The sequence below is a fragment of the Paramormyrops kingsleyae genome, chromosome 10 (genome assembly GCF_048594095.1).
Source record: "Paramormyrops kingsleyae isolate MSU_618 chromosome 10, PKINGS_0.4, whole genome shotgun sequence".
Taxonomy (NCBI): Eukaryota; Metazoa; Chordata; class Actinopteri; order Osteoglossiformes; family Mormyridae; genus Paramormyrops; species Paramormyrops kingsleyae.
The window spans coordinates 33,354,131-33,498,309 of NC_132806.1; the positions used below are offsets into that span (position 1 = coordinate 33,354,131).

Below are 144,179 nucleotides of genomic sequence, written 5' to 3' on the forward strand. Positions count from 1 at the left end.
CCAAGTAGATTAGTTAAACAGGATGTACAGTACTGTGCAAAAATCTTAGGCAGTCAAAAGAAATGTTCAAAGCTATTTATCTGGGTAGTAAATATATATTTGCCCCAAACCAAAAACACAATATAACACCAGAATATATGCATATTCAGAGTAACACGATAAAAACTAACAATAATTTCTTATATTCTCCAAAAAGCTACTTGCTGGACGGCTAGATGAACACCGCTTCAGTTCCCAAACTTCTCCTCAGGGCCCCCCCAGCCATTCCATGTGTTTATTAAATTCCACCACCTGCTCACTTAAATAATTTATTTAAATAGTTTCAAAAGTCAGTGATGTACTGATTAGCCGTATGAGGTGTGCTAGTGCTCAAATTAAAAATACATGGATATATTGGACGGTCACTGCAAATTGTCACGCCCACAGGGGCAGCACAGCACAGCAATTCACAATCATCCTCTTTAGCCGGTCTAATACTTAAAGCTTGAATGCACTAACAGCAGTCGTGAAGTATTGGTGCCATGTACCGGAACATTACCAAGCATTTCTCTGTCTCGTGTCTCCTCTCCTTTCCCTGCCCATGTCGTTGTGCCCTGCCGGTCTCCTGCCCGGTCCCGCTCGCCCTGCCTTCATCCCCGTTCCTGCTTACCTCGCCTGTCCTGCCCGCCTGCCCCGCTCGCCCTGCCCGATCCATCCCGTCGTCTCATCGTCCCGTCCCTCTTTGTAGGACTGATCTCCCCGGCTTCGACCCGTCAGCGCCCGACCCGACATGATTTCCCTTTTGGCATTGTGTGTTATCGGCTCTGTCAGTCTGATTAAACCCGTCTCCTGCATTTCGGGGTCCTGCCCCCTTCCCGGATCGGCGTTTTAGCACAAATACTGGGTGACTTTAGGAGGGGTTTTAAAATGGCTAAGCTGACACACTTTAACAAACAGAATAAAATGAATAAAATATAGAGATGATTTACAAATAACAGAAACACAGCAAGGCTGAGCTGACTATTAGGAATAAAATAATTCATTTTCCATGAGATTCTTTTTAATCATCTGAATGACACCCCTGATAATACAAGTCAAAGGTTTGACTTCTCTGGCGTAACTGTCGCGTTTGTGAGCTGGGAGGCCAGTAAATTACCCAGGATAAAAGGCCGTCCAGCCACTGCACCTCTGCTCTCCATCTTCACGGGATTCATCTAAAGTTCCATTTCTGTCTCATAAAGTAGGGATCTAGTGCTGTGTGTTACAGATTTTTCCATAGCACTTTACCTGATGGGGCACAAACAGTAATAACTGAGTTACTACTGAAGTACAAATCATGAATAAATACAGTCGCTACTTGAGATAAAAGATGCGTCATGATTTATTAATAATGAACAAACATGAGATCAGTATTTCACTTGAGTTACTCATGACTTGTTCCTTCAGTTGTTCACAAAGGTTTACAGAATTAGACATAGGAACCGGTTGAGATAAAACATGCATCACGATTCATCCAACTTCTCTAACCACTTAATCCTATTCAGGGTTCTGGGGGGTTTGGAGTCTATGGGCATAAAGGAAGGAGCGACTCAGGATGGAACGCCAACCCATCACAGGGCAATTTTGTAACTCTTTTCCACCTCAGCGTGTTTTTGGACTGTGGGGGGAAACCGGAGTACCCAAAGAAAACCCCACAATGACATGGGGAGAACATGCAGAATCCACACACATGGAGCCATGGTGGGGACTCCTGGTTACAGAGCTGTGAGACGACAGTGCTGACTTCTGCGCCACCATGCTGCCCCATATCACAAGTTTTAAATGATAAATTAAGATGAGATCAGCATGTAGCTAAGACTGTGGCTAATTAAGCATAATATTATATTATTTGTGCCCCATCAAGTAAAGTGTTACCAATTAACCAAACATTGACTACCCACCAGTGCTGCTATAATTCTTCTCATCAGGACGCTGACTATTCAGCTGCTCAAGCACTTGGCATTAGGGAATAAGAGCAGTGCCCTTGGTCGTCTGCACCTTCTCAGGCCACATGCCTTATAATAATAATTGGTACTTCATTGATCCCCGTGGGGAAATTCTCTGTACGCCTCCTCCAACCTGCTCTCTGTAGGTGAGAACAAGATGGTCTGCGAAGGGCAGCCACCTGGAGCAGCGGCCATGGAGCTGGGGGTTAGGGGCCTTGCTCAAGGGCCCACAGGCGTGCCTAGGTCAGGCTTGAACCGACAACCTTCTGAAAAAGGCACAGAGGCTTCGATTATGCTGCCGGCATATGAAACAAGAAAATGCGATGTCCGCTCTTTGGTCTGACTCCAGGCAGTAACTAGTTTAAGGAGAAGGCTTGCAGTCATTCTGCCAGCTGAAAATGCATGTTTCAAACTTAAAGAAACAGACAGAATCAATTATTCATTATAAATGTATCTTGTCAGAGGAAAACTGCTGGAAATAGCATTTAAAACTCAACTGAAGTGAAGAACTGATAACACACTTCATAATTGGAGGCATGTTTGTTTGTTGAGGCAACTTGTTGTGGTTATTAGACAATATTAGAGGCGAGAGCCTCTAATTAAGGATAAGAATGCGCTTTGGAGGATGTTGACATTCATTTTCCAATGGACACAGCTGTTCCAGTACTGCATTCAAAACAACAATTTACTCTCATTTGCAGAGCGACGTAACACGCTGTTCACCAATGCAGATGCTGCCAAGCCTCCGGACTCGCCAAATATTACCACGGATGGAGATGAGCCTACTTTGAACGCTCGCGGGACGGGGCATGACCTCACGGGGTCGGAAACACGGCCCCTCCCGGATTCGGCTTTACCATGCAACACGGACGGAGGTAGCCCACTGTGAACACTAGGGGGATGGGGCGTGACCTCACTGGGTCGGAAACACGGCCCCTCCCGGATTCGGCTTTACCATGCATTCCCAGCTTCTGTCTTATCCCTCTTATTTTACGAAGATCACAGACAGGACTGGGATTTCAGAGCTGCTCATGAAGGTTTACTCATTACATCCAAAATTACATAATCAAATACAAAACACACAAAAGAGACCGAAATACAGACAAAAACACACATAATATCCTTTTATTCATGTCTGTTCCCTTTTTCAGGCACAGTGCTCCCTGTCAGACAGGCTGTTATGTTTGAGTGCAGCAGGTTCTGAGGTGGCTGCCTTCTTCCTGTGGCCTGGGGCGGGACTTCCTGTTGTGGAGGTGCCACCAGCTTCCCTGATAGGTTTGCTGTGAGAATAAGTACAGGCAGCTCAGGAAAGGTCAAGTCACATGCATATGAAAGCTTCCCATAAAAAAGGGCTAATATTTCACCATACAGCGGTAGCATGGTGGTGCAGTGGTTAGCCTGAGACTGGGGTTTGAGTCTCCACCATGGCTCCATGTGTGTGGAGTTTGCATGTTCTCCCCATGACATCATGGGGTCCCCCCCCCCCACAGTCCAAAAACCTGCTGAGGCTGAGTTACCAAATTGCCCGTGTGTCTGTGTGTGTGAGTGAATGAATGGTGTGTGAGTGTGTCCTGTAATGGGTTGGCGTCCCATAATGGGTTGGCATCCCGTAATGGGTTGGCGTCCCGTAATGGGTTAGTGTCCCGTAATGGGTTAGTGTCCCGTAATGGGTTGGCGTCCCGTAATGGGTTGGCGTCCCGTAATGGGTTAGTATCCCGTAATGGGTTGGCGTCCCGTAATGGGTTGGCGTCCCGTAATGGGTTAGTATCCTGTAATGGGTTGGCGTCCCGTAATGGGTTAGTATCCCGTAATGGGTTGGCGTCCCGTAATGGGTTAGCGTCCCGTAATGGGTTGGCGTCCCGTAATGGGTTGGCGTCCCGTAATGGGTTAGTATCCCGTAATGGGTTGGCGTCCCGTAATGGGTTGGCGTCCCGTAATGGGTTGGCGTCCCGTAATGGGTTAGTGTCCCGTAATGGGTTAGTATCCCGTAATGGGTTGGCGTCCCGTAATGGGTTGGCGTCCCGTAATGGGTTAGTATCCCGTAATGGGTTGGCGTCCCGTAATGGGTTAGTATCCCGTAATGGGTTGGCGTCCCGTAATGGGTTAGTGTCCCGTAATGGGTTGGCGTCCCGTAATGGGTTAGTGTCCCGTAATAGGTTAGTATCCCGTAATGGGTTGGCGTCCCGTAATGGGTTAGTGTCCCGTAATGGGTTGGCGTCCCGTAATGGGTTGGCGTCCCGTAATGGGTTGGCGTCCCGTAATGGGTTAGTATCCCGTAATGGGTTGGCGTCCCGTAATGGGTTGGCGTCCCGTAATGGGTTAGTGTCCCGTAATAGGTTGGCGTCCCGTAATGGGTTAGTATCCCGTAATAGGTTGGCGTCCCGTAATGGGTTAGTATCCCGTAATGGGTTAGTATCCCGTAATGGGTTGGCGTCCCGTAATGGGTTAGTGTCGCGTAATGGGTTAGTATCCCGTAATGGGTTGGTCCCCCATCTTGGGTTGTTCCCTGCCTTGTGACCATCAGCTCTGGACTGCTGTGAGTCTGAACAGGACAAAATGTTACAGAAAATGGCTGGATTTCTCTGTGCAGTATCTGTCTGTCTGATCATATTTAAATAATAAGAAGCTTCCACATTTTTTTGGGGTTTATTGCAAAAACTGCTAATCTGCTTGTTCTGTTTATTGCTTTGTGATGGCAAGACTCATCTTCTTTAACCGAAAGGTGTTTTCCATTCCCAGCCATTAAAAAGCACCCAGAATCTCTGGCTATCTTGAAAGAGAGGATGTTTGTGTCTTGTGGCCCGAGGGGTATTTGTGGGTAGGAGCACAGGGCTGGTCTTGCCGGTGACAACCAGGCTGGGGGCACCTGCCTCATCACCCTGCCGGATCCCCACCAGACGATCCCACTAATGACCGGAATCTGAACACTTACAAGAAGAAACTGACGTGAAATCCCATAATGAGCAAATATTGTGATAATTTCCTGGAAAGGTGAAGTCTAACTTCTGGTAAATAAGTTTGGTTTTTCTTGTAATCAAAAAAAAGATTAAAATCTTTCATTCATCATTATCAGAACCATCTGTTTGAACTCTGAGCCAAACAGTGACTTATATCACCCATACAGAACAAAACTGAATCATCTGACAGAATAATCCTTAGTACATGTTCCTCTTAATCTATGAGATTATACAAATCACCTAACAAAGTTCAGTTCTGTTATAGGACCAGATGAAGCAATCCCTTGATTAAGTGCCTGAGATTTGTAGCAAGGTATCATTCAAAGTGATGTCAAAGTATGGGGGGTGGGGGGGTGGGGGTGTGTAAGCTTCATTGGTGGGCACCCTCCTTCACTGGTGTTTCGATGATGGGCCCCCTACACCTCCAGAGGGCTCATCAGCAACGCCTGGCGTCCCAGCTGTGCCCCCCTCTGCGCCCCCCTCTGCTTTCGACCCTCCTGACCCTCTGTTGTTACTTTGGGGCCCAGGAGTCGTCTCGCCTTTTCTCCCACAGCCATCGGCTTGCGTGCTCTGCTGCTCCTGAGATTCCTTTGATGGCCTGTCGTTGGGCTTGGCCTCGAATACGAAGATCCTTAAGTAGCCTGATGGTTGACTTGCCCACGAAACCTCTGCGGCCAACATCCACTGGGCAAATCTTGGCTTTCCCACCACGCTGTTCGGCGTCTGCCGGTCTGCCGCTAGCTCCATGTACTTTAGGCTCTTGCGTCCGTAGGCCTCCCCCACGGCGTCCTCCCAGGGAACGGTGAGCTCTATGATGTACACATAGCAGAGTGTCGAGGACCAGAACACGAGATCTGGTCCGAGGTTTGTTGTGGCGATCTCAGATGGGAAGCAAAGCCTTTGGTTCAGATCAGCTATAAGTTAAAAATATACCATTTAAAATGCATTTGTATTTGTAGAAAGTAATTGAATTATTTATTCCTTAACTAGGGATCAGGTGGGGTATTGAAGAATGCAGCTGTGTAATGCGTGTGCAAAGATGGGCAAAAACATCAAAATGTACCTTATATGTATAAAAGTATTGGGACACTTATTGGGGCCATTACACCCACATGACCTTCTATGGCATCACATTCTAGATCCATAGGCATCAATATGGAGTCGGTCCCCCTTTGCAGCTATAACAGCTGCCACTCTTTCCCCAAGATGTCGGAGTGTGTCTGTGGGAATGTTTGCACAAACATTTCATGCACATGACCTCATCAAGCAAACATTAGGAAAGTGTTGTATTTTCAAAATAGAAAAATACTGATCGTCAAAGTATTTGATACAAATTACATAATACAAATTCTGGTATTTAAAATACATATTTTAAATACATGCATCAGAAATACTGCCCATCCTGTGTGTGTGTGTGTGTGTGTGTGTGTGTGTGTGTGCATTCAGTTAAGAGCTGATAAACCTCACTCTAGCGCACGAGTCTTGGCTCTTCCTGTGACAGTCCCTCAGGTCATTACAGCATCATTAAGCGCTTGATAGTGGCCACTCACCAGCATTAAATAGGACAATAAAAGGGAAATGCAAATGCTAGCCTGGCTGCACATGCTGTCCAACGCAACGCACACGGCCAGCACGCAATTAAGAGAGCCAGCCATCGGGACGCGGAACGCCATATTGAAGGCTCGGCGGCGTGGAAAGCAGACCCAGCACCCCCGCCATGAATATGCAGATGGATACAGTGGGACACCATGATCTGGGCCAGCTGGTGAAGGGGGGGCTGGTCACGGGGACACGGGGGCCGAGGGCGTGGGGGTCTTTAAGGTCCCAGGAGGGGCCGGGCAGCAGTCGAGCTACAGAGAGAGTTCATAAGAGGTTATAAGCGCCGGATGCCATGGGCACCGGGGGACACAGGACTGGGGGGGGAGGGGAAAGGATGCTGAAAACCTGGAGAAGTCAGGAGATGCAAATTACAAGCTCTGCTCACACTCACACATGAGGCATGGCCTCCACCTCCTGTGACATGATGGCTGGGGGGGGGGGGGCTCCTCATGGTTCTGTCACAATGAAGCAGCGACAGGGTTGGACGGTGAGAAGGCGACTAGCTAGACAGCTAAGGCTAACACGGCTAACTGCTAATAACAAAATAACAACCGAGATCATATTTTAACATCAGATTCTGAAAACTGAACTAAACACACACGGTGAAAATGAATTGCTATGTGGAAACCACTCTCAGTATGGTCCACATTTGAGAAACACACTGACAGTTTAAGACAAAAAATGTATTTGACCCAGAAATCGGTTTTGTGTTTTCAGCTGCATTACAGTGCAAGCCCACTTGCTCCATAACGAAGGACAAAATATTTCTAATTGTAATTCACTCCTAACGGTCTAAAATGTGCTGTAATCAAAATGTTACAGGCATCCTCAAAGTGTAAAAGAATTTACCATTTGTCCAGGGAGCACATTGAAGCTTAGGTAGGCTAACGAACGCTGAGCACGAGAAAATCCTGAGGCGCATAGTTAGATGAGAGCTGTGTGGGTCTCTCTGTCCGATCTGACACACACTCGTAGAGCGACAAGCCGCGCTGATTACAGGAATCTGCTCACAGCATCATTCAGAATAACTGATCCATGACAGACAGCCAGGTTATGTAACGGCCAAACCGCCACCTTCGGGAACACAGGCGCAAAAATAACTCAACACTGACCCCTAGTGTTAGACCTCTGCTTGAACTGTAGATTTAGGCCCCTGCAGAATCAGGGCAACCTTGACAGCAGTATGATCAAAAATGCAGTGGAGGAGTTGAATTCCACTGGGTTTTGGGAAACAAAATAAAAGCAACAATGAAGTACTCCATATTACGACTGTTTTTATATGGTTAAAAGCTAAACTCTGACGGATATTCTCCTTAAGCTTGCTGAATAACTGTCTACAGCACAGCACACCAGACTATGCAGAGGCACGGTCTACATAAACCGCAATCCTGTGGACGGTAGCAAGACACCAGAGCGGCTGAGGAATCCATGTAGTACCATGCCACCCAGGCGTGCAATTATAGAGGTGTAAAGATTATAGGGCCACCTGGTGGTTGGAGGCTGGAATTTTATAGAGAAACACACTGTAAACCATATGGTGTTCGTGAGGATGTATATAAAAAAAAAACAAGCTACAAAAACAAGATATCATATCTTTTTATTTCCATAGAACATTATTAAGGAAGCTCACACATACAAATCCAATGGTACAGTATACAAATGTGTGCACTCTGTACATTACGTTAAAAGGACAAGAGCATTTTCAGCAGCTGGAAACATTAGGAAATGGACGCGGCTCGTGAAGCAGCCGACGACGCTCTGCTCGGGAAAACAGCCTTTCATCTTGGCATCAGATTTTAAAAACACTGGTGCGCAGTCAGATGACCAAACACCAGCTTCGCACAACACAGGTCACTAACATCAATTTAGGTCCTGAATTTATACTGGCCAGTATCGTGGGCTGTTACTGGTCCTTCTTAAGCGGGCTGAGTCATCGGCAACCAACCACTAGAAGTGTTACTAAACCACAAGGGAATGAACATGGAGAAGCATGTAAATGGGCCTCGTCTGGAAATCCTCTAGTCTGGTTTGTCCGAATCTGATGGAGGAACAACCCCTGGCTGAGAGTGAATTACCTAAAATACTGTGACCGTGGCAAATAACCGCCATATGGTCCCATCATTAAGTCAGATGGACAGCGATGGGCTTTATGGATCAAACTAATGGGTCTGAGTACAGAGCAATGGTGAGGAAAGCCCTAAAGACTCAAAGTGGCGAGTCTCAAGCACTTCTACCATTCCACGTCTCTTAGGAAGGGGACTCCACTGAGAACAGCTCTCCTTAAACATAATGACAGCTGATATTTTCAAAGGAAATTGTGCTCTTGTAGCAACATGCGACTACGCCCCAGCGTACACGCAAGCTCCTGCAGTTCCGCCGGATACCTAATGAGGGTGCCAGAGAGGCGTCCAGAACAGGGCCTGTCTCAGAGTCTGAACAGAGCAAGGCAGAACCAGGCTTTGGTCAACTTGTTTGCATTATCTCATATCATACAACAAAGATTCAATCTAAAACAAAATTATTGTGCCCCATTAAAAAGAAGAAGAAAAAAAACAAATTAGATTCTGCATGCAAACAAATACGAAAATAAATATGGTGTGTGTGTGTGTATGTGGCCTAAGAGTAAGCAGAGACTGGGGGCGGCATCAGGACAATGAAGATAAAGGAACATCTCGAAGATTCAAAATGATTATTATACATATTCTGCATGGATGATAAAAAATCTAACTTGAATTTCTGCAATGATGCCGACAGTCTCTAAAGGCCACATTGATGAGTCCTCTGGGGAAGGGAGAGGCGCGTGTCACAGCCCAGACGAGGGCTGGCCGCTGACATTGGCTTCCTATTGGACACATCCACGCTCATCCCCGGGGAACAGTCTGGCCCTTCGACACTTCAGGATGGGTGCGCAACTCTGACTCTCTCCTACGCGCCAAGTGTCCGTCTGTCGTGTTCTACGTGCCAGGGGCGCCCTGGGTAGCTCAGAAGACGGATATCAAGGCAAAAACACCGTAGAGGAGGGCGCAGGGATAAGCCACAAGGAGCTGCTGTCCGTCCATGGCCAGGGCTGAGATGAAGATCTTCGAGGCAGATAAGCTGCACCAGCCGATGATCACTGCGGTCACGACGACTCCCATCATGCCCCTGCCACCGCAGAAAACCCCCCCATTTCAGGTCTCTGAAAGTGACATCTCTAGACGAAAACAGCCAGAGTGGCGGGTGGAGGGAGAGGGTACTTACTGCAGCGAGAAGACGACAGCCACGCTGGACAGGAGGATCATGGGAAGCAGGCAGTAGCCCAGGACGCTGGCCACGCAGCCGAAGGAGACGCCCGTCACGCTCATCAGGTTCAGCAGGCAGTACATGGCCACGCAGCCGATGGCGCTGATGCCGTAGACATAGCCAAACTGGATCTTCCCGGCCTGACAGACACACAGACGGCCCGGTCAGCGAGTCGGCGGCCGGGCATAGACCCTACGGGGCCCCCCCAGCACTGTCGCCCCAGGACAGAAGCGTCTGAGGGCGGGAAGCCTTACGAAGCAGAAACACGCCATGAAAAGCAGAATCAAGCAATATGTGGGGGCGGGGCAGCGGCGCAGGCAAGTCCGGAACCTTCCCCGAACATGCATGGAGCGGCAGGCTCAGACTAATGTCTACGCCGGGACAGGCGGACAGAATGCAAGGAGCAAGCATGTCCACCGAAGGCATACAGCGAATTCACAGGAACACACTACACACATCTCAAACCAATGCTTATATAATACCAGTAAGGTCATAACTGAAACAGATACGCAAGAACGGCCACTGAGAGCGGAGTACAGTGCAGCACGACCTGTCCTTTCGCATGGGTGGGGTCAGCGGAGCGGAGTACAGTGCAGCACGACCTGTCCTTTCGCATGGGGGCGGTCAGCACATGGGGGGGGTTAGGGGTAAGCCTGCGCAAGGGCCAACGCTGAAACACGGTGACCGACGCCATAGCGACTCATTTAATCACAACCTACTGCCCGCTGTCCACACAGCTGACATCAGAGAGGGATCGTCTTTCCAGACACAGACCGGCATGAGGAGATTTTATTAAGGCTTCATATAGGTAAACGCATCCAGCACTTCAGCAGGAAGCAGGACACTGACGCTCTGCTCATGAGCTTCCCGATGCAGACGCTCCCGACGATCCTCACCAGCAGCAGCGTGGCCCCGAAGGCCAGGCAGAAGACCATGGGGCCGGCCATGTCCGTCTCATTCATGATGCTGCCATCTGCTGCCTTCATGGGGTGCAGCACCGTCAGTGTCTTCTGCCAGATGTGGTCAAAGTTGATTCCTAGTTCTGCCGATGTTCAGGATAAAGGAATGCTTCACAGACAGGCTTACAGTACCAGTAACAGCAGCATAGTTCTAAGTAAAATAATAATAATAATAATAATAATAATAATGGCACTTTACTGATCCCTTGTGGGGACATTCGCCTCGCATGACACACAGACACACATGTAGGTGAGAATAAGCTTGGCAGTGAGGGGCAGCCACCTGGTGCAGCACCTATGGAGCTGGAGGGCCCAAAGATGAGACTATTCTGCTGAGGTCGGGACTTGAACAGGCAACCTTCCGATCACAGGCACAGAGGCTTAGCCCACTGAGCTGCAAACTCCCCCCTAATAAATACCAATATATAGCCATATTGTGAATTTAATCTGTGTGATATAGATCAATGGGACATGAGAAAAAAGGTAAAGGACATGCATCAGACCCAGGACATCGGGCCCCAGCCAGAACAGTCCAGCGGCCCCGCTTGCGCCACCTGCCGGCGGCCTTACCCTCCAAGAGGGGCGGCTCATCCTCAAAGCTGCTGCCGTATATGGGCTGCGAGGCGCTGGGCGTGAAGGCCGGCGTCGGCTGGTAGATGTGCCCCGTGTAGGGCTGCTGTGCCATGCCCGGGGATGGGACCCCATAACCTCCCGGTTGCTGGGAGTAGCCGTAGCCTCCGTACGGTCTGTGGAAACAACAGAGATGTTACTCGCCTCCCCCGTCCTTTTGCTTCCCGGGGAAAAGGCACAAACCAAAATAAGGGCACATTAACTAGCAGAGGCAGCTGACCACTCACTAAACATGAAGGGTCTTTTAAGAGGTACATGTATTCTGCATTTTATAGGTCACATCCTTCATTAAGCACAGCCAATCAGATTCTAGAGATGTTCTCCTTGGAAGGCCTTATACATTGATAGATGCTCACGTTTCACGGTCAAACGCTTTGGCTTGATGAGTCATCTCAAGCCAGGAAAATTATCATTCATTATAATTGATAAGAACAACAATTATAATTATTGTTAATATTCACAATGATAATTATATTACATTGGCACTAAAACAACACATCCATTCAGTATTTTATTTAACACATTCAGATGCGATTAATTTATTAAACGACTTTCTCTCTACTATGTTGTAAGGCAAGCCATTCAGCACATCAAACATCTTCTCTCTTTAGTTCATCCACCTTTTCTTCTACAATAAGCTGCAGTTCCTGTGTCTCTGATGATTCCGTTTTTTTCTGAAAAGAGGAAACTCTTCTTCTCCCTTTTTCTGGTTCTTAGACTTAACAAGACACTGGCATGCCTCAGATGCCATTTTACAGGCGGAATGTGCTAACACAGCCGGTATGCGTATGCACTGCCAGTGCTCAGTGTGGGCTTGTCTGTCTAGTTAAACCAGGACTGGGCATTTAGGATAACGGGTTACTGCAGAGTTACTGCTACTGGGAATAATACACTTTATCAACTTTACATGCATAAATGATAATTATCAATAAATGGTCCTTCACCTTAGTACCTTATGCCTGCTGTTTAGGGACTGCTTTGCCACCAAAATCAGTAGCGAAAAATAATTTCATTGCATGAAACTGTATGCTAAATCCTTCCTGAACACGATTTACTGAACAATAAAAATTGACAAAAAATACTGAAAACAATCATTAAAGACTATTTCTAAGAAGGGATACGTGACATACTTGTTATATGAATCTTCCGTGTTGGCATAGCCGTAGGCGGCCTGGCCTTGGTCATCTACACTGTAACTGGACTCGTAGAAATCAGTTTTGAAGTTGTCAAACCCTGACATTTCAAATCAGCCTGAAAAAGAACATTTCCATATTTCAGGAAGATCAGCATATGAGTCAAATATCACAGAAAAGCAAGTTAAAACTACAAATTTACAAGACAGTCATTAAGATGAAATAACAGAAAAGCAAATATTTGATTAAAATAACTCCAACGCAAAAAAAGGATCAGCCCTAGGGGGTCCGAAAATGACCTGAAAAATCTTCACAGCCTAAACAGCTTACAGAGCATGGCCTTAAAAACACTATAAATCCACTTAGAAGCTATTTTAACTCATTATATTTCTTGAACCGAAACTAATATCCATTAATGGAGTTAACGGTGAAAATAACCAGTGATAGACTGACGCATATACAGCGAGCCTTCGTATGAGGTAGTTTAACACTTTTGTGATTTAGCGATAAGCCATTCTAGCAGAATGTGCCTGTTAAGGGCCTGTAACACAAACCCAGTGCCGGTTATGGGCCGGTACCAAGGGCTCCACAGCAATCTCAGCTTCACCAACCAAGAAAGACAAATGGCAACGCAACCCATACAACTTAGTTTCTACAACTCACGCCACCTGACCCAAAGCTAGTTTAACGATATCTGAGTCGACATTAAAAACAACCATAAAAATATTTATATGTGGGGTATTACCGTATGATGGTCTCTATCTAGAACACCCCCCGCACGATCCGCTCTCTGCCGCTCCGATGCTACGTGTCAAAGAGACCCCAAAACCACTTCCGGGTGAGGGACGCCTTCGCCGCCGGACTTCCGGTTGCAGTCTATTTTGAAACATGATCCGGAAACAGATCAACCTCTCCGGCCGCACTGTTACATAAATACGAGTGACGTCCTTTACAGCCGATCTCAGATCAGTTAGTAAAGGCGTGTTGTTTTCGTTCCGGGTAAAGGAAACGGTTTTCTAGCCGAGCGAGTCGAGCGAATGTCAGGGCATTTTATTTTTAAACCACCATAACAATCATATGGTACTTCCTCGTTTTATGTAGATTAAAAGTAAAACATTGATGAAACGAAATTACAGATCGCCTTTTTGTTTAACTAAGCGTATTGTATTTTCGGTATACTATAATAATCTGATGCATGATTTTAATATGCTAAAATGACCCTGAATCATATTGTCATGTCTAGTAAAACTGTATCATCGGTAGCGCTGTTATCTCTCATCTCCAGGGGTGAGAGGTCTTTCCCTGTGGTTCTGATTTCCTCTGGGTACTCTGTCACAGTCCTTAGGGGAGATGACAGGCCAGTAGTTATGTGTTTTCAATACCTTGCTCATGCCTTAAAGCATGTTGCTTGAGCAAAAGGGGGTAAACATTTATTTTGTAGGTGTACCTAATAAAATATCAGCCCATTTAGTGCTTATATATGTGGGTAAACAAAAATACTGTCATGCAATATTCAGTAATGATTATTGCTACAGCTTGGTCACCATGATAATGAAAGAAAATGAAACACGTTCTATGTACAGTTTTACATGTAACCTGGACTGGACTATAGCTGCAGGCAGGTGGAAACTGGAAAGGAATCTGACTGGTGACATAATGAGATATACAACTCGAGCTTCATTCCACCTCAGGAATCACCAAGGCCTCTCCACATATCCATAATCCATGTCAGGGAGGACATTTTGAGGTAGAACAGGATTTGTAAACTGCCTTTTCAATTAAAAGTACCCAGATTTCACTTGAGCACTGAGTTCTTGCTGTGTGCTGATTGGTCAGTCTCCTATAATCATGCATGTGTCACTAATGCTAATGTGAAACAGCTGGATGAGTCTTTCAGTCAAGGAAACAAACCAGTCAAAGCACAAGAAGAGCTGAACTATTTAGCCGAGCACAGGAGCCTTTCGGTTTGGAAGTAGTTTGTAAAACCTAGAGTAGCTCAAAGTGTCCTCCTTGACATGAATTATCTGGTCACCCTATCTCCACACTGTAGTATTTTGTTGTTATTTAACAGACTTAGCCCTGTCAATAGTTAGTCTGTGCCGTGTGTTTGTGGTAGTGTTGTAGTCAAGACGGCCTAAACCAAGACCAAGACATTGCCGAGACTGGAGGGTATCAAGACCAAGACACTGCCGAGACTTGAGGGTACCAAGACCAAGACTGGTCGAGACCAAGACCGAAAACAGACTAGGGCTAGAATCAACATCACATTACTCAGATCAACTGTAGAGAAAAAAGGTATTGCTGTAAAGTGTCATTACTCGTTAAATCAAATTCATGTTATCTTTTCAATTATATTGTCCATATGTCCATATGTCTCTCATTTAAAATCTCCCAGATTTGTCATAGTTACGAGGCCTGATGGAAAATAATATTCTCAGCAATCCTCTCCTATAACCATTTTATCAGACCTCGTCAAGGGAAAGAGATGGGATGTACCAGAAAGATGTTCATATTAAGTCTCTTATACCAGGGACAGAGGCCTTGGGTAAGCTATGAATACAGCTATGTAATGATCCTTTGCTTTGAATTGAAGAGAATGAGCCTCCAGTTTGACTTGCACCTCCAAGACAGTGCTTTCTAATCAATGTAAAATACCTAATTTATTTGAATTATAACTATGCTATAGACTTCGCGGACATTTTCGGACATTTCTTTGCCGACTTCGCTATGATGCAATGTGTATGATGTGTGTGGACTGTGAAGCACTGGCAGTGTCCATTGAGAAAATGTATAAAATGTAACGTTTTTAAAATAGATGCAGTTGACTGGTTGCATTTGAATTGAGGCGCGTAATAAATAATGATACTCTTCTGTGAGAATGTGCTATTTTCTCTTTTTTCCCCCCATCCCATCGAGACCGCTATGTCCGAGACCAAGACAAGACCGAGACCAAATAGTCGAGACCAAGACAAGACCGAGACCACAAAAAATTGGTCTCGAGAACTACAGCACTAGTTTGTGGCACCTTCTGATCATATTTCTGTCCTGGAAAAAGGAAGGACTCAAATGTGCAGCTTTTTTTCATCAGGCTTGTAATTTCTCATGAATTGAAAATGCAGTTTGATAGGTCAAGCACAGCGGTGTCAATGCGGTAAACCGTTACTGAAACTGGGTAGATTGATGGAGCAGACGTATATGTGGGTGATGGTGTAAAAGTGTATTAGTGCATTCCAGTGTAAAAACAAGCATATGATGAGAAAAAAACATGCTTAATTTGCAACAGGCTTTCTGGATTGAACCGTAAATCATTCCGACACACCAAAGAGCCACTCTTATTGCATCCTTGGCTGATTTCACCACTGAATGTTTTTTGTCTCTCAGGATGTCTGAACATTAGCGGATGCCATTTTTACACAGGCCCTCTGAATGTGGGCTGGAATATTCCAGAGGGTGCATTGAATGTAGGCCACTGATCCGCTCTGCAGAGATGATTGCATCTCCCTCTGATATTGGGATTAGCCCTATATAATTGTCAAAAAGACAGTAGGGTCATTTCCCCTCACACTTCCTTCTCCTCCCTTCATCATGTGGTTAGGATCATGCAGAGGTGGTGCATTGCATGTTCCATTCATTTCTGGTTGGCTGTCTGTGTTTTTTGTGCCGTCTGCTGTGGAATATGTTGGAGCACTTTCTGTCAGTGTCTTTGCACAGGACCTGATGAGCAAGTTGAGGCTTATCTGCCAGGCAGGTCTGTTGGTGAGGCTGCTGGCTGCAGCGGAGGTTCTGCTACAGGGATGAGGAGAAAACACCCGACAGGGCTCAGCCTGGGTGAGAAGAGGATTCATTTAAGCTGTACGGCAGAGCTGTTGTACCACATAGTTACAAACTGCTCCTTCACAAGAGGACTGTTGGAAAAGGCCTGATGTGAGTTTCTTTTCTGTTCCATCCACCCATGTTTGCTCTCTGACCAGCAGGGGGCGACTGTCAGGATGAGCAGGCTGCTGTCTTGTGTGAGTTGCACCTATGACATCATCTTAATTAGCATAGCATAGGCTTAATTCAAGTCCTGACATTGAGTCTATTCAGAGACACTGATTGCTCCAGACAGAGCCAGATGGTTCATCCACTCAATCTGAAACAAGAGGAAAAAAATAAAACAGATACTGAAGTGCTGAATATTTACCCAAAGCGACACAGAGAATCTGGCACATTTGATAGTAAACATGAGCCATATAATCTTTCCATTTTCTTTAACAAAAACAAAAGCTGGGTATGACAGTCACAAATCTCCCATGGTAGAATGACACTGATGCCTAGCAACATGTTCACAAAGAAGCAGGGAGAGCCCCATCCCCGCAGTGCCGCAGTCATCTTCCAAACAGCCCTGTTTTTAAGGTTTTCCTCACCACTCAGCGTGGGGCACAATGGCAGAATGCATCCAGCATGTGTAATATCCCTCTGTCATGTGTTTGCATCTTGTTCCCAGAATTCCTATTCCAGGAGAATTTTACTTAGAACCTGATTGAAATCAAAAACCCCCAGTGAAGGGTCTTATTCTCCAGATTATTATTATAATTATTAAGAACATAGCACAAATACAGCATAAATAGGATTATAAGTGAGTGATTGCCAAAGCTCCTGTGCTGCCTGGGGCTGCATTTATAGATCAGTACAGCTATCAAATCTTGCTCCCCATGATCAGTCCTGGATTCTGCCTGTGTGGTTTCCGGCTTTTGTCCCATCCAATTGGTAATGATTTAGATATTGAATCTACTAGAACATGTAAGCTATGGGTAATTTCAGACGTGTGAGATTGGACTTTGTCTGTCTTCAAAGCTGTCAAGCTGCACTTCAGCAGATTCCCTCAAAGGGTCCCTGTGTGCACAGAGAGCCCATCTCTGATAATTAGCACAGCAAGGCCGCTCACCACACAATCGGGGGAAAACGTGAGTATGCATCAGGGACACTCAGCATGAGCTCACACAGTGAAAGGCGGGCACTCGTAAAATGTCCTGGCACGATTCCATGGACATGACGCAAATGAGAAGTGGTGAGTATTCAGGCAGGTATATTTCTGAATAGCAAATGTACAAATCACAGTGGTAGACATAGCTTAAGTGAGACAGAAAGAAGGATAGATAGATAACTAGATAGATGGACAGATAGACAAACAGACACAGATAGATAGATAGATAGATAAGAAGGCTGTTTTTTCCTCCTTCACATTGTCGGACGATAACAGCCATGGTCACGTCATCTCTACACTGCAGAATGAGCCAGTTCCAGCTCTTTTTATTTCTTCACTCCTGGTGCTCCTGGTTCCAGTGGTTTGTGTTTGTGTGTAATGTATTCTTCTGTGTAGAGCTTGCCATTAAAATATAAAGAAATCAACTTTTTTTGCATTAAATGACATTTAAATAATATCTGTGAGTCATATGACAGAGTCACACTTTGAAATAAAGGCTTCTCTTAACACAGGGGGTGGCGGGGGTGGCGGGGGTGGGGGGGGGGGGGTGAAGCTCAACTGCTGCCTCTGTGTCTGCAAAGAACCGACTGGACGTGGGTCCGTGACGGACGAACCGACTGGAGGCGGGTCCGTGACGGGCGAACCGACCGGGGGCGGGTCCGTGACGGGCGAACCGACCGGGGGCGGGTCCGTGACGGACGAACCGACTGGAGGCGGGTCGGTGATGGGCGAACCGCCCGGAGGCGGGTCCGTGACGGGAGAACCGACTGGGGGCGGGTCCGTGACGAGCGAACCGACTGGGGGCGGGTCCGTGACGGGCGAACCTAATGCACCTTCCATCCATCAGTGGAATCGGTGGAGCAGGACACCCCCATGCATCACATGACTTTATTGATTAGACCAGGACACCCCCATGCATCACATGACTTTATTGATTAGACCAGGACACCCCCATGCATCACATGACTTTATTGATTAGACCAGTGTTTCCCAGCAGACCATCTGCAGGTCCCCAAGGCCTGGGTTGGCGTTTGGGAGGGTAGATGGGTAGACTGACATGAACTGACATGAACTGATATGATACAGACCAGCCTGGGGGGGATCCATTTCCAAATAAGCTGACATTTTATTATAGTTTCATAAAATGGCAGAAAAAATAGACCAGATGGCTGAGAAAGTAAGACTGAAGATTGGAGCATGATGTTTGCACTTGGGGGTGGGGGGGACGACAAATAAAAGCCTTCTTGCTTGCCCTGCGTGTCGACGCCCATATCTGACGCACATATAACCTATTATGTTGCCTGCTGATTAGGAGGTGTTTCTCAGCCTGGTTGTCTGGGACCCCTAGACGGTCCATGTTCCGAAATGAGGACTGTCAGGCAGGGAGCTGGGAGGGAGCAAAAATGTGGACTGTCAGGCAGGGAGCTGGGAGGGAGCAAAAATGTGAACTGTCAGGCAGGGAGCTGGGAGGGAGCAAAAATGTGAACTGTCTGGCAGGGAGCTGGGAGGGAGCAAAAATGTGGACTGTCTGGCAGGGAGCTGGGAGGGAGCAAAAATGTGGACTGTCTGGCAGGGAGCTGGGAGGGAGCAAAAATGAGGACTGTCAGGCAGGGAGCTGGGAGGGAGCAAAAATGTGGACAGTCTGGCAGGGAGCTGGGAGGGAGCAAAAATGTGGACTGTCAGGCAGGGAGCTGGGAGGGAGCAAAAATTAGGACGTCTGGGGCTCCCCGAGGACCGGCTTGGGAAACACTGCTATAGGGTACCAAACAAACTGCTCTCTGTGACGGAGACGCGCGCGTGGATCCGGGCCGTCCTCTCTCTGCGTCCTTTTGCTGATTTACTACATGCATGTGCATTTGTTTATGAGAATCTGAAAAGGAGCACATGGCAGCTCCGCTGGCCCACAGTGAAATCTCTGCCCCCCCTGCCCCCCGACCCCCCAGTCACTCCACCTGGCATTTCAGGTGTCTGCACTGCGGCCAGTTCAGGGCTGCAGCAAAGCCGGCTGCAGTCTGTCCGCTTTATCAGACACAGCCTGTAGCACACAGCGGGCTGACGAACATCGGCTGCGTTTCCAGTTCACCTTCATTCCTCTGCTGTTTGATCCAGAAGCTTAAATAAACAGTGATGTCCGGATGCAGACGGCTCCTCTGCTTTCAGAGCCCGAATGAGCCACTGTAGAGCTACTGCTCAGCCGTCTGCTGCCTGCCCATCGAATCCCGAGCCAACCTACCCGTGACTTTTAGTCAGGCACTGCTGCAGGGCACCCGGATGCCTTGCCATCCGCTGTACAGCTGAACACTCCCTCTCCTTCGCTGTAGTGGGACCATGTGACACCGGCTCTTTTATGTAACCAGGTGGGATTTTCCGTTTTCTTTGTTGGTGTACATTACAGGCCCCAGTTTCATTTAATTACCAAAAGATATTCATTGGACCCTGAGGATCACAAAGGAAATCGTGGTCGCATGTGCTCTGCTCTGCGTGACGGAGGTTCAGTGCCACGGACAGTGGTTGGGAAATGGGGCCGTGACAGATGGGCCTAACAGGTTAGAGATACAGTCCTGCTGTGCTTGTTAAGATGCCCAGGGACTTGAATTGGGGGGGGGGGGCAGTACTGAGCTGTGGCCCCCCCTCCACAGTCGTCCCCCACAGGATGATCACTTCACTGGGTACCGAGTGCCACCTGAAACAGCCAATCGCTACCTGCTCCCTCCCAACACATCACAGTTTGAGCTAGACCCCCTTTTGCCTTCAGAACTGCCTTAAGTCCTTGTGGCACAGATTCGACAAGGTGCTTGAAACATTCCTCAGGGACCTTGGTCCATATTGACATGGCAACAAATCTGTCAAAGGGATGGACATGATCAGCAACAATACACAGGTAGCTGTGGCATCTACACTCATCTGGCAGCGTTTTCCCAATGTTCCCGATTTCAGTGAGCCTGTGGCCAATGTAGCCTCAGTCTCCTGTTCTTAGCTGACAGGAGCGGCACCCGCTGAGGTCTTCTGCTGCTGTAGCCCATCTGCTTCAAGGTTCAACATGTCGTGCATACAGAGATGCTCTTCTGCATACCTTGGTTGTAGTGACTGGTTATTTGAGTTACTGTTGCCTTTCTATCAGCTTGAACCAGTCTGGCCAGTCTTCTCTGACCTCTGCCAAGGCACTGTCACCCAGAGAACTTCTGCTCACTGGATGTCGTTTCTTTTTCAGCCCATTCTCTGTAAACCTCAGAGATGGTTGTGCATGAAAATCCCAGCAGATCAGCAGTTTCTGAAATACTCACACAAGCCCGTCTGGCACCAACAGTCACGCCACATTCAAAGTCACTTAAATCACGTTTGTTTCCCATTCTGGTATTTGACGTGAACATTAACTGAAGCTGGTGACCCGTACCTGCATGATTTTATACACTGTGCTGCTGACATATGATTGGCTGTTTAGATATTTGCTTCAGTGAGAAGCTGAACTGGTGTAGAGTATGTATACATACCTGAATAAAAGGACGGATGACAGTTAGAAAATCTCCCCTCCCCTTTCCACTGCCCCTGACATGATCTGCAGACTCAAACTTCACGGAATCCAAGCCAAAGAGGCAGCCAGTTAATCACAAATCCAGCGCCAAAATAAGGCACAAATAGCAGGGCGAATCAGTGCAGAAATCACAGGCGACTACACACCATGAGGCTGATCTGTGACTGAAGAACTTTTACTTGTGACCCCATTAGTTGGGTAGTTACATGCGTAAGTGACATGACGTCTGCCTGGACAGCAGGCTGGTTGGTTCTAGAAATGCAGATCAAAAAAATCCAGCTGAACATGAAGAATAATGCCCATGATCAGGCTGGGAACATAAATCTTCAAGGAGAATTACTGCCTGGGAAACATGTCCATTCAATAACAGTCTACCTATGTGTGATATGTAGGTACGTACCTGCTCTAAAAGAAAAAAACATTATTCTAGCTAAAATGATTCTGCTGGAGGATGGGCTGAATATAAATGTGCAATAACAGTGTTCACTTCACTCTCTGAACAAATCTACATGAAAAGGCCCAATTCATGCCGCAGCACGACAGAAAACTGCATGAATTTTATTTATGGCCTAGTTAGAAATGACTGATTTGGGACAAAAAAGTGAATGAATGTGTAGCAGAATAGAAATGAATGGAATAAGTATGTAAAGGTCTGTAGCTTTGGTATTGTAAATGGATCGCTGTTTACGTGACTCACCGTGTTTTATTCATTTTTATGATGGTAATGGACAGAATCATTCATTCAAATTTCTCATTCCGATATTTAGTGTTCCACAGCAAAAGAAACAGAACTTCTGTTTTGCAAATGAAAATATATATAAGGGGCATCAGAAGCATTTTGAATGTGTGCGTGTGTGTGTGTGTGTGTGTGGGGGGGGGGGGGGATACTGGAAAACAGCGCTGGGTGAACTAATATTTTATGTTAAATGTAGGGGGGTCCAAACGAATAATTATGAAATGTGAGGGAGACACATCCCCCTCAGATTTAATGCCGGCGATGCCCATGCTATATATACAGTGTGTTGTGTAGATATATATTTATACAGTCAATTATTCGTTATGCTCGCTGCCCAATGCATTTTTTGCACATGTGCAATGAAACATTTCGAGTGTTTCGTTGATTCTTTCTTAATTCCCACCGGCAATGGAGGTGCGTCACGCTTAATAGTGTCCGCCACTAGATGGCATGTTTCACTCAACATCTCTTGGTGCCTTGGATATTTACACACTTTTCTTGTTTTTATAGTTAATCTTTGCTAAATTAGTTATTATAACAACTAACTCTAGCTGGAAAGAATCCCAAATGAAACACAAATATCATATATATCTTATTTAAGCACCACTAAATAATGTAAGAAAAATGCCTGCAAGTTGTTACATCAAGTCAGTGAGTTATTGAAGGAGCATGGAATATATTTATTACAATGTTCAAGGTGCAAGAATGTATCTTATAGGCAAGTAAACCACAGCCAACAAAAGATAACAGAAATGTTTTGAATGCTGAATAAGGCTGGAGGGTAGAATCTGATGTAAACAGGGAGCAATTGTTTTAATGTTTATGTGGGAAACAAATGTCATTGTTTGAAATACCAGAGGGAACAATCATTTTCAAATGAATAATAATTATTCAATTATTGAACAATTCCAGTTTTATATTGTATAGAAATCTTTAAAATGTTTATTTCAAAGCAAATTATTATATTAATTGAAAATAAATTATTAAAAGCTAAGCACCATGAGTAATGCTACACAGGGCTGGTGTGTAGGTTAGTAGGTGGGGGGTCTGGTCCCCATTCTCAGATGGTTGTGTGTTCCATTCCCAGTGGGTTGTGTGTTCCATTCTCAGAGGGTCATGTGTTCCATTCCCAGAGGGCTGTGGGTTCCACTCCCAGTAGGTTGTGTGTTCCATTCCCAGATGGTTGTGTGTTCCATTCCCAGTGGGTTGTGTGTTCCATTCCTAGAGGGTTGTGGGTTTTTCTGAGACACTACTCCAGGACTGCTGGAAGCATGCTTTCACCTGTATATATGCCTGTCACTCTCATGGAGAGTAAAAGCTGTAAAAACTGCCCAATTTCCCTGCAGGGATAAATAATGTGTTTTAGGTGTTTTTTTCAATATATGGAACATTCCATTTTGGGGAAATAAACAGAACACACTACTGGCTGTGGGTGCAGATCAGGGTCTCGCCTTCTGTTTGGATCTTTCAGCCTTTTAAAGGGACATTGGAATATCGGTCAGGCTGTGCGGCTGCTGCTTTGGCGTTTGTCCAGCACGACCCACCGTGAAGCCATGTTTTCTCTCTGAAAACTTATGACAGCCCCAGCCATCGACACAGGAATCAGGAGGACCAGAGTGTACATTCAGAAGGGCCATTTGATTATTTACCAGTTATATAGCTTCATGTTTTGCTGTTCATTCATTTTCTGCTTTTGAATAGTGGTTCTCAGTCAGAGATCAATTAAGAATGTAAGAATAAAATTACAGGATCTCAAGTAAACAACTACAACAATAACAACAACAACAACAACAATAATAATAATTCATAGACCTATAGCTATTTATGTGTCTGTGGTTATGAATACTAAGTGTGATGACGAATATGAATATTTATTGAGTATGAATTACTACACTGGCAAATATGGTTTGAGGATATGTGTAAATACATGTAAGATACGGCTTTACACTTTGTATGCCTGTAAATTGGCAGTTATGTTACACTGCGACCTGCACATCAGTTAGTGATGTCACTTAATCTTGATGGTCTGCGTGTTCAAGGAATTTTGTCGTTATTCAAAGGTTATAATGTTCATCTAACGTTCCTGTGACGCTCATTGTGTGTGCTGCGTAATTAATAACAATCTAGCAAAACCGAAATGGTATCTCCTCATCGGGAGTATTTGAGGTCTCTCTCCGTAGAATGTATATACCTACTTCAGTTTTACAATGAATTTGAGTGCAAAAACATGATTCTGTATTGCGGACATGATATCATATTTACAGCATAGAAACATGCATATGGCCAGAGCGGTTTGTGATAATGACACAGAGAGATCTCTGCTTTGAAAGGTAGACCAGTAGCCTACTCTATTGGAAGTGGAGAACCTGGTGAAAATGGGAAAGGAAAGTCATGGCAGGAGCTGAAACGAGCGCACGGGGCTGCTGCTCTTCTCGGGGCTGCGGTACAGGTGGGCATTTTGTGCCAACTTTCATCAAGGAGCCAATTACTCTTTGCGGGGCAGGGAATCGTTCCGCCTGGACTGCGAGACAAAGCCTTTCGGAACCGCTTCACATATTTTGTAAGGGGGTGTTGCAGTTAATTCACGCTTACATGTAGGTTACTGTATTTTTCAAGTGAAACATTTTGTGGTGAAAGAGGCTGATGATTATCGATGGGAACGACGGCTGGTAGAAAAAGGCCATATAGAGAGTGACCTCTAGAAAGGGATACTGAGCACTGGGAACCATCTCCGCTGGAGGTGCTGGTGGTGGCCGACAGAAGAGACAAACTGGTCGGGGGAGGACAGGTGTACATGCAGTGCATGCTGTGGTATACCACGTAAATCTGATAAGGTTACTGGCTTAAACCAAACCGTACTTAAATGGTATAACGCGTTAATAAAATATAAATGATCAGAGTAAAATAAATATAAATATAGGCTACGTGAATAATAAAAAACTATCTGTTTGGCCCATAATATAAACCGTTATGTTATAATAAAAACGCCATTATGCTCGTTTATGTATGGAGCTTTGCGTTAATGAAATTCATTTTCATGTTATTATGATACATACATGCTTTGTAACAGCATTTATCGAATAGTGGGTGCACTAAGCCACATATTGAGAATTATTTTCAATTATCGACGGAAATAAACAATCAATCCCTGTAACAAGTTAATATTTATAATACGCACACAACGACGAGTTCAAATGTCACAACACTCGAGCCATCAAAACACGAGGGCACGCTGCATTTTCAGGTGACATTTTCCTTTAAGATGATGTAAGACTTTGTTCCCCTGTACGGTTTCTCCCCTGGCCGCTGAGGCAGCATCTAAGCGTGTGCGCGGTGCCGTCCGGAGCAGCTCCCGGAAAAGGCTCCGCTCCTCGGTTAGCGGCGCTATTACGCACCGGCCACTTCCAGCTTCGCATCAGACGGCAGGAGATGAGGAGTTAAGCGCCATCGAGGCGCTTTGTAAGAGTGCATCTCGGCGGAAACATGTGAAGTGTCCTAAATCAATCTGCTTATTTGGGTGTGTATTTATATATACATCGTCACACCTGATATATTCCTCTGAAGTTAAACTAGGAACACTCGAGATCAACGAACACGATTGTGCTTCAAAGAAGTTGGAAATATATCTCCAAACAGCAATGATTTCCACTTGGACTTCTGAAGTTGCTGATAAACTTAATTTTATTCGCAGATATGGATTGATGTGAAATCAATTGATTTTGCCGAGGTGAGAATCTCGTTACAATATATATCTTTGCGGGTCATGTTTTACATAAGGACTGATAACCTTAGCATTTCATTGCACACGATGTCTTTAAACTACGACTTCGCAGTGGGAAATTGTCGTTTAATTGCTACCCTCCCCCTTCTTTGTCGTACTGATTAGGATGTTCTCGCAGGCTGTAGAGGGGCAGTAATTGATATAATATTTTAAGAAAGCATCGATGTTTTGCCGCTCGTAAATAATTTAGTGAATATCCCAGATTTCTCCATTGCCCCCATCTATTAGTCCCTCTGATATTTTGGAAGCTGCATGCAGACAGCTGCTTTGGTTTGGTGATGGAGTACTTACTGTAGGGGTAGGTGGATATACGCTACGAAAATTGCCACATACTGCAGGTCGACATTCAGGCTTCGGGATCGTCAGCTTTAACTTCTGCATCTAGTTTCACTCGATTTTTTTCTTGCAGTTACAGGACCAGTCGTCGATCGCATTAAGAAAACAGGATATCATAAAGAAACTTTCTGCACAGCCACCAGACGCCGGTGCGATTTTCGTGTGCATGACTGAAACGATGGCACTGAGTGGGAACTGTAGGACTTACCCTAATGCCAAGGAGCAGGGGACTGTCCAGCCCGCTTTCCCCGATGTTATAGAGCTGAATGTCGGGGGGCAGGTCTACTATACTCGACATGCCACATTAATCAGTATTCCCAATTCCTTACTGGGAAAAATATTCTCTCCCAAGAAAGATGCATCCAACGACCTGGCACGGGACCCTAAGGGACGCTACTTCATCGACAGAGATGGCTTTTTATTTCGATACGTATTGGACTACCTCAGAGACAAGCAGGTCGTGCTGCCCGATCACTTTCCGGAGAAGGGGAGACTGAAGAGGGAGGCGGAATACTTTCAGTTGCCGGAGCTGGTGAAGATTTTAACCCCCGACGACCTGAAACAAAGTCCAGACGACTATTGTCACAGTGACTTAGAAGACGCTTCCCAAGGGAGTGACCAGAGGACATGCCCCCCGGCATCAATAGTGCCAGCCAGCAGGAAGTATGGCTTCATCACGGTCGGGTACCGAGGATCGTGTACGATGGGGAGGGAGAGCCAGAGCGACGCCAAGTTTAGGAGGGTGCCGAGGATTTTGGTCTGTGGAAGGATCGCTTTAGTGAAAGAGGTCTTCGGGGAAGCTTTAAACGAGAGCCGTGACCCGGACCGGCCCCCCGAGCGGTACACGTCCCGCTTTTACCTTAAGTTCAAACACCTGGAGAGAGCCTTTGACATGCTGTCCGAGTGCGGATTCCAGATGGTGGCCTGTAATTCGTCGGTGACGGCATCGTTTGTCACCCAATATACCGATGACAAGATCTGGTCCAGTTACACGGAATATGTCTTCTATCGTAAGTCCATCATCATTCTCTTCCCCGCCATATCCAGAACCCGAATGGAAGTCAGACATGCTGATGTCATCGTTATTTATTATTCGGTGGCTGTGTAAAGTTGATTACCCCATATTTGTAAGATTTGCGCAAGGGATGCGCATGCGGTGGATGGGCAGTAGTTCATCAATCGGTGTGCTTCTATAAGTGACCACCAGGAGGCGTCCTCGGTACGCTCATGGTCCGGGACGCCCATATCTCCCCCCCCCCCCCCCCCCCCCCACGCATTGAATCGCTCGGAGCATCTTCGGCGATCGTAGGTTTCCTCTGGAGATTGCGTGCGTGCCAGAGATGCATGGAAATTAAAATGCAGGGTGTGATCTGTCCATTCACAGATACGTCAGGAGTGTTACTACTGTATGAGGACCGGCTTACTGCCGTCTGCCAGTCAAACACGTGCTTGTGTGTGTGTGTGTGTGTGTCTGCATTAGGTTTACGTTACATTGTGGGGACCACAAAGCTGGCCAGCGTGGCTTAAACGTTTCTCTTGATGCGCAAACAGGCACCGGCTGGATTTTGAAAGGTGTTACATGTTTCATTAGAGACTTTCATCTTCAAAACCTCTGAGCTGATTTTGACATTGTGGGGACTATTTTCCATATCCCCACAAAGATCTGTGATTGAAATCAAAAAACTAAAAATGCCAAATGTCTTGTATTTTGTTTGGATACTTATGGTTAAGGTTGTCATGTTGGGATTAGAGTTTCCCCCCATTGAAATGAATGAACAATCCCCACAAAGATATGAGTAAAGGTCTCAGTGTGTGTATGTGTGTGTGTGTGTGTGGGTGTGTGTACATGTATATTTACATGGGCACCTCATTTAAAATCTAAATCTTAAAATATTTGTATAAATTAAATCATCAGTGCATTACTGGAACACTTAGGTAATGAGACTGTTGGCACCAGTGGCTGTTTTGGTCAGTAATGGCCACTGATGAATGATCTTGTGCTGCATATGAAGGCGGCTGCTTGGCCACGGCCGGACATCCGCGGTTATTTCTTATTTTGTCTGCAGTGGACACAGATAAATGGGAATCTGCCATTGGTCTGAACGCGAGCTCCATTTCCTGCCTTCCTGACAGTGCGCTTCTTAAGCTTATATCCGTCTAGCTGGGCTGGGTGGGCGTCTGTGGTAATGGAGACTGGGAGAAGCTCCCGTGGGCTTTATGGTCCAGCAGAGGAGATGGAGGACCATGAGAGAGGGACAGCTGTGGAGAAGCGGCCCCCCCTTTCCACATATTAGCCTAATTAAGAAAGAACAGTGAGTAACAGCAGAGTCGGGTCCCTGTTTGTTAGCGAATGGAGTAATTTGGCTGGAAATGATAACTTAATTGCTGGCTTCACCCAAATACGCACTTTGGTGCAAATAGAACGGGGGCGTGTCGGTGTCACCGTGGGCGTGTTGTTAGAGCTACGCGGCGATCCTGTCCCTCCCCGGCCAGCATGGCTTAAACGTCTGTTTGTGATGAGCAAACAGGTGACGGCTGGATTTGGGAAGGGGTGACATGTTTCATTAGAGACTTTCATCTGCAAGACCTTTGAGCTGATTTGTTTATGCAAACGAACAGAAAAATAGGGCAGAGATGTTTCCAAGTTCTTGGTGCCGTTCAAGGCCATTTTACTCTTAGTACTCAGTCGTTGCTCCTCAAATCATCTAGTACATATGCATACACTCTGTGGGCATTTGGTTCGGTACAAATAGCTGGTACCAGGTAGACCAACTTTTGCCTCCAGAACTACTTCAAGGGTACATAGTTTGTGTGCCCAGTGTGTGTTCGGCCTTTGCACCAGCACTGTTGGACTAAGCTGTTGTTTTTGCACTTGTGGCCTTCCTGCTGGCTTTAACAGATCCGGCCGTTCTCCTCTGATCCCTCTCGTTAACACAAAGTTCTCACTGCCCAGGATTGGATGTTTTTTCTTTATCACAGCGTCCTCTGCAAACCCCAGAGGCTGCAGTGTGTGGAAATGCCCGGAAGGCGGCTGTTCCTCAGACCCGAACCCAGCACGTCTGGCACCCGCGTCACAGCCCATCTGATTGGATCGTTAGATGACGTGTTGCCGCCTTTCTGATGCTCAGCCGCACTGTGAGGGACCTGCTGACCCCGTCTGTCTGCTCTGCGCATTCAGTTGTCTGGAGGATCAGCCTCAGCTAGATGTACCGAATTAATTGGCCACTGTGTGAAATCACAAGCTGCATTGTTAGTGATGTGGTAATAATCAGATAAACCAATCTGACATTATTGGCAGGAATGAGTCGCTTCATTTTGTTTATCATCCACCTATCAGCTTCTTTGATTACAAAGAATGCATGAGGTTTGCTGTCATGGATTCTCCTGATTGGCTGTCCCGGTCCGTTACGGTTCTGCCTAAGACAGACCGGGTACCGTATGTGCCATTAAAAGCACTCTGTTCCTCCCCCAAACAGCCGCCCTTGGGAGTGTAACGGGAATGTGACCCGGTTGATTTCTGCTTCCTTGCTCTCTTTGTTTTTAGAAGCTCATGACATTCTCTGATAAAGCCTTTATAGAGCGACGTGAAGACGCATGGCAGACCTGTGGGTTCTGGGCTGTACGTTCCAGGTGGACCGAAACCCATCTGCATTTGGGATGCAGGTTCGGGGAAGTTTGACTGATTAGTAGAAGATGGCTTGAAGCCCGTGCCCACCTGTGCTGGTCTGTGCCTCTTGGAGCCCCTCCCCCCAGCCCCCCCGCTGCTGACCATGCTGCAGAATGCTAATCAGGGAAGCTAGCCTGCTTCCTGAAGGACGTGTGACTAAATGAGGTGGATGGAGGGGGTGACACTGTGCCGCTGCCCTGTCACGCTCCCAGGCTCTCGGTGGCCGGCCCTGGGTCGCCTTTTCAGGCTCTGCTGTTCCCATTCCACTGTAGCACCCTGAACAATCAACAGCCTGTATAGTCACTCACCGAGCTACTGCACGCCCGGAGTGATTTATAATTAATCACTGTGCCGCGATGGCCAGCGGACGCAGTGCAGTGCGTTGTGAATCACGCTGTAATCTTGTGCTGGACAAGCTGTATCCTCCAGGGACGAGGGACGTTGGATCTGGGCCTGCGGGCCCGTGGGCGCGGTGCGTACGACCCTCCTGGCGGTTCCTGGTGCCCAAAAGTGGGCTGCAGTGTTTTGGAGATTGTGAATCTAGACAGGCGGTACTGCATGGGTTTTAGGAGCTGACAGCATGGCGCACTGTCACCCGTGAGCATCAGGAAAGAGGCTGTGCTTGAGAACAGGGGACTCCCGCTGCAATAGTGTGACACAGCCTCTGGGGGGAGCCTCCGGGTTCTGACAGCCTCATTCATGCTCGGCAGCTGAGACTGAGCAGAGGGGGGGGGGCTGAAGCTAATGTCACCTGGTAACAGGCTCCCTGATACCTGCCATGGAAGCATACAGGCGTGAGCGTGAGGTGACGTCATGCAGGGATCATCCGGTAAAATCCCATTTCCAATGTCCATCACAAGTAAGCTAAAGCATTGCTAAACAGCCTGTGACACATAAAACCTGTTTACAGTTTTATTGTAAATTGTCACCACTTTAAAGTGTTATAATGCAAAACCATTTGAATGAAAAGCTCTGAATTACATCCCAACTTTCTCAAAAGAAATTTTGCATTGCAGCTTATTATAACAAGGCAGCAGTTTATACTGTCATGTGGAGTCATGCTGCGAGAAAGACAAATAAAACCATGCAGATGCTGTGTGCTGTCCGTCCTGCAGCCGTCTCCTGCTCCGGGGTCAGCGGGGTTCATCTGCGCTGCTCTGTGGCTGTTATGCTGCTCTGGGGTCAGCGGGGTTCATCTGCGCTGCTCTGTGGCTGTTATGCTGCTCGGGGAAGATGAGCCGTCCTTTCGGTCAAAGCTGAGTGTCACCTTTGAAGTCAGAAGCCCTGGAATGATTATCACAGATGTTATTTTCTGGCTCATTGTAACTTCTGCTGAATGATCACACAGATTGTCTCAAGCAAGTCAAGCAGAGAATTAGTTCTATAGGACGAATTTGCAAACAAGCTTTGTAAATAATGGTAAATATTGATCTCACAATATTGTTAATTGCAGTGCGGGGTCACTTAATGGGTAATACTGTTGCCTCGCACCTCCAGGTGCGTGACGATAAAATGCAACAGTTCCCGATAATCACTGTATGTTACATTTCCGGATGATAGGGGGATTTTGGCCAAACCAAAAACTATGGATTTTACACAGGATGTAGCTCTTAACTGAGGTTGAAGTTAAAACAGAAGGGATGTTAAACTGTCAGCCCACTGCAATGCCCCTTTTTACACTCACACTGCACCACACGATGCCAGAGCAGTGCCCTCAGCTTCGCTCACTGCAAGGCCCCTTTTCACTCACACACTGCACCACACGATGCCAGAGCAGTGCCCTCAGCTTCGCTCACTGCAAGGCCCCTTTTCACTCACACACTGCACCACACGATGCCAGAGCAGCGCCCTCAGCTTCGCTCACTGCAAGGCAACATTTCACTCACACACTGCACCACACGATGCCAGAGCAGCGCCCTTAGCTTCGCTCACTGCAAGGCAACATTTCACTCACACACTGCACCACACGATGCCAGAGCAGCACCCTCAGCTTTGCTCTCTGCTTGAGTCCGAAGAGCAGTTGCATTGCATTTAATGGAGGTGCGTTCCAGGGCTTATCGTCAGGCCTTCATAACACCCCTAGGGAGGGGAGCAAAGTCTGCTCAACCCTTTCACATGCTTGTCTAAAATTAGCCTTCCTGTGAGTTTTTTTTGCCCATGTGAGATTTTAGACTGGAGAGTGAGATGACATGGTAGGAAGGGGCGGAGTCTATTTCACAAGTCCCCCAGCGCTGTTCTCACACTGATGACTCATTGCTAATGGTCCTTTTAGACCTGCAGAAGACATCGGTCTACAGTCCTGTATCTTAAAGTCATGGGAGCACAAGAATGCAAGTTTTCCGGAAGCTTCCAGGACCTGCAGCCTCTCCTGTGTGCTTCCCTGAAAGCCATGACGGGCTTCTTAGGTGTCCAATTGCAGGCTTCCTCTCGCTGAGGGCTAGGACCTGGACGGACGGGGGTGCAGTTTCCCACGTTACTCGGTTATACTGGCAATGCCCATCAAGCCGGAACGTCATTCACAGGGTGACATTCTAGCGCCTGGCTGAGCTTCACGCTCTGATGGCTAACGGCCATCATTATCTCCATCAGTGTGGACACGCTGGAGATGTACAACTTGCCAGAAGTCACGTTTGTCCCTGAATTGTAGCAATTCTGCATGAAGAATGAAACAAAACTCTGGCCTTGCACTCTGAGTCACTGATCACTAACTTGCAGGGACAGCAGTACAGAAACAGCTCTATAGCATTAGGTTCCTTGTATCTATCACATCATGCAGTATAAAAAATAAAAAATCTTTTTGCAAGATGATGCCTGTGGCTCTGATTTAGCAGGAACACAATGATGGCAGAGACAAGCCTATATGCATTTAAACTGGCTGGAAGAAGTGTAGCCTTGAGTGAGGGGAAGAGGCCACATTGAAAAGCTTCATTTTGATCACACAGGGGTCATGTGGCAAGAGAATAATGACTTTTGGGTGAGAATTCTAGAAATCACCAAGTACCTGAAATGCAAATTCAGGTAAATTCTTTTTCCCGGTAGTGTATTTGGGAACACACATTTGCCCAAAGGTAATTTATATATGAATAATCTTTTCAAATGTTGTGTAGTAGAGAGTCTATTGCGTATCTGATGGAGAATATCTGGATCACGGGTCCAGATCCCAGAGCTTGTAGGCAGCAGCTGACCTGGCAGTGTCGCCGCTCTCCCTCCTCGCCCCGTGTCGCCGCTCTCCCTCCTCGCCCCGTGTCGCCGCTCTCCCTCCTCGCCCCGTGTCGCCGCTCTCCCTCCTCGCCCAGTGTCGCCGCTCTCCCTCCTCGCCCAGTGTCGCCGCTCTCCCTCCTCGCCCCGTGTCGCCGCTCTCCCTCCTCGCCCAGTGTCGGCCCAGTGTCGCCGCTCTCCCTCCTCGCCCAGTGTCGGCCCTCTCCCTCCTCGCTCCGTGTCGCCGCTCTCCCTCCTCGCCCAGTGTCGCCGCTCTCCCTCCTCGCCCCGTGTCGCCGCTCTCCCTCCTCGCCCAGTGTCCGCCGCTCTCCCTCCTCGCCCCGTGTCGCCGCTCTCCCTCCTCGCCCAGTGTCGGCGGTGACACTCGGCTGAGAGCGCTGGAGTATTTCGGGACGCTCAGATCAGGATGTGAGAGTCCCTCTGTTGTTGCCTTCCTTCAGGTGACGCCTGGAAATGGCCTGCAGGTAGCTGAGTGTCCCTGTGATTAAAGCCGGCTTCCGGCCGGGGTCTCCCTATGCTCGAGAGTGATTAATGCTCGGGCCTCTGAGGGGAATTCACCGCTCCTCCTTTTTAAGGGGCAGAAGAAGGGTCACAGAGGGGCCACCCCTTTCATTAGCCAATGAAATGTTTTGAGTCAGGCAGTCACAAGGGATGGGGTAATTCAAGAACCAATGAATTTTCAGCGCCGGCCAGTGTCCCTGTGGTCCCGCCTCTTTATACACCCATGGCTGGACCAGCAGCAGTGGGGACTGTGCCAAAATCTGTCCCTTTGCAGAAAACCACATTAAAACAGCTGATGGATTAAGGTGTTTAGTTGAGACAGTGATAATTGAAATTAACAACATTAGGAGATTTTACACAACCATTCTGATGTGCTTAACAGCCACTTGCCTGATATGAATGATAATTGCTAATTGCTAACAAGTGAAATTGAATTATATTAATGGAAACTCCACAAGTTTGTCTGTATATGAGATGATGAAAGAGTATGAAAGGGCGCTTCACACCGAACTGAAGGAAACGGCTTCATTGTCGATTTGAATAGATTTTTTCCTCATGTTTTCCATGGGCTGGTGACTCTCAGAAAGCTTAAAAACACACAGCAGACAGCTCGATTTTGTTCTCAATGACACTGCTTGGAATCTTCCAGAAAAGAACAGGGGTCAGGGGGTGCATCAAGTCTCTCAGAATGACGAGAAGTGTGGAGAAATGCCCAGCAGAGAGCTTTGTTTTGGTTTTACGATTTGCTGGTTTTACAAGCAGAGGAATGCACTGTGAGGTGTTATGGGTATTACCTGGGTATTACCTGGGTATTACCTGGGTGTAACCTGGGTGTTACCTGGGTGTAATTATGGGTATTACCTGGGTGTTACCTGGGTGTTACCTGGTTGTTACCTGGGTGTTACCTGGGTGTAATTATGGGTATTACCTGGACCCGCTGCGGAGGCCCCCCCTGCCCACGCGGGGCCACAGACGGGCACGTGTCCTTGCGGCTGACGGGCTTTTAATAACCCCTGCACACCTGACCCCTCTTCTCTTCCCGCTGGCTTCATATTAGCTGGGCTTTCCCTCCTTATGCAGTGTTCTGTAGGAGATCGCTGCTGCATCTGAATACATACATGCCGTGTGTGTCTGTGCCTGGCTATGCGTGTGGAGGCCGGATCAGCCAGCGGGTCCGGCCCCCACACGTTACACTGGCCCCCTCTTGATGTGGAGCTCCTGTTCCCTGCATTGAGCTGTGTTGCCTCTGTTATGGCTGCTGTTTGGCGTTTGGCTTGGGCTTGTGGCTCGCAGACAGTGAGCTGAAATCCCTTCATGGAGATGAATGCACTTTGACTTCAATGCCGGGAGAGTAAAAAAGTCTCATAGAAAGAACCTGGAAATATTTATGAGTGAAAAAACCAGTAACAGCAACAGAGGGGTGAACTCCACCCCCTTTCAAACATTTCCCATATAAGGGCTGAGGGACATTTCTGGCCCAAGCTTACATTTCATTTCTTTAGCAGCGTTTCATTTCTTCTTTCATTTCCAAAGCAATGCACAGCTGAGGAGGCCAATCTGTGGAGCAATTGGCGGCTGAGGGCCGTGACCAGGAGGGCCGAGCCTGGGATGTGAACCAACGACCATTTTGTGTTTAGATGCTAAAAAAAATATATTTCGGTGTAATTTTTTGGGGTCAGGAACCAATTAATTGGTTTTCCATTATTTCTTATGGGGAACATTAGATCAGAACTCGAACTTTTTAGGATTCAATCCGGAGTTCTGAACGGATTAATTTCGAGTTGTGAGGTACCACTGTATATCCAAATACAACCACACAGTCTATGACTGTGTTCAACTGCGAGGATGACAGTGATTATGATTGGCTCAGAGATGGCATCAGAGCTCATTCAAATATACTGATTTTTAAAATATATTAGATAATATTTCAAATGTATTAGTGCAGCTTATTGATGGCCTAAGCCCAGCTGACTATCGTAGTCCTTGCAATGTGACGATTTCATAGTGTCGATGTTAACATGGCACCTCCTGCAGTGTCGATGTTAACATGGCACCTCCTGCAGTGTCGATGTTAACATGGCACCTCCTGCAGTGTCGATGTTAACATGGCACCTCCTGAAGTGTCAATGTTAACATGGCACCTCCTGCAGTGTCAATGTTAACATGGCACCTCCTTCACTGTGTCGATGTTAACATGGCACCTCCTGCAGTGTCGATGTTAACATGGCACCTCCTGCAGTGTCGATGTTAACATGGCACCTCCTGCAGTGTCAATGTTAACATGGCACCTCCTTCACTGTGTCGATGTTAACATGGCACCTCCTGCAGTGTCAATGTTAACATGGCACCTCCTTCACTGTGTCGATGTTAACATGGCACTTCTTGCAGTGTCGATGTTAATATGGCACCTCCTGCACAGTGTTGATGCTAACATGGCACCTCCTGCACAGTGTCAATGTTAATATGGCACCTCCTGCAGTGTCAATGTTAACATGGCACCTCCTGCACAGTGTCGATGTTAACATGGCACCTCCTGCAGTGTCAATGTTAACATGGCACCTCCTGCAGTGTCAATGTTAACATGGCACCTCCTGCACAGTGTCGATGTTAACATGGCACCTCCTGCACAGTGTCGATGTAAACATGGCACCTCCTGCACAGTGTTGATGTTAACATGGCACCTCCTGCACAGTGTTGATGTTAACATGGCACCTCCTGCACAGTGTCAATGTTATTATGACACCTCCTGCACAGTGTCGATGTTAACATGGCACCTCCTTCAGTTTGTATGCTAATGAGCATCACGGTAAGCTGCAGCTTTCTGCGGCGCCGTTCCTCCTTTCGGGGAATATTCTGGATGTAGCTGCTCCCGCCGTTTTCTTCCTCCCTCAGTTTTGCCTCTCTTATCTCTCTTCCATCTGATTAAATCACAACTGTTTGCCACATGCAGGGCTGCAGCGTTTAGGTGCCTCCCCCTGCGAGGGGTGGTCTGGGGGGGGGGGGGCGGGGGCATGCATGTGAAGACTGAACACCGTAGGCATGTCTCTGTGTGACTGGGGGGCAGCACATTGCCGTAAGGTAGGTGTGTCCAGCCTCATGCTCTCTGCTTTCTGGGATAGGCTATGGATTACTGCCGCCGCATTACTTATAGAAACCGATGGATGGATGGATGGATGGATGGACAGGCAGGTGGATGTGTCATCATTACTTCTTCCAGGCCTCTGTACCTTTGCAGTTTTGCCATCTGAATTAATTGACGACTCTCAAAATGTTCGTTCAAAAAAAATGCCACTGGTGCCAAGTGAACTCTGCTTAACTGCATTTCTCCGGCTTCCCAACACTCCTTCCCCTCCGAATCCAGTCACGAAGGCTGCGGCCGGATCCCAATCCCTACGCTTCTCGTTACCAGCAGCTACTCAGATGCATTTTCACAGTGTCGTGCTTTTGGCCTTCAGGTTAAAATTGCTGGCTAGGTATGTTTCAGTCCTGGTGTAAAATCCGTATCGAGATATTTACGCGTAAGTGGTGACAGTGAACTAGACTGCGGCCTCATGAGCTCCTCACCCTGCTGGGTAGCTCGCCGTTACAGAAACATGCTGCTTCACTTTCAGCAGGCTGTCATTCCTACTAGTACTGTAGTTCAAACAGTTCAGGCTTTAGGTCTGTGTCCCTGAACAGGAGGCCTGCAAATGGATGAGGTTTAGCTGCTTAGTTGGTTGTCAGGAAACTGCTTTTTAAACACTGACGTTAACTTTCATAATATATCAGTAACACTATGTACAGATTATTTGAAGTTTTACTTTAAATTTGATTGCTTGCTAACCATGGAAGCGCAGCAGCGCAGTCAGTCACTGCCAGGTTTAGGTCTGTGTGCATCTGCAGTCACTGCCAGGTTTAGGTCTGAGTGCATCTGCAGTCACTGCCAAGTTTAGGTCTGGGCGCATCTGCAGTCACTGCCAGGTTTAGGTCTGGGTGCATCTGCAGTTACTGCCAGGTTTAGGTCTGAGTGCATCTGCAGTCACTGCCAGGTTTAGGTCTGAGTGCATCTGCAGTCACTGCCAAGTTTAGGTCTGGGCGCATCTGCAGTCACTGCCAGGTTTAGGTCTGAGTGCATCTGCAGTCACTGCCAAGTTTAGGTCTGGGCGCATCTGCAGTCACTGCCAGGTTTAGGTCTGGGTGCATCTGCAGTTACTGCCAGGTTTAGGTCTGGGTGCATCTGCAGTTACTGCCAGGTTTAGGTCTGTGTGCATCTGCAGTCACTGCCAGGTTTAGGTCTGAGTGCATCTGCAGTCACTGCCAAGTTTAGGTCTGGGCGCATCTGCAGTCACTGCCAGGTTTAGGTCTGGGTGCATCTGCAGTTACTGCCAGGTTTAGGTCTGGGTGCATCTGCATGATCGGTTTACTGTGGCTCATTTTCATGTCATGTCAGTGGTATTGTGTCACCGTGAGGGTCAGTGAACCTTGTTGGGGTGGGCGCCCTGATTCTAAATTGTGACTTAGGCAGGCTGCCACTCCGAAGCAGGAGATGGGGAGGGGGGTGGAGCTGGGGGGGGAGCTCAGGTTGCCCCACTGGAAGCCCAAGGGGTGGGGAGCGGGGGAATTTAGCAAATAGCGCGTCACTAACTTTGTACATGATGCAATGATGCAATTAATCAAATAAGCTACAGTACAAAATGCTACCAAATAAACCACAATTCATTCATAATACTGTAAATATTATAGTTTCACAGACATATAGTTAAATTTTTTTCTGATTTGTGCGAAATCATGATGAATAATATAAAGCCAGTCTGCACAGTGCCAAGGTGAACTGGTTTAGTCCTGACTCTTGGTTGACTGTTGGGGGATGGGTGATGCATCGACGTGAGAGTATCATATTAACACAAATGGATAAGGAAAGGTCTAAGCCATTAGGTGCCCAGGAAAGAAGAAGAGGAGAAATGCATAGAAATAAAGGTATGCAGTTATTTAATCTCTTTATGGGTATGATATTATGGCTGTAATGAAATAGGCCAGTCTGACCCCAGCATGTTGGTTAGCCAGTAGGGTAACAGTGTAACACCTGGATTCTCTTTATTTTTTGTATTTTCATGCTACGATTTCTTTCTATTTGTCTTTGTTACTTCTTTTTGATATTTGTTCATCTTATTTTGCATATATTTTTATATTTATATAGTTTTAAATGTCATTATTATTTACTTGCATCTTTCTGAATGCCTTAAAAAAAAAAACTGGGCTCAGTGAGTGATCCTGTAAACCAGGCACCGTCAATCATGCCCATTTTTTGGAGAACAGTATTAGTTCTGAATCAGAACTAATAAGGAGCCCTTCTTTTAATTAGTGCTGTCAAACAATTAAAAATTGTAATCAAATTAATCACAGGGTTGCTGTGGATTAATTTCGATTAATCACGATTAAATATTCATTTTTAACCTATAATAGTCGCATTTCATTTTGCATGAGCAAACAGACTCAAGAAAAAACAGAATATATATGCACTTAAGACTTAACATGTTTATGGAACATCTTGAATACGAGTTGGATGCATTCCATCTGCCACAGAAGTGCAATATACCATATCAAAAAGCAAGATTTTCTGGTTAGCCGGACAACTTGTCGGATTTAATTTACCTCAGTTTTATCTTCGTTCACTTATAATTAGCCCGAACTACTGTAAATCCGACAAATAATCCGACTAATCATGAAATCCAATTCTAGCCCGGTTAATTGCCATTGTTAGCAATATCAGTTGATAACACATCATGCTCGGTGCTTTACGTATAAAACTCTGTAGCAACACGTCCACAGATAAGTTGGACGGTATAGTGTGTGCGACCGATTTAATGAGCCACAAATGAGAAGTAGTGCTTAAACAGTATAAAACTACAACTTTCCCTTCTGTTGATAAAGGGCGCAGCCATCTTGGATTCTGAACTCGGGATCCTCTGTGCTGCTCCGAGATATTTCTCGGATCTCCGAGAAACGGGAGCACGCATGCCGCCACTTTCGGCTTCAAAACTCAGAATCCGACTCGGAATACGAGTTCCGAGGGCAAATGGAACGCGCCAAAACTGCCCGAAATGGGTTGACAGAGACATTTCAGGGATTTTGAGTCATTCTCCGCTGCAGATGGATTAATTGCGTAAATTTTTTAAATCAGATTAATCATGATGGATTAATCCGCGTTAACCCGTTAATTTTGACAGGCCTACTTTTAAATCATGAAAATTACAAACTTTTAAGTCAAGCAAAGTGTTGAGAGTATGAGTGCGGCGTAGCACGCACCCCAGGTACAGTGAGGCTCTTGGAGGGGCATCAAACTTTTAATGTTCAATGCACCCCACATAGAAAGGCTGTGCATAAGTAATGTATACATAAAATTGCGAAATATCTATGTGTGTCTTTGGGGAGGATCTCATCTTGTATTTCACCCAACAGCATTAGTTCATAGGCTTCTGGGTAATATTTCAGTTTGAGGGGGCGCCGTATAAATGAAATGGACTGTGGAGATGCCACAAGCAGCACAGGTAAGTTTACAAGCAGTGTGCGTGGATCCCTATAGCAAGAGTAATGGCTTTTTGGATGAAGCAGACACCAGTGAAAATATCTCTCCTTTTGGTTGGCAAACATGGACAGCAACGTAAGAGACCAAAATAACAGCTTTGCCAAATCTCACGCGTGACACTCACACTGTCAGACTCTGATGCTCACGGAAGAAATCTTATGGCAGATCTGTATTTTTCTATCATAAACATAACATCAGCTACAGCAAAAGTGTTGGGGTAGTTTGCAAACCCTACAGACTATTTACAAGGTAATAAAAGTTGTGTGTGCAATTTCTCGAATTGAAAATCTCTCTTCATCCAGCTGAGCAAAACTGGCAACCCTGAAATAATCAGTACAGTTTTGTGGAGATATTCTTGTTATTTCATATTTTAAATACAACGTCAGTTTTTTAAGATATAATCTGAGCACAGATATCGTTATGAACGATAAGCATGCTGTCACCCACCGTGGCTGGCACGCCGTAGCTCAAATGTCGCTGGTGTGATGAAAGACTTCATTTTCCACCTGGAGGAAGCGGAGAATCTCATCAGATGGGACCTTCTGGTAAAGTATATAAGGGGAAATGTTCAGAGGAGGCGTGTAGCTAAGGTTAGCCTACTTACAGACACGGCCCAGTTCGGGTTCTGGGAAAAACATTAAATGGCATGTTTATGAAACACTACAGACAGAATCCCTCATGTGCTGTGAGTGCTTATGTACCCCAGGGCTAAAACAAAAGGCCTGTAACAACAACAACAACAACAATAATAATAATAATAATAACAAAAACCATAATAACTATAAGAATGATACAGTCCTTTTTCAAAATAGTTTTATAGTCATCATCGTCATCATCATTTGTGTTTGTTATGAAAAATTCCCCCACTTCCCTGAATTGCCCTAAATACATTTTGTCCTTTCTAGTGGAATAAAATAATTTGCATAATAATATACAAACCAAAAATTCAGCTTGACTTTTCCAGTTTTCGATCTAAAAATTTTAGCCTTTTTTGTTTTGAATCACTAGGGGTTCGAGTCGCCTAATTCAGTCGGCAGTAAGGAAGTAGTACGCTTGCATTGTCACGGAAACCGCTGAGATGTTAATAGGAGGAAAATGGGTGGTTTGGTGATAAAACCAGGGCAGTAACCCCTACAGCTAGCCTTCTGCTCTCATTGGCTGCCTTCATTTGCCATTGGTATCTGGAATAAAGTGTTTCATGCCATCTTCATAATGGCTGTGTTCTGTGGCTTTGCGCATAAAGGCTGTGTTCTGTGGCTTTGCGGATAATGGCTGTGTTCTGTGGCTTTGCACATATTGGCTGTGTTCTGTGGCTTTGCACATATTGGCTGTGTTCTGTGGCTTTGCGGATAATGGCTGTGTTCTGTGGCTTTGCACATATTGGCTGTGTTCTGTGGCTTTGCACATAATGGCTGTGTTCTGTGGCTTTGGCATGATGGCTGTGTTCTGTGGCCTCGCACATAATGGCTGTGTTCTGTGGCTTTCTGCATAATGGCTGTGTTCTGTGGCTTTGCGCATAATGGCTGTGTTCTGTGGCTTTGCACATAATGGCTGTGTTCTGTGGCTTTCTGCATAATGGCTGTGTTCTGTGGCTTTGCGCATAATGGCTGTGTTCTGTGGCTTTGCACATAATGACTGTGTTCTGTGGCTTTCTGCATAATGGCTGTGTTCTGTGGCTTTGCGCATAATGGCTGTGTTCTGTGGCTTTGCACATAATGGCTGTGTTCTGTGGCTTTGCACATAACGGCTGTGCTCTGTGGCTTTCTGCATAATGGCTGTGTTCTGTGGCTTTCTGCATAATGGCTGTGTTCTGTGGCTTTGCACATAATGGCTGTGTTCTGTGGCTTTGCACATAATGGCTGTGTTCTGTGGCTTTCTGCATAATGGCTGTGTTCTGTGGCTTTGTGCATAATGGCTGTGTTCTGTAGCTTTGCGCATAATGGCTGTGTTCTGTGGCTTTGTGCATAACGGCTGTGTTCTGTGGCTTTCGGGAAATTCCCCACATCCGGGGGCAGTACAGTGCTTTGAGTAACCCTCTGGGGACTCGGTGTCTCCTCCTGGGCTGTGCTCAGATAGCGCCCCCTACTGGCTGTTTGTATGTCACTGACCTGCCCACCCTTGAGAGCCCTTTCTCTCTCTGGTACTTTGGTTGTTTCTCGACATTGATGCCCCAAGGAGTTAAAGTGTACCTTCCGTTATAATGACTCCAGGCTGAGGTGGAGTGTTCCCTGGAGATTCTGATTGTCATGTCATTTCCAGAGATGGGGGGTTCTCAGGCTGTGTGGGGGGGGGGGGGGGTGCGCTGTTCCCCAAACCTGTAAAGGTATTGCTTTCCTCCTGAACAAGCTCATAACTCATAAGTACATCAATAAAGACAGCAGGATAGTGCCCCCCCACCCCTGCCCCTGTCTGCTGTATGCCTGAGTTCAGCGGAGCCCCTATTCACACCCCCCATAGGAAACGGCCTCTGTTTCCAGCTTGTGTTGTGGCGTCATGGCGAGACAGACATTAAGGAACCACACAGCCCAGAAACTGTATTATAATGAAGCACAATTAACAGCTCTTCTGTTAAATATGTCCACGGTTTAATTCATCTTGGTAATTTAATTAACTTCCTAAAACTCTGTCGGGCACCACCGTGCTTACTCCAACCTCATCTAAGAATGTGCTTTTCTGAGAGACTTCTTGCGATGAAAAAAAAAATAGCTCATGAGAAGCAATGGTGAGCTTTAGTGTGTAATAACAGGGATTTTAAAGGCAGGTGTGTCATTCGGACACATTGCCACAGGTGTATAAAATCAAGCACCTCGCCATGCAGTCAGGTTTACAAACCTTTGTGAAGGAATGTGTCATTCTGAAGAGCTCAGTGCAATCAAGCGAGACACTGTCATGCAACGCAAGCCTCACATTACTAAGCGCAATGCCCAGTGCTGGATGGAGTAGAATAGAATAGAATATATCTTTATTGTCATTGTAGATACAATGAAATTTGAATGCCCAACTTCCAGTGGGGGAAAAAAAAAAAGTTCATGTTTTTGCCATGTTAAGTGCTATTATGGCTTTGGGATAGAAACTGTTCTTTAGTCTATTGGTCCTTGTTTTCAAGGTGTAAAGCACGCTGCCACTGGACTCTCGAGGAGAGGAAACGTGTTCTGTGGAGTGATGAATCACACATCTCTGTCTGGCAGTCTGATGGACGAGTCTGGGTCCGGCAGATGCCAGGAGAACATTACCTGCCTGACTGCACTGTGCCAGCTGTAAAGTTTGGTGGAGGAGGGATAATGGTATGGGGGTGTTTTTCAGGGGTTGCATCACACTAATGTCCTGGTAACTATGTGCATTTGAATGCAGAAGTTTGGGTCACCCTGGGCCAATTACATATTTAATCTATACACAGGAAAAATGCAAAAGCAATTGTGGCATGTGGAAAAGTCTGCACCCCTCAGTCAGTCAGTATTTTGGTGACAGATACCACTTTGGCAGATATCACAGCTTGTAAATGTCCTTTCTATCCAGAGAGTCTTTCAGTTTTCCTTGCAGGGGTTTTACTCACTCTTCCTGGCAGGTCAGTTCTACTTCTGCGATACTTTTGGGTGTTTTCCACATGGGGGGATATGAGCAGGGTGCGGGGGTGGGTCTACCTAAATTGGGATGGCTGATGCAGTGCTGATATGCCGTGTCTTCCGGAAGAAGCAGGAGCGGGAATGACGATTGGATGGCTTCACTGCATTTGCCGCTCTGGGCTTGCCACGGAGTTCTAGAATCTCTGGCCTATTCTGAAGTGGAATCCATAGCGGCCGACGTTCATGTCCGAGTGTGGAGCGGCTGGGAGCCGGACGTCCTTCAAGCAGGAGCTGGAAGTGTCCACTGCTCTGTCCTACCCCTGATCCCCCCCCCCCCCCCCCCCCCCCGGTCTAGAGGGCGTCAGGGGGCAGAGGTTGGCTAACAGAAGCACTTTAAGCCACGGGGCTGCAGTGGCTTCTGTAAGCCAGACCCAGCGCAAGGTGACATCAGCGGACGTCCTGTCCCATTCGGGAAACGTGCCACGGCCCCCCCATCGATGTCAGAGAGGGGGGAGATAAACAGCGTAGAGATGTTGCCCTCGGCAGCCTGGGCTGAGCTCTCCACGGCCCCCCCAATGCATTTAGCCGCAGAACCCCTCCCCCCCCCAACCCTGGATCAGCCAGAAAGATGAGCCACATGAACTGCGCTGTTGAGAGAGTCCATTTTACAGGGGCGAGGTTTGCCAATCTCCCAAGAGCCCTGTGGGGGGCGCTGGTGCTGAGAGAAGAAGCTGTCCTGCGATATGCATTAGGCAGGGAAAATGTGCTCATGTTCATCAGTGACTGCAGCAATAAGACCAGCTGGGCAAACGAGCCACACGGTTGTAAGCCGAGATGAGAGGTCGTTTCAGATACGCCCCCCCCTTCCTGCTCTGGCTCAGCCGATGCACTGCAGAGAGTGATTCTTTAAGAGACTCTTTCTTTATGGGGGTCCTTGTTTATGAGCCTATACAACTGGCTATATCTTCATAGTAGCGTTTCACACCCTCCATGGCTAAAAATGAAAGCCCCATTACGACAGACTTCTGGCCTTAGAATGTCTTGAAGGCTTTAGAGAGGCAGCCCAGAATTTCTGAGAAACCAGTAGGAAGCACCCAGAAGCTCTGCTATCGATCAGGGCACAGCCTGGAAGGCGGCACCTGATCTCAGACGTCCGGCGGGAGTCAAGGGTCCCTCTCTCCGCCCTCTCGGTGCTGCAGGAGTGGAACTTAATCTCATTTTGCGAAAGGGATAGTGCTGTCCTGCCTGCTTCTCGAAGACGAACCGAATCGATTGGGACACTCCCTCGCCACACAGCCCTAATTCCATAAACTGCTCAGCAGGTGCAGACTGCTGTGCTGCGCTTCTGCGGGCTCTACCCACCTACCATCGCTGTAAAATGACACGTCTGTAGCTGGGAGTGCTTGATAAAGCGACTAAGTGTGGCTGGTTTTAAATCTGATATTGGTATTTAAACTGGAAACCTTAATGCCTCATTCACAGAAAGGCATATTAATGTGCGATTATGCTTCCATTACTGTCCAGTAGGGGGTCACAGACGGATGGGAGGCCAGTCCACTCTGGGGCCAACACTCACACAGAGAAGCCCCCCCCCCACCCACACACACACACACACACACAGGGAGGGCAGTGGGATGCAAACTCCAGTCCAGGAGGAGGGTACAGACCCAAAAACAGAGACCCCGTGCCATCACAAGGACGCAAATTAAGAACGAAACCTATTTTTTTTGGTGGAGAAAATTAGAAATATGTTTTAATGTAAAGGAAAAGAGATACATTAGATACTATCGTATTGTGCTGCTTTAGGTGATATACATGCAGCCTGTCTTCACTAAAAGCTGATGACTTGCCGGAATTATAATCAATTATAATTGTACAGTTTTGTGCGTAAAAGACTGATCGACATCCTGCCACACACTCAGACCTGTTTGATCAATGTCCGATCAAATTGAATTACTGCCAGTAAACTGATGAGAGTCCTCTCCGAATTTGCACACGGGCCGGATTTAAAAGCCGTTAATTCAGCTGTTAGTCTTCATCACAGCAATGCATCAGCACCAGTCCATGATCTTTCTCTGTCTCCAGATCCCAGCTCCTGCACTGTAATTTCTGCATACCTAAATAAATCAAGGCTTGTTTCAGCAATGTGTTGATTGCATTTGAAATACGCATCTTTACAGAGTCCATTTGTCTCCACAGCAGTAGGAGCACATTCAGTACTCACCGTAAGCCATTTCCGGGGCCAATAAAACACGTTTCCCCGTCCAGCCTCAGATGTAACCTCCGTCACTCTCCAGCACCACGTCTGCTGTTTTTAAATCTGCCCAAACGCAGGCCTGCGAACTTAGGTCAGCTGGCTGCAGTGAGATTTTCAATTCAGGACAAGTCTGCACACACATGCACACGCTTTTACATGTATGTAACAGTTTCAGTACCTCGTAAATAGTCTGCCGGGTTTGCAAACTGCCCCAATGATCTTGATGTAGGTTTATAATGGAATGATATATATTTGCCGTAAGATTTCTTGCGTGAGCATCTGAAGGTGTGAGTGTCACGCCAGATGCGTGAGGGCTGGCATCCTGCCAAACGTTTTTAAACTAACTGGTCTGCCTGTCATGGCCTGTATTACAGAATGCAGGGGCAGTATTGTCCAAATTAAATACCAAAGAGTGAAAATTAATCAAACCATGTCACAGATATATATACATCCGAGTACGTAGACTGCCACGAATTCTTTTTTTTGTGCTAGATATGTTGGTATATACAGTTCTCACAGAAAGTCCTGGTACACATAATGCTAAATGAAGTTTTTTTTAAAGAAAAATAGTCACTTCATTTGTTTACGTAAATACAGTACTGTATATATCATGTTTGAAACAATGGGTAGTTTTATGTAAACATTCATTTCAAGTACTGATAAATTGAAACCATAATTAATTGCTGTAAAAGAGGTGTTCTGAGTTAAAAGGTTCATTGGCCAGCATCTCATTGGGTGCTTTTAAAATGAGTAACATCTTTGCCATAATATAAGGCAGCAAATATTTGTGTTTAGTATCCCTATGAGAGCCAGTGACTACAATAGCAATTCATAGCAAAATGGCAAGAACAGAATTGAAGGAGTCAGTTGAAAAATGATGATACTTGAAGGACTTTGGTTATGAAATCAATAAATTTGCAACAGTTTGAGAGAATTTAGCAAGCGTCTTTAGACTTTCTGTGTCACTGTATTGGCAATATGTCAGTGCCATAAGGTATCCAGCCTACAAACCTTTGATTTTCCTGCAGAAGAGAGAGCCGTCCTTCCAGAGACCGAATCAAGCCCTTCATCGGAATGATACACCAAAAGTCCAATGGGAATGAATGACACAACCTGTATCCTATCTGGGCATCAACTGCAATGTTTTCTGCAGCATAAACAGATTAATTGTGACGTTATGACTCTTAGAGCCTCTGTCTTCTCCTATTTGGTCCGGGTATCTGGAACGTTTTCTACTGAAATGAGACACAGAAATCGACAATGAATACAAGAAGTATCCAGACCTGCAGGAATGTGTTTGTTTGAAGGGAAACGCTGGTGCCTCTGCAAATTTTACGTATATATTAACCCACTTTGATCAGTGCAGTACAAAAAAACAAAACAAAACAGCAAGTGTCGCAAAGCCGGCTTCTTTAAGAAATGATACTGGTTTAGCCTCGCAGGCTCTGATATGGCAGCTATACACACTGCAGCCTCAGCCGTCTGAAAACTCGTCCAACTGCAGCAGTTACTGTAATGGTCCTAAGAACCCTTCACTGTCCGAGCCTAAAGTGTTAGAGGTTTATAGAGCTGGATTGTCACATGAACAGGAAATCCCAAGACAGCTTAGCTGTGTTCATAAAGGCACGGGGGCCGCGTGTGCGAGGAGCAGGGGAGCGGCGCTCAGTCTGCCCCGCTGACTCAGGGTGCCCCCCCACTGGCTCAGTTTGCCCCCCCGGCTGACTCAGGGTGCCCCCCCGGCTGACTCAGTCTGCCCCCCGCTGGCTCAGGGTGCCCCCCCGCTGGCTCAGTCTGCCCCCCGCTGGCTCAGGGTGCCCCCCCGCTGGCTCAGTGTGCCCCCCCGGCTGACTCAGTCTGCCCCTCCGGCTTACTCAGGGTGCCCCCCCCGCTGGCTCAGGGTGCCCCCCCGCTGGCTCAGGGTGCCCCCCCGGCTGACTCAGTCTGCCCCCCGCTGGCTCAGTCTGCCCCCCCGGCTGACTCAGTCTGCCCCCCGCTGGCTCAGGGTGCCCCCCCGCTGGCTCAGTGTGCCCCCCCGGCTGACTCAGTCTGCCCCTCCGGCTTACTCAGGGTGCCCCCCCCGCTGGCTCAGGGTGCCCCCCCGCTGGCTCAGGGTGCCCCCCCGGCTGACTCAGTCTGCCCCCCGCTGGCTCAGTGTGCCCCCCCGGCTGACTCAGTCTGCCCCCCCGCTGGCTCAGTGTGCCCCCCCGGCTGACTCAGTCTGCCCCCCCGCTGGCTCAGGGTGCCCCCCCGGCTGACTCAGTCTGCCCCCCGCTGGCTCGGTGTGCCCCCCCCGCTGGCTCAGGGTGCCCCCCCCCCGGCTGACTCAGTGTGCCCCCCCGCTGGCTCAGTCTGCCCCCTCGCTGGCTCAGTGTGCCCCCTCGCTGGCTCAGTCTGCCCCCCCGGCTGACTCAGTCTGCCCCCCCGCTGGCTCAGTCTGCCCCCCCGCTGGCTCAGGGTGCCCCTCCGGCTGACTCAGTCTGCCCCCCGCTGGCTCGGTGTGCCCCCCCCGCTGGCTCGGTGTGCCCCCCCCGCTGGCTCAGGGTGCCCCCCCCCCGCTGGCTCAGGGTGCCCCCCCCCCGCTGGCTCGGTGTCGCTGGGTAAGGGCTTGTAATGTCTCACTAGCCCCCACCATGACCACCAAGGCTTCTGCTGGAAACATCAGCACCGAGCTCATGGAGGTGCAAGCGGCATGGAAGCGGCTAATCTGGGGGTCCGAACAGCCCCCGCCTTTGAGTGCGGGTTTTTCCATGACGACACCCTCCCTGCTCTGCTCATCCAATCGCACCTCCTCCCTTCTTCTTGACTCTTGTTGTGCAGCCGCCCCCAGTATGTCTGGGGGAAAATGACAGCATGTCTTCCAGGGCTCTCAGGTTCAGAGGCAGCGAGGCAGCGAGGCAGCGGGAGAGCGATGGGCTGTGTGCCTCAGAGACCCCCGACCTGTGATGGCTGCTGGGACGCCAGTCACGACCTCGCGGTCAGTTTCACTGATTACCAGCCCTTTAAGGATTAAATCTGGGTTTTTCATCTTGAGTTCAATTCCAGGTTCACGTACTTTGCCATTCTTGTCCCTTTGATGGCTATTATTTTGGCTGAGATGGAGTGTTTGATTATAGTTTGAGTTTCCTGGGTATTACCTACAAACAGACGTGCTACAATCTATTTTCTTACCTACTGCACCTGTAATTGGTATCTCTGGATCATCAGCACCAATCTTCTCCTATATGTACTGCATTCGGCTGCATCAAGACTAAATTAAGACTCCAGCTCGGGATGAAAAGCCGTCCTTGTAGCGGTAACTTCCTGCAATCTGAGGGAGGGGAAGCCAACCAGGATTAGCTGTATTTTCTGATCTAGCAGAGCAGTGGAAAGTCTCTCTAATTGGCCGTCTCCACTTCCCCAAGGGTAAGAAAACCCACGGGCCCCATTTCCCAGGCCCCCTCCTGCCTTGAGCAGAGCCCTGCCCCGAGTCTTCGCAGTGACACCACCCTTCTGAGAGCTGGCCCACAAGCCCTCCCCCATCCCCCGACCTTCTGCCCGACCTCGGGATGCCTGCCCTGTCAGTCAGAGCCTCCGGTCTTGCTGGTCGGCTGCCAGGCAAACATGAGGCCGTGTCCCAGGGAGGGGTAGCGCGTCTCGTCTCTCTCTTCCTGTTTCCACATGCAGTACATCGCAGCCTGTGGTTTCGCCTCCCCCAGTCCAGCAAAGGGGCAGTGACCCCCCCACAGAGAGTGTGACTGATTACCAGCAGACATACACAGCATCAAGGCCAGAATGTGTTTATGAAAAGCACAAGATAAACAGGATGGATAATTAGCAGTGCCCCCTACAGGAAGTGTTTGTGAGTGCATTGCATAGTTACACGCTTCAGTCAATCCACCAATCAAGTCAGTGAGTCAGTCATTCAGTCTGTCAATCAAGGTTTTGTCATGTACAGTACAATATGCAGTGACTTGGTCATCTATCTTCAAGATTGTGAAGATTTATACATAAGTATAAAGAGACAAACGTTACACAGTAAACAATCAGAAATATCCACAAATAGTGTTCAACTTGCAGTAAAGTACAGTGCAAAGTGTCAGCGAGTAAAGGCGTCTTTCTCCTGTCGATGTGTCACAGTACCAGAGGAGACACCTCACTATAAACCGCCGGGATTCAAAGAGTGCTTCAGGCTGCCCGCAGATTATTCCGGTTTTTCCTTTTCTGCTCTTCAGACTCGCATGTGCGGTGCCCTGTTTCCCGGCTCCCTTCGCATCAAAGTGGCTTTTCTTCTTCACTGCATCTCTCTGAACCCTGAGCTGGTATAGGTGACGGCCCAGGCCCCTCGGCTGGCTGACGGCGGCCCTGCTGCACTGCAGCTCGTTAGTCGGGCTTACGGTGGCCTGCGCGGCCAGCAGGCAGGGAGGGTCTGTCCTCACAGCCTTGTAAACATGATCAGACCCCACACCTGCCCCTGCCCACAAGGCCTCTGTTACAGACAAGCATGGTCAAGGAGCAGACGATCCACGCTGCAGCTCAAACACACAAGGGACTTTAGTTCTACTCAGAAAAAAAAGAACAAGAAACCAAAAGAACCACAAGGAGTCAAAAACAAAGCAGGTAAATGACAAAAACTAAGGCAGGGAGTAGCACAGGAACAACGGAACAAGCACAGCAGAAGAGCAGGAACAGGGGCAACAACAGCAAACACACAATGACCGACAGAGTAAGGGAAAGCGCTTAAATACATTTAAGGACCCCAGGGGCGTCAGAAGCATTTTGAATGTGGTGGGGGGGGGGGGGGGGGGGGGACACTGGCATAAAACTAATATTTTATGTTAAATGTGGGGGGGTCCAAACGAATAATTATGAACTGTGAGGGGGACACCCCCTCAGATTTGATACCCATGGCAGGCGCTTAAATGACAAGGGACAGGTGGGGGCCACAGTCAACCAACCTCCGGGGCTGGGAACAAAGAGACTGTTGGAAAGATAGATGAAAGACTTTGGTGGCACAGTAGTTAGCGCTGTTCCGTCATCTCTAGGACCAGGGTTCGAGTCTCCTGTGTGGCGTTTCCTTAACGTTCTCCACATTCTCCCCTCAGTCCAAAAACCTGCTGAGGTTAACTGGAGTTACCAGATTGCATGTAGGTGAGAATGGTGTGTGAGCGTCCCCCCCCATCCTGGGTGGTTCCCTGCCTTGTGCCTGTAGCCGCTGGGATAAGCTTTGGACCCCCCGTCACCCTGAAAAGGACAAGCAGTTACAGAAGATGGATAGATTAATGGGTTTGGCAGCTTTCCTGAAGCCAACTTAAAGCTGCTATACTAGACATCATCCTGTTGTTACCCATAAAAGTCACCCTTCACCAACAGACTTTCTCCTAGTGTTCTGTGGACTGTCATGTCTCAGTAGCACCCATCTAACAGAGTGTTCTGTCCATGGCTACTTTCTTGGAAACTAGAAATAGGTGACCTCTGGGATTATATGAGTTTTTGTATTATTTTACCTCACTTGGCCAGTCCTAGTGGGGTTACTCATTTAAAGCAATTACCCTGATTAATTTAGGTCAGCACTCATTAAATCTCATTAAATTACCCACAATGCAGTTAAGTGATGTAAGCATAGTAAGTGTGGTTCATTTCTCAGCTGCTACTTTTCCATGAATGTTCTTCATTGTTTCGGAACTATCATTAGGAAACTTTATGCAAATTTATGCCTGTTAAGACAAAAAATAATAAGTTTGTATTTTATATTCAGGTCAGCTGACAGGGCGGCTTAAAATAGAACAGAAAAGGATTTGAATAGAGGAATTGTAATACTATTTACCGTAAGGAATGCATACCGATAGGCAGGGCAGGCTACGCTCTGTGCTGAGAAATCACAGCCACAAGGCTGATGCTTTCCTTTACGTACAGCTGCGTTCACGCAACTGCAACACGAGCAATCGCTGCACGCAGTCAATAACCGTCACATTTAATCCACAGTTTAAACAGACTTTGGTACAAAGCAATTCGATCGTGGTGAAGAGATTATTAATCAGTTCTATTGTCCTGAGTAGATTCCAAAGCATCAAAACCAAAACCTTGAGCAATGACACTTCTATCCATTACTGTTACACGATGTAGGTGAGCAAGAATCACAGCCAAACTGGCATCTACCTGTCCATGCATCATCGAACCCCTTATCCCAGTCAGGGTCTCACAGTTATACCACTTATTAACATGTGCATCCTTCTGTGCAAAAATCTTAGGTGTGCTTTATTCCAAAGTCAGGATACTGCAGGATAATCTGTATTTATGCATATTTCTTACTTTCTTACTTGCCAGTATTTGATTGTTGAAAGATGTCTGGCATCATCTCAGTAGAATCAGCATTTCAAAGGATGTTGGCACACGACCCTTACATTTCAGGGGGTGACAGCTGGACGGATGCGGGGGGTGACAGCGCCTTGTCATTACCGAAGCACGAATTCGGTCGTGAAGCGATGATCTGCCGACGGACTCATTTCAAACCGGACTGTCCTGCTGAAGTCACGCGGAAGGGCCTTTGCCAGCAAGCCGCAGATCGGTCCAATCTGACAGCTTTTCAGGACGTCATTGTCCTTGACAGCAGACGCCACTCAGAGAATGTGAGCCAGAATCGGGGAGGTTTAATAATGAATGAATAGGCACTGCTCACATTCTTGGGAGGCCACACCCCTCCCTCAATTATTCAAAAGGGCTACAGTAAGACAAATGATGGTGTGAGGGGGGGGGATCCGTTACAGGACACCCACACCAGGCTTTACGGTCTCCACAGCCGAACACCTGGTCAGGGGCTGTGAAAATGAACCGCATTCCTGAAGTCTTTTGATTAAAAATGGGCGAAATGTGAAGATATGAGTAAATGAGAGCTTGAGTGATCTGCCTCCTGACAACATGAATGTCAAACCTGTGTTTGTGCGCCAAACGAACTCGGCCCTCAGCCAGCTAATATTCAGTCATAAACAATCACAGTTTTGCTTTTAAATGGCCTTTTTCCATTGTTACGCTGAACGATATTAGATTTCTCTCAGTCGCATGTGTAACCCTGAGGCCTCAAGTACTCAGACCTGAGTTGATTTCTTTTTTTCTCCGAGACACTGATGCCATTGACAGGTAACACAGGCTGAGGTCCCCCCCCCCCCCAAGGCGACACTTACATCTCCAAGATCACTGAAGTAGCAACACCTGGAAATATGCTGTGAGTCACATGACTGAACCTGAACGACAGAGAGGGACGGCGCTGCATGGTGAGGAATGACAGCGATGATTTTTTTCCCCTGTTGGCCAGTGAAAATGGTGGCATTGGTGAGGAGAGGAACAGCAGTGTGTCACAAAGAGCCTTCTGACTTCTGAAACTGGTTTTATTTTCTTAAAACGGGAATGTCCCACCTACTCTACTGGGCTTTCAGTCCCTGAGTCTGTTGGACAGGCAGGAAATGGGTAACGGCTAGTTTTTGGGGTCCCTGACTGGACGGAAGGGTCCGGAAGGAGGTATGCTGGAGAAAATAGTCAAGGGTCAATGGCTGGTGGGTGAAGTGAAATCAGGACACGGGACTAAAAGACAAAATAGCAAACAAACAAACAGTCAACTGAAGCGAAAGTACAAACGCTGACATGAGACAGAGCGAGCGGGAGCAGGCAGCCTGAGCCGGGGGCAGACCGTGCCTCTCCGGAGCGTCACGCGCCCCTAATGAAGTCCCAGGCGGCGTGGGGACGACACAGAGCAGGCGCACTGTACACTGGCGCAGTGATGACTGTAGTCTGGGCTGATTAATAGTGGAGCCCAGGACTGGCCTTTTTCCAGTGGTATCGCACCCAGTAATTAGGCTTTACATGCTAATATTAGGTGGAAAAATGCTGTGATGATACTGGATTTCAGCACGGAGGACATGGGAGGTCAGTGTCCAGGGGCCTGCCACCCCCGCAAAAGAGGATTAGCAGTGAAAGCTTCGGGGGGGGGGGGGGGGGGGGCTTCCATTTCGTTTGCAGGATGACAGATCTTGTGTGCCAGACTCCTGAGCAGCACATTCGCCGCATACGTCACACCTTTTGGAAAGCATTCATTTAATCAGCTTTAAGAGCTGTTAAAACTCTTCATGTCATGGGTCTCCTGGAATACAGACAACATGCTGCATATTTATCTATTCAGGTAGCTAATTTATTTGCTGGTCTTTTATGATAACAGTGGTTTCTAATGTTTATAAAGAGAAATCTTGTTCAGCATTACTTGACTGGGTAAAGTTTGCCCAAACCTTACAGTTACACTGGAGATGTATTGAGTTTTTTGTCTGGCAATGACGCTGCCAATATCACAACACCTCGCACAGGATATCAAATGCCTTCAAACCCCTGATCCAGGCTGTTTTTGCTGCAGCCATATAATAAATGAGGTTTGATTATAACTGATTATAAACTTCAGGCCATTTGAGAAGATATGGGAAGATTTATCCAACCAAACAAACAATCACAATCAATAGCACAGCTTAATATTCATCTTAATTAGAGCTGTCAATCATTCAGTCATTTTTAAGTAATTATGAATTGTTTTATAATTAACTAAATAACCGTCTATTGCAACAAGACCGTGGACAGAATCTTTGAATTACAAATTCAGCTGAAGCCAGAGACTGGGAGAGAGAGGTGCTGCATAACGGTAGCTAATGTAGCACATATAGCTGTTAGCATGCAGCCAGTGACCCCAGGACGATAAACCATAAGGCTTTTGTGGACAGCAGCAGGTTTCCCAGCCCTGAGCGATGCACTGTCTAGCAGACCTGCACAGTGCTCCAGCAGCCCAACGCAAGCCCTGCGGCGGCCAGCAGGAGGCACTGCCGATGAGCAGAGCTGTGTATCGCTTTTAACCCAGATACACTGATACACACAGAGAAGAGGCAGACTAAACGCAGAGCAGGAGAAGCAGGCAGCTGCTCTCATTCCATCCATTCAAGAAGCAGAGTGTGAACCGGCAGCCTCAAAGCGAAGAATGAGATCTTACTCACGTCATTCAGTGAGTCAGCAGAGCAGTTTCAGCACTCAGGTGTTTGACCGTAACGTTGACAGGGGCTGTTTGTACACTGACCTCAACGAGTCCAGGAGACATTCCAAAAGATTTTATACTGAGGCTATTTTGGGTTTTGACTAGTGCATGTTTGTGTCTTCATGTGCAGACATAACCAAGGTTTCGTGTGCTGAGAGAACACAGCGATCTTCAGAGTGCTCCTCCTGACATGCTCAGCTGGTCTGGACAGAGTCCTCCCAAGGTCACACACTCCGGATCCTTCTGAGGGATATGCAGGCATCCCAATCCCCACCGCCCCCCCCCCCCTTAAAGGCAGCACAACTGCAAGCCCCACAGCAGGTCCCCACCAAGTCTCAAACGTGACCATTTTTTGGTCATTTAAAGAATTTTCATACTGATGACTTGATCCACCTGGGTGATTTATTTTGTTATATTTAGAAATGTTTTTCTGATAAAATCCTTCCTTCTTTTGATGAAAGGTCTGAATTTGGCTTCAACTGACATATGATTTGGATTGCTAAGAGTATTTTCATAATCTACCAGAGGTGGCAATTTCAGGACCAGAAAGTAAAAATCCAGACCATTTACTTTCAACCAACCAGTTGAGTACTCCGTGACTGTGACTCTTAATGCTCAACTGGTTGGTTGAAAATAAATTATGGCCTGGATTTTTACTTTCTGGACCTGAAATTGCCACCTCTGTAATCTACAGACATCTGCATGATATTCTGTGTGGTGCTGATGTCTCTGCTAAGCTTTCCAGTGACATACGCACCTGGTTTTACTGCTTTACCTGTGTATGTTGTGTAAAACGCTGCATAGAAAATGGGACAGACGGCCTCTGTTTTTCCAGTGTGGATTTGTCTGATTTTGGTGATGCGGAGGTTGGTCTACCTTTGTTGGTCTACCTTTGTTGGTCTACCTTTGTAAACATTCAGACTATAAACTGGATAATGCGATAACTGAAGTGGGGGCCTGGAAGGAGCCCTCAAGCAGAGGGGAGCTGAAGCCCAGTTTTAGGGTTAGGGTCAGCAGTTAGGGTTAGGGTCAGCAGTTAGGGTTAGGGGATAGGGCTTAAGGTTAAAGATTAATGGTTAGGGGTTAGGGATTAGAGTTAGGTGTTGGGGATTAGGTTAGGGGGTAAAGGTTACCAGTTATGGGTTTAGGCTGGGGTTAGCTTAGAGTTTGGAATCTGGGCCGGTGGCAGACAGACAAGCAGCTCCCCCAGTTCAGCTCCCCCAGTTCAGCTCCTCCAGTTCAGCTCCCCACCAGACATTTTGGAGGGTGGACCCAGCTGGCTCCCTGTCCCCACGTAGGTAACACGAGAGAGTGGCGGAGGCAGCAGAAAGAGAAGCTTCAGAAGCTCATGGTTTCATGTTCTTCACATGATGAATGATCGAGGGAGGAATCGGCCGCTGGGCCGACCGGATCGGCGACAAACAGAAGCTGAACACCCTGTTTAATCTTTTGATGCTCAGTCCTTCAGCAGTGGATCAGGTGAGGGGCAGAAGGTGGCAGGACTCCAGGAAGTCTTCCAGAAATACCAAAGTATTAATAGTGGCCACATGAGGGGTGACTTGGGGCTGCCATCCTGGATAAGTTTCAAAGTGCCGTTATAATTGTCATCCATCTTCCAGATTCTTTTTTCTGGTCACGGTCGCCGGAGGAAAAATGCCTCAGTCCTCATATGGCGGGAAAGTGAAGAAGATCTAAGGATGTCACATAAATCACCTGCAAGGGCAACATTACTTTTAGTCGTCAAAAAAGAAGGCATATTTCCCCCTTAACTCTATAAGAGCTTTACAGAGTGACATGTTATGGATGGATCCCTTCAGTCAGATTCTCCTCTCTCTCTCTCTTTGTTCTGTTCTTTCTCAGAAAAGCGAAAAGATGGTGAAGCAGGACAGTGCAAAGCAGACTGTTCAAGGATCAGGGCCAGCCATGTGTTTCTATCCACAGGGGTCTCCTCTGTCCCCAAGCGGAGCACAGCGGCTGATTGGTCGATGGCTCTAATAGTCGTATTTCTAGAGTGTAAAGTGCAGGTTGGCTGTGCAGAGCAGGGAGGTGGAAGGAAGGGAAGCCTAGATATTTATAAATAGACTGACTGTTCCCACAAGCGCTGAGGACTGTCTACTCAGCTTTTTGTCAATTAGCTGAATGAATCGTGACTTCCAGACAGATAGGGGGCCATTTTTCACTGGAAGGCCTGGATGTGTTCGGCAGGCGAGAACAGCTTTTCTTCTAGCATGAAGTGGGCTGTTGCAGCCCCTGGTCGACACACTGCCCCCTGCAGCCTCCCTGCTGTCATTGTAATATTTGCCATAAAGTGGTTAGATTTCAGAAGCTGAAACGTTGCTAATTCTGTTTGCTGGGGGTCTGGGGAACGTTCCGAGAGGGCTGGCGTCTCCTGTCTTTGGTTGGGTTCTCCATGGATAGGCTTCCTCTCACTAAAGACGTGCGAATGACTGTCAGATACATTGACGAATTGATGCCAGCCCCTTGCGTCTCTGAGTGAACGTGTGTTCTTGTGTGTTCTTGTGTGTTCTTGTGTGTTCTTGTGTGTTCTTGTGTGTTTGGGTGTGTAGTTAACCTGCAGTGACCTGACTTCCTAACCAGGGGGTACCTTGTCTTACACTGGATTAGCCGTGGTCAACAAAGAGCTGAACGGATGAAGGTTTTTCAACAAAAGTACTGAGAAGGTACTTTGGGGGATCAGGGTTAGACTCAGCACATATTTCTTGCTCACAGGTGCAAAACCTTCTGAAATCTCAATAACTTCTGAACGTAGCACAAACTTTGATTGGATGGGAGCCCATCCATCCATCCATCCATCCATCCATCCAGGGCAGCAGTCTAAGCAGGGATGCCCAGACCTCCCTCTCACCAGCCACATCCGCCAGCATGACCAGGGGGAATCCCAAGGCGTTCTCAGGCCAGCGTGTCCTGGGTCTGCTCAGGGGTCTCCTCCTGATTGGACATGCCTGAAACACCTCACCAGGGAGCCGTCCAGGAGGCGTCCTAGATAGATGCCCGAACCACCTCAACTGGCTCCTTTTAACGCAGCGGCTCTATTTTGAGCTCCTTCTGAATATCTGAGCTCCTCCCCCTCTCTCTAAGGCTGAGCTCAGTCACCCTGTGAAGGAAACTCATTTCTGCCGCTTGTATCAATCTCATTCTTTCAGTCACTATCCAAAGCTCATGCCCATAGGTGAGGGTAGGAACGTAGATCGACTGGCAAATCGAAAGCATCTCCTTGAATTTGGCCAATCTGTTTCATTGCCTCAGACAGAGATCCTTCAGCAGAGACATAGGAATGCTGTGATTGGATGAAGCAGCTGGTTAATTATGATGTGATTTTGTGTCCTGCTTTGATATTTGGTGGGGGGGGGGGGGGGGGGGTGTGCCTGCTCTGCTGCCGCTGCATGTGTCCCCAAATTCAAAGCACCATCCCAGTCTCTAGCTCATGCATCGCTTCGTGTGGTAATGAGGCCCCTGGGAATGGTGTCATTGATTTAAAGGCTCCTTGAAATTCACTTAGAAATGTAGGCGTGTTCGCGGAGTACAGTGATGACGGCACATTGGCAGGACGCTCTGCTCAGAGTCCCTTTTAAAGCAGCTTCCTGTCCCAGAGTGCCCTCCGGGGACCTATTCCCCGGCGCTCTCTTCTCCTGACTCCGTCTGAACATGTCAGCTAGATTGAACCTTGCTGCCAGTTTGCCATTCCTCAAAGGGAAGGACCCCATTAACTACAGGCAGCTGTGACGACCAAACTGTGCCAACGCAGCTCTGCCCGGAACCTTCCGGAGTGTTCTGGGCTGAAGAACGTCTCCTGACTGTTTAAAATTCATGCGTCACGTTCTGCCTTTGCCCAGGCAAGCCTGCTTGAACACTGGCACTCAGATATAGGGCCACATATGGGTTTTAATTACTCACACACAAGTTTTAATTGCTGGTAGATAGATATCTCTGCGGGGCCTTTGTCCTCAAAGACCGCGAGATTCTGGGGTAAGGCCACCATCATTCGCCATGTGAAACTTCTGGCCTGAAACATGCTCCTGGCCACTGGACATAGTGCTAATTTGTAAGTACCTTTTATTAGCCTGTGCCATTCGCTGTCAGCATGCTGGCCTATAGGACAGTGAATAAGGGGGCGGAGGTGAGGCGATGGGAATCTTCAGAGCGGCAATCTCTATGGAAGGCGCTTTGGAGAAATTCCACTCATTCGGAGCTCCGTTGTGAGGCACAGGCCTTCAGCACAGGCAGACCGGCGCTCCGGCATCAGAGCTACCTGTGAGGCACAGGCCTTCAGCACAGGCAGACCGGCGCTCCGGCATCAGAGCTACCTGTGAGGCACAGGCCTTCAGCACAGGCAGACCGGCGCTCCGGCATCAGAGCTACCTCTGAGGCACAGGCCTTCAGCACAGGCAGACTGGAACTACGGTGCCAGAGCCCCTTGTGATGCACAAGCCTTTATCACGGGTAGACCAGCAGTCCAGCGTCAGTGCCGTTTGGCGGCCAAGACCCACGTTTGCCGGCACAGACCCAGGTTTGGTGGCACAGACCCACGTTTGCCGGCACAGACCCAGGTTTGGTGGCACAGACCCAGGTTTGGTGGCACAGACCCATGTTTGCCGGCATGGACCTCGGTTTGGCTTGAGATGCATCTAACACTTGTCAGCATCTCTTTGTGGACATAGCAGCACAAGCAGCAGAAAAGGTCCATGGCTGGGAGGGGGGGATGTCTGCTGCCTGCGGGCTTGTGGATCCACTGGGCTTCTGGGCTTTTTGCCAGTTCCCCAGTTTTCTTGGCAGTCTGCTCATTCATTTAGGGGTAAAACCTCTACATACACCTCTGTCACTGGTGGTGGTGAGGAGATCTTAACACTGAGGTGGGAAGGGTCTGGGGGCATTACCAAGGGATACGCTGACTGCCTCGGGAAGCTGCTCTAGGACCACTGCCGGGGTGGCCGGCCTGCGGACTCAGGGTCCAAATGCCCCGTAAAGGGGCTCTAGGTGATCCTTGGCTGTGGGTTACTCCAGATGCATTTCGGCTGAGAGGCAGAGCTTGACTTCAGCTTTAACACACACAGTGAGATTGCGGCATAATGACATAAAGAGAGAAACCCCCCCAAGCCCCGACACACAGTGTGAAACACCAAAACAGCCCACAGCGCAGAGTGGATTGAGTCCACAAACACGCACACACACTGTGGGAAACAGAACATGGTGTTTCTCCACAGCACCAGACCCAGCAAAAACAAAAGGGCAGGCTAGCAACGCGGTCCACCAGGGCGGCGCTGTTCCTAGGCGACAGTCCCGGGGGCCCAGCCTGCAGGAGTGCTGTGGAGATGGGAAGGAAAGTTTCAACCAGAAAGCCCCTAGGGGTGTTCCTGAAGCAGCTTCCGGAGAGTGACACCTCGCGGATGATGGGGAATTCCAGGCTGACATGATTTCATAAGCTCATTACTTTGTTCCACATTTCACATATATTCCTTTATATTTCCCAGCTGACATATCACTCCACACACCCTCCCTATTTCCAAAGGCCAATCCATTATTTAAATAGCTGCATTCAATTTGTGTGATTTTATACATTACAAAATAATGATTTCGTTATAAACAAATAGCCCATGACACAAGCAATATTTCATACCAACGATTACATGAAATTCTGCCGTAAAATTAATAATAATTTGTTCAATTTTCCAGGCACAATGGCAGTAATTAGGCGAAATAACTGAAACGCATTAACCCGCAAGGCTTTAATGGAACCAGTAATGGCAGAAGGTTACGAGGCCCGGTGGCCATATTGAGAAGTCGACTTGGCTTGACGGGTTGCTATGGTGATGCAGGAGAAGGTAACCATGACGCGTTTCAAACTGCCATGACCCAGAAACACAGAATAACAAACTTAACTGCTGACAATCGTTATCTCAAAACACGCTTGTTACTCTGACAGAGACAGCCTTGATAAGTCAGAAAATCATGACAGGGATGATAACAGGAGGGGGGGGATTTGCTTATAGTTTTTTTAAGTAATGTTTTTGCTGCTAAATCCGTTAGCATGCTGTCTGGATTAGCGAGGGCTGTCATTCAGGACGCGATTCGCTGCCTCTCCATTGATCTGTCACTGTGTTGACCTTTGAGCTGGGGTGGGGTGGGGGGGGGGGGGGGACACCAGGAAGCAGATAGGGAGAAGATGCATGTGATCACACCAATGAGGCCAGGCTGAGGTAGGGCCGGTTGGGATATATATTACAGATCACGGTCTCCCCGGTCAGGCGCTGCCTTGGGAGTGCATAGAGAGAGGCTCCTTCAGGCTGCGCCCCATGGTTATGGTGCATGGAGGCACCCAGGGCTGGCAAAGGGACTGTCTTCCGCACCTGCTGTGTGGAGTGTGACATTAAGAAATAAACATTTTTTTTGGCAAGGGTTTCCCTCACTTCCCTGTCCAGGGTGTCCCCTGCCTTGTGGCCCCTGCAGCCCGGCATAGACCCCAGCCTCCCATGAGCCTGTCCAGGGTGTCCCCTGCCTTGCGGCCCCTGCAGCCCGGCATAGACCCCAGCCTCCCATGAGCCTGTCCAGGGTGTCCCCTGCCTTGTGTCCCCTGCAGCCCGGCATAGACCCCAGCCTCCCATGAGCCTGTCCAGGGTGTCCCCTGCCTTGTGGCCCCTGCAGCCCGGCATAGACCCCAGCCTCCCATGAGCCTGTCCAGGGTGTCCCCTGCCTTGTGTCCCCTGCAGCCCGGCATAGACCCCAGCCTCCCATGAGCCTGTCCAGGGTGTCCCCTGCCTTGCGGCCCCTGCAGCCCGGCATAGACCCCAGCCTCCCATGAGCCTGTCCAGGGTGTCCCCTGCCTTGTGGCCCCTGGAGCCCGGCATAGACCCCAGCCTCCCATGAGCCTGTCCAGGGTGTCCCCTGCCTTGTGGCCCCTGCAGCCCGGCATAGACCCCAGCCTCCCATGAGCCTGTCCAGGGTGTCCCCTGCCTTGTGGCCCCTGCAGCCCGGCATAGACCCCAGCCTCCCATGATGCTGTCCAGCATGAGCAGCTGAACGATGAATGGATGGATCTGTGTGAGTCTGAACAGCGATTCTTGATGTCGCTTCAGTGATCCGTGCCTGTAGGTTTTTCGACTTTATGAAATGTAAGCTGACAAGCTGGCTGGAATGTGAATTATGTATTCAATACCGTCAGTATCCCTGCCACGTGTGCAGGGGGCCTGCAGACGTCTCTTATCAGATTATACTTTGGGTGGGGGTTTCACCGTCTTGTGCTACTGACGGGGGGGGGGGGGGGCATTCCCAAGAGTGGTGTGTGATGCATTATTCTGCGATCCTTAGGGTATTCTCAAAAAGATGCCATTAATATGGAAACGGACTAATCATGTTGTTCCCTTTCCTAGACTTTCTGCATTAAACATGTAATGGAATAGATGTGGGAGAGATTATATTAGACATGTATCCCAAGAAGGGTGAAATACTGCATTTATTACAATCACCGGCTACAGGATTTATTATTTTAAGCGACAGGGATCTGAATGAGTTTATGGATAAAGCAATTTGATGTTGAAAGATGAAAGAGCTAAACTAGTTTCCTGCAGGTTTGGTATGAAAAAAGCCTTGACTTTAGAAACCAAACAACAGCATCAAATTAAAGCCATGTATTCTGTACAGATGGAAGTTTGAGGTTATATTATCCCACCTCACAAAGGTTTAGGTTAAACTTTCATTACATATCATGGCTTCGTATTTAATGTTGACAAAAGGATTTTAAGAGGGATTAATTTTCTCAGCTCTGTTTATGAAGTGCAGTAGTTGTATGTGGTAACTGCCCTCATCTCACCAGGGCATGTGTGCAGGCAGGGGTGATGACACCACTGTCAGAGCTGCAAAGACACTTCACAGGCCCCATATCACCCTGATGTCTGAGTGGGAAGTGGTGCCCTCACAGTGCCTGTCAGGAATAAGTGGGAAGTGGTGCCCTGACAGTGCCTGTCAGGAATAAGTGGGAAGTGGTGCCCTGACAGTGCCTGTCAGGAATAAGTGGGAAGTGGTGCCCTGACAGTGCCTGTCAGGAATAAGTGGGAAGTGGTGCCCTCACAGTGCCTGTCAGGAATAAGTGGGAAGTGGTGCCCTGACAGTGCCTGTCAGGAATAAGTGGGAAGTGGTGCCCTCACAGTGCCTGTCAGGAATAAGTGGGAAGTGGTGCCCTGACAGTGCCTGTCAGGAATAAGTGGGAAGTGGTGCCCTCACAGTGCCTGTCAGGAATAAGTGGGAAGTGGTGCCCTCACAGTGCCTGTCAGGAATAAGTGGGAAGTGGTGCCCTCACAGTGCCTGTCAGGAATAAGTGGGAAGTGGTGCCCTCACAGTGCCTGTCAGGAATAAGTGGGAAGTGATGCCCTCACAGTGCCTGTCAGGAATAAGTGGGAAGTGGTGCCCTCACAGTGCCTGTCAGGAATAAGTGGGAAGTGGTGCCCTCACAGTGCCTGTCAGGAATAAGTGGGAAGTGGTGCCCTCACAGTGCCTGTCAGGAATAAGTGGGAAGTGGTGCCCTCACAGTGCCTGTCAGGAATAAGTGGGAAGTGGTGCTCTCACAGTGCCTGTCAGGAATAAGTGGGAAGTGGTGCCCTCACAGTGCCTGTCAGGAATAAGTGGGAAGTGGTGCCCTCACAGTGCCTGTCAGGAATAAGTGGGAAGTGGTGCCCTCACAGTGCCTGTCAGGAATAAGTGGGAAGTGGTGCCCTCACAGTGCCTGTCAGGAATAAGTGGGAAGTGGTGCCCTGACAGTGCCTGTCAGGAATAAGTGGGAAGTGGTGCCCTCACAGTGCCTGTCAGGAATAAGTGGGAAGTGGTGCCCTCACAGTGCCTGTCAGGAATAAGTGGGAAGTGGTGCCCTCACAGTGCCTGTCAGGAATAAGTGGGAAGTGGTGCCCTCACAGTGCCTGTCAGGAATAAGTGGGAAGTGGTGCCCTCACAGTGCCTGTCAGGAATAAGTGGGAAGTGGTGCTCTCACAGTGCCTGTCAGGAATAAAAAGGTGCCAGGCAAGACAAGTGTCTCCAGGCAGAAAAGTTGCAATCCTGTGATATGTTCTGGCTAACAAGGGCCAGTGTAATGATCATAGCTGGCTTGGCTAGTGGTGGGAATACACCAAAGCAGCACTTAAACCTATTTCACTAACATGTTTTTTTTTCAGTTTGGTGTTTGTTACCCACTATCGGAGTCCAATTTATCATTTTTAAAATGAACACTGCTGTGAAATGAGGTCCACTCCCATGATGCAGGGACTGTGAAACATTTAACATGTACATATTTAAGCTATCTGTTTTTGCACATATACACAGGCTTTGGTAGTATATGCAGATGTGAATGCACTTTGTAACTGTATGCAGTGAGAGCTCCCAGGCTTTTTCGGGCCACTCTTCACATTCATCACAGCACATCCTGCTCCCTTAATCAGCGCCTAACTGCAATCAGCAGAGTGCCCTTCCGCATGGTTCCATCCAAACTGTGTGAAAGTGTCATTTTCAGGCCCTGCACTTTACTTTAGCCTCGTTAATTATGCATCGTGCTTCCAGATAGCTCCTCTCCTGTCTTCCATCACGAAACCACAGATAAACGGAGCCCACGGAGTCATTATTTCCCACAGTTCTGGCTAGAAAAAGGGGCTGTTGCTGAAGTACTTGCATCATAGGTTTCCTCTGGCCATATTTTCTACTCGGCAATTTCCCCCTGGCATTTGTCACCATGACTTCGGCATACCCTGGCTATTTTATTTAGACGAGGAAATTGGCTGCTGACAGATTTAGCAATATGACCGAGTCAGGGTCCATTTTTCAAAACACCAATTAGGGGGAGTCCGCCCATCGATCAGGAGACCTTCTATACGTGGCGCGACACGAATGGATGCGGGGTCCGCCGCGACACAATAAGCCAGGGCCGCAGTCCCAGCCCCCGCACCAGGTAACAGCTGGGCCCTGTGCTCGCTGGGGGCACCTGAGGTGATTATCCAGTCTCTGTATGCATTAGACATACTGCGGTATCCAAACTGTCAGGTGTCCCTCCATATTGCGGGGTGGCTGCTCTAAAACACTCTGCGTGAAACCATCTGAGACTGCATTACACCGCTAACTGTGCTAACTGCGCTAACTAATAAGTAATGGCTGCCTAATGCTGTGCTGTGCTGAAGGGCAGCGTGGCGGGTGAAAGTTAGTCCTACTAAAGAAGGAAGGCGAATGCAGAGACACTGGCTAAGAGCCTTAGCAGCAATGGCAGCCTTGCTGCGTGAGCGTGAGCGACGATGACTGCCGATAAGGAGCAGACAGCTCCACTTAGGGTAATTGGGAAGAATAAAACAATATTATGGGCATCATGGTGTGGCACATCTAATTACTCTGATTATAATGCAGATAATAAAAAGCGGCTAATAAAGTCTGCAGCCTTCCCGTTGGGGGGGTTCCGGCAGTGTGTTCCTCTGTCTGCCTGCCAAGGGCACCGCGCCGCTGTGGAGCTAAAGCTGATGCCTGCATGCAGGCTTTTAATTAGCAGCATGTTTCTGGTGGTATATCTATTCATCCATCCGTCCATTTTCTGTAACCACTTGTTCTATTTTCAGGGCCGCAGGGGGTCCAGAGCTTATGGGCACAAGGCAGGGAACAACCCAGGGTGGGGCACTGACCCAGCACAGGGCACAAGGGGAACAACCCAGGGTGGGGCACTGACCCAGCACAGGGCACAAGGCAGGGAACAGCCCAGGATGGGGCACTGACCCAGCACAGGGCACAAGGCAGGGAACAACCCAGCACAGGGCACTCACTCACCATTCAACACATGCACACCTACGGGCAGTTGGGTAACTCCAATTAGCCCCAGCATGTTTTGGTCTGTGAGGAGGGGGGGGGGGGCGGAGTACCCAGAGGATGCTGACCACTGCACTGCTCCTCTGGTGGTACACGTAACTGGAAATAACAATTTTAAGCAATTACTAAATATTTCATGCAATAAAGAATAGTACCCATACTACCAGGAACTCCTGCTTATTGGACGAGTAGCTATGGGAATGGCAGAGATCCTAAGTGCAGTACGTAATGTGTAAAGACGCATAGCCCAGACACCTTACGCCAGCCAGCCATGCACAGCATGACCCTAAGGTCCCTATTGTGCTTTCTGCAAAAAGACCCCAGGCACTCCTTCATTTCTCATGCAGCCATCGTAACCATAAAACATTTCTCCAAAGTACAGGAAAAAGCACATTTTGTCAGGAATGAATTTTCTTTCCTACGTTTTAGCTTCCTCAAAAAATTGATTGCGAAGTCAGTTTCCAGGTGTTAAATGGACACATTGTGGGCCTGCATTTCTCCGAAGAGAACGGCGTCCCTTAAAAGGCAGACAGCCGGTTCCTTTCAGGGTGCACAGCAGGATGTCGGGGCCGCGGTTCCTTTCAGGGTGCGTTTAGCACCATTGCTGAGCACTATGCAGTACCTGCAGTACCTGCAGCTCGGGAAATAGCAGGGCATCGTTAACTCTCTATTTTCTGTTTGTCAGCAAGACGACACAGCAGTGGTGGAAAGTTCAGGTCCAGGAAATAAAAATCCAGACCAAGATTTTGTTTCAACCAACCAGTAGCGCGTAAAGAGTCACAGTCACAGAGTACTATAGTGGTTGGTTGAAATAAAACCTTGGTCTGGATTTTTACTTCCTGGACCTGAACTATCCACCGCTGTCTTGTGTTTCTGAGCCTGCGGAGGCCCAAAGCTGGCTTTCACTGGCTTAAACTGGCAATACAAAAAGTCTATGTGAAATAATCCCTTCAGTGGTGAGAATATGAATGTTACTCTTGTGGTTTTATGTTCAAATATTGCGGTCTTTTTTTAAAATACAATTTAATGTATTTTTTTGAAATGCGATTTAATATATCTTCAATAAGGACATGCTATACAGGATTTAGTAGCGAATGAAAGTGCTGACTGAAAAGCCTCACACAGTAAGCATATGTACCTTGCATCTTACAGTTTTCACTGCTTACTTGAAATGAAAACCCATGATTCCTGAACTGCAAACTTGGCCAAAAGGTCAAACGGATCTCACTGTGGTAACTTCTGCCTGTAAGCCCGTTATTAAACACCCTTGTCACTGGCTTTCACTCCTGCTGGGATGGAGTGTCCAGGACGCCCCCTGCCTGTGCCCTGTGCTTTCAGAAGACCACCATGACCCAGCCATGGATAAGTGGGTGTGGAAGATGGGTGACTGGGCAGTCTGGCCTGTTATGGCGCCCCCTAGCTTCACAACAGAGCCATTAGTAAATAAATATTTTTGCCACACCCACACAATCATCTACGAGGAGAGAAAGATGTCTGTGATTCAACGCTGCTCTCTGCGTGTGTGGGTGTGTAGATAATTTTGTTTTTATTCCTGTCACTTTTAGTCAGAAATCAAGTCCCCGTGTAGTGTGACTGTAATCCCTCCTTAAGGATCATTTGTAAGCACACTGCAAGCACTTAAACTGGCAACATAATTGATTGTGGTCAGAATCTTCTTTGGCTCTGGAGTTTAAGCATGGCCTCAGTCAACCTTTCGCTAACAGACCTGTGTGCAAATTCTGGCCTCTCAAAATGGCACATGGAATTTAGCTTTTCATGTTCCTTGACCCCTGTCCCACTTACGCTGGAGGGATCCTGCCCACAGCAGGAACGTACCTAAGGGGCAGGGAGGTACCTAACGGGCAGGGAGGTACCTAACGGGCAGGGAGGTACCTAACGGGCCGGGACGTACCTAGCGGGCGGGGACGTACCTAGCGGGCGGGGAGGTATTTAACGGGCGGGGAGGTACCTAACGGACGGGGACGTACCTAGCGGGCGGGTAGGTACCTAACGAGCAGGAACGTACCTAAGGGGCAGGGAGGTACCTAACGGGCAGGGAGGTACCTAACGGGCAGGGAGGTACCTAACGGGCGGGGAGGTACCTAGCGGGCGGGGAGGTACCTAGCGGGCGGGGACATACGTAGCGGGCAGGGAGGTACCTAACGGACGGGGACGTACCTAGCGGGCGGGTAGGTACCTAACGGGCAGGGAGGTACCTAGCGGGCAGGGAGGTACCTAGCGGGCAGGGAGGTACCTAACGGGCGGGGACGTACCTAACGGGCGGGGAGGTACCTAGCGGGCGGGGAGGTACCTAACGGGCGGGGACATACGTAGCGGGCAGGGAGGTACCTAACGGGCAGGGAGGTACCTAACGGGCAGGGACGTACCTAGCAGTTTGGTACCTAACAGCAGGGTGGCAGCTAACAACAGCTAGCTACACTGTAGAGTAAAAATCTTAGAGTATGTTATTTTGTCATTGATCAGAACCCCACCTAGATTAAATTATTAATGGGGGCTTCCTATCCTTCACATTATCAGAAATGCTGTGTCTCCACCATACTTTGGGCTGGTTTCTCTATATAGTGAAGTTGTATTATAACTTTATGGATCACAGTGAAGTGCAGCTTCACACAGCTGGCTTGTTTTCCTAGCCCCGGTCCCTCTGATCTCTGGCTTATCTTTTCCAGGTGGGTCGTCAAGGTGGTCGTCTCCTCACTGCGACTGCTGCTGCAAGACCCACAAGGGCGATCGCGAGGGCGAGAGCGGCACCTCCGGACACGATCTGACCACCTCCAGCTCAGAGAGCCAGTCGGAGGCAAGCTCACCACAGGGCACCGTCATCTGCGGACCTGTCAGCCGCCAGTGCAACATACAGACCCTGGACCGACCCGCTAAGAAGGGGCCTGTGCAGATCCTGCAGCAGCCTGAGGTGCGTAGGAAGAGCGACCTGCTGCGCACGCTGACTGCCGGCTCCCGTGACACCAGTGGAGGAGGTTCTGGTGGCAAGAAGAAGCCTGCCAAGGAGAAGATGACTGTGGAGGAGGAGCTCGAGAAGTGCATCCAGGACTTCCACAAGATCAAGATCCCCGAACGCTTTCCCGAGAGGAAGTACATGTGGCAGTCAGAGCTGCTGCGCAAATACCACTTGTGAGGAGGCGAGGGGGGTACGTCCATTGGAGGGTACCTCCAGTGGGCCATATGCTCAATGGAGGGTACATCCAGAGGGGCATATGTCCAGTGGAGGGTACATCCAGTGGAGGGTACATCCAGAGGGGCGTACATCCAGTGGAGGGTACATCCACAGGAGTGCGCATCCAGTGGAGAGTACATTCTGAGGGGTGTACATCCAGAGGGACGTAGTTCCAGTGGAGGATACATACAGGGGGGCGTACGTCCAGTGGAAGGTACATCCAGAGGGGCGTACATCTAGAAGGGCGTACATCCAGTGGAGGGTACATCCAGAGGGGCGTACGTGTAATGGAAGGTACATCTAGAAGGGCGTACCTCCAGTGGAGGGTATATCTAGAAGGGCGTACATCCAGTGGAGGGTACATCCAGCGCAGTGTACATACGTGCTGCATCCAGCCTATAGTCTGTGGATAACACTGTGGATAATGGCCACAGTAGGCTAAGTGTTTCCTTTTCACCTTTAAAATAATCCCTGACATTCACAGGATGTACCGTCCCACATGAAAGTGATTCTTAGCCTTCTGCTTTATGAACGTTCATAAAATATGCGTGTGGTGGTGGGACTCAGCGTGCTGGTGAATTTACACGGTGATTACAAAGTCTGTGCGCCCGGCCCCACTGCCAGCTTCCAGGTATTGATGGGGATCTCCTAAATCTGGCCCTCTTCCCCTGGCTGCATGTCAGTAGCGATGATAAATAGGTGGGAAGGTTCCAAAATAAATGTGTAACCCTCATAAATATTTTGTCATGTTCCAAACCCGCAGTCTGAAAATACCTGCTGCTTGTTTGAAATCGATAGCTGGTTTGTATCCACTCTTTTGCAGAATGATGGAGATTAATCCGTAGATGAATACACACTAGTTTGCCGTTGTCTGGGTGTTTGTGGCAGAGTGGGTGAGAGCTGTCACCTCTCAGGCAGATACTGTCCCTCACAGAACAGCCCACAGATCCTCTCAGCACTACAGACTTATTCGGGCACATTAGAATGTCCTCTTTGTATGAGCGGCTGGTTTGGCTTTCAGTGGCCCATCACAGGGCAGAAGGGATGTTGTTCATTGTATACGCCCAAGGGCAGGACACTAGCTAGGCCTCGTAGGTGCAGATTACCTATTTGGAAAGCGTAAGGGTCAAGCGTGTGCAGTGCTGCAGATCAGCAAACAGGATTGCTAATTAATGGAAAATTCGCCTTTCTGGAAAGAGCCTCAGTAAGACTCCGGGGTTGCCTAGTGTCAGTGCGAGGGTGCACACCATGTAGGGGGCGTAACAAGAGTGCCGGTTCCCTTCCGGGTCAAAGGTCGCCACCCTCCTTCAGTTGTGCACTGAGGTCATAGTGACCTGAATGGAGATTACTTTCGTCTGTTTGTTTGTATGTTTGTTTAGACAAGGGTGTAGCTGAAGCTGAGGATGCCCTTTGTGTGCGTCTATCATGGGAATAATGATAGGGAGGTGGTCTGATGTCTGCAGTAATGTGGAAGTGCGTGATGAGCGTGAGAGGCAGCTGGCCTTGGATGACTGGGGTACTGCTAGCTTTGGAACTACTTTGGCAGGTGATACCCAGTTGTATTTGGAGGAACATGAGTAGAATGTAAGCTAGATTAGTTGGCTCAGAAGATGGCTTCTGCCAGTGTGACCATGATGCAGCACTGTTAGCCGCTAACTCAAGCTAACTGTAGTAAATAGTTAATACTACTAAACACAGTTATGAGATCCAGCATTTAAAAATACTCGATATAGGGGGTAATGTTCCTTTAAAGTACACCCTTGAGTACTATAGTTGTTTCAAAAAGAATTGTTTTAGTTCAAATTCAATTAAATCTGGAATAAAGTGTTATTTTCCCAAAGAAATTACATCAAAAACAAGAACACGCCCAAGAAAGTCCCTCAGTGTGCAGAAATAATGTGATTCTGATCGGGTTTATGTCATGTATATACAATTTTTTCACTATGTTACTGCTGCAAAGTTATATTTATTTTTTATATAGAAGAAAAAGTGTCCAGCTGAATTATCTGGTTTTCTGTGCATTAAAACTGAATGTTGACTTGTCTGACACTGACTTTTTCCATAAGAATTCTTGTGTTGTATTTATCTGTGAATAACACTTAAACAAAAATACATAGAAATCCTCTATGTAAATAGTGTATATGAAATACATAATGTGAACACAGATAAAATATGAGTATGAATGAAAAGGGATTAAATTAGAGTCATTTGACATTGCAGAGTCCCGATCAGCCTTACCTCGTTGTGTACAGGGGCTGACACACACTAATGAAAGGGGATGTACAGTGAGGGTGTGTAACTGCAAGGAAGGGGACATAAGCGCAGCCCCCTGTGATCGGCGTTTAGCCCTAAGAGTTCACTCCAAGGCACTTTTCAGGGTATGATAATCCGTGCTCATTTCATAGACAGGGCATTATCCTCTTTGCTTTACTTTTTACCAAAAAATGTTATAATAAACAAACTTCCCAAAGCTATGTTTTTCCCCCGCTACTGAGAGTCTGAAGCTTAGCCGTGAGCTCCTGGCCTCTGTCTCACATGCTCTGTGTAAGTTGTAAAGCAGTCAATGACCACGGGACAGCCCGTAACAGGAGAGGAGAGACTAACAGAGAGAGGAGAGATTAACAGAGAGAGTAACAGGAGAGGAGAGACTAACAGAGAGAGTAACAGGAGAGGAGAGACTAACAGAGAGAGTAACAGGAGAGGAGAGACTAACAGAGAGAGGAGAGACTAACAGAGAGAGTAACAGGAGAGGAGAGACTAACAGAGAGAGGAGAGACTAACAGAGAGTAACAGGAGAGGAGAGACTAACAGAGAGAGGAGAGACTAACAGAGAGAGTAACAGGAGAGGAGAGAGTAACAGGAGAGGAGAGACTAACAGAGAGAGTAACAGGAGAGGAGAGACTAACAGAGAGAGGAGAGACTAACAGAGAGAGTAACAGGAGAGGAGAGACTAACAGAGAGAGGAGAGACTAACAGAGAGTAACAGGAGAGGAGAGACTAACAGAGAGAGTAACAGGAGAGGAGAGACTAACAGAGAGAGGAGAGACTAACAGAGAGAGTAACAGGAGAGGAGAGACTAACAGAGAGAGTAACAGGAGAGGAGAGACTAACAGAGAGAGGAGAGACTAACAGAGAGTAACAGGAGAGGAGAGACTAACAGAGAGAGGAGAGACTAACAGAGAGAGTAACAGGAGAGGAGAGAGTAACAGGAGAGGAGAGACTAACAGAGAGAGTAACAGGAGAGACGCCCACTGGGAGACCGAGCCTAAAAACAAGGATGTTGTGTCGTTTAATGTTCAATTTTTATGAAACGTCTGGAACGTTGTTGTACGCATGCCTAATGTCGATATAATAAATGCTGCAGATTATTAGTATGTTCTAGTGACATTATGTATGAACAAAGCACAATGTGTGGATTGTGTCTGCTACTGTTTCTGTACAGCTGTACACTGTTCCTCATACAGACTACTACCTAGGTACAAATTAATTTAATTATGGACATTTGGAAAATGTACATCTAGTTATACATACATATATATATATATATATATATATATATATATATATATATATATATATATTGAAAATAAAGTTTTTATTGTACAAATAAGTGGCTAACCTGTGTCTAAATTGTCTGTAATGTGCGTGTGTGTATCTTCTGTGATGAGCTGGTATCCCGTCCCCCGTATTGTGTCCCCTGTATCCCGTCCCCCGCATTGTATCTCCTGGGATGGGCTGGTATCCCGTCCCCCGTATTGTGTCCCCTGTATCCCGTCCCCCGCATTGTATCTCCTGTGATGGGCTGGTATCCCGTCCCCCGCATTGTATCTCCTGTGATGGGCTGGTATCCTGTCCCCTGCATTATGTCCCCTGTGATGGGCTGGTATCCCGTCCCCTGCATTATGTCCCCTGTGATGGGCTGGTATCCCGTCCCCCGTATTGTGTCCCCTGTATCCCGTCCCCTGCATTGTATCTCCTGTGATGGGCTGGTATCCCGTCCCCCGTATTGTGTCCCCTGTATCCCGTCCCCTGCATTGTATCTCCTGTGATGGGCTGGTATCCCGTCCCCCGCTTTGTGTCCCCTGTGATGGGCTGGTATCCTGTCCCCTGCATTATGTCCCCTGTGATGGGCTGGTATCCCGTCCCCTGCATTATGTCCCCTGTGATGGGCTGGTATCCCGTCCCCTGCATTATGTCCCCTGTGATGGGCTGGTATCCCGTCCCCTGCATTATGTCCCCTGTGATGGGCTGGTATCCCGTCCCCTGCATTATGTCCCCTGTGATGGGCTGGTATCCCGTCCCCTGCATTGCATCTCCTGTGATGGGCTGGTATCCCGTCCCCTGCATTATGTCCCCTGTGATGGGCTGGTATCCCGTCCCCTGCATTGTATCTCCTGTGATGGGCTGGTATCCCATCCCCTGCATTATGTCCCCTGTGATGGGCTGGTATCCCGTCCCCTGCATTATGTCCCCTGTGATGGGCTGGTATCCCGTCCCCTGCATTATGTCCCCTGTGATGGGCTGGTATCCCGTCCCCTGCATTATGTCCCCTGTGATGGGCTGTATTTATCATCATCATCAGACACTTTGTGCTGCTCTGTCCTCCCTTGGGGGTGCAGTGAGTCCCCTCCATCGTATTTTTTTAATGCGGCATGCGGCACTGAGTGACCTGGACAGTGCAGCATGCAGGACAGTTGGAATCCTCCTCCTTTAAAGGCCTGAGAGCAGCACATAAAGAATTATTGTATGGCAACCCCCCCTCCGCCCGCCTGTTAACCTGTAACCATTGGAGTGAGCACCCAATCCCCAGGAGAAGAACACAGCAAGGTACATTTCACATGCGGAAAAATCTGAAATAAAGAGATACACATTCTCTTTAGTCCCTCTATAGCTAATGATTTCATTTTATCTGTATGAAAGAGAGTGAAGAATATTTGCAAATGGCAGGAAAGTGATCCAGTTGTGGCTGTGAATTTAGAATATTACTTTATACAGTATAGAACTTTCAGCTGCAGGACAGACCACCGGGACTGCAGGACAGACAGCCTGCACTACAGGACAGAATGCCAGGACTGCAGGACAGACAGCCTGCTCTACAGGACAGACCACCGGGACTGCAGGACAGACAGCCTGCACTACAGGACAGAATGCCAGGACTGCAGGACAGACAGCCTGCTCTACAGGACAGACCACCGGGACTGCAGGACAGACAGCCTGCACTACAGGACAGAATGCCAGGACTGCAGGACAGACAGCCTGCACTACAGGACAGACCACCGGGACTGCAGGACAGACAGCCTGCACTGCAGGACAAGATGTCTGGACTACAGCACTAACTGTCCACACACCTCTTTTAGTTTTACCAAACTCAGAACTAAAACATTGCTTAACCTGCCTCACTATAGGGGACTCCATCTTGATACCTTAGTCCTTTACTTTTATATTTGATCAGGTTTCTGGGGTGATTGGCAGCTCAGCCTAGCAGGGTCCCCCTCTGTCTCTCTCTGCCCCCCTCTGTCTCTCTCTGCCCCCCTCGGTCTCTCTCTGTCCCCCTCTGTCCCCCTCGGTCTCTCTCTGCCCCCCTCTGTCTCTCTCTGTCCCACCTCTGTCTCTCTCTGCCCCCCTCGGTCTCTCTCTGTCCCCCTCTGTCTCTCTCTGCCCCCCTCTGTCTCTGTCTATCAATTTGCGATCTATAGTCACAGTCTGAGTGCCAACAGCTCTGCCATCCCGGCCAGCCTAGTGGGGCTTTGACCGGCTGTCACCGTTATCTTCAATCTTCGATAAACCAAGGCAATGCCTAATCCAATCAGCATAAGACCTGTTATCAAGGTTCCGAATAGGTAGATATCTTCGATGTCCTCCACGGAAAGAGCTACCAAACACGACCCTCCACTTCTCCCATTCGTCCATCGTGTAGCCAGCTGCGTACGTTCCTGCAGGACAGTCAGGTTCCTCCGAACCTGGGCTTCTTGCCTAGAAGATGGTGTCAATTGCGTTGAGAGACCAGTTGATCAAATCCATGATTTTTCTTAGTTTGGAGAGCAGGGCTGAGAGAGTCTTTCAAAGTATAAGACAGTAAGACAGTAGACTAGACGAGACGAGAGAAGCAAAGCAGGGAAGATAAGGAGAGGGAGAGAAGTGTGTCTGCCTCCGGTGAGAGCCAAGAGAGAGAGATTGGCAGCTCAGCCTAGCAGGGTCCCCCTCTGTCTCTCTCTCTGTCCCCCTCTGTCTCTCTCTGTCCCCCTCTGTCTCTCTCTCTGTCCCCCTCTGTCTCTCTCTGTCCCCCTCGGTCTCTCTCTGTCCCCCTCTGTCTCTCTGTCCCCCTCCGTCTCTCTCTATCCCCCTCTGTCTCTCTCTGTCCCCCTCTGTCTCTCTGTCCCCCTCGGTCTCTCTCTGTCTCTCTCTGTCCCCCTCGGTCTCTCTCTGTCCCCCTCTGTCTCTCTGTCCCCCTCGGTCTCTCTCTGTCCCCCTCTGTCTCTCTCTGTCCCCCTCTGTCTCTCTCTGTCCCCTTCTGTCTCTCTCTGTCCCCCTCTGTCTCTCTCTGTCCCCCTCTGTCTCTCTCTGTCCCCCTCTGTCTCTCTCTCTGTCCCCCTCGGTCTCTCTCTGTCCCCCTCGGTCTCTCTCTGTCCCCCTCTGTCTCTCTCTGCCCCCCTCTGTCTCTCTCTCTGTCCCCCTCTGTCTCTCTCTGTCCCCCTCTGTCTCTCTCTGCCCCCCTCTGTCTCTCTCTGTCCCCCTCTGTCTCTCTCTGTCCCCCTCGGTCCCAGCCACATCAGGTGACTCTACTCCTGCATCTCCTTGTGCTCCATCAAAAGCAAATGGTATTAATAAAATCGCATCAGACCAAGATTTGCATTAATTATCTGCCAACTCACACTTTAGGAAGTGGGTTTACGTGTTGTGAAGGACATTATCTTTAAAGCTCTGAATATGGAGCAGAACTCAAATCAATCAATAGTCAGTAATGCTTCAGGGCTGTCAGCCAAACCCCCCAACCCACTGAACAAAAGCATGCATGGCATGTGATGTTAACAAAGGCACTGGGCACCCCCACTGCAAGCAGTTGACTGTTTAAGCACTGCTTCCCTGAACTGATTAAAATCTGAAAACTTTAAAAGAAGACACGCTGCTATCTGGGTGTGGAGCCGGTACTATTCCCTCAGACGTGTGTCCCTCCTGGAGTTCCCTGACCCAGCGGCCTCTCTGGGAGTGTGACAGTCTTCAGAGCTCTTTGTTAATCCTCACTATGTTTTCACGAGAGATCTAGAGCCAGAGGAAAGTGTACAGGACCTCTTTTTAGCATCGAATTCCCAAATATGTACTGAACTAATGACCCCATGGCCGTCGCCATGCATGGTCTCCTGTAAAATCAGGTCAGTTCATTCATGTAACTGAATGTAAGTCTTTGGACCCCAGAGAGCTTCACACAGGAGGCGTATGTTACTGAAAGGGCGTTCTCTGCTGATCTTACCAGGGCGTTCTCTGCTGATCTTACCAGGGCGTTCTCTGCTGATCTTACAAGGGCGTTCTCTGCTGATCTTACCAGGGCATTCTCTGCTGATCTTACCAGGGCGTTCTCTGCTGATCTTACCAGGGCGTTCTCTGCTGATCTTACCAGGGTGTTCTCTGCTGATCTTACCAGGGCGTTCTCTGCTGATCTTACCAGGGCGTTCTCTGCTGATCTTACAAGGGCGTTCTCTGCTGATCTTACCAGGGTGTTCTCTGCTGATCTTACAAGGGCGTTCTCTGATGATCTTTACCAGAGTTTTCTCTACTGATCTTTACCAGGGCATTCATTGCTGATCTTACCAGTGTGTTCTCTACTGATCTTTACCAGGGTGTTCTCTGCTGATCTTACCAGGGTGTTCTCTGCTGATCTTACCAGGGTGTTCTCTGCTGATCTTACTAGTGTGTTCACTGCTGATCTTACCAGGGTATTCTCTACTGATCTTTACCAGGGCATTCTCTGCTGATCTTACCAGGGCATTCTCTGCTGATCTTACAAGGGCGTTCTCTGATGATCTTTACCAGAGTTTTATCTACTGATCTTTACCAGGGCATTCATTGCTGATCTTACCAGTGTGTTCTCTACTGATCTTTACCAGGGCATTCTCTGCTGATCTTTACCAGTGTGTTCTCTGGTGATCTTACCAGGGTATTCTCTGCTGATCTTACCAGGGCGTTCTCTGCTGATCTTTACCAGGGAGTTCTCTGCTGATCTTTACCAGGGAGTTCTCTGCTGATCTTTACCAAATCTAGCATGGCAATCATAGTCATGCCATTCTTTCTGGGTAATGGCTGGTCAATCCTTCATTCTTCTTCTTCTAAAGAACGTAAGAATGTGAAGAACAACTTAAAATAGCTTAATTCAATAGAACTTATAAAGACCAACCTAGAGCCAGAAGCCTCCTGCCTCACAGAGGACCTCTGGAGCCATGCAAAGTTATTTCCTGCTAATTCCCAGCTTCTCTTCTTGTGCAGCTGTTGTAAAGTAAAATGGTGGCTATTGTAGGCAATCCAAGTGACAATTACAGACAGTTTTCAACTTTCTTTGGTACTCGTCATGTTTTGCTTTGTATATATCAATGTGTCTGTGTGTTTTTTCCCCATTTTTCAGGTATTTATACTAAAATATCAGGTTGGCTTCTCCACCTGGATTGGAAATAGATGGATTTTAACCTTCTTAAGCACTCGGACTGAGAGCCATATTCAAAGCTGCGAAGCGGAGACAGATAACTCTGCATGAGAGCAGCTCCAGCCCCCCTGAACATGGGTGTAAGGTGCAGCGTAGGCCTGTTAGGTCGCCGCTCAATGCCTGTCCATAATTATATCACTCATATGTAGGCGTCACAGGATGAGAATAACAGCACCACTCTGAGCTTGGGGCCGCCAGGGGGTGGGTAAATAATTATTTTAAAAACCGAATGGCTTGACTGCAGTGCAGAAAGCAGGGAAACAAGGCTGCTGTACAAGCAAAGCTGACAGGCTTTACTGCCTAGCAAAGTGAGTTGACGCTTTCAGCACACAGCAGCTCAGAGGAGCAGCGCAGGAGATGAGGCTGGAGGGTGGGGGGAGGGGAATCATCTGTCGATCAGGATGCAGGTCCAGCCAGGACCAATAGGGCAAGGCTGCTGTGGAGGCATGGAGAGATGGAGAAGCATACAGCTGCAGCCATGTCGCCAGTGCCCAGGTCAGGTCAGGTTGAGCAGCATGCACTGGTACAGCACGTTGCAATGCCCGCGACACAACAAAACACTTTGAGATCCCGGACGGTGACCCCCAGTCCCACCCTCTGGAAATGGTTGTCTATGCGTTACGTGGGCGTCCCCTCGGTCAGGTCCAGCTGGTTGGGTCCTGAGCAATGAGGATCCTGCGAGCCAGATCACCCTCAGGGAATCGTGCCACGTGGCCATAGTGCTGTGACTGACGCTCCCCCACAATGCAGGTAATGTGCCTCGTCCGGGATTCCCTGAGCGACCGCTCATTCGACACAAAGTCAAACCAGCGTTACCCAAGGATTCCCCAAAGAGACGCAGTACCGCAGGAGTCCAGTCTTCGTCTCAGGTCACTGGGTAGTGTCCATATTTCTAAAAAACTACCCTTTTATTGTTAGGGAGAGTGAAGGGTGAAGGATGTCCCTGGTGAAAGCAGGGAGGTGACAGCAGCAATGGGCAGCATCAGAGGTCCGACTTTATGGCCAGAGAATTCAGTGAATGAAAAAGTGTAAACGTGGCAAGAAACAAACACATCAGGCTGTTTCAGAACCGCAGCAGGCCCAACAATGGCATACTTAATGACTTAATGAATTCTCCAAAGAGAGAAATAGCCTGGGCATATTTCATGTCAAGCTTTTTATTACATTATCAAATGCTGCAGGTAAGGTTTAATATATCGGCACACATAAGCCCTTTAGATATACTATAATCTCAAACAAGCGTGTCTGACTTCCATACACAACATGGTGGTACCAGGCTCACGGACATTTCAGGGGAAATCTGTTTGCAAGGTGATTCTTGAAATGGTTTTTAAATTACTTTGAACTAGAGTAAAATGTTTATCTGATGCATGCTAATTAAATTTGAACATTTTTTCTCGCCTTTTACATTTTAATATCTTCATAAAGAACGCACAAATTTCAGTATGTTTGCATAATAACTTATCATAAGAATATCATCTATTGCTTTCTATCAAATGAGAATTCACTATTTAAATTCTCTACTAAACTGCACTATATTCCGAAACAAAAAGAGTTTCTCCAGATATCAAGACCATGTAATTATATCATTTTCTATTAGTAGTTGGCAAAGCTTGGTTGTTCCAGTCTGGCATTAAGGAAGGAAGGTCAGCTGGGAGTAACCAGACTAGCCAGCACACCCTTTCATATGTAACTAATCCCGGGGGGGGGTGAGGGGGGGGTGCCAATTTGCCAGTTTCACATTGCCTTAGATGGGGGGCACCGGTAGTAATGCTTGTCTAGGGTGGCACACTGACTAGGACCGGTGCCGCCCGCCAGTGACGGTATAACTGAACGACTGGGTCCTGCTCGCACTTCTGCTGTGAAATTCCCCAACAGAAATCCGTAGGCACCCTCTCTCTCCCTCAATCTACATCCACTTTAATGTATTATTGATGTGTTTATCCGCGCTGTTTACTGCAGACTTCCTACAATGAGCCCCACATACTCATTCTTGTAGGTGAGCCAGCTCCCGGAGGGGGGGGGGGCACTCTTACTCGGGTCTTGCAGTACCAGCGATTCTTGCCAGTGGCGAAACTCCCAGCAGTTTTCATTCAGATAAATGGAGACAGAAATATCAACCCCAGCTACTTTTGCATGTTCTCCTTTAAAACAAAGAATTAACTTAACAGTGATTAGAGCATTCACTGATTATTTGACTAATTCATACTCTAATTATAGCCATGTCTAACCTCTCATGGTCTTTCCATAAGTACCAAAATAATAAAAAGAACCGAATAAAGATTTAAAAAGGCAAAATAACATGAATATGGTGATGCTCAGACTGAGAAACTGACATTAGTGGAAACAAACAAAGACATACAGGCTATGAATTGTTTCTTAGTATTAAATGGCTTAATAATATCTAATTGGTAGATGGTACTCGTGTGAAGAGGAAGAAGAGGAATTATAGCTACATAGTTATACCAGTCGCTATTTTTACTTCAGTCTAAGTGAATACAGTGATGTTTATTGTTAGAATATTAATTTAGCTCCTATTTATCATCCCTTCAAGGTGGTGGATGATTGCAGTCATCCTAAGTGTTCCTCACAAAAAATACCATTCCCCTCACAGTTTAAATTTAGATAGTTAATATATCTCTGCATTCAAAGATCAGAGTTTTAATTTATCTGCTATCCGCTGCGTGCCGTTGAGGTCCAAGGATTCAGTTAATCAGGCTAAGTAATTAGACAGCGATCACCAGTCTGTGGCTATTGGGAAGGGGGTGCCCGCTCGTGATGGAATAGCTCCTTTGGGGGAGAGTGAGACTGAAGATCTGAAGGTCTCTGGGTTGACTGGGCAGCGGGGTGCTCTACTTTTGCAGACTCTGTGGCCTGGTTACTGGTTGTAATGGTTAGCACTCTGAACCCTGCAGTCTGAGTTGAACTTTCGATGGAACCATTTTCAGGTACTATTCCTCTCGTTTTCATCGCCCTGGACAATAGCTTCTATTAAATAAGTAAATAAAGTTGTTACATTGAAGCCTAGGTTCAAAGTAGACCTACAAGAACAATATTTTATTAAATACTATGCAATGATTGTGCAAAAAATCCTTGAGGTGTTAAGTTCTCTTTTAGGAGAAGAGCACAGTTGGACATCAGGATAGAAGATGCAAGTGAATTGAGTGAGTGACTCCCCCTACTGGTGAGACAGTAACAGTTATTAATTACTCATATTGGTAGCACTGCACACTGTAAGGCACATCTGGTTCTTGCTAACCACTGACGGAAACACGTCATTTATTAGGGAGGTAACAAGTTGATCTTTCATTTCTCACTAAATCAAGCCCTGATTTCCACAGCACAGGCGCAAACAGAAAGGATCCAAGGTCCATCTGAGGATGTGCATAGAAACGCCTAAGTGTTTAATGATGTTATGCTGGGAGCACTTAAGAGGCCCAGACACCATATGCCGGCTGTCAGCTGAGCCGTCTTCAGGTGAGCCTCAGCCAGCAAAACACACACAAACACGGTTTGTTGTCCAGAATTAGCAAACACGAGTCGGGCGGCGTATGTGTGGCTCAGAGATCAGGATGGTGTGCTTGTGATCTGAAGGTCACGCTGCAAATCCCACGGTCACTAATGACTAATGAGTGATTTCACTGGTGAGGCTCGTGAACATGGCCCTCTTCCTCTAATTGTCCCAGAGCCGGGCTGACCTGCTTTCTCTGCTTTTTCTATGCTGCTTTGGCTAAATGCATCTGCTAAATCAAACGTTTATGCAATGTTTCCGTATGTTTCCCTTGTGCTCTCAGAACAAAACATTGCTCTTCTGTCTATTCATGGTACCATAGAGAGTTAAACAAAAGAAGCATGGGCAGTGATTGTGATTTAAAACCGGATTAGTCCTGATATGGACGGGTCACTAATTCACTTCCTCAGTCTTGCGCCACCATATTCCATCCACCCACTTGGCCACTTTCTCGTCAGCTTGCTTTTCTAAGAGCTTCTCCATTCTCCAGCGGGGAGTCAGATTGGTGCTGTGCTGTTGGGCCAATAGCAAACGTCGCCTTGATAGATGCAAATTAGCTGAGATCTCCTATCAGCAGTGATGATAACGCCTGCTCTCTTCAGATTGGCCACAACAAAATAGGGCGTGGCCCAGTCGAGTACAGTACTCCTCTGATGACTCACTTCTTCATTAATTTTAGAATACAGACCCACAATTCTTTCAAAAGCCACTTTCCCTGTCGGGTGAAGAAAAAACTCGATTTCTTTACAAAGGCGGTCTCTGAGGTACCCGGTGTGAACACATTGGCTGCAAGCTCTCAAGCAGACCCAGCGTAATTAAAATTAATCAACAATTACCCAGCTATCCTCCTACTCTCCACACAACATCTATTGGTACGCTGGCAGATCCGTTCTGGCAAAACAAACATTCAATTTTACATTTGAAGGGAATGATTAGTAGGTAGTTAGAGAATTACAGGCTGGACTAATTAAATTCATATCTGTTTGCTCATTGTTACTTTGGGGAAATGTTTTTTTTTCCTCAGTGATGTTGTACAGCTGCGGGGCTGATGTGTTCCACGCTGAAGACAGCAGCCGGGGGCTATGGGCACGTGCGGCCCTGTCAGTAGATCGGATAGTGTAAAGGGGGCCATCCGAACGCCGGGGGCTACGGACACGTGCTGCCCTGTCAGTAGATCGGATAGTGTAAAGGGGGCCATCCCAGCGCCGGGGGCTACGGGCACTTGCGGCCCTGTCAGTAGATCGGATAGTGTAAAGGGGGCCATCCGAACGCCGGGGGCTACGGGCACGTGCGGCCCTGTCAGTAGATCGGATAGTGTAAAGGGGGCCATCCGAACGCCGGGGGCTACGGGCACGTGCGGCCCTGTCAGTAGATCGGATAGTGTAAAGGGGGCCATCCGAACGCCGGGGGCTACGGGCACGTGCTGCCCTGTCAGTAGATCGGATAGTGTAAAGGGGGCCATCCGAACGCCGGGGGCTACGGGCACGTGCGGCCCTGTCAGTAGATCGGATAGTGTAAAGGGGGCCATCCGAACGCCGGGGGCTACGGGCACGTGCGGCCCTGTCAGTAGATCGGATAGTGTAAAGGGGGCCATCCGAACGCCGGGGGCTACGGGCACGTGCGGCCCTGTCAGTAGATCGGATAGTGTAAAGGGGGCCATCCCAGCGCCGGGGGCTACGGGCACGTGCGGCCCTGTCAGTAGATCGGATAGTGTAAAGGGGGCCATCCGAACGCCGGGGGCTACGGGCACGTGCGGCCCTGTCAGTAGATCGGATAGTGTAAAGGGGGCCATCCGAACGCCGGGGGCTACGGGCACGTGCGGCCCTGTCAGTAGATCGGATAGTGTAAAGGGGGCCATCCCAGCGCCGGGGGCTACGGGCACGTGCGGCCCTGTCAGTAGATCGGATAGTGTAAAGGGGGCCATCCCAGCGCCGGGGGCTACGGGCACGTGCGGCCCTGTCAGTAGATCGGATAGTGTAAAGGGGGCCATCCGAACGCCGGGGGCTACGGGCACGTGCGGCCCTGTCAGTAGATCGGATAGTGTAAAGGGGGCCATCCGAACGCCGGGGGCTACGGGCACGTGCTGCCCTGTCAGTAGATCGGATAGTGTAAAGGGGGCCATCCGAACGCCGGGGGCTACGGGCACGTGCGGCCCTGTCAGTAGATCGGATAGTGTAAAGGGGGCCATCCCAGCGCCGGGGGCTACGGGCACGTGCGGCCCTGTCAGTAGATCGGATAGTGTAAAGGGGGCCATCCGAACGCCGGGGGCTACGGGCACGTGCGGCCCTGTCAGTAGATCGGATAGTGTAAAGGGGGCCATCCGAACGCCGGGGGCTACGGGCACGTGCGGCCCTGTCAGTAGATCGGATAGTGTAAAGGGGGCCATCCGAACGCCGGGGGCTACGGGCACGTGCGGCCCTGTCAGTAGATCGGATAGTGTAAAGGGGGCCATCCGAACGCCGGGGGCTACGGGCACGTGCGGCCCTGTCAGTAGATCGGATAGTGTAAAGGGGGCCATCCGAACGCCGGGGGCTACGGGCACGTGCTGCCCTGTCAGTAGATCGGATAGTGTAAAGGGGGCCATCCGAACGCCGGGGGCTACGGGCACGTGCGGCCCTGTCAGTAGATCGGATAGTGTAAAGGGGGCCATCCGAACGCCGGGGGCTACGGGCACGTGCGGCCCTGTCAGTAGATCGGATAGTGTAAAGGGGGCCATCCGAACGCCGGGGGCTACGGGCACGTGCGGCCCTGTCAGTAGATCGGATAGTGTAAAGGGGGCCATCCCAGCGCCGGGGGCTACGGGCACGTGCGGCCCTGTCAGTAGATCGGATAGTGTAAAGGGGGCCATCCGAACGCCGGGGGCTACGGGCACGTGCGGCCCTGTCAGTAGATCGGATAGTGTAAAGGGGGCCATCCGAACGCCGGGGGCTACGGGCACGTGCGGCCCTGTCAGTAGATCGGATAGTGTAAAGGGGGCCATCCCAGCGCCGGGGGCTACGGGCACGTGCGGCCCTGTCAGTAGATCGGATAGTGTAAAGGGGGCCATCCCAGCGCCGGGGGCTACGGGCACGTGCGGCCCTGTCAGTAGATCGGATAGTGTAAAGGGGGCCATCCGAACGCCGGGGGCTACGGGCACGTGCGGCCCTGTCAGTAGATCGGATAGTGTAAAGGGGGCCATCCGAACGCCGGGGGCTACGGGCACGTGCTGCCCTGTCAGTAGATCGGATAGTGTAAAGGGGGCCATCCGAACGCCGGGGGCTACGGGCACGTGCGGCCCTGTCAGTAGATCGGATAGTGTAAAGGGGGCCATCCCAGCGCCGGGGGCTACGGGCACGTGCGGCCCTGTCAGTAGATCGGATAGTGTAAAGGGGGCCATCCGAACGCCGGGGGCTACGGGCACGTGCGGCCCTGTCAGTAGATCGGATAGTGTAAAGGGGGCCATCCGAACGCCGGGGGCTACGGGCACGTGCGGCCCTGTCAGTAGATCGGATAGTGTAAAGGGGGCCATCCGAACGCCGGGGGCTACGGGCACGTGCGGCCCTGTCAGTAGATCAGATAGTGTAAAGGGGGCCATCCCAGCAGCCGGGGGCTACGGGCACGTGCGGCCCTGTCAGTAGATCGGATAGTGTAAAGGGGGTCATCCCAGCAGCCGGGGGCTACGGGCACGTGCGGCCCTGTCAGTAGTAAGAGCTGCTCTGATATGTGTCCAACCCCCCTATATTTGGCCCGATGGTCCATTTGACTCCTCAGCTGCTGTCTACGGGGATGCGAGTGGGGGGTGGAGGGGGGACACCTGGACGCAGTAACAGGCAGCAGGCTCTCTCCCGTATGCGGTGATGCTGCCAGGTGCGGATGTGGGCACAGATGGCTGTGGCTGGCCGGCACACGGAGGCGGGGTGTCGGAGCTTCAGTGGAACCTGCCTCCCCCAGGCTCCAGAGGTGGTGTCAGCTTAGCTGGATGTTACACTGTCCTCCACAGCCTCCTGCCTCGACTCCACCGCGAGCCTGTGACAGGCCACAACTGGGGACAACGCCCCCCACAGGGCATGGAAAGGTTGCCACTTACGGGATAATATACTCTGCCGTCATTAGGGCTCCCAGCTTTCATGGCCTTCTGCACACAGAGCATTACTTTTCTTTTCCTTGTCATGTCAAAGCAAGTCATTTATTTTTGTCCATTCATCCATCCGTTGTTCATAACTGCCGATCCAGTACTTGGTTGTGGTTACACTGGAGTCACCCCAGGCGGGATACGAGTCCATCTCAGCACTAAACTTTTCATCCACTCTAAGCTCTTTACAGTCAAACCCACGACACAGCCCTAGTAGTTATATGTTCAGTATAATCGTTTTCTGTGTATTATGTTTTCTTATGTGTTAAGTCTCAGACCAATGCAATTTTGCTTCATTGTATTCCTGAATATTTTGAAATGACAATAAAATTTGATTCGAATAGAAATGAAAGAGCTGTAATTATTACAGAAAGAAAAGGAGAAAAAAAAAGTGTGTCTTTGCTTAAAATCCGATTCACGGTCCACCTCCGCTATAGTACATTCTGACAAATTACTTCCAAGCCTGTAAACATGCAACTCATGTTTGCTCCATGCTGTACTGCTGAAAAATAAACAGACTCATTAGGGCACTGCCTGGCATTGCACTGCGAGCATGCTGTGAGCGCTCTCAGTAAACGCTAAAACATTCGTCTGCGAGTCAGTATGTGTGCAGCACTTCTACAGATAGCGATGCACAGCTGCTGTTTCATCCTAACCCACTTCCAGGCACCAGAAGTGACAAACTGCAATATGGACTAGTTTAGAACTTAAGGGACAGAAGAACACACAAAAACTGCTCTAGATACATATTTCAGAAAGGGAAGCAAAAAGCAGGTCAAACTCAGTGATTATGTGACTGAGGCATTTAAATTGATCTCACGTTTGCTAGCAGCAGTCAGACTGCAGCGCTGACACTCTAACCCCTTAACGGCGAACCCACACTGTTAATGCGACCGGATAGGACTCGGGGACATTTTACACACTGGCACGCATTTAAAGATTCTCAGTGCATTTTTAAGCAACGTTACGTTTATAAGAGAGGGTGGTTCTGATAACCTAAAAGCATCCGTGATCTTCTCAGATGGGTTTTAATGGATGTTAATGGATGTATCGAATTTTTAAACCATTAGACTGTTAGAGCATCATCATGAGGCTTGGCGACGTTTAGCAGAGACGACTCAACCGTTAATGCCCTGAAATGTCTGCCCGCTGAATCTGAGACATTGAATAGAAATAGACATAAGCAAATATATATAATTCATGTTCATGAAGACAGACTTAACCCCACAAGTCTCTTCGATAATGACCAGATGTCTGTTTTTAATAGCTCTCCCATCATTATCTGGACATCAAAAGCTAATTACTTAAAGCTTTCTATTCTATTTCCATTATGACATTTATAAAAATCAGAAATAATCAATTTTGTTGCAATGTACAGTATGACCTAATATGTGAAAAAGACATGAAGAGCGCAGTCAAAGGGAAAATCATTCATTCATGTCTGATTTTACCAATAATTGAACAATGACTTAATAAAGCATGTTCACATTACCGATTACTTTTTTGTAGCTCATTCAGTGTAGGGAGTCTCTGCAAAGAATATTGATTATAGTGGACTTTCAGGCTCAGTCAGATATCCTTTTGGACAGGTATGACAGCCACGTTGATGCCTTTCTGTACACTTTGACAGTCTAGAAGCTTGGCATTTGCACTGTTCCCTCATTCCCAGTACACCATACAAATCAGCACTCTTTGGGAAGCCACCACTGTTTCAAATGGAACTTTCCAGAAACCATAGTCCCTTCAGAATGCTTCCATTAGACTCGGGATGTTTAGCACAAGAAAGAGCATCAGAGTAGAGTGAAATGAACCAGTCCTGTAAGAGAAGTGGACATGGCGGTCTTGGTAGGGCTGTAATGGAGCACTTTGTGACAGTGTCTCCTGTGTTTGTTAAAGATGCACATGGGATTTGTGTATCTCAAACAGGACAGTTCAAATTCTAGTCCGACTGCAGGTGGACATGCCCCTTCTCAGCTACACTCCTTCTAGGTTCAGTCCTGATTCTTTCGATGCTTGCCCACTGCAGGCTGTTGCTGGCCAATCGGGCTGCAGCCACCCCCCTCCTCTCTCTGAAGCCCCCACCTAACCCTCCCCGCCTTCTTCCGCCGGTCCGCCTCGCTCTGCCTTCTGCACTCTCCATGCCTCCACCGCTGGTTCTCTCTCTGATGCCAGAATTTTACTCCTTAGCTTGGTGGTGCAGAGATCTGTCAGCTGATATGGGAACCTCCTGAGACCCCACCCTCTGTACCCTCCTGAGACCCCACCCTCTGTACCCTCCTGAGACCCCACCCTCTGTACCCTCCTGAGACCCCACCCTCTGTACCCTCCTGAGACCACATCCTCTGTACCATCCTGAGACCCCACCCTCTGTACCCGCCTGAGACCCCACCCTCTGTACCCTCCTGAGACCCCACCCTCTGTACCCTCCTGAGACCCCACCCTCTGTACCATCCTGAGACCCCACCCTCTGTACCCTCCTGAGACCCCACCCTCTGTACCCTCCTGAGACCGCATCCTCTGTACCCTCCTGAGACCGCACCCTCTGTACCCGCCTGAGACCCCACCCTCTGTACCCTCCTGAGACCCCACCCTCTGTAACCTCCTGAGACCGCACCCTCTGTACCCGCCTGAGACCCCACCCTCTGTACCCTCCTGAGACCCCACCCTCTGTACCCTCCTGAGACCCCACCCTCTGTACCCTCCTGAGACCCCACCCTCTGTAACCTCCTGAGACCGCACCCTCTGTACCCGCCTGAGACCCCACCCTCTGTATCCTCCTGAGACCCCACCCTCTGTACCATCCTGAGACCCCACCCTCTGTACCATCCTGAGACCCCACCCTCTGTAACCTCCTGAGACCCCGCCCTCTGTACCCGCCTGAGACCCCACCCTCTGTACCCTCCTGAGACCCCACCCTCTGTACCCGCCTGAGACCCCACCCTCTGTACCCTCCTGAGACCTCACCCTCTGTAACCTCCTGAGACCCCACCCTCTGTACCCGCCTGAGACCCCACCCTCTGTACCATACTGAGACCCCACCCTCTGTACCCTCCTGAGACCCCACCCTCTGTACCCTCCTGAGACCCCACCCTCTGTACCCGCCTGAGACCACACCCTCTGTAACCTCCTGAGACCCCACCCTCTGTAACCTCCTGAGACCCCACCCTCTGTACCCTTCTGAGACCCCACCCTCTATAATGGTTGATATTATCTGTACCACCATCTCTCCACCAGAGGATAATAGCAGTCTGACGATTTCGCTGAGAACTACTTTCAGGATATGCCAAGCTTCAACTAGCCTCTGCTATTTTAACACAGATATTTGAAAAAAAAAAATCTTTGTATTATGGTTACGCATCTGAGGTATATGGTCTACTGCCCTCCTATTCAAATCTGGCCCTCGATTCCAAATCCAGGCCTTGTTTTCAAGTCTCCCAGGTAGTTAGCTAAATAATTTCTGGCCAGAGGCTTCACGTAAAGGAAAGCTGGAAAAATAGCAGTGCTCGGGCCATGAGGACCGTGATTTGAATAACCCTGATCTACCGTATGTGCAAGATCTAGTGTTCTGTGTTTGCATGTTGAGCAGTGACATAACGATCTGGACTCAAGTTTCAATTTGCTGTTAGGTTACATAGTTGCAAACTGTAGAGTAAAGAAGTCTTGTTAACACTCACTTAATGCAGTCATGTATAATGGATTATAGATACCTTTAAAATGCATGATAATACATTCAACAAGTATTATAGAGATGGTATAACTATTTATAAAAAGGCATAACACATTTTAGCCATGTAAAATATGCATTATGAATGCTCTATGAAGTTCTCATCTATAATCACTATAAATACAAAACATCCTTAATACGTATACTGACCATTACAATACATTATGAAGGTATCCATAATTCATTATGATGACAGCTTTAAGTAAGTGTTACCGAAGTATTAATAAGGAACGATGGGCAGCATTTAAGGCAGCCAGATAAATTTTAGGGATATTCTGTCAAAATAACAACAATTCTCAATGATGAAAACAACTAAAACTCATACAATTTTCCAGATGTGTCCCCCAGACCTCCGCGGGTCATCCCCTCAGATACTTAGCCCCCCATAGCAGACGGATGGTTTTCTTTTATCAGGGGAAATTACAGATGAAAGAGGTGCAGTTCTGCTGAGCAGAGCCACACGGCCTCGTGGCGACAAGGCTACCTGTCTGAAGCTCCCCCTATATGTTTCACACTTTAACCAAGCTGGTCTCAATCCATTGTGCCTCGTTTGTGCCTCATTTGTGCTGGTTTCCGCCATTGAAATGTTTAATTTCTGCTGCATTAGATTCTGAGATACTGGGACACCTGGCCAATGGACCAACAGGAACGTTTTTGACATCCCACTCTAACTCCATAGGCATCACTATGAACAGCTGCCAGTCTTCTGGGAAGGCTTTCCACAGGAATTTGGGGTGAGTCTGCGGGATTTTTTGCCCATTCAACCAGAAGAACATTTGTGAGGTCGGGCACTGATGTTGGATAGGAAGGACTGGCTCACAACCTCCATTCCAGTTCATCCCAGGGGTGTTTGGTGGGGTTGAGGTCAGCACTCTGTGTGGGCCAGTCAAGTTCCCCAACCATGTCTTTGATGGATGAGTCTGGGTTTGGCGGATGCCAGGAGAATGTTACCTATCTGACTGCATTGTGCCATCTGTAAAGTTTGGTGGAGGAGGGATAATGGTATGGGGGTGTTTTTCAGGGGTTGGGCTAGGCCCCTCAGCTCCAGTGAAGGGAACTCTTAATGCTGCAGCATACCAAGACATTTTGGACAATTCTATGCTTCCAACATTGTGGGAACAGTTTGGTGATGTGGGGTTGATGTGCAGTTGAAGTGGGGTTGATGTACGGTTGATGTGGGGTTGATGTGCAGTTGATGTGGGGTTGATGTGCAGTTGATGTGGGGTTGATGTGCCGGCTGTACCTCAATCGAGCCCTAGGCAAGCTTCACTGCCCAATTTCACTTTGTCTCAGCAGCCTCTCGATTTGATAATTCTGTATTTTTATCATATTTCCAATATCTTTGGTTAAGGCCTTTCTTAAGGTACCAAAAAAAAGAAAACTGTCTTTAAACTCATTCAGATTATACTTGCAATTACTTTGATATACAAATATGATCTATATTTTTAGCAGTTGTGGGTATTTGAAAATTGTAAGTCGTTAAAAATTCTCTGTAGAAAAACTGTTTTCCATTTCCATAAAATTCAAAGATGGGTTTGTGTGTCGGACCAGATTAGTCCGAGGAATGTTTTTCTATTCAGTTATAAAATACGATTAGCCTGAGGGTCACCATTTTGTTTTAGCTACGACTTCTACCATGAGATTTGAAGCTGTAAAGAACTATTTTTTTTAAGATTCTTAAAAATTCCTCTTATAAAAATAGAGCTCAGATGAAAGGTGAACAGGAGCTTTATTCCATTTTTCCAGTGGGTGGGACGATCGAAAGCTCAGCATCAATCTTTTATTCTTTAGATTTCTGAGCCTGTGACTGTGGTGGCATTCATGAAAGGTAATTACACCCCGAATAGCTTTCCCGTAACTGTGAAGTGCGCCTTTTTGAAGATTTGTAACGAGTGAACAAACATCCACTAGCGAAAAAGACCACCTAGAGCAGAGAATGACAACATTCATCTCCTTTCCCGCTGTATGTTTCCCTATCAAAACAGCAGCCCGTTCCAGCTACTTTCTGCAGGGCTGAACAAAGGAAGTCGCCATCCGGGCTTTTCAGCTTTGGCTGAGAATGCAGACGGTCTCCACAGAGCACTTAATGTTTCTTAGACGGACCTGTGGTGTTTTAATTACCTGCGAACCATCCAGACCCACGTCTCTTTCCAGCTGTCTGGTATTCTGTGCCGGTGTTGGTGCTGGTTTCTCCTCAGCTCCTCTGGTCTCCCTCCCACAGCCCAAAAGCAGGCAGGTAGGTGACCTTATATGGCCCATTGAGTGTGGGCATGTGCCCTGTGACTGGCATCCCCCCCTGGCCTCTACCTGCCTTACGCCCTGTGCTTCTGGACAGGCTCATGAGACCCTCTGCTGGATCCGGGCCCATAGCCTGGGGCGGAGTCAGTGATTACCCCCCCCACCCCAGTCAATCATGGTTCCCACACCATTGTGAACTTAGCAGCTCTTTTCGAGCACGAGGCATCTGGAAACATGCGATTAACTTGTTTGCGGAGTAATTCCATTCAGCTCCGCTTGTTTAAAGAGACACAGACAATGACTCAGAGCCTGTGTGCTGGTTGTCATCATGGAGAAACACACATTTCATAAAGCAAACGTTAAATAACAAGGATAATCACGGCCTGCCCAACACGGTGCAGTGCAGCTTAATTGCGGCCTGCCCAACACGGTGCAGTGCAGCATAATCATGGCCTGCCCAACACGGTGCAGTGCAGCATAATCGCGGCCTGCCCAACACGGTGCAGTGCAGGCAAGCTGTCAGGACACATCGTCACTGTGAACGTGCCAGGGAAGAGGCCGTGGTCCAGACAGTAAAATTTAACACAACATACATTATATTATAATTACACCTGGCAGGTTTATTAAAGGTGTAGGATCTGTATGCGCTTCAATGCCATAATTGTTCTTTATATAACGTTTCCACTATTTAGCTCTGAGAGGACAAAATGAATAGCCATTGACCTGTGGATCCACCTCTATATTAGTACAAATTAATATTTTTTTTCCGGGTTCTGATAATAATCCAAGTGTATGACCTGAGGGCATGCTGAGGTGTTTCTGACATGGCGCAGGCTCTGGGCTGTGGGATCAACACGTTTTTGGGACCGTTCATGTTTTATTCTAGGAAGGAGCGCTTCAAGAAACAGCAGGATGTGCGGCTGCAGGTCTATTTGGGGGGGCAGCGTCCAGGTCACTGATACTCCCGGGCTATTTTCACATCGGTCTGGTTGGATGAGCACTGGCCTGTGCCTCAGGATGTGCAGAGCCAATCAAAGATGGGAGGAGGTCCATGTTTGCCCATTTAGACAGGAATCAGGGAACAGAGATCCAGCAAAGAACACAGAGCAGTAGAGAAACAGCTGAGGGGTCTGACGAGAGACAGCTTTCGGGGAAGATCCTCGGCATTCAGGCAGTGAGGAGCAGAACTCGGGAGGAAAGCAGGGCGACTCCTCAGACATTAATGTTCACAACAGGAGTTATAGGCGATAATAAGTACACTCTAGTTGTATTGCGTATACACTATATCTTATTATAAAGTTAGAAGTGATAGTATGTATACTAAAGATGTACAGAGTATACCCTATACCTTTTTATAAAATTAGAAGCAATAGTATGTACACTAAAGATGTACAGAGTATACCCTATACCTTTTTATAAAGTTAGAAGCGATAGTATGTACACTAATGATGTAAACAGTATACCCTATACCTTTTTATAAAGTTAGAAGCGATAGTATGTACACTAAAGATGTACACAGTATACCCTATACCTTTTTATAAAGTTAGAAGCGATCGTATGTACACTAAAGATGTACACAGTATACCCTATACCTTTTTATAAAGTTAGAAGCGATAGTATGTACACTAAAGATGTACAGAGTATACCCTATACCTTTTTATAAAGTTAGAAGCGATAGTATGTACACTAAAGATGTACACAGTATACCTTATACTTTTTTATAAAGTTAGAAGCGATAGTATGTACACTAAAGATGTACACAGTATACCCTATACCTTTTTATAAAGTTAGAAGCGATAATATGTACACTAAAGATGTACAGAGTATACCCTATACCTTTTTATAAAGTTAGAAGCGATAGTATGTACACTAAAGATGTACAGAGTATACCCTATACCTTTTTATAAAGTTAGAAGCGATAGTATGTACACTAAAGATGTACAGAGTATACCCTATACCTTTTTATAAAATTAGAAGCGATAGTGAAACATAAGACACGGTTTAAATCAGGGGGATGGCAGTCAGTACACCAGACCAGGCTGAATGGAAAAGGTTGATCTCCAGCCATAAGAAAATTTAAAAATAAATTTGAAAACAAGTTATGATAAAGTGATTTTTAAAAATGTAGCAGGTCTGTCACATCCAAAGAAATGTATGGATTTCAGATAGCAGGTTACAAAGAGAGGAACAGATTATGCTAATAGATACAAAGGAAGCCAATTTATGGGAGCCGTGGGAGGTTTTGCGTGCCTCTGGGCACTTTGTGTGATTGGTCAGTAGCTTGTGCCCCACCCACCCTGCAGACTCATCGTGGCGAATCATCTCTGTGAAGAGCCTCTGGGGAATCCGCCTCTGGGGAGAAGAGCTGCCTGTTTCAGGGCAGGTGACTGTTTTTAATATGAAGCAACACACCATCACTGTGGCGTGTTTGACCTTTTCAGAATGAAATCAAAAAATAATAATTGATTTGAAAATAATTATGGTGTGCGAAGTTTAGAAACTAATAGACACTCCAATGAAATGGCCAGTCCCTCCAAATCCCAATTATTGAAAAAAACTTCCAGAGCTCTCTCCCTGCCTAGAACTCAGCAAGGTAATTAGTGAGCCCCCTGGAGGCTGGGAGGTCACATGACTTCCAGGTCCACAGCCCAGTTCCCTTTTCTTTGCTGCACTCCCCCATTGCATCCACAGAAATCCATAAATGATTTCCAGTCTTCTGCAGTCCCTGGTTTCTCCTGTATAGCTGGAGTGGTTCAGGCTTGCAGGTGTGTCGGTTTTCAGCAGGAAGAGAAGAGCCCCAGTGTATCAGGCCTATTGGCTTGATTCCAAGCAACCTCCCTACTTATTCTTAGCAATTATCAGCTCTAGCCTGGAAGCAGATGAACGGCACCACCCAGCATGCCATCCTGTTGGGTGAGAGGGAGCTTTTTGTTTCCCTGTGGAGAAAACAGTGGTTGTTTACTCCTTGTCTTTGCACCAGATGAATATCTCAGGCTGTCAATCAGCAGGGGGTGGAGACTCGAGTTCAGGCCTGATAAGATGACTGTCACATCAGCTGCTGTTATTTTCTTTGTGTTTCCTTCATTCTGTCACATGTTTTCCTATCTTTCATGTTTGAAGGCATCTTGTGGGCTTGCTGGCAGGTGGTGGCGTTCTGAAAGATGGAGCTAGTGGCCTCCTTGAAACACCCCATGGCCGAGGAACAGGAAAGCCAGGGAAAGCCTGCTTCGGCTCTCTCTCATATATGGACAGATTTCAAGCAGAAGCCTGTTCAGCAGGCTCAGAAACACATGACAGAGGTGCGCAGTTCAGGTCCAGATAGTAAAAGCCCTGACCGAGATCTTGTTTCAACCAACAAGTTGAGTCCTCTGTGCCCCCTGGAGGTGTCTTCCTGTAACACCAGTGCTAGGAGGCTACAAGGTCCCCATCATTCTGAAATGTTGCTTTTCACATAAAGCAGTAAACGGTAATCTGTCATGGTTCCGGGCGGCTCGGGCACGAGAACGTGGCATAGCGTACACAGAAAAAACTACAAACACAACCAAACCAAAAAGACCACGAGAGGTCAAAAACTAAAAGGAGATTAACAAAGACTAAATAACAAAACCTAAATACACATCTAATACTGAGAATATCTGCCATAACAACCATCAAACACAATCAACGAACCACTGAGGATCTGAACAGATACAGGGACTTAAATACTAAGGGGTAACGAGACTAACACAGGACAGGTGAGACTAATTAACAAAGACCAGGGAAACAGGGCACAGGTGAAACTAATAACTCAAAGGAACTAAAAACAGGGAAACTAAGAACTAACCAAGGAATAAGAAACCAACACTGGGGAATTACAGACAGGTAAAGACAAGCAGGGCCACAAGGAACAAAACAAACACCAACTACAAAATCAAACACAAGAACTAGAGAAACTCAAATGAAACACTAGGGAGCAAAAAATACAAAAACAGAGGCGGTGGGATTCAAACACAGGACAGAAAGAAACACAGACAACTAGCTGCTCATGTGTTGAGCCATGAGGCCAACAGAGAACAGGGGGGGAAACACAAAGACTAACATGAAGGACGGGATGAGCAGCAACGCCTGCTGGTCAAACAGGGAAGGGACACAGAGTGAGACAACAGGGGCTGACCCTGACAATAATCTGCTCATCGATGGCTAATGTTGGCAATATCTGGGCTGGAGTTACACGGCAATACGAGTCCCGGGTGAAGCGAAGAGAACTCCTTCTGAGGCGATCCGGAAAAAAGGCCCTTCAGAACCCACTTGGGGTGTTTGTGAGCTATTCTTCCTGCGCACTGTTAGTGCCTTACGGAGACACCAAAATGAAGCGATTTTTCTGGGGGTTACGTGACATTTCACAGCGTACCTTTCAGACTAAAAGCTAAAAAAGCTATTTGTAGCTCTTGGAAGCACATTAGGGAATCGTGGACGGCTACCATTGTGGGTGGGCAGGTAACTCAATGAATCAGATTCAATTTAATAAAACAGGTTGTCGTCAGAATGGGAGATACTGCAGATTTCCCAGTGGAAATGAAGGGTTGGGTGGGAAGCAGTTTGTCAGTAGGAAATGGCGGGTGCTGACAGCTGTTTTTGGGGGATAGGCCGTTAGTTCGGACCTTGGGCAGGGAGAGAGTCATGTGGTGGTCATGGCCTTTCTGGCAGCAGAATGTGCTCTCAGGGGCCAAGGGGAGACGCTGCAAAGTGGCAGCCTGTGAGCCAGACCAACATAAAGCCTGATTTGGTAACAACTGCAAATATAAAAGCAAGGAATGAACTTATTACCATTTAAAAAGAACAAGAAATGAAGGTGTTTATTGATAAAATAAAGTCTCTGGTGGCAGTGCTCAGGATGGGCAGCCTGATGGGGGCGCTATGCTTGATGCACGAAGTCACAGTGGGGATGCAAACTCTCCCCTGTATGGCAAGGAGTGACTAGGAAGGAAGTGGCCCCTAACCTGGGGGGCAGCAGGACCCAGGGGACATTCTGGGGTAAAGGGTCTACATTACCCAGCATGCTCATGGTGCCACGCTCTCAGTGGCGGGCAGCGGATGTGGCGGGCGGAGGGGGGCGTGGCCTGGGACTGGGGGGGCGTGCAGGCCACTCAGCACCCCTGCTCCCCTTCTGATTAACTGCCAGGGCTGCTGAGACTCGCTGCCCCCCCCTCCCCCCCCCCCGAAGGGCTGCCTGGCAGAGAAAGGAAAGTCAATTACGGCCTGCTCACCGGCATCCCCGCTGGCTATTAATCTCCCGTCAGAGCCGCCGATCAGCGCGCCCGCGGTGGCGGCGCAGGAGGCTAGACGAGCATACTCATGTTCGGCCCATAATTCATGGCTAGTTATGGTATAATAAGGGGTATAATGAAGCTGTATGCAGGACATAAACTGCACCAAATAGCACTAGCTGGTGGCTGCAGCTAACGGGATGCCAGTCCGTCACAGGGAAAAAGGCGGGGACACCCTGGATGGGATACTAGTCCATCACAAGGCAAAAGGCGGTGACACCCTAGATGGGATGCCAGTCCGTCACAGGGCACAAGGCGGGGACGCCCTAGATGGGATGCCAGTCCATCACAGGGCAAAAGGCGGGGGACGCCCTAGATAGGGTGCCAGTCCATCACATGGCACAAGGCAAGGGACGCCCTAGATGGGATGCCAGTCCATCACAGGGCAAAAGGCGGGGACACCCTGGATGGGATGCCAGTCCATCACAGGGCACAAGGCGGTGACACCCTAGATGGGATGCCAGTCCATCACATGGCACAAGGCAAGGGACGCCCTAGATGGGATGCCAGTCCGTCACAGGGCACAAGGCAGGGGATGCCCTAGATGGGATGCCAGTCCATCACATGGCACAAGGCAAGGGATGCCCTAGATGGGATGCCAGTCCGTCACATGGCACAAGGCAAGGGACGCCCTAGATGGGATGCCAGTCCGTCACAGGGCACAAGGCAGGGGACGCCCTAGATGGGATGCCAGTCCATCACATGGCACAAGGCAAGGGACGCCCTCGATGGGTTGCCAGTCCGTCACAGGGCACAAGGCGGGGACGCCCTAGACGGGATGCCAGTCCGTCACAGGGCACAAGGCGGGGACGCCCTAGATGGGATGCCAGTCCGTCACAGGGCACAAGGCGGGGACGCCCTAGACGGGATGCTAGTCCGTCACAGGGCACAAGGCGGGGACGCCCTAGATGGGATGCCAGTCCATCACAGGGCACAAGGCAAGGGACGCCCTAGATGGGATGCCAGTCCGTCACAGGGCACAAGGCAGGGGACGCCCTAGATGGGATGCCAGTCCATCACAGGGCACAAGGCAAGGGACGCCCTAGATGGGATGCCAGTCCGTCACAGGGCACAAGGCAGGGGACGCCCCCGATGGGTTGCCAGTCCGTCACAGGGCACAAGGCGGGGGACGCCCTCGATGGGTTGCCAGTCCGTCACAGGGCACAAGGCGGGGACGCCCTAGATGGGTTGCCAGTCTGTCACAGGGCACAAGGCGGGGGACGCCCTCGATGGGTTGCCAGTCCGTCACAGGGCACAAGGCGGGGACGCCCTAGATGGGTTGCCAGTCTGTCACAGGGCACAAGGCAGTGGACACAAGGGGTAGAAGGGGGCGTCCGAGCTGGTGCCTGACTCTGACCAGTGCTGATGCATCCCTGGATGTCGAGTCCTGGGAGGTGCAGAAATTGATATGAAAGTTGTGTTTTCTTTTTGTCTTTATTTATACCTTTTCTCTGCCTGGGACATACAACTTGTAATGACATTATGGCCTTTAGTACTGAATATATTACCAAGCTAAACCTGTGACTTCAGATATCTGAGGATAGTGGCTCATGGGAGATAACCAAATAGATTGTAGACGTGGTGGGTCCAAGCAACTACAGAAGGCAGGACCAAGACATACCTGTATGATTGGTTGGTCTGACATCTTACCAAGACCTGATTGGTTATCTCTCTGAACCAATCATTTTTGGTTCTGCCCTCAGAACATTTTTGTGTAAGTAAAACTCCCATGACTAAGATTGTCGCTACCAGCCCTGAACACAACATCTCCTTCAGACCCCCACTTCTGTTTGCACAGTCACACGAGGGCCTTAATGCGCCCATAAGCTGTCATTGTCCTTGTGAGCATGCCCAATCTGATTATCTACATTAAGCCCCGATCCTCTGATACAGACACGCCCCCTCTGTCTGACTAGAACAATGTCCAGAATAATAGGAGAAGAGAGTCCATAATGCATGCAGCATGGCCAACCTAATCATTGGGTTTGATATGTTCTGGATCTGTTAGGAGGGGGCACTCTGAGCCAATCAGCCTTCAGTTAGGGCCAGTGCCCCTTGTGACTCCGCCTCTGTCTACACCCCTAGACACACACAATCAGTGAACATAACACTCACCGCCACATCACTCTGTTACGGGGGCTCACAGACCTTTCTGGCTGCTGCGTTGATCCCCATATTTCGTAGCTTTTAAATATTTGATTAATAGGGTAACGTGCGTCATTGATGGACGGCCTGTTCTTTCAGAAGTATTGTTTTCCATATTATGACCTTTCATCCTGATGGGTTCTAAGTAAGACTGTTGTGTAAAGAAGCATGTTATCCTACAGCCTTCAAACAGCAGAATACGGCCTCGGGTAGGAAGGCAAACGCATTTAAGGCAGCAAAGGGCAAATGTCAGCAAGCGCCTTTTACCGGCTTGAAATGGACTGACACAAGTGTAACTCAATGTAATAACCTTTTCGGAAAAATGCAGCGGGCTCCATATTGTTGATTTTAACAAGAGGTGCTGCGGCATGGAAACATCCGGGGAAAAGTGACTCTGGGTAATTTCGTATTTCTCAGCGTATGGCGGAGTTGCTGACACGGCCTGTGAGGTGGAGTAGAATCGGGAGATGGGGGGTGGAGATAGGGGGAGAGGTAGCTGCTATTACGTACGTCACCTTATATTGTCTGTGTCTCACCCCGGACTCGCGAAGGCTGCAGAAACACGGCGGAAGCACTGGGCGGACGAGTGGCCCGGAGCTGGGAGCTCCTCATTATCCCTCGTCAGCGAATCCCCGACCGCTAGCGAGGCCAGCGATGGAAAACAGAGCCCGGCATGGTGTGGGCTCACTGCCCGCTCAGGAACCAGCTGTGTGCTGAGAGAATGTGGAGACCCTTCAGAAAAGGCCCTTGGCGTGCCGACTCCCAGACTGGATTAACCGGACCTGGGGAGGCTGGGGGGTGCTGAGGGAGACAGTACTGCATCATGTCCGCTAACGAGCCCCTGCACATAGAGCCATGTCAGATTGCAGAAACTGCGGCCACTTACACGCAGACAGGGACAGAAAAACATACGGTTTTGTGAGTATTTTTTTCCAGTTCCTGCAGGCAGTAAACAACTTTTCACAGCCCTGGGTTTTAACAGTAAACTCAGAGTTTGTCTTTTGTGCAGATTTAGCCAAGGTTTGCCACCTCCAGATCCCACCATGGTCTATGATGCATCCTGTGTCTGATCAGAGCTGTGCTCAGCTGAGTCCTGCATGCTGTGTCTGATCAGAGCTGTGCTCAGCTGAGTCCTGCACCCTGTGTCTGATCAGAGCTGTGCTCAGCTGAGTCCTGCATGCTGTGTCTGATCAGAGCTGTGCTCAGCTGAGTCCTGAACTGTGTGTCTGATCAGAGCAGTGCTCAGCTGATTCCTGCACCCTGTGTCTGATCAGAGCTGTGCTCAGCTGAGTCCTGCATGCTGTGTGTGATCAGAGCTGTGCTTAGCTGAGTCCTGCACCCTGTGTCTGATCAGAGCTGTGCTAAGCTGAGTCCTGCACCCAGTGTCTGATCAGAGCTGTGCTCAGCTGAGTCCTGCATGCTGTGTCTGATCAGAGCTGTGCTCAGCTGAGTCCTGCATGCTGTGTCTGATCAGAGCTGTGCTCAGCTGAGTCCTGCATGCTGTGTCTGATCAGAGCTGTGGTCTTTGTTCTCTCTCTCCAATGGACTCACAGTCTTTTTAGACATTTGGTTTATATTTGGTTATATATATATATATATATATATATATATATATATATTTGGTTATAAATATGAAATATTTAATAATCTGTCAACTATTTTTACTCCAGGCCATCATTTCGAGGCATATCATTAAAGGGGAATAAAAGCATAGTTTTGGAAAAACATGACTGTGGCCAAATACATTGTATGAATTAATGAATCCTCTCCAAACTAGGTTGTGTTAATAAAGATTTGGCAGTCAAACTGGGCTCCATGTGTCACATGTGACTGCAGCATGAAGGAGGGAGACCGCATGGCTCTGGCAGTCACAGCTGCTTTTGGGAGTTTCTGCACTAAAGAATTATGATGATGATTCACTGCTGGTCAGGGTCCATGTGGTACCATAGACAAGCTTCACTGCCAGCCAGAGGGGGAGCTCAGGTCCAGAGAGCAGAAGTCCAGACCAAGATTTGGTTTCAACCAAGAAGTTGAATATAAAGAGTCACAGTCACAGAGTACTCAACTGATTGGTTGAAACAAAATCTTGGCCTGGATTTTTACTCTCTGGACCTGGACTGCCTTCCTCTGTGGCCAGCAGCCCCCGGCACACACAGGGGAAGTGAAATGGCCTGGCTATCATCTCAGAAGATGCAGTCCTAGGCGGCCGTCTATATCATAATCGGTTGACCAATGCTGTCTGATTCACGGTTACGTAAATCACATGAAGGACACCTCACATACGTGGCATTCTATCAAGAATGCTTACCTGTGTTTTCATAATGACACAACACTGAATTATATTATTCAAACGATGTTACATTCTGACTCACTCTGTCAAATGCATACCGCAGAAATAATATTCATCATTCAACAGAAGCCTACCTCAAATGATAATATGATAGAAACGGTGAAAGTTACATTACTGCTCTTCTCATATAAAAGTTATCTACCCAGGTAAATGCAGAATAGACCATTTGTTTCATTTTTCATTTGATGGAAAACAACTTAATGTAAGCACAGGCAACTTGTCATAATCACAACCAAATTTTCACCATTACAGGTCCGTTGCCTTTGGTTGTTCTTCCTTGACAGACGTTAATGTCTCCAGCAGAGAGCTTCACTCCGCGCATCTACATGTCATAAGCGGTGAATATCTCGATATTCCATGGCGACTATGGCTGGCAGGCATGTGCTGGGAAGAGGTTAATCTCGTCAACCTTGTTTTAGGTTCCCACCTCCTCAAAGTGTTCAAAGAAAGAGCGTACGGTATTTTGGATGCAGAATGACTGCTTTTTCTAACCATGAGGGAATTGTTAATATTTCCCTGGAATTCTATAAGGTCCCTAGTAACACTGCCCCGCAAAGCCAGCGATGGCAGTCCGGTCAAGTCGTGTATTTGTAAACGACGCAAATTTGAGCCGACGAGCTGACTGGCCTCAGGTGAATCTGCGGTAACCTTATGTGGAGTGTATTTCTATGTGTGTGTGCGGGTGGGTGGGTGTTCCCTGAACGCAGAGCCATCTGGATGCTGCTCTGCAGTGAGTCACGGGGAGCTAGCAGGGGATCTAGCAGGACCTGCTGAGGTGCTGACAGTGGCTGGTGTGGGAGGAGTGTCCTGCAAGCTGAAAGCAGCTCAGCCCCACAGCACACAGCTGCCTGCGGTGGACGTGAGGCCTCAAGTTTAAGAATGAATAATTTATATTGTTTCTTTCATTAAAATGCCTTTATGTGATTGCTGCTGTAGGCGGGAGATCACGGCTATTTCCACACGCAGTGAGGATTTCCTAACAGCTTTGTATGCTTCACTGACTCTTTTCCCACGCAACAGTAAGTCAGGTCTGACATGGCATCAAGCTCTAGATGATTGTGACATTTCAGTATTTCAGCTCCCAGTTGGTGTGGTAAATTATGGTCTGGCCTGGTCAAATTAGCAACGTTAGCAAGGTCGCTGTGGTTAGCGCTGATTATTCTGATCAATTTGTTTCCAAGGAAAGTTTTTCAGGTTACTGACCTACTGCTAAATAGCCAAACTATCAAAGATTTTGCTTTCAAAGTATCCAATAAGGCAGCAGGAGTTTATCTGGATGAGATTAAATTGAGTTGCATTCGTATCTGGACAATGACACAAACAATGGCAAAGGAACTGTGATATTTCAGGCGCTGTATCCGAACCTCCTTTATGTTGGATGATATAGAGCTGGACAGGGAATCACGGCAGCGTGACATCAGCCCTCCTGACATTCCAGACATTCGGGCTCTCAGCTCGTGTGACTCAAGGTGATGTGATCGATCGCGGACTACACGAAATGATAAGGTGATGTGATCGATCGCGGACTACACGAAATGATAAGGTGATGTGATCGGTCGCGGACTACACCAAATGATAAGGTGATGTGATCGATCGCGGACTACACCAAATGATAAGGTGATGTGATCGGTCGCTGACTACACCAAATGATAAGGTGATGTGATCGGTCGCGGACCACACCAAATGATAAGGTGATGTGATCGGTCGCGGACCACACCAAATGATAAGGTGATGTGATCGGTCGCGGACCACACCAAATGATAAGGTGATGTGATCGGTCGCGGACCACACCAAATGATAAGGTGATGTGATCGGTCGCGGACCACACCAAATGATAAGGTGATGTGATCGGTCGCGGACCACACCAAATGATAAGGTGATGTGATCGGTCGCGGACCACACCAAATGATAAGGTGATGTGATCGGTCGCGGACCACACCAAATGATAAGGTGATGTGATCTGTCGCGGACTACACCAAATGATAAGGTGATGTGATCGGTCGCGGACCACACCAAATGATAAGGTGATGTGATCGGTCGCGGACCACACCAAATGATAAGGTGATGTGATCGGTCGCGGACCACACCAAATGATAAGGTGATGTGATCGATCGCGGACCACACCAAATGATAAGGTGATGTGATCGGTCGCGGACCACACCAAATGATAAGGTGATGTGATCGGTCGCGGACTACACCAAATGATAAGGTGATGTGATAGATCGCGGACTACACCAAATGATAAGGTGATGTGATCGGTCGCGGACTACACCAAATGATAAGGTGATGTGATCGGTCGCGGACTACACCAAATGATAAGGTGATGTGATCGGTCGCGGACTACACCAAATGATAAACCGTCAAACCCGGATCAGCAGATGCTCTCTGAGGTGCAGTCGATGTAAAAATGAACACAGCTGGACTTAAAAATACTATTAAAAAAAATCAAAACAGCTTAACTCATTTTGACAACAAAGCTGGCAAGCAGTCATTTCGCGTTTGGGCTTCCCATTTATTTTGTTAAAGAGACGGTGGTCATTGAGAAGGCATATTGGTGGCAGACTGGCTCATAACCCAGTCACACGAGTGACACGGCCTCAGAACCAAACAGGAACCAGTGTGTTAGTGGATGCAGCCTGGGAGGTTGGAATTGAAATGACAGTGTCATTAGGAGAAAGTGATGGGTTGGGGGGTGATTGAGGACAACAGCAGCACCCTTCTCTGTTAGCATGAATTACAGCTGCCTTTGTTTTCTCTGACTTCCTCATGGTCTGCCATTCTGCCAGCGGAACATGTAATCCGGATAATTCACCTCCAGTGCATGAGTTATTCCGCGTCCCTGGGAGAGTTATAGTGCAGAAACCAATTAATGCAGCTGTTGGCTTTGAGGACGGCTCATTCATACGTTACAATAAGGATTCAGGGCACCGTGCGACTGCAGTTCATTGCATTTAGCAGGGAAATTGTCAATCAGGTAGTTATGTAGGGAAATTTGCAGACATATACATAATTAAAACACTACTTATCTTCATAATTAACATTACCCTTAACTTCCATATTGCACAACTAATTATCCAGTGTTCCAGTGAGCCTGGGGCCTGTCCATGGAAACACGGGTCAGGAGAAGCCCCAGAGGGGGGTGCTGGGCCGTCCCTGTACTCACACACGTCAGGCACACGCTAGTGGCCGTCCCTGTACTCACACACACATCAGGCACACGCTAGTGGCCGTCCCTGTACTCACACACACGTCAGGCACATGCTAGTGGCCATCCCTGTACTCACACACGTCAGGCACACGCTAGTGGCCGTCCCTGTACTCACACACACATCAGGCACACGCTAGTGTCCATCCCTGTACTCACACACACGTCAGGCACACGCTAGTGGCCGTTTGGAGACGCCAACGCACCTGGACTGCATGTCTCTACAGAATTCCCCACCATTGCCTTCTTTCGGGGGCTTTATCAGTGTAAACCTTACATCTGAAGTAATCTCCTACCTTTTCTTTCTAACAGTAAGGATTTTTTGAGCCACCAGGAGCCCAGTAGTTGCAGAAGTCTGTGTTTTAGTGGTCCTCCGCCTGGCTGTGGTTTATAATCAGCAGCGAAAAAAACCATCACTCAAGCAGGCTCTCCGTGGGGGGGCCAATCGACTGGCTGTCAAGAGTCATGTTGGCTGTTCCACCTGCTCCTGGCTCCCTTCCTGTGTTTATATGTATGGGTGTGATTTTATATATATGGGTGTGATTTGCTTTTTGTTTTGACAGTAGCTCAAATCAGACCCCATTTGTGCTGAGCTTTGGCCCCAAGCTGCGAGTTGCATTTGTCCACAATTCATACGTTCTGCCCTGTAAAGGGCCCCCCAGCAAAGCTGTGGTCCGTCTCCGAATTTCCCACAGGCTGATTTTGCTTATCTCGGATAAATAAAGACAGCCAGGTCGATCCCAGAGACTCCGAGAGGACATGAGGTTTGCTCTGGAGATATTTCATCTACGCTAGGTCCTGTTTTCCAGTCTGCTAACAGTCTGTTTTACACATTTGCTGACACCTGAGCTCACAGTCCAAACGTAAAATTACAGAGGAACATCCATTCTGTCATGAGAGCCCCTCTCATTTCCTAAAAGCATCACACTCATAATAGATTCAACATGCATCATGGGAAAATTGCCATTTCTGAAGACATATTGGGCACATTCACTTCAGTCTGTATCAAACTGATGATGAAATACTTTCACTTCGGAAACTAACTGGAAAACAAATTCATTTTTTAAACACGCTGCTATCTGCATTCCTAATGTTGTCATTTTCCTTTTCTGAAAAGCAGTTACAACGATAACACGGTGCCGCACAGCTGGAGAGAACATGCCTCTTCCTTCATTACAAAGTCGCTTCCATTTCAATGGCAAAGACGGAAACACAAACTAACGAATTCTATACTAGACGTTTTACCTTAGCTAATGGCTAAGATTAGGCCTGCAAATACAAGAAATATGCTTTGCATACATGACAAATTCCCAGAATAATCGTAGTTATTCTTTCCGGTGAATTCTGTGGCTATGTCATGCAGGAATGTGTCAGGTCTCTTGACAACAAACTCTGGGCAAAGCCTCAGCCAGCCTGGGGTGCTGTTCAGCTCACATTTGCATTCCCACTGTTTCGCGTTGCATGTGTGCGGTTATTTATTTCCCATGTACATAAACAGCCACAAAAACAAATTCCTCAAAGCGACATCTTATGCTTATAGAATGTCTTCATATACCTGCAGCACTTATTCCTTCAGTGCCTTGATTTCTGATAATCTCTATATGCTGAGAAATGTGCTCCTTGCAGTTCAGTAATAAACATATGAAAATCAATACTAACAACATTATTGTCCCTTCAATTACATTACCTAATTCTGACAATTGAATTTCCAGGTAAAACCAAAACCTCACCTTGCACTTTGTGGCGCAGAGCTCTGCAGAGTATACATTTGACTGCATATCTATATGTACACAGAGCTCTGCGGAGTATACGTTTGACTGCATATCTGCATGTACACAGAGCTCTGCAGAGTATACGTTTGACTGCATATCTGCATGTACACAGAGCTCTGCGGAGTATACGTTTGACTGCATATCTGCATGTACACAGAGCTCTGCATAGTACACGTTTGACTGCATATCTATATGTACACAGAGCTCTGCAGAGTACTGTATACGTTTGACTGCATATCTGCATGTACACAGAGCTCTGCAGAATATACGTTTGATTGCATATCTATATGTACACAGAGCTCTGCAGAGTATATGTTTGACTGCATATCTGCATGTACACAGAGCTCTGCGGAGTATACGTTTGACTGCATATCTATATGTACACAGAGCTCTGCGGAGTATACGTTTGACTGCATACAGTATCTGCATGTACACAGAGCTCTGCGGAGTATACATTTGACTGCATATCTATATGTACACAGAGCTCTGCGGAGTATACGTTTGACTGCATATCTGCATGTACACAGAGCTCTGCGGAGTATACGTTTGACTGCATATCTGCATGTACACAGAGCTCTGCGGAGTATACGTTTGACTGCATATCTGCATGTACACAGAGCTCTGCAGAGTACACGTTTGACTGCATATCTATATGTACACAGAGCTCTGCAGAGTATACGTTTGACTGCATATCTGCATGTACACAGAGCTCTGCAGAATATACGTTTGATTGCATATCTATATGTACACAGAGCTCTGCAGAGTATATGTTTGACTGCATATCTATATGTACACAGAGCTCTGCAGAGTATACGTTTGACTGCATATCTGCATGTACACAGAGCTCTGCAGAGTACACGTTTGACTGCATATCTGCATGTACACAGAGCTCTGCAGAGTATACGTTTGACTGCATATCTGCATGTACACAGAGCTCTGCAGAATATACGTTTGACTGCATATCTATATGTACACAGAGCTCTGCGGAGTATACGTTTGACTGCATATCTGCATGTACACAGAGCTCTGCAGAGTACACGTTTGACTGCATATCTATATGTACACAGAGCTCTGCAGAGTATACGTTTGATTGCATATCTGCATGTACACAGAGCTCTGCAGAGTATACGTTTGACTGCATATCTGCATGTACACAGAGCTCTGCAGAGTATACGTTTGACTGCATATCTATATGTACACAGAGCTCTGCAGAGTACACGTTTGACTGCATATCTATATGTACACAGAGCTCTGCAGAGTATACGTTTGACTGCATATCTATATGTACACAGAGCTCTGTGGAGTATACGTTTGACTGCATATCTGCATGTACACAGAGCTCTGCGGAGTATACGTTTGACTGCATATCTGCATGTACACAGAGCTCTGCGGAGTATACGTTTGACTGCATATCTGCATGTACACAGAGCTCTGCAGAGTACACGTTTGACTGCATATCTATATGTACACAGAGCTCTGCAGAGTATACGTTTGACTGCATATCTGCATGTACACAGAGCTCTGCAGAGTACACGTTTGACTGCATATCTATATGTACACAGAGCTCTGCAGAGTATACGTTTGACTGCATATCTGCATGTACACAGAGCTCTGCAGAATATACGTTTGATTGCATATCTATATGTACACAGAGCTCTGCAGAGTATACGTTTGACTGCATATCTGCATGTACACAGAGCTCTGCGGAGTATATGTTTGACTGCATATCTATATGTACACAGAGCTCTGCAGAGTATACGTTTGACTGCATATCTGCATGTACACAGAGCTCTGCGGAGTACACGTTTGACTGCATATCTGCATGTACACAGAGCTCTGCGGAGTATACGTTTGACTGCATATCTATATGTACACAGAGCTCTGCAGAATATACGTTTGACTGCATATCTATATGTACACAGAGCTCTGCAGAGTACACGTTTGACTGCATATCTATATGTACACAGAGCTCTGCAGAGTACACGTTTGACTGCATATCTATATGTACACAGAGCTCTGCAGAGTATACGTTTGACTGCATATCTATATGTACACAGAGCTCTGCGGAGTATATGTTTGACTGCATATCTATATGTACACAGAGCTCTGCAGAGTATATGTTTGACTGCATATCTGCATGTACACAGAGCTCTGCGGAGTACACGTTTGACTGCATATCTATATGTACACAGAGCTCTGCAGAGTACACATTTGACTGCATATCTATATGTACACAGAGCTCTGCAGAGTATACGTTTGACTGCATATCTATATGTACACAGAGCTCTGCGGAGTATATGTTTGACTGCATATCTATATGTACACAGAGCTCTGCGGAGTATATGTTTGACTGCATATCTGCATGTACACAGAGCTCTGCAGAGTATATGTTTGACTGCATATCTATATGTACACAGAGCTCTGCAGAGTATATGTTTGACTGCATATCTGTATTGTAGCACTCAGTAGGCCTTGCGAAGCTCACCTGCTTGCCTGTTTGTGTATTTGTAGCGGGTTACCTGTAGCCCAGGTTTCACTGTGAATGGAAGTGCTCTCCCTGCATGCTTACATCCGTTGTCTGTGGCTCCCTGATGGTGGAATGAGCTGCCAAACCACATCCGGTCATCCACCTTTAAGAAATGCCTGTGCCCATCTGTTGCAGGAATACCTCTGTTAACCTGGTCCTGCTCCATGCTACCCTGAATGCTGTTAATGCTGCACCTTCTGCTAATTTGCATAGTAGTCCTATTATGTCCTAGCTTTGATCATGTGGCTTTTGCTTAAATGCTGCTCACTCTCGTAGCTGGGGACTCACTGGAAGCTCAGCCTATCGCACTCATGCTGCTCACTCTCGTAGCTGGGGACTCACTGGAAGCTCGGCCTATCGCACTCATGCTGCTCACTCTCGTAGCTGGGGACTCACTGGAAGCTCGGCCTATCGCACTCATGCTGCTCACTCTCGTAGCTGGGGACTCACTGGAAGCTCGGCCTATCGCACTCTTGCTTAGGCGAATGTTTCTAATGTGTTATTCGCCTCACTTGTATGTCGCTTTGGTCATAAGCGTCTGCTAAATGAAATCAATGTGAAATCTGCATTTATAAGAAAAAGATCACTTGTCCTCTCCATCCGCTGTTTCTATTACTATAGGTGACCCTTTTATTAACTTCAAGATACAGATACCAGTCGGTATCCCCATAGGATTAAACAAAGGCATCGTTGATATTTTTGTTTATTCATGAAGCATTGCTTTTGCTTAGTTCGGAAAGCAAGCAATTCACTTGCCGAATCGGCGTCTCCAATCGACCCCAGTTGGTTTTCCTGCTGTGGGCTGCGGTCGAATGGCCTGTAATGCTGCTGACTTTGTGTGATGCCAGCACAGTCGGGCCGCAGTGTGACACGGGAGTGAAGGGGAGACTACATGGTGATTATCGCAGAGCTGTTAGGGTGACAGTGGCCTTATCAGAATACTGGACTTAAACTCAGTGTCTACACTCACACAAACACAGTGACAACGGCAGGAAAAGATTTCAACAGCCAAATACCGAATAATTCATTCCCACTCATTTGGCCAGAAGTGATCTCGGTGCGCTCGAGCTGAGGTGTGCATCAGTGCTCTTATGTAACTCTTTTCAAACAGGCCATGTGATGTTCGAAGAGCCCTTAAGGGGCCTCATGTGGGGGCATAAGAGCAAGGGGACAAAAGAGAGGCCCTCATTGGCTGTCAAGTGTCATGTGAACAGGGTGTGATTAGTGTGAAGTCAAAAATATCCTTCATCAGATCGACTACATCCACCCATCCGCCATGCCTGCGCCGCTGTGCTGCGCTCCTGCTCGCTGCATCTGCATTATAGACGGTTAGCAGTATGCAAGGCGGGTGGATGACAGAGATTAGGCATAGTTATCTATAATAATTCCCCGTAAAACGAATGCAGAATAGTTGCATACTACTGAAAGTGCATCCTTGATATTCCACAAGCTTTGGATAAAAAAACCAAATAGATATTTTTACATTCAATAAATTTTGCTGCTGATGTATTTTCTCTGGTTTCTCTGTATGTTTCTCTGTCTCCGATGTATATGTTTTACAATGAATAGTTTTAATAGAATAAGATGGGAATGAACCATGAAAGGTTTGCCTCCAAACCGAAAATTAATATGGGTACATCAGTGCTATGGTGAAGTGTCCTCTCTGGTGAGGTTTCAGGAAGAGCAGCCAGCCACACCCCCGCGGCGCCACAAATGGGTCCTTCCGGGAAGCTCTTAGTGAGGTCACATGACACTTCCACTTTCATCTGCACTGCTTAGAGGTTAGTGCCATGGGCAGCAAGCCCCCACAGCTACACGAGACGTCAAACATGACTTGCTGTCATCTTTAAAATAATATGACTTGTATATTTTATGACTGCCTGGCTATGCTTATGCTTATGGTTAGGCTAAATCCCACATCACTATGCCCAGATGTTGTTAGAGATGGATAAACGTGTGGGTGTATAGAGATGAATGAAGGTCCATCCATTTCCAGTGAAACCTGCTTATTATGGTCTGTTTCAGTAGCATACAGGTGCTGTCGGCTTACCGGCTCATCCTGTGGCCCTTTGAGGGCCGACCTCATACCAACCAGAACGACACCAACTGCACCGTCGCTGAAGGAACGGGAAGCTTCAAGATGACTTCCTACAAAATGCCCCCCCCCCCCAAAAAAAAAACAACCGACATGATTTTATAGCTCTGCTGCAAACCTGCTGACTCTCTGTGGGTTTTTATTTGTAAAGTGACGGCCGGACTGTATTCATTGTTCAGGTACGTATCTTCAGCATTTAATAAAAATAGACCAGATTAAACGTCAAAAAGTAAGTGAATACATAAGCACACATAAAAGTCCTTTGTCACTTTCATTAAATGCAGGCTATATCTGCGCAAATGCCCTTTGGCGACCTTTGAGTCGTACACTGTATAGCCAGAGGGGATGAAGCCTATTGATTTTATTTCATAAATGACACTTATATTCTGTCAAGCTTGAGGGACAAAACTGTGTCTGACCTTCAGGTATCACGCTAAAAAAAACACAACGAGCCAAATGTGTCACAATCCCCAGCAGAGAATGTTTGGTCTTAAAGGAGGGATATTTATGCTTAAATACATGCCGGTAAAGACGTGATGCTGCTGGCCCGCTTACTGAGCGGGAATGCATAAACAAACTATGGCAGTTTATGCTAACTTTTTGTTTGTCAAGTTCTCATTGAGAAAAAGGCATTTATGAGCTGGGGTGGGGAGGGAGCCAGCGCTGAGAGCATGGCAGGGTGATTTTAGCTGCCTTTGATTCATGGCCTCAGTTACACTCTCCTCTCGCACTGAATATGGTGCCGTGCTTTGTTGGAGCGCCCCCCGGTGGCGGGAGGAAGGCAGAAGCCACCTGTCCACAGCCCCCAGGCACCTGGCAGACCGGTAGGGCCGCATCACCACAGGCAGCTCCAAAAACCATCCGGCTCGCGTTCCGCCCTTCACAGCAGAACACGGCTCCCCGGAGACAATAGGCGAGTGAGTCACGAAGGCCCTGGCATCACCTGCGGGGGCAGTGTGGAGCAGCTCTGAGGGTGTGCCCTGCGTCTGTGCCCTGCGTCTGCGCCCTGCGTCTGCGTCTGCCCTCTCCGCCGAACTCATGTTAGCAATCAAGCTGGCTTACATGCAGCCCCTGGAGGTGGATTTTTAAGGAGTCCTAGTGGAGTCCTAGTAGAGTCCTAGTAAAGTCTAGGAGAAATTTTCACCATCACCTGCGGTTTCTGTTGAGAGGAATGGCTAAATGACAGAGTTTTTCCAAAGGGTCCAAGGTTCATCCACGTAACTGCAGCTGTGGGCTCACTGTCAGGGAGTGGGAAGAGGCGGAAGTGTGGCTGTGACAGGATGGGCAGCATGGTGACGTTTCTGCTTTCGGGTTTAGGATAGAGGTGTTGTTCTTACCCGCCTGTTTCCCACTCCTGTTACTCAGTCATCACTCTTTTTGCCTGCGGACACTTCACCATTCTTGTGTGTGTGTTGACGTCGTGCCTGTGTTGTCCCGTAACTCCCAAAAAGTAACAGCCCACCCTGGGATACCCTGCCTCTCTTTCCAGTCCTTGTAGAACGTGGTCATTTTTATACCATCATAAAGGAAGAGATACTCACCTCCCGAGCGACTGAAACGCACCCACCTGAAAGTCAGTCACTCGTTGGTAATTCTACGTCTCCCCGACACCGAGGGCAATCAAAGCCCCCCGAATCATCTGAAGGTGCCGATGCGGCATGACGCCCCCCAGCAGGCCTGCTGGCTCCTACGCCCAGTGCCAAAATAACACCCTCCCTGGCTAATGTGTGTAACGCTCCTTTGATGCTCTTGCAGAAGGAGTAAATTTCACACACCTGCTGTAGAGACGCAGCCGCTCTCAGTCTCAGAAATGAAGAGGCTTCACGGCAATCCGGAAAGTAAACCATGCGAGGAGCTGGTGAATATCAGGAGCGCAGAAGACTGCATGGGAGGCAGGAAGAGAAATGATCGTTTTCCGAGGTTTAACCACGCTCCAGTCTTTGGAAATATGCGCCGGAGTAACCGCAGTCGCGGGATCATTTTTATATTGTTATATTGTTCTGGGTGAGGAATGTAAAGTGATTGCTGCTCAGAGGTATAGCTGGATATCTGAGGAGCCATTTCCAGGTGATTTCATTAGTTTATTGATCAGCTTGAGGAAAAAAAAAAAGATTTTGTTATTTAATCTCTCAAGCGTTTTGTATTCCTCCACTGGAAGTATAGGCCCAGCCCTAATGTGGTACTTCTAGACTGAACAATCCATTTTAAACAGATACACAGCAGAATGTGGCTCTGTGTCTACACAGTGAATATAACCTGAATATCTATAACTTTACTCCACTGGATAAAAGGCAGTTTCAGAAACCATGGGTGGTTATTTTATAAAGGGCTGAGTATTACGTGAAGCAGAGTTAGGTAGCATGCTTTTATATTTAGGCAGAAGGAAACATGGCACACGGGCAGGGGGATTTCTAGAATTTTTAAGGTGTGGGACATAAGCGGGAACATAATTCATACTAAGAGGCCAAACTTATCATTAGCCAATGATATATTTTGAATATGTGAGTGACAGGGGAGGGGGCAATCGGGGAGCCAATCGGCATTTAGCTGGGGCTAGTTCCCCAGTGGCCCCACCTGTGTGACCCCGCCCCTGTGTATTTCCCTGCATATGGAGTGGGAGATTTAAAAAAATGTGTAAATGTACTTGATGAAGGAGGGCTCCACACACCAATCGTATCACTGTGCAGAAGAAATCGCCGGGATGGTCTTATTTTCTGCAGAGTGATATGATTGGAGTGTGGAGCTCAGTAGAAGAAAATAGTTCCTACATTAAACTGCTTAGTACAAAGTCTGTAGATTATATTCAGTACCAGGGTCATGATTTTTGGTAGGAGACATTGCTGTTGACTTTTCAAATGTATTTTTCTGGCGCTTTAATCACCACAGAAAGAATGTCATTCAGTCCCATTATAATTGAGAGAAGCCCGACATTTCAGCCGATATCTCCAAAACCAGACAGCCAGCAGAACAGCCTAGATGGAGAGATAGAACTAAGGCCCACTAAAACATACACTTTTATTCAGTTTTGGGTGAACTGCCCCTTTAAGGCAGACCTTCCGAGGGTTTAATGGGGGTAACACCTCCCACAATTAATTCCAGGAAAACATTGATCGCATTTCCCCAAGTGCCGTAGTTTTTCTCTAGGTGTGATGCATGTGGCTGTTCCCACCCCTGAATAAGCTGCTCTGCATAAACGGGGGAGTAGAAAACACGGCTGCAGGTGAGGAGCCTCCCTGGTGCTCCCCCACGCCCTCAAGTGGTGATAGCAGGTACTGCGGAGCTCAGAAGCGCAGGTTATGCTACCGGCAGCCTTAAGTAAAGAGTGATCACCTTCAGCATCCAAGACCGTGAAGGAGTCGGTCAGAATTAAACAGGGGCATTGGGCACAGCTGTGATAAGAGATGCCAATTCCAGACAAACGTTCCCATATTTCTGTTTTGAGGTGAAAGTCACACATGTGAGTGACACTCGAGTGTCATACCTACCTGTAGTGTCACTGTGTTTGGCAGACAACACCCAGAGAGAGTTCACTACACACAGATATCCGGCCGTCAGCCCCCACGCTGACCATCACTCTCCCTCTCATTACCTTCTTCCCATTAACATACAACAGCGGCTCTGATATCCATCGCCTTCCAGAAATCAGCGCCTCTGCTCAGCCCAGCGCTCCAGCGTCTCTTTTCAGCCTGCATTACCTCGACAGCAACCGACAAAGCGGTCATGTGACCCTCTAAACAGAATGCTTGTAATGCCCTAACGATAAATAGAAATTGAACTTAGCAAAGTCGGTAATCCGAAGAAATTCTCCATACGAGCGGCAGAGACTGTAATCAGGCTGACACTGAGGCTGTCTCGCTATCTAAAGCCCTTTATTATGAAGGATTTAGGCTGAAATGAGCTCGCTGGTTGTTTCTCCGCTTATAAAAAATAAAATCTACCCAATATGGTCCATGTCTGAGTCTGACTGCTGATCTGCCACATTTTCCACCATCACGTCTGCAGTTCATTTTCTCTCTGCGCAGTAAATCAATAGGGCACAACGTTTTGGGTGGGGTGTGGTGGGGTGGGGGGTGAGGGGTGCACACGCAGACTCATTGGTGTCTCTCAACTGGGAATAGTGTGTGATGATGTGTGTGCGCCTATAAGTTAACAGTTATGATGAATGGATGGATACAGTGAGTGTAGAAAACAACTGATTCTGCTGTCCTCAATACTTCACAATAACAATCCCACGTCAACTGTCCCGGCTAGAAGGCTGTTACTAACTATAACATAAAGAGACAACATCAACTGAATTATCAGGCAGCTTTACCAGTCGACCAGTGGGTCATGACAGAACTGCACTGTATGGGATTTTCGGCAATATTCATATACGTTTCACCGCAAATTTCAAATGTAAACCAAAAGACAATAATGTCACCGTAGCAGCATACTTCTACAGTCATACAGGGGCACTTTACCATGTTCAGCGTACAATGCAGCGTTAGTCTGCTCGTTGCCGTTCTCATTAAGGCCTTGCTTGAATTTCTATCAAGCAATTAATCACTTAATCGCTTTAATGTTACCTTAACCATGAATCATTTGCCCCGCTATATGAAGTGCCTCTGTGAATGTGTGTGTTAGGAAAAATAAGTCGGGATGAAAGATCTCGAGTCGAAAAGAAAGCAACAATCGATTTATCTGGAGGCCACACAAAGATAGTGGGAGGAGAGTGGAAGAGACGATATCCTGATGCGTATTATCAATCTGCAGGCTGGAATGAGCACGGAAGTCAAGGCGAGATTGATTATCACATGCAGATATATTTAGCTCCATCAATGAGAGATGTTTGCATTTAGTGTTAGTTCTGTGAAAGAATCCTGGCCATTCTTATGATTGGCTAATTTAGAGAAATGGTGTCGTGTTTGTACACAGTTAGACAGACGTCTCTTTTCATAGACTACAGGATTCGGATGGATACTAACATTGAACGTAACCATACTCACAGTATGTCGACTGCATGCATTATATAAACGTTAATAGAAATTTTTCTGTATTTTTTTGTATCTTTGAATTTACTTGTCATGCTTCTCAGTGACAGTGCCAGTGATGTAATGTTGCTGGGGGGGGGGGGGGGGGGGGCTTTATCTGTTAGGCTATAATGCATAGAAGCACAAACCACGATAAGCTATGAAGGACAATTACACGATAGGGGATGTATTTACAGTAAAATACATTTTAACAAAGTAAATAAAAAATACAAATAAGCATTAGGATTTATGGATTTTAACGCTTTGCCGCCTTTTTGGCTCTCCTTGAAGCTCTCGGAATGCCTGTGGTTTTATTTCCGCAGATTCCAAATGGTTCCCAGTCTGGACCGTGACCAGGCCTCTCCGTAAAACTGGCATTCTCATTCTTACTGGGTTCTTAAAGTATGTAGTCAGGAGCATCACTAACCCTTTATGGGGGGATCGGATTTTTATGACAATGAATGACATTGCATTCAAGCTATTTAGCGTACGCTTATCCGGGGGGGGGGGCACTGTAACATCCAGCTCCCTCCAAAATGCAGTGTTGCTTTGCTCCTTCCACTCTCAGGGTGCATGATTCTTGTACCGTTCATAAAATCCTTGCTTTTAAAGCATTTATGACCCCCCGACTCGTGTTATTATCACAGTCGTGGTGATTATGCACGTGTGATTTTCGCTTGTTAAGTGCATGATTGATGAGGGAGCGTCACAGGGTGTCAGAGCGCGTGACCCCCCCCAGGGGGCAGTACGTGACAGCGGGGATGAGCCCTGAAACAGCCTGTTTACACCTCAGTTCCCGCCAGCGGTGTTACGCACTTTCACAAGCTGTCCAGTATGTCTCCCTTCAAACATGTAGTTCATTACACAAGCAAATTCATGATGGCTGAAAATCCATAATTACGTCAATTAGAAAACCATGTGACCAACTCAGGGCAGGATTAGGGTTAAAAAGAAACATTACAGATCATTAAAGCATTTGACAGAAGGGACAGTCAGTCCCTAACATCATCGGGTAGGTGGGCACCATAAAGCAAAGGTTGCTTATTAAGATGCAGACTGGCAGTGGGCCTCACAATGGATTGTCTCCCTCATAATTACTATAATTATGCTTTATCAAAGAGACAGAATATTGTTACACCATTGGTGATTGGATTGCACCCACGAATCAGGCAGCAGACCTTGCTGGAGACGCAAAGATCCTTCAGTGTCACTTACCTTAATTGTAGATAGGCCAAGCCAACGGGTTTTTGCCCATTGCGTTTTTATACAGCGAATAATAATGAAATCTTACAAATTAAAACCTGTGATGCATATATATTGCTGACTGCATGTCAAATATGTACCATGTATCACAATCACATGGACGTATACAGAGTTGTTAACAAAATAAGTACTATCCTGTGATACTATTATTACTCTGATTCTTTGAGCTTCATCTTTAAAACTTTACGCTGACTTTCATTCATCGCCGTAACCAGTTATGGTTTGGCTTTGAATCCTGACCTGCATTTATTGTTTCCTCGTCACATTGATGTCTTGGGTGCATCAGGTGAACCTGAACGCCGGCCGACCCTCTGGCATGTCCGCATCCTTCAGGCCCCTCCTTTCTGACAATTCGGCAGTTGCTAGGGGCGACTGACCGCGGCTCCTCCACACTGAGTTGAGCACTTCGCGGTTCCTCTCGAAATTCCCACAGCACACGCCTCCATTTAATGGCACTTTTCTTCACAAACAAGAGGAAAATGTTAACTATTAGGATTAGGATTCTGTAGAGTTAAAATTAATTAAGCAATCAATTAACTAAATTGATCAGTGCGGTTATTCAACTGCAAAATCTCATAGTTTAGTGAGCTGTCTGTATTATCAACAGACATGTCTAAGTATAGCCTGGAGTGGATGTAAGCTAATGCTGTCCTGCTGTGCCTGATTTATTGTCCAGGTGGGTTTAATGATCCAAAGTCATAACACACAGGCACCGTATGGCTGTCAAAGCATCACTACGTGGCTGCATAGACTTCGTTGTTGATAAAACATCTCCATACATTCAGTAGTAGTTATTTTGCAAATCCAAAGAAGGCTCATTGGTTTGTCCTACTTGCTTAATCTTATTTTCAGAAGTGATCCTGTTTTCCAAGGATCACAAACAGCTTGTTCTAAAAATACCTGACCTAAAAACTAGTTAGTAAGGGGGGAGTCTGTGACTGCAGCTATTGATCAAAGAGTTGGTGTGTGGCAGGCACTGAATGGAAGTCACCATGTGGACAGGGCAGCCTGGGGACACTGCAGGTGACAGACGTGGACAGAACAGCCTGGGAACACTGAAGGTGACAGGCGGGGACAGGATAGCTTGGGGACAATGTGGGTGACAGGTGTGGACAGGGCAGCTTGGGGACACTGTGGGTAACAGCCGTGGACAGGGCAGCTTGGGGACACTGTGGGTAACAGCCGTGGACAGAACAGTCTGGGGACACTGAGGGTGACAGGCGTGGACAGGACAGCGGAGACACTGGGGGTGACAGGCGTGGACAGGACAGCTTGGGGACAATGTGGGTGACAGGCATGGACAGGACAGCTTGGGGACACTGAGGGTGACAGGCGTGGACAGGACAGCTTGGGGACAATGTGGGTAACAGCCGTGGACAGAACAGCCTGGGGACACTGAGGGTGACAGGCGTGGACAGGACAGCTTGGGGACAATGCGGGTGACAATTGTGGACAGAACAGCCTGGGGACAGAGGGTGACAGGCGTGGACAGGACAGCTTGGGGACAGAGGGTGACAGGCGTGGACAGGACAGCCTGGGGACACTGCAGGTGACAGGCAAGGAGGCAGGGCAGCCTGATGACCAGCAGCCGATTGCAGACCCCCGGAGGGAAGGTGCCACTAAGGCCCAGAGCAGTAGCACCCTGGCTATGATGTGAGCAGTGAGGGCGTGGAGTCCGTTTATGATCGCAAGTCCTTAGTTCCCCCCATCTGAGCCTCCTGATGTATGTGGACGTCCTGCTACCTGAGTAATCAGGAGCGCCGGCTGCTTCTCATCCTGGCTTCTCCCTGTTGGTCAGCTGACACCGGCTTTAATGCTGCCATCAAAACACCTGTCTGTGTTGCTTTGTCCAGGCGGCCTAATGGACATACGGGCAGGATGTGTGAACGCCGCCAGCCTTGTGCCATATTCCTTATACCATTTCACTAGATTAGAGGATCTCAGAGCGATTCCTCATCCGAGCAAGACCTCTGTGATTTCATCAGGTTGCAACATGCCTGTGAATTTTTGTCTTGATGTCTGTGCAACACATAACCAGTTGTTTGGACATCATTCCTACTTTGTGTTTGTCTTTTCCAAAGCCTTTCTAGGAAAGCATGTTCAATGACAAGCCAAGTATTCAATGTTATCGGTGCTTCAAGATACTGAACCCCCATTTCTATAAAAGACCTAAAACTAGAGAGGAAGGCAAAGGGAATAAGCCGGCTGGTGAGCAGCACTCTGACCTCCATTTTACCGTGTGAGCTGCACGTGAAATTCGGGCAGATGTGAGTCGCTCTCAGTTCACTTTCAGGTCCTTTATTTAGGCGTATGCTCTCACAGGGCTCTGTGTATGATGGGATGCAGTCTGAGACCACAGTAAGCTAGTTAAATACTGACAATGGAACAATATTTTTCCTTTAGCCTTAGATCCATGTGAATTAAACACATTTGGGTTGCCATGGCGACAAGAAGGCAAGTGGAAATGAGCAGCATATAGTAATTATGCTGGAAAAACTTTTTGCTGTATTTCAATTGCCTGAGCCAAATCTTCCCGGAAGGGATTTAGTGCTGTGACCTGTGATGTATGTCACACTGTATTGGACACTACAGGTTACTGGGAAATGGGTATTAACCAGATAAGATGTGTAACTGGGCACCTTGAATCCAGTGTGAAATTAGGAAGCTGTAATGAAGCTACCCCTATTGTTACAGGCTGTGCAGTGGGTGCTGATTTATACAGTTCCTTGTGGACTTTGAGTTGCCATACGCCTGAATCACTGGCACAATAAAGCGTAAACAGCCTTAATCGGGGGAAAGAACCACGATACACTGCCCCGGATCATACCGCTGTTTGCGGCTCTGCGGCATCATGAATCGTGAAGGTCCAGCATCTAATGCTACGCTGAGGCTGCTGGGAGATGCTGTGGGCTCCGGAAAGTTCTCCTCTTCAGCTAGGTGCAGTTATAACGAATGGAACCGACTAAACATGTGATTTATGTTGATTTCATGCTCAGAAATCCATGCAGTGATGACATGGGGTGGGGGTGGGGGGGGGGGGGGGAGCATAATCACCTGGAAAGATTTATGTCAGCGTGCAAACATGCATGTAATCCTGCAATGCTGCCTTGCAGGTACAGGGGTGGCAAGGTGCTCCTCTATGTTTGCGCCGCATTCTCACTTTTCCTGCTGCAATCCAGATACATAATATTCAAATAAGACTGAATATACGGCACTGATCCGGGTGCGAGTTTCTGCAACTACCCTGTACTTTACTGGGTACATTCCAAACCATGGGTATATACAATATAGGGAAAACCGCCAGTTCCTGGTACGGCTCGGGTATGACTTACAAGGGAAAACCGCCAGTTCCTGGTACGGCTCGGGTATGACTTACAAGGGAAAACCGCCAGTTCCTGGTACGGCTCGGGTATGACTTACAAGGGAAAACCGCCAGTTCCTGGTACGGCTCGGGTATGACTTACAAGGGAAAACCGCCAGTTCCTGGTACGGCTCGGGTATGACTTACAAGGTAAAACCGCCAGTTCCTGGTACGGCTCGGGAACAGCTCGCTTCTTGGTGGCACTGGAAAAGGGCCACTGGCAGTATCTTGGTGGCACTGGAAAAGGGCCACTGGCAGTATGAAGGAAGGCTTGATTTTAAAATATTGTATAAGTATAATCTGAATAAACTACCTCAGTCTGTTACATTATTATGATGGAACTAGTCTGTCTTCATTATGGTTGGAAGATATAAGACAGCGTTCATTGTCATTTCAGATAGTGTATGTAACAGCACAGGGGTGAATGTCATAAACTAAGATACGTATATGTGAATATTAATTTTAATACTTTATTTTAAAGTTATTTTTTGGCATTATTTTTATTATTTAAATGGCTGCCATTATTGTTATTTCTACCAGTATTAACATTATTATCATCATTATGCATGTTAATACCATATGATTATACGTTAAATAGTATAACAGTGAAGGAGGACCAGGAGACGGAGGGCGCTGTAAATATGGATGACCGGAGAGCTGCAGAGCAGGGGCTAGAAGCAGCTTGCAGCAAAGAGAGGAATGCACACCTTTACAGTTGTCCCTCGTCTTTATTAATAAATGTAGATATTCTGTTACTGATAGTCACGCAACGCTCCTGGCGCGTGCTAGATGTACACACAATAAAGATACGTCAAATACGTAGATTAGTAATTAAGCTTCTCATTAACCCAGTACATTGCTATTTAGGCACACAAACTTTAATGAAAATAAAGTCCTCATTATATTTAAAAACATAATTATTAATACGCAGGGCAGTATTAAGGACATTGTAAGTTGAAAGACCCTGGGTGTCCTTCGTCTCTGAGATCTTCCATCTGTAAGCTAACATCTTAAAACCTTAAAACCAGCAGCAGTGTGACCAACTGCTTCGTTTTCATTTCCAAACTGACAGCCAATCTGCAGCGTATTCCTTAAGCTATGAAATGGCGTCAGGGTGTTTACTGGGATCCTCCTGTGTGTGACACCTCTATTACTTTATGCCAATATGACTTTACTGATGTCCCCCCCCCCCACATACACTGTCACCTTGGAAAATGGACGTCCAGTTAAACATCAAGTCGAACCCGTAACCCTAACTTTCAAATGCAAGCTCAAACTCTAGCCTCACCCTATTTTTTGGAGGAGAAACCTAACCTAACCCAACCCTAACCTAACCTAAGCCACTCAGGGACTGGTACAATTAGTGGACTAAAAAGGCAAAAATGTGCATAGCTCCACCTCCAAAGCTGTAGCCTATTGTGGACCCAAAGTACATACCCGATATAACGGATAATTGCTGGCAGATTGTCCAGGTCAGGGAGGACAGCGCACAGGGGACCGAGCCATGGTTCAGCCCCCCCCCCATCTCCAGCTACAGAGAATAACGCCTCACACCTTGGGGTAGGGAGTCTCGCAGTGCGTACCTGACAGTGCAGACCCAGCCATGGCTCAGCCCCCTCCCCCCCATCTCAAGCTACAGAGAATAACGCCTCACACCTTGGGGTAGGGGGTCTCGCAGTGCGTACCTGACAGTGCAGACCCAGCCATGGCTCAGACCCCCCCATCTCCAGCTACAGAGAATAACGCCTCACACCTTGGGGTAGGGGGTCTCGCAGTGCGTACCTGACAGTGCAGACCCAGCCATGGCTCAGCCCCCCCCATCTCCAGCTACAGAGAATAACGCCTCACACCTTGGGGGAGGGGGTTTCACAGTGCGTACCTGATGGTGCTGACAAAGCTGTGGGATATATTTCCTTGGCTCTCACATAATGCAGGATCTGACAGCATGGGAATGTTTAGGGGATGGAAGCCAGCGTTGGAGTATAGCTTTGTTTCAGAGGGTTAACATGGCAGGTAAACTGCAGCCAACGTGGTCCAGTTCCCCCCAGAATAACCAGCAGCTAGGCTAAAAATGCCAGTATGGGCCAAGGTCTTGGCCATGGACACTTGCAGACCTGCAGTAATGGAGCATATCTGGGATTCAAAATTCAAGCAGGACCAGCAAACATGGAGCCCAAGTAGTCTAGCATGTCCCAGAATAACTTAATAGTGAACACAAAAAAATGCCAGCATGTGCAAAAGTCTTAAGGGTGGACACATGCCTTTATGTATTTATTTACATTCATTTAAATATATTTAAATGTATCATTCGCCTTTGTAAAGCACTTTGAATTGCCATATGTCTGAATCATGGTATATAAATAAACTTGGCTTGCCTCAGTAAACTAGCTACAGCAGTAGGGTTCCCAGATAACATACACCACTTTGTGGTGTGGGATGGATATTTAAAAAAAAAACCAGTACTACACCAGTCCTAGTTCAATATAGCCAGAAAGGTAATTAACCCTCTGGGGTCGAGTATGTCGTTGGCGACATCGCATACTTTTTGCATCTATTTCAGTTTATATCTTGCTGAAATCTTAATGTAGAATCATGAAAAAAATGCTGGCTAAATCCGTAATCTGTCTTCTTTTCAAATGTCCATTGTCGGAAGTATTAAAGTTTTTTTAATTAGGTTAAATCGGCAAAAAAGTAAAACATGCCATCTTACTTTGTTTTACCTGCATCGGGGGCGTGTAGTACTGCTCTCACCCGAAGATCACTATTCACATTCTAAATAGCCGCATTAGCACGTATTCAGATCGCATTCGCATGGTAATTTGATTAACAGCGTAACGGTGAAACGCGATCCAGATACGTCCCCATCAGCGCCATAAAAGGGGGGTAGGGATGTGGCCAGGTGACAATGGTTCTTTCATACACATGAAAGTTGCTACATATTCAATGAAAGGAGCCAGAAATAGTGACATGAGTTCAGTTTTTCTTATTTATTTATCCAAATGAATGTTGCAAGTACACCATTTAGTCATCTTCATGTAGCCAAGACTTTGGTGACCAGATATCTGGGATCAAAACAAACTGCCAGCATTGCTTACTATGTACTTTGAGTATGTTTCTGCAAGTGTTCCAAACTGCATTTTGCAATGTCTATACTTTGATGTCAAATTACAAACTTAACAAAAAATCTGACATATTTACAATATATATTAAAATTAAGATGAGTGTAATGGCAAAACAAATATATAAGAAATAATTTATTTGCCATGAATTAAGTTTATGATATTTGATGAAATGTGTGATCATGGCCCAGTCAGTGAAAGTGTCTTTCCTACCCCTAGACCCCAGAGGGTTAAGCTAGTCACAGATAATATGGCAGTATCCCCCGGAGCACACTATCCCTAACCCTATCCTGAAGCCTAACCATAAACCTAACCCTATCCTGAAGCCTAACCCTAAACCTAACCTTATGTTGATGCCAACCCTAAACCTATCCTGAAGCCTAACCCTAACCCTATCCTGAAGCCTAACCCTAAACCTAACCTTATGTTGATGCCAACCCTAAACCTAACCCTATCCTGAAGCCTAACCATAAACCTAACCCTATCCTGAAGCCTAACCCTAACCTTATGTTGATGCCAACCCTAAACCTAACCCTATCCTGAAGCCTAACCCTAACCCTATGTTGAAGCCTAACCCTAATGGGACAACACCATGGACAGCTAACAAGGGGTAAGTCATTTTTCCTCATCAAAGCATCATGTCTTCTTTCCTTTCCCCCCCCTGAGATGCTACTGGGTTCTGTTTGCCATGCAAAACCAGCCCCACTGCCCCCTCGTGTTCTGACACGGGGCTAGTTTAGCGCGGTCCCAGCCTCAGCATCGAACCCATGGGGCAGCTTTGAGGATGTTTTCAAATAAACATGTATTTGCAAATGCCCAGTGATCAGGGCCATGTCAGGCCTGTAAGTGGCATCAGAGTCATGGCCACGGTCATCCTGACTGAGTGCGACTAGCTAGCCTGAGGGTTCTGCCAGACAGTCTTTCATATAAAGCACCAATCACAGCAATCTGTCACCTGAGGCCCAGGTTACACTGCAACACCCTGAGGATGAGGGTCAGAGCCTCGGAGGAGAGTGACTCTAGACAGCTGATGACCCCAGAGGTCATCGAGACGGTTCAGAGTACCAGCACTTCTGAAAGCAGGGACCTGCTGAATCATCCAAGCATGTTAAGCAGAATGCCTTTGTTGTCAGGTATGCATCTGTAGTTTGTAAAATGACAGCATTTTGAAAAATGCATTACTTTATGTCTGTTTACTTTATTTTCTGCAACCATCACACTAGTGGCAGGAACTGCTGCAGCTGAGAAGAAACACGGCAAAGCCATCCTGAACGCGGAGGAAGTCCCGTATGTGTCACCGCTCTGGTACCAGCTCTGCCTGACCCCTAGGGGGCTTTTTTAATTGGCAAAACAGTGATATTTTCGTTCAGTTAACATGCAGAAAGGTGCCTCCCTTGCATTCGTACGATTTCGTTTCACGCTCAGAGACTGAAAATGAAGAAACAGTGCCCGGTGTGTCGCATTGTCACCGCACCCTGAAAGACAGTGACTGTTCCCCCCCCGGTTTTGCGTCTCTACATGCCGCCTGCCTGTCACTGTTGCTGCTAGCAGACAGAAAAGTCCACCCCACCTTAATTCTTTGTTCCTGACCTGCTCAATCACTATCCTCCTATAGGATATCTTACACAATTGTACTTTAAAAGCAACTTTCTGCCACAGTTTAAGCACATTTTTTGCATGCTTATAGATATTGAAGGAAATAGTTACGATTTATGGTATCGATATACACAGTCAATTACTTAAATTGATCCAACTGTTTATAGATATCACGTCATCTTAAAACTTGTCTTTGGCAAAAAAATATAATTTCGTAAGTTATTTCTTTACTAATAGTAGCTAATAAGACTTCTGAAGTGAATTAATTATTAGCTAATATACGAAGGATGGATGCGTAACTAAGCTGCAGATGAACATTTTAAAAAATATTTAATTTATAGATTATTTACGTCAAGGAAAAGGCTTGGTGGACAGGCATCGTGTCCACTGCATCCACTGCATCCACTGCATCCACCATGTCCCCTGCCCTGTATCACTTAGGACAGTCTCTCTGCTGGACAAGCTGTTAACAGAATGATAGATGGACAGAAAAGACTTAATAATTTATATATTCCATTCTAAATGCATTGCATCCCTCACCCCAACCCCTATACAGCACAGAGAAGAAATCCTTCTACGCACCAGAGCCCTGGTCATGCTCAGAGTTGTATTGATCTAAAATTTTTACAAGCAATTTGTCTGGGTTTGTAGCTTGAGAGGCAGATCGCTGCCCAGAGCTCCATCTAAAAGTTCACTGTTATTACTGCAGAGTGCAGAGGGTGCTTCAGAAGGGGTGACTTCATGAGCGCCGGGGAGAAATGATGGTGGCTGCCTCATTACGTGCATCAAGCGGCATGGCCAGCCATCGAGGTGAATATCAGCGACTCGGCCGTAACGAGCTACATATGTGGGGTGGGGGGGGGAACTCAGGGCACCCAGCTTGCTGCTCAAAATGAAGCCACTCCTCATGGTGTTCGTTTGGCTGCAGGGTCAATCCCCCCCCTATTTAAAGCACAATTTCCTGCCTAATTAGTGTGTGAGTAATAAAAAGGAGTAATGGCATAAATGAACAAACGATAACGTTTGGGACATCCACCGGAGAATGATTCCATTACGACTGTCAGTCACTGATGGGAACCAGGAATAGATTTGCTGTCAGCTGCCGGTCATGAAGCCTGAGGGTGGAGTTCCCGAAGGACTGGGGAAAACGCAGGTACATCCCGTGTTGTCGGGATCCCAGCGTGTCACTGAGCCCGGCATCCCTCAACGGAGCCACATATCCCCGAGAAGACCAGCGAACAGCACGAGGGAGACTCCGGCCTGTTATACTGAAGCTGAACGGTGTGTCTCACCCAGGTCCTCTTCATCTCCTCAGTTACCAAATAAAACACGTGAGTGTTGCCCCGTGTCATGCAGAAACACGGCGGCACACAGCATCAGGCGCCTGACAGCTGCATGTGCAACCTACCGTGTCTGTGGCTGCTGGGAAACTTCACATGTATAGTTTTATCCCATGTTTAGTAGGTTTAGTAACATGAAAGTAACATGTTTAGCGAAACAGGGACTCTACCTCATATACGAATTTGCTGTAAGATCTGCCTGATCGAGCCAACGGATCAATCACCTAAATTTAATAAGTATAACTTCCCTCTTTTGCTAAGGTTAGCCTTAAATTTTTGCATACCTTCATTTAATTGTGTTGTCTACACATCTGTTCACAACTTGTCTACCACTCGTGTGGGATTTTATCAAATATCTTATCCATCTTTGCACCATTTTCTTCTGCTGATAGGCTACACTGTGCTGACTTGCTTAGCAATGAAACAACCGGTAGCTTAAGATAAAAGATGGCTGGATAGCATAAAGTCTCAAAGTAGGAACAGTCCATTACGGCTGGGACTGCCCAACAGGGGGCTCCCTACAGGGGCGCTACCTACGCCTATGTGTGCTTGCTTGTCGCATTTAAATACCATTTTAAGATTATTTTACCTCAAATTCCATCACCTCATGTTGCAAATAATTAGCTGTTTCATTTTTCTTCACATGGCCAACGGTGACAGCAATTACAGATAGCGCAAGCCCTGCGGTTTCAGGCTGACAAAGAAAAGACATCGATTGCATGTCACCCAATATTACGTTTCTAGCCTTCATCTGCGGGAATTGAATCCACACTTTTGTACACATTTCTCTTCGCGTCGGTATATTAATTTGTCCTCTGTTTCAGTGCTGGTTAAAATTACATCAAAACTAATCTTTTTTTCTCCCACTGGATTTTTTGTGACTAAGAAACACCCCTCCAACCTGATCTCAATGCTCAGCGTACGTTTTGATCTTCTAATAGTATATGGTGTGGTGGAGAGACTCATTGGTCAAGAAATAATAGTAATTTTGACTAAATGTATTTGCATTTCTCATTGAACACATAGTTAACCATTGATCTTCCTGCGGTATCTGTCATCCATCCTGACAGGCTGTTTATACCTCATTAATAAGCTATAATGGCCCAGGCTTACTGACAACATGTAGATGCATTTACCTCTGTGCAAAAGCCAAGCCGCCATTCCCCTCTGAGATCTACAGCAGAAAAAAAAAATTTCAGAAACAAGCTTACCAAAGAAATGAACAACTCCCTAGTGTGGCTGCTGAACTGAGCTATTTCAAATGGTATTTTTACGATGGAAATGTCTCTGAACAAAGCCCTTGGGTCTTTCTCTGCCTCTAGCCAGGCTGGATTTTGCTAACTAAGAGGAAACACCATATTACATATTAGTAATGACATTTACAACAACTAGCATGTATTGGTGGACATCAATCACAGCCGTTTACAGTGTGTCCCATTTAAATTCGCATGTCATTTCCCTGAATTTTTAGTATTTTGACAGTTTGCATATATTTATGCTGAATTATGAACACTGCAATTCATGAAATTTTTGTAGAATAAGGAATATTACTAACAGGCATTGACATATTCCCTTCACCAGCTGACTATCTGTGAGCAAAATTCATCTTGTTTCTGCATAAATCTTCCAACATCAGACCTAGTAGGGAGCAAACGAGGTCTCGCCCCGTGTAGAGATCACGGACTATGGAGTCTGACACAGCCTAATATGAGCAGAGTGTTTTGGGGAAATGACTGCAGTGTAACTGCTGGATTCCATTGTGGGTAGGCCTTCAGACTGACCAGGCCTGACATGCATTGTTAGCTGTGTCGTAATTCCGTGCAGCTGTATTTCCTGAAAAGATGAGTGTGTGACCTTTTGGCTCTTTAGCTACAAAGGGACTGCAGGCCCAGTAATTCCCTGGTTCACTCGCTACTGAACGTTAGCACGACTTTGCCATTTTTAAGCACACGACTCACGTGACTTTCTCGCTTACGGTGCAGATCATATCGCCTCACACTGTACACACCCTCTTTCCTCTCCTAGCATTTCTGAGTGTGTTCATTCACAGTCCAGTGTCAAAGGTCATCAAGAGATTTATGTGTCATTTGGGAGAAAACAGGCGTTTCTGCAGAGGGTAATTTCAGGCTGCTCTCTCCTGAAAAACACTCTCAAGAACACATTAGGAAATTTCCTACCTGGAGGGTAATTTCTGTGTACCCAGCTTCAGCTAGTTAGCGTGTCTGTCAGGCCTGCCGCTGCCAGAATGCTGTCTCTGGGTTTGGAAGCACTCATTGTATACCTGTTTTCAGCAGGGGGGAAAGCACTTACAGAATATGCATATACATTCAGATCAGCTGCAGTTTGAATGTTTTTTTTTCTACCACAGACAACAGTAATAAACTACTCCCCAAGGGCCATCAAATTGCTTATGGGGAGTTTACTGAGCACGAATAACCCAAAATAAAATGGCTGAAAATGTTTCCAAATTTTGAAAAAATGAACACAGTTATTGTTATTATTATTCATTGCAGTAACAGTGGTTAAATGTATTTCTTCGACAGATAATTTACAATTATCAGCATTATATAAGCAAATTTTTATACCCGTAACAAAACTGCACTCAGTAAAATGCAATGAAGTGAAATGGAATGAAAATTAAACCATTTGTCATTGTATTGGCTGGTCGCAGCTCTGTTTGTGTGCCTGTGTCCCGTCTAGATGTTCCGGGTTTGTGATGGAGACAGAGCCAGAGGGATACGCGACAACATGGCCAAAGCTTCAGAGACACCGCTGATAAATCTGCATGCTGAGGACAGGGCTGATTAATGACGATATTAAAACCTTCCGGTCGTGCGGCGAGGACCGAAACATGAGGGCAGAGGCGTCCGGCTGGTTACGTCTCACTGAGGCAAAGCGCCAGGCAGCCGGGCGAATCGGCCAATTCGGATGCCTACCCGGTAACCCTGAGCAATAATGCCGTCCGTCTCACTGTCCCTAATTAATTCGCACCATTTACACTTAAACCCTTACGAATCAAAAATGGTTCTCGATTCACTGAAACAGCTAGTTGTTCTTCGAGTCACTAACACTTATTCGCAGTCGAATGCAGCCCTGCGCAAAACTGCGTGTATGATAGTACATTAGACACATTCTAGACAGATAAATCACGGGCTACCTGCCCGCGAAGCTGCCGTTCTGCAGACAGGTGCAGCTGGAGCCACTTGCCGGTGTTCTGTCGATATATGCTGCCTTGTCGAAAAATGCTACCGTAGTGCTAATCGATAGCCCTAACCCTAACTCTTACCCTAACCCCCCAAAACCCCTAAAACCCTTACCTTAGCCCGAACCCCTAAAACCTAACCCTAATCCCAAAACGGTGGAACTGCACATGCGCAGAAAGTCTCGATAGTACGTCTCGATAGGTAGTATTTTATGACAGAACACTGGCCGTAAACTGGCCGCTGAGCCGCGTTGTCACAGCCGAGCTGCTGCGTCTCCATCCTCACGCTCCTTTTTCCAGTATGGACCCTTTCAGCAGAGCGGAGGTTTCTCTGTAATTAGGATTTAAATTGCTTACCCGGAGTTAAAATAATACTGGTAGCCAGAAGCCAAGATTAAAATAAAGCATGAAGCAAAGTGTATTAAAATCTGCGGGTCTTAAATTAAGTAAAATCCCGTGGTTTACAACTGATTCTGTTATTGTCACCTGGAGAAATTTTAATTCCATTATAATGATGGAAAAATACGTATTACAGATACTCGTGGAGCTGGTTTGCCTTGATATCGCTGCATGCCAAAAGAAGAGTTTGGCCCAGGTTAAGTGCGCATAGAAAGGGATCCCCTAACCAGCAGGTACGGGGCCAAGGCCCAGTTTTGGTGGGATTCACCACGGTGTTGGGCGCCATCTCTGGAATCGTCGTGAGAATAGGCGTCAGGATCATGAAAGTCGATATTGAATTCACAATCCTCGGGCACAAACGACAGAGCCCAGATTCTTCCAGTTTAACTAGAAATACCGTATTATAATTTCACTGTGGAGAGAGTTATAACCAGACAGAACATTTTCCAGGGGTAATATTAGCCCCCGTGACCTGCCACACTACTAAATAACACGGGGGGGTTAATGAATGCTGCTTTCTGAAGTACAAGGTCCATGTTATATCCTATTACAATCACAGAAGCCACAAAGTAATCATAATAATAATTTTAAAGAAATCATAAAATGTTAGAAAGGTAGATGACTATGGCTACAGGGCAAGCATAATATACTTTAACATGATATAAGTAAAATAGAACCTGCTTCTCTGGGATTTGTGAAGTATGATGAAATATTATGTATTAAATGTATTATGAATGCATGAAATATATTATAAATTCCCCATGAAAGCATTTTTATCATATTTATGAGATATAGGTAATTTGTCATTCATTAGAGAAGGTAATAAAATGTAATTTATTCTCCAATTTAGCCTCCAAGCACTGTTGGGTAATTATTTAATCTGCACAATCAGGATGCAGCTGAATAAATGGTCATTTAAATTACAGGTATTCTTGTAAGAACAAGAAAGTAAAACCAGTCTACAGCAGGCAACGCTGACCAGTAACTGCTGATGTGTTTTGGTTTTATCAGTCCAGAGAGCACGCCTGTACTGGGCTGCATACGACCATGTAAGAACACGAGAGACCTTCAGAAAATAAAGCCAAAAACAAACGACGATAAGTGCGCGGAATAACTGAAAAAAGACATTACCAAACAGTGACAGCAGGACGAAACGGGAGGGGAAATTAAGAATCGATAGGGATATTAAGGGAGTCTTACAAGCGCAAAGAGGCGTAAAATCGAGCAAATACCCAGACTCTCGTCGTTTTACTGCCTGCTGCGAATTAATATAAAATATCTGTCAAAGTATCTCGACCGCAATCATACCTGCGTTGAGTAATTAAAGGCGTCAGTCTGCCGGGTGCAGCCCGTCCCTCCCCCCTATCCCCATATTTTTACCTTCCGTCATTTTCTGTACGTTCAGATTTTAATAGAGTGTGACTGGCGAAAGTTAATGATGCGCTGCTTTGCCCAAGTGATGTTAACATCAAAGCCGAAATATAAAACAGTTTAAGATGGAATATTTACTTTCTTTTAGATAAGCTAAGATATATCTACAATGCCATGGGAATTAGGTGTAAGAACAGCGTGAACGGACGGAGATGTCTCCTGTATGTCACCTTAATTTATCTTTTTACATATCTGCCTGGGCAGTCATGCAAGACCGTCTCTTATTAACTAATTAAACAGTTTAATACTTATATATTTGGACATTAAAAGTTAGCTGTGACCTTGTACCTGTGGAGTGTTTTATGAATTAAACAGGAGCACGGGTGCCTTACAGCATGTTTACCTGAGTGAATTTTTCTCTCAGTGGTGATGATGCCGAGGTAGAAATCGGGAAGTAAACACAACAGCAGGTTGCTGTAAAGTGCATGAGAAATGAGTAGGACACCTTACTGGTGTGTGGAAAAATCAGGGCTTCTGCTAGAATCTAAAACAGGACGTTTGTGGCCTCAGGACCAATTCATTTGCAGTGACAGTAAGTTGACAGAGATGGTTAATTCAGCAGGATACCCAGGAGTACAGATCAGAGACATTTATTAACTCATCAACAAAGCACCATGGACTATGAGAACAACATATGAGGAGTATTTTGGGTATAAACAGTGCAGGTTAATAGCTGAGCACATGTAGAGCTGAACACATGCATCACCGGTGCTGAAAGATAAAGAGGAAGCCAGTGTGACACATGGTAAAATATCTATGAAGTCATGGGGTCAGATATGCCCCGCCGACGTTTGTCACATAGATGAAACGGCTTTGATCGCAGAGGGAGGAATTGTATTGCTTTTGGGTTTGTGTGTGTGTGTGTGTGTGTGTGCGCATGTGTGTGGGGGTGGTATATATTACATTGTGGGGAGACGAAAAACCTGTTATATTGATGCTGTGGGGATCATTTTTTGCCTACACAAGTTGAAATATATACAGTATATATATATATTAGTGCTGTCAAACAATTAAAATTTTTAATCAGATTAATCACAGGGTTGCTGTGGATTAATTTCAATTAATCACGATTAAATATCATTCATTTTTAATCTATATTAATCGCATTTCATTTTGCATGAGCAAACAGACTCAAGAAAAAAGGGAATATATATGCACTTAACATGTTTATTGAACATCTTGAACATGAGTCGGATGCATTCCATCTGCCACAGAAATGCAATACCATGGACCCATATCTTAAAAACAAGATTTTTAAATATTTTTTGCCGGACAACTTGTCGGATTTAAGGTACCTCAGTTTAAATGGTCTTTATCTTCGTTCACTAACAATTAGCCCAAACTACCATAAATCCGACAAATAATCCAACTAATCATGAAATCCAATTCTAGCCCGGTTAATTGCCATTGTTAGCAATATCAGTTGATAACACATTACTTTACGTGTAAAACTCAGTAGCAACACGTCCACAGATAAGTTGGACGGTATCGTGTGTGCGACTGATTTAATGAGTCACAAATGAGTAGTGGTGCTTAAATAGTATAAAACTACAACTTTCCCTTCTGTTGATAAAGGGCGCAGCCATCTTGGATTCTGAACTCGGGATCCTCTGTGCTGTTCCGATATTTCTTGGATCTCCAAGAAACGGGAGCACGCATGCCGCCACTTTTGGCTTCAAAACTCAGAATCCGACTCGGATTACGAGTTCCCAGGGCAAATGGAACGCACCAAAACTGCCTGAAATGGGTTGACAGAGACATTTCATGGATCTTGAGTCATTCTGCGCTGCAGATGGGTTAATTGCGTTAACCCGTTAATTTTGACAGCCCTAATATACAGTATATATATATATGACTGCAATAAAAAAACTAAAAATAGCAAAGTCTTGTATTTTCTTTGGTTACTTATGGTTAAGGTTAGGGCTGGGTAGGGGTTAAGGTCATCATAGATGGGATCAGGGATTTTCGTATACATGAATGGAGTGTGTGTGTGACTGCAACACATCCCCCTTGTTTGCCCTTCATATTAGGTATAAAGACCCCACCCTACACCAAATTCTGCAGAAGCAGGAAAAATACTGTGAACCGTAAAGAAATCAAGTACAGTCAAACGTAGTTAAAAAGTCAATTCTGACTTGCTAATGCATATAAGAGGAAAGGATCTGGTGCGTGCAGGGCAGTGAGCGACCATTTCAGGTGAAACAGAAGGTCGACAGAGGAAATATTTACTCTAGTATGTATTAGGTCCCATTCAAACATCTGGAGAATGTGTAAACTACACACACACACACACACACACAGAACCAGGGATACCCGCAGAACCGCTGTACGATTCAATGTCCCAAACGCTGTGTGTGGTTTGGCAGGTTAGGGTGCCGTGTCTGTTACCCAAAACAGGTTGGTTTACAGCCAAGGGGGGGGAGGGTCAGGGTAACCCTACTCTTGGGCCTTTGAGTGAACCTTTTAACCCCCAGTTGGTCTAGGGACTGTCCGACTCAGCTTTCACAAAATCTGCGTCATTTTGAATAAAAGCATCTGCTAAATTAATTCAAATTATATTACTTGCAAAAGTATTAATCTAAGGTACTTAGAATGTGTCATAGCATCACAATCATTAACTGTCCAATGTGTCTCTTTTTTGTGCTCTAAAAAACAATCTTTCCTGAAGGTTGCTGGATTCTGGCTTATTGCAATGTATGTGGGGGGGGGGGGGGGAGTGAGAATTTTCCCCAAATCATTCATAAGAAGCAACCTATACTTTCAGGGACTGCCAGTACCGTGAACCTACAGAGTAATAGCCTTCTACCTTCCTCTGCAGCAGATGACCTTTATACAGCAGAACTTATGGCTTATTTCAGCTGGTAAACTCACACACAGCTGTCCTTGTAACTATTAGCCTTAATGAACTGCAGTCCCCAAAATGTCTCAGGGAAAAAACTGAGGCCGACAGGAAAGACTGAAGCTCTCTAGCAACCGAATGGTAGGCAAACGAATTCAAAAATACCAAGGGAAGGGCACAGGCTAATAGCAGAGGGAACCCGACATTATCAGGGATGCTATACCAGTCCTCAGCTTAATGGAATAAAAGAGCCTCATTTTCACCCTCCTACAATAAAGAGCACAACCAGGATCACTGTACAGCCGGCTTGAGCAAATCTACATCTGTAACATAACTCTTTTCACAGCTTATGCATTGGCTGCTTTAATTCAAGTGCAGTAATTCCCCAAGGTTCATCTCTGCACCCCAAGAGATGAAAGTACAGGCTGGAAATCACATTCAGAAAATGCATCCAGATCAATATTATGGCCAGCTAAGGCCGTAATCTCACACGTGGCACACATATATGATGCATCTATATTGTAACATCAGAGGGGAATCTGTATGCTCTCCATGGCCGCCGTGTTCCGGAACATCGTTTGATTGAGTTGGTGCATTTTACCGCACAGCTTCTCCTGCTTGATTGCAGCTCCCAGGACGCCATGGCAGAGGGAGGTTTCCGAAGGCTTGGCGTCTCCCTTAATTGCGGCATCGATTCCTCGGAGACGTGTGGTCTCATTAGGGTGGTGGAAACTGCAAGTGCAAACTATATGTCCGAGCTATTTTTTCAGGCATGCAGCTGGGGCCAATGCATTAAGCAAAAAGAAACATGACTCAGGGATTTGTGGAAGCAGTAACAAAAATAAATTCTATATGGGCAATGACTGCTGCAGCGTTGTAGCGTTTCAGTGATGAGTATTTATTCCTAAAGAACAATTAGAATATCATTTTTATATTTATTATAAGTTAGGTTATGGTTTCATGTATAATGTTACCTGTAGCCTGTGATGTCATAATTTTCTCAGTCATGATTCCATCTTCCAGGCATTTTCTTAGTTCATCAGGTGTTTGTGTATTTCAGGTAGTTCCTTGTTTTTTGCCTCCTGTCCCCTGTTTGTTCAGTTTTCCTTGTTTTAGTTTGGACCTTTGCTGTTTCTGTTAGTTGCTCTCACCTGTTCCTTGTTGCCCTTAGTTTGCAATAGCCCACACCTGCCCCTTGTTAGCCCTTGTTATCTGTGTGTATATATGTACCTGTACTTGCCTTGTTTCCTCAGTCAGTCATTGTGGTTGTACTATGTGTTAGTTGCTGTGTCATTCAGTGTTGTGCTCCTTCCTCCATCTGTCTTAGTTTTAATGTTAGTTTTCTTTGTGGTTAGTTTAGTTCTTGTTTTACTTGTTTTGTTATCAACTATTGTGTTCTGTTAAATAAATTCCTCTGTTGGGAGCCACTATGTGGATTATCTCTCCTTCATGATGTCCTCCTGTAGCAGGGTCTTTGGGGAAAAAACACCTCAAGCAAACAAGTAAGTGAAATCCTTATTTAGTTTCCCAGTAATGGCCTAGGCAGTTATGGTTAAGGTGGAAAAAACATTTGATTACCGCTATAAATTTGTCTCTCACTGGGAATGGATGCGCATGTACCTGCTATTGATCCAAACTGCAGTTACCCTTGAGTGAGACGGTGTTCCCCTTCTGCAAACGTGACGCTGCCCATGACTGGGACACCCCAAAAGGCCAACGTATAAAACCTCCAATCAGACAACAGCAATAAGATGACAAACATTCAATCGGATAAAATACGAAAAAGGTGCTTCCGTAAGTAGGCTGCTTTGTTGACTAGTAACAAAGCTAATATGTAGATGATGCATTAATATGATGTAATAACATATAGTGTATATACAGCTAGGATGCTATGAACATGAGTGATATTATTACTAATTGTAATATTAAAATATTTGACATTATAAAAATTACAATAAATTTGTAGTATACCAGTCTGTATTTGAGTTTGATTGTAATATGACTGTTTGTAGAATAAGCAAACATTGTTTTATATTGCCTTTTTCTTTATTTCATACCTTTATTTTCTGAACCTTTAATGCTATATTCTGTGTGGGGATGCAGTTCGGACACTGTACCTGTGATCAGGTGGTCGCTGCTTCAGATCCCAAGTTTTCCAGACTGATGTCATTGTTGGGCCCTTAGGTAATGCCCAACTCAAAGGCTTTCTCACAAAAGTCTCATTTTACATGTCTGCTAAATAAATGTAACTGTTAGAACCTGAAGGGGGCGACACCTTCTGTGCTTTGTTTGCGTGTCATTCAGTTGCCCTTAGTGACGTCCACGGCCCCTGTGGTGACATTAACATCCCAGCAGAGGGCCAGCGGGGGGACCTTCTGCACTGACGACACGCTGGTTTAGGTTTAACGCCAGTCTAACAGGGGAGGTGAACCACAAATTTACTGTAGTATGGATGGGAGAATACTGAGAAAAATCCATCTCTGGTGATAAATATGTCAGCAAACATTAGGCCATTATAAGGCGGCCGGCAGTTCTGGAATGTGCTGGAAGCCCTATCAGCCGTTTGATGAAAAGCACAAGGCAGGAAGGGAGAGTCCAGGGCGGCCAGTTGGCAGGGAGCTCTGACACACAGCGTCCTGGTGGACGGCGTCCTGGTGGCTGACGCCTTGAGGTCTCTTCTCACCGAACTGCTTGCTGGCACAGAATGGTGGCTTTCAGCATGATCCAAGCCCCCCCCCCGGCACCTGGAGGGGGGGATGGGCAGCGGCACATCTTGGGGTTTGCGTACATAACTGCTGTGTGTTATAAGTCCAGCGCCGCTGTCACGGTTGCTGAAGGATTTGCTTCTGGAGGCTGATGCCTTGGATAGCGGTGCCACGACAAACTGCCTTAAATGGTGGATACCAGCATGTGTCCCAACCGTGCTGCTGTGTACTGAGGTCCAAAGATAATGGCGGGTCTTAGATCATGGCGTCCGCCTGCACTGCGGTCAGCCTTCGGGGAGGATTCAGCAATGAAGGCATGTAGCTCCATTCGATGGCTTTCAGAAACAAAAATGTATACATACATGCATATATAAATTAACATGCAGTACTGTGCAAAAATCGTAGGCAAAGTAAAAGTAAAGTAAAAGTCGTTGTGTCAGTCAAGGTGTGTCTTTCACACACACACACACACACACACACACATATATATGTATACGAAACGTCAATTGTCACATTGGTTTCTCAATGTCAATGGTTGCTCATGTTTATTGTATGACAATGTTAAATTCTGGAAGAATGGCATAACATTCTGTGCTTATAAATCCTCTACATGTCATCATTCTTCAGTTTCGAACATGTTGAATTAAAAAATTAGCTGACTAAAAATGTCTCAAATCCCTTCTTCATGAAAGACACCAGGAGATACATAAAGAGAGAAATCTAACAATCGCACAGAAAATCCGCCTCCAACGCGTCCGATGGCTGCACTGCTTTCACATGGATGCCAGAAGGAAAGAATGAAGAACAACTGAAGAATGACAAAATAATTGACTTTTAAAGATAAAGAAAGAATCTGTTAAGATGAGCGTCGTTATTTTTAGTATTGGACATGATAAGTGATTAAAAAAGGGAGTTATAGAAGTGTGAAGGGGCGACACGGTCATCCTGACTGCGTATGACCCAGCACCCCACCTGTACGACAACTCAATACCTCATTGATTTTTTAAACTAATTCAGCTAATTAATCGAGTTGGTGGTGAAATGTAACAAATGCATGCAAAGGCTGAGGTGCCCCTGAGGAGTTTGGGAAGTGAATCAGGTTGGCATTGAGGGTTAGGGTTAGGGTTAGGATTAGGGTTAGGGTTAGGATTAGGGTGTTCATCGAGCCATCAACAGGATATTTTTGGGTGAAAAGAAGAAATTCTTTTTTATTTTTTGTTGTGTTACTCTTAATTTACATACCTTCTAATGTTAAATTATGTTTTTTGTTCTGCGCAAATATATATTTGCTATCCACATTAACAGCTTTAAGTATTTCCTTTGACTGTCTTAGACCTAAATGTGAGTAAAACTGAGGTGAGTATGTAAAATATATTCTCCATAGTGGTGGAGAAAGTTGAGACATCTTTGTCCTGTGTCATATTGACCTAAACTATTCTTATTAAGACTCTGATTAATGGGGTAACACCCAGAGAGGCTTTTTCCTGTCATTACTGGCCCAGCAATCCCTGCCTTTGCTACGAAAACCACATGAATCACTGGTATAATCAGTGGTATTTATAGTGATTATGGAGGGTTAGGAGTCAGACATTCCAATGAATGTCAAGATAATCTGGTGTAAGGTACTCTTTCCTGTATATAATGAGGTAAATCGTCAGAATCAGCTCTTCACTATTGGTTTCAGGAGGCTGATTGAAGGAGATTTTTCAGACACTTCAGAGAAGGACAAGGTACGGTGCTCAGTAAAGATGGAGATGGCCACACTACACATGCTCTGCACATTCACAGTCAACCCCATTGTTACCTGTCCCATCACAGGCTGGGCGAGCAACGTTGCAGAATTCCATAAAGATCTCCAATGTGAAGGCTATGCATCTCACGTCGGCTGATGTCAATGTCCGTGAGTGATGACCGTGGTACGTATGGACAGATACCAATGAAGATATCACTGGTCCCAGAGACCACTGGCATCTGTCTCAAGTGCTCACCAGTGTTACAGCACAGAAAGATGACTTTGTGAACATAGCCGACGAAAGAGAAATTGGCATAAATAAGAACTGTTTCCATTTCAGAAAAAGAATTACATGCATTCCGGACATGAAGATGGACGTGGCAACATCAGAGTTTGGGGTCCTTTTTCGTTGAAGAAATGACAACTTCTGAATTTCACTTGAATATTATACCAGAATATATCAGTAGTGCAGCATGAGGAAGTTTCCAAGCACACAAGTAAATCTGGAGCAGAAAGTTGGAAATCGTGGAGTGGATGAGCTGACCTTAAGCTGAATGAAATGTGACCAGGTGCAGGGAGTTCATGAAGACGTCCACAAAATACCAATGAGGCGAAAAGATTCTGCAGAACAAAACCCCAACAAGCTGTGTCTGCATGGTGAGAAAGTGATGGTAGCAAAACTTAACTGTATGGTTTGACGCTAACTGAGCTTACAGTAGGTAATAATCTTATTATGGAAAATATGCAGCTACATTTAAAATGACATCACACTTAACCCAACATGGGGGCTTTTCTGTTCAGTATTATTCACCCCCTCCACTAACAGGGCAAAGTCTGGATCTTCAACTCATGGATTCTAACTCTGTTTTTAAACTATGTTACTTTCTCTCATTCACTGATCGGTCCTAGAAATATATTTTCAGGTAGGGAGTAATTCTGGGTCTCATTGGGTTTTTAGTTATTGATCTACTGTCACTTTACTGCTGGACCTGAGTCACTAATTTTGTTCTCTTGATGTGTCAAAATGTTAAGAATGATGATAAAATGAACCCTAACCCAGCCTAAAGTGGGGGACAATCCACCAATTTCACACTAGTTTTGCATTTCTAATTCACCAGTTAACAACAGACGTGTGAAATAAACATTTCAGACTTACTTGGGACTGATAGCTTCACCCAGCTCCGGTGAAATCTCATCTGAATGAAGTAGACCGATGCTAAAACATTAACAGCTCTAATGACAGTTTCCTAAAGCAAACGTAAAGGCGGGCTGACTGATAAGCCCATCTCTCCTCGGCTGTATGGAAGCACAGCATCTAGAGGTTTCTGAGGTTTCACGGTAGACCCTCCTCGCTGAGCACCGAGGCTGGGATGCAGACCAGTGCAGTCAGACTGCCCACTAAAAGCCACACCTCCCTGTGTAAGGCAGCCATCACTGGGTTCAGTATTTACTGCCTCTTAAATGAAACTCAGAAGAGTGGCACTGTCACATTAATCTCAATTTCTGAGCAATGCAGGTAAGGGATAAAGGGTAAGTCACTCTCATCCCGGCTGGGATTTCCATTTAGCCACCTGCTGTGAGTCATTATCGATCTCTCAGAAAACAGAAACAAAACAAATGATATTTTCTTTTTGGACAGTATTTGGACTCTGGACAGGCGAATTCATCACCGGTCTTATTGGACTCCAGTAATAATACATAAAATCTATGATGTTCGTTCCCTTCCTGTCTCAGACACATCTGCATGTGTATTAATAAGTTATATGCATTAACCTGCATTTTAAATATGTATTTAAATATGTATTTTAGATACACACACACGCACACACAAAATTTGGTATAATGAACATCGGTAGATTTACACTAGATAATTGGTCAGTGAACGGGTCTTGTACTGAGCTGAGACAATAATTCCTGGGTTAAATTATGGCAGCTGACATGCTGATATGGTTATTGAATGAGAACCGGCATCTTTTCAGTGCATGTCCTGCACAGGAGGCTCAGTGCGCCACTCTGCATGGCCGCAGCGCATCAACACAACTCGCATTCGCTGCATGTCAGCAAAACCTTGAATTACAGTCGTCATCCGGTCTCATGGTCACCAACAACGTGCCTGTGACGTAGCCCAGCTCGCTTGATCGCACTCCCGGAACTTCTGCTGTTCTTATGCTGTTCTATCCTTCCACCGTCATGACTAAGCGACCCCCCCAAGGCCAAGGAAGATGGTGCTGCCCAAAAGGAGCCATGACAGATGGCGCCGGGAGGCTAAGCCTTGTCTTGGATGCCGGGGACGTGCGCTGTCTCCCCCCCGGCTACACATGCCAGTGTTTACTTTAACTCTAAGTTCTTATCTGATACACAAACATATCAGGAAATAATATTCAATCTCAGGCTAGCAATAACAGAAGTAATTCTATTAATTAATTAATAATGATTTATAAACTAAAATAGAAGTTGTGAACATCCATTCTCCTTGATATACATTTATATTTAAACACCCAGTGGCCACCTTATTGGGTACGCCTAGCTAGTACCAGATACGGCTGAAAACCTCAGGATGATGCTCTGTTTCCGAGGAGCTGGCACCAACGATCACAGCACGTTTAAAATCACTTAGATGACACGTCTTAGATGCTGTAATCCTTTGTCATAGAATGACTGGACCTCTTGACCAAGTCTACATGCTGCATGTATTTAGTCATGTGTTTCAAAGAGCAGATGGACTTAATGATCTGGCCACTGCTGTACATGCTGTATATTTCCTTCCACTAGTATGTGTATAAGGAACAGAGGGGTGAACAAATCCGGCTTTCTGCTAACACTGATTATCCGACTCAGGATCAGGGAGAGCCTGGATCCCATCCCAGGACGCACAGGGAAGCGGACACCGCGGATGGGATGCCAGGTAATCACGCTCAATGCTCACCTTAATCCAACTAAACCATGTGTCTTTAGGTCATGAGGAGAAAGCAGGGCTCCGAGAAGAAGGTCATGCAGACTCCTGACTCACAAACAGGCACACAGAGGGCCAGAGCCTTAGCGGAAAGCACAACCTGCAAGGGCACGACCAGAGCGCCTTGCTGAAGGGTCTACACACACCGTAACTCTCAGTACTAACCCTGTACACACACCGTAACTCTCAGTACTAACCCTGTACTCCGTAACTCTCAGTACTAACCCTGTACACACACCGTAACTCTCAGTACTAACCCTATACACACACCGTAACTCTCAGTACTAACCCTATACACACACCGTAACTCTCAGTACTAACCCTGTACACACACCGTAACTCTCAGTACTAACCCTGTACACACACCGTAACTCTCAGTACTAACCCTGTACACACACCGTAACTCTCAGTACTAACCCTGTACACACACCGTAACTCTCAGTACTAACCCTGTACACACACCGTAACTCTCAGTACTAACCCTGTACACACACCGTAACTCTCAGTACTAACCATATACACACACCGTAACTCTCAGTACTAACCCTATACACACACCGTAACTCTCAGTACTAACCCTGTACACACACCGTAACTCTCAGTACTAACCCTGTACACACACCGTAACTCTCAGTACTAACCCTGTACACACACCGTAACTCTCAGTACTAACCCTGTACACACACCGTAACTCTCAGTACTAACCCTGTACACACACCGTAACTCTCAGTACTAACCCTGTACACACACCGTAACTCTCAGTACTAACCCTGTACACACACCGTAACTCTCAGTACTAACCATATACACACACCGTAACTCTCAGTACTAACCCTATACACACACCGTAACTCTCAGTACTAACCCTGTACACACACCGTAACTCTCAGTACTAACCATATACACACACCGTAACTCTCAGTACTAACCCTATACACACACCGTAACTCTCAGTACTAACTCTGTACACACACCGTAACTCTCAGTACTAACCCTGTACACACACCGTAACTCTCAGTACTAACCCTGTACACATGCCCTTACTCTCATTACTAACCCTATACACGTCCTTACTCTCATTACTAAACCTATACACATGCCCTTACTCTCATCACTAACCCTATACACATGCCCTTACTCTCATTACTAACCGTATACACATGCCCTTACTCTCATTACTAACCGTATAAACATGCCCTTACTCTCATTACTAACCTGAAAGTCATGCCCTTACTCTCATTACTAACCCGAAAGTCATGCCCTTACTCTCATCACTAACCGTATACACATGCCCTTACTCTCATCACTAACCATATACACATGCCCTTACTCTCATCACTAACTGTATACACATGCCCTTACTCTCATCACTAACCGTATACACATGCCCTTACTCTCATCACTAACCGTATACACATGCCCTTACTCTCATCACTAACCCTATACACATGCCCTTACTCTCATCACTAACCCTATACACATGCACTTACTCTCATCACTAACCCTATACACATGCCCTTACTCTCATCACTAACCCTATACACATGCCCTTACTCTCATCACTAACCGTATACACATGCCCTTACTCTCATCACTAACCCTATACACATGCCCTTACTCTCATCACTAACCGTATACACATGCCCTTACTCTCATCACTAACCGTATACACATGCCCTTACTCTCATCACTAACCGTATACACATGCCCTTACTCTCATCACTAACCGTATACACATGCCCTTACTCTCATCACTAACCGTATACACATGCCCTTACTCTCATCACTAACCCTATACACATGCCCTTACTCTCATCACTAACCGTATACACATGCCCTTACTCTCATCACTAACCGTATACACATGCCCTTACTCTCATCACTAACCGTATACACATGCCCTTACTCTCATCACTAACCCTATACACATGCCCTTACTCTCATCACTAACCATATACACATGCCCTTACTCTCATCACTAACCCTATACACATGCCCTTACTCTCATTACTAACCGTATACACATGCCCTTACTCTCATCACTAACCGTATACACATGCCCTTACTCTCATCACTAACCCTATACACATGCCCTTACTCTCATTACTAACCCTATACACATGCCCAAAGATCAGGTAACGCAAATGCTGGAGTTTTCAGTCATGAAATATACATGATTAAAGGTTATTTACTTTCACCATTTTCCAATTCTGTTCACTTTATAGCATAGAAGGCCCTTCATTTTTTAGTTTTTAATGAGCTTGTTTTCTAGCTTGCATTAAAAATGAAAGGCCTTGATCCTTTCAGACTGACTTACTGTGATTTATTAATACTACACACACAATATTAGGCTTGTTGGCAAACATTCAAGACTGAGAATAAATCTGTTTTCAAACGTATAATTATGCTCTGACACTTACTCATCAGTTAGGGGTATTACCCAGTCGTCTTAGGGAAATTTTACACAGATAAAGTTTCCACTTGACCTTCCCGTGATATGATTTAACAACAGATATTTGGGAAATGTCACATCATATTTTTTCCTCCATCCATCCATCCATCCATCCATTCTTCCATCCATCCATCCATCCATCCATCCATTCTTCTTCCAACAAGCTTATCCAGCAAAGGTCCTGAGGATGGGGTACAGCCTGGATGGGATGCCAGTTTGCAGGATTTTATTCATTGAAGTGATAAAGATCATATTAAATATCTTGGTCTTTTATTTGCTTTTAAGGCTCTTAATGGTCTGGCCTCTCCCTACCTCTTTGAGCTGTTACACCCTTACATAACCTCCTGGTCTCTCAGGTCATCTGGCCAGCTGCTCCTGAGGGGGCCTGT

The 144,179-nt window shown here is 47.1% G+C and overlaps 2 protein-coding genes and 1 long non-coding RNA gene across 5 annotated transcripts; 1 reads left to right on the top strand and 2 right to left on the bottom strand.

Annotated features, from left to right (window-relative positions):
- Positions 1–8,100: 8,100 nt before the first annotated feature.
- On the bottom strand, positions 8,101–13,403 carry yipf5 (Yip1 domain family, member 5). The gene is made up of 6 exons (XM_023791573.2): positions 13,270–13,403; positions 12,522–12,642; positions 11,332–11,507; positions 10,699–10,844; positions 9,761–9,942; positions 8,101–9,664 (listed from the first exon to the last, which is right to left on the bottom strand). Exons 2-6 carry the CDS (start codon positions 12,629–12,631, stop codon positions 9,502–9,504), a joined length of 777 nt encoding a protein of 258 aa, XP_023647341.1. The 5' UTR covers positions 12,632–12,642; positions 13,270–13,403; the 3' UTR covers positions 8,101–9,501.
- Positions 13,404–25,074: 11,671 nt separating this feature from the next.
- On the top strand, positions 25,075–72,229 carry LOC111833361 (BTB/POZ domain-containing protein KCTD16-like). 3 transcript variants are annotated; one of them, XM_023791556.2, is made up of 4 exons: positions 25,075–25,275; positions 25,450–25,485; positions 25,949–26,885; positions 68,211–72,229. In XM_023791556.2, exons 3-4 carry the CDS (start codon positions 26,042–26,044, stop codon positions 68,672–68,674), a joined length of 1,308 nt encoding a protein of 435 aa, XP_023647324.1. In that variant the 5' UTR covers positions 25,075–25,275; positions 25,450–25,485; positions 25,949–26,041; the 3' UTR covers positions 68,675–72,229. The 3 variants fall into 3 exon arrangements, with proteins under 3 accessions (XP_023647324.1, XP_072573831.1, XP_072573830.1); XM_072717730.1 differs by lacking the exon at positions 68,211–72,229 and adding an exon at positions 46,676–46,790 and having other exon boundaries at positions 25,075–25,485; XM_072717729.1 differs by lacking the exon at positions 68,211–72,229 and adding an exon at positions 42,934–43,098 and having other exon boundaries at positions 25,075–25,485.
- Positions 72,230–125,089: 52,860 nt separating this feature from the next.
- Positions 125,090–129,386, bottom strand: LOC111859583 (uncharacterized). The gene is made up of 4 exons (XR_002841854.2): positions 129,235–129,386; positions 128,255–128,358; positions 127,214–127,251; positions 125,090–125,200 (listed from the first exon to the last, which is right to left on the bottom strand). It is a non-coding gene; the product is annotated as an uncharacterized lncRNA (long non-coding RNA).
- Between the last annotated feature and the right edge of the window lie 14,793 nt (positions 129,387–144,179).

Coding starts and splice junctions, on each gene's coding strand:
- LOC111833361 (XM_023791556.2), top strand. CDS start 26,042: ATGACTGAAACGATGGCACTGAGTGGGAACTGTAGGACTTACCCTAAT. Junction 26,886..68,210: donor CACGGAATATGTCTTCTATC/GTAAGTCCATCA, acceptor TATCTTTTCCAG/GTGGGTCGTCAAGGTGGTCG.
- yipf5 (XM_023791573.2), bottom strand. CDS start 12,631: ATGTCAGGGTTTGACAACTTCAAAACTGATTTCTACGAGTCCAGTTAC. Junction 10,845..11,331: donor TGAGCCGCCCCTCTTGGAGG/GTAAGGCCGCCG, acceptor GAACATCGGCAG/AACTAGGAATCAACTTTGAC. Junction 9,665..9,760: donor GCTGTCGTCTTCTCGCTGCA/GTAAGTACCCTC, acceptor CTGCGGTGGCAG/GGGCATGATGGGAGTCGTCG.